The 144,179-nt window shown below is 40.7% G+C and overlaps 4 protein-coding genes across 9 annotated transcripts; 3 read left to right on the forward strand and 1 right to left on the reverse strand.

Moving 5' to 3' along the window:
* The first annotated feature begins 1,970 nt into the window (after nt 1-1,970).
* Nucleotides 1,971-15,737, forward strand: sybu (syntabulin (syntaxin-interacting)). 5 transcript variants are annotated; one of them, XM_085473396.1, is made up of 8 exons: nt 1,971-2,081; nt 7,369-7,412; nt 7,622-7,808; nt 8,190-8,390; nt 10,566-10,665; nt 10,844-10,996; nt 12,263-12,418; nt 13,952-15,737. In XM_085473396.1, exons 2-8 carry the CDS (start codon nt 7,389-7,391, stop codon nt 15,114-15,116), a joined length of 1,986 nt encoding a protein of 661 aa, XP_085329522.1. In that variant the 5' UTR covers nt 1,971-2,081; nt 7,369-7,388; the 3' UTR covers nt 15,117-15,737. The 5 variants fall into 5 exon arrangements, with proteins under 5 accessions (XP_085329522.1, XP_085329523.1, XP_085329521.1 ...); XM_085473397.1 differs by lacking the exon at nt 1,971-2,081 and adding an exon at nt 2,768-2,964; XM_085473395.1 differs by lacking the exon at nt 1,971-2,081 and adding an exon at nt 2,768-2,960.
* Nucleotides 15,738-18,965: 3,228 nt separating this feature from the next.
* On the reverse strand, nt 18,966-24,699 carry ebag9 (estrogen receptor binding site associated antigen 9). Its single transcript, XM_085473403.1, has 7 exons — nt 24,386-24,699; nt 23,969-24,063; nt 23,574-23,655; nt 23,284-23,439; nt 21,980-22,090; nt 21,510-21,601; nt 18,966-19,337 (listed from the first exon to the last, which is right to left on the reverse strand). Exons 2-7 carry the CDS (start codon nt 24,049-24,051, stop codon nt 19,220-19,222), a joined length of 642 nt encoding a protein of 213 aa, XP_085329529.1. The 5' UTR covers nt 24,052-24,063; nt 24,386-24,699; the 3' UTR covers nt 18,966-19,219.
* A 542-nt stretch (nt 24,700-25,241) lies between these two features.
* On the forward strand, nt 25,242-35,602 carry ttk (ttk protein kinase). 2 transcript variants are annotated; one of them, XM_085473401.1, is made up of 25 exons: nt 25,242-25,359; nt 25,936-26,023; nt 26,106-26,328; nt 26,411-26,517; nt 26,609-26,752; nt 26,908-27,019; nt 27,102-27,183; nt 27,301-27,416; nt 27,597-27,684; nt 27,889-27,997; nt 28,099-28,324; nt 30,066-30,172; nt 30,730-30,873; nt 30,994-31,163; nt 31,393-31,538; nt 31,798-31,924; nt 32,222-32,314; nt 32,428-32,585; nt 32,723-32,874; nt 32,994-33,118; nt 34,051-34,125; nt 34,222-34,398; nt 34,571-34,667; nt 34,752-34,837; nt 34,920-35,602. In XM_085473401.1, exons 2-25 carry the CDS (start codon nt 25,936-25,938, stop codon nt 34,986-34,988), a joined length of 3,021 nt encoding a protein of 1,006 aa, XP_085329527.1. In that variant the 5' UTR covers nt 25,242-25,359; the 3' UTR covers nt 34,989-35,602. The 2 variants fall into 2 exon arrangements, with proteins under 2 accessions (XP_085329527.1, XP_085329528.1); XM_085473402.1 differs by having other exon boundaries at nt 28,102-28,324.
* A 571-nt stretch (nt 35,603-36,173) lies between these two features.
* Nucleotides 36,174-114,588, forward strand: bckdhb (branched chain keto acid dehydrogenase E1 subunit beta). Its single transcript, XM_085473404.1, has 11 exons — nt 36,174-36,569; nt 38,876-38,953; nt 39,147-39,215; nt 43,590-43,723; nt 46,289-46,444; nt 48,302-48,410; nt 55,027-55,124; nt 56,464-56,574; nt 84,340-84,426; nt 99,948-100,102; nt 114,118-114,588. Exons 1-10 carry the CDS (start codon nt 36,392-36,394, stop codon nt 100,086-100,088), a joined length of 1,161 nt encoding a protein of 386 aa, XP_085329530.1. The 5' UTR covers nt 36,174-36,391; the 3' UTR covers nt 100,089-100,102; nt 114,118-114,588.
* Nucleotides 114,589-144,179: the final 29,591 nt, after the last annotated feature.

The following is a 144,179-nucleotide window of genomic DNA, read 5'->3' on the forward strand; positions in this document are numbered from 1 at the left end:
TCAGTGTCAGTCCCATATCTCCACAGTCTGTAAACAAACTCTGTCCTCCAGGATGACAATGCTTACCCCCACAGATTGGGGTTTATCAGAGACTACCTCCAGAATTTTGGAGTGCCCGCCTGCAGTCCTGACCTTAACCTTATTGAACACTTTTGACCAAACACAAATTCCTTTGTTTTGTGCTTAGTTTGTTTAGTCTCGGCTGTCTGGCTTCCATATACATTGATAAACTATGCTAATGGTAGTTACTGTTCTGAAAATACTGAATATTGCCCCCTTAGTCTTGTTGATTTAATGATTTATTGATAGTAACTATTGCAATGGCAGGTCTCTGTAAGGTCACAAGTGTTGTTCGCAGGATCCTATATGCTTCAGTTCAAAATAGATCCTAATAAAAACCTGCCCATATCTGTGCTCCCTTTAAATCATTAAAAAAAAAAATCTTTTTTTAATTTAGAATTTACCACAAACAAAAATATACATTTTTTTTTTTGATAAGGAACATAAAGTAAGACACAACCTATAAAAACACAAGTAAACAAACAGGTGTACCATCTAGTTAACACACACACACACATACATACATATATATCTATCTATCTAGCTATATAGCAGTTCAAAAATATGACATACAGGATTACAGAGGTTCAAACAAATTCGGGTCGCCTTGACAAAATGTAATGTTTCCATTTGTCCCAAATCTCAACAAACGTGTCATACTGAAATCTGTGAGAGAAGGTAATTTTTTTACATTTTAAACAACCCATAGACCGTCTCGTGCCAGTCATTTAGTGATGGAATTTTCACACTTAGCCATTTCTGAGTGATAGTCTTTCGGGCAGCCAGACTCAAAATGCCATATAACAGCTTGGTCACTTTATCCACATTTACTGAGTATAAAAATCCGTATTGCTTAACTGGTATTGATCTTTTACTGATTGGAAGTCCCTAAGAGTTCCCTTATCATAAAACATACAGTATGCCGTTAAGCCTTGTCCTACCCAGTTTTTATATCTCGCATCTATTTTATTGGGTAAAAAATCAAGATCATAAGAGCACCATCTTAAGATCCTGGTCTCTTCATTCCAATCATTCTTGTTAAGAAATTGTAACCAAAGCTTTAAAGGCAAGTTAATCCATTGGTTTCCTTGATTAATTTGTTTTTTAATAAGTGTCACATCCCCTAAGTTTGCCTGAATTGGAAAATCTCTTGAGGCAACTATTTCTATTTCTTTCCATCTTGCTTGGTAGTCTACATTGCACCAACACACTAGGGTCCTCAGTTGAGCTGAAACATAGTAATCTTTCAAACATGGGAACCCCAACCCCCCTTTATCTTTATAGCCAGCTAGTTTGGTACTTGATTCATGATCTTTTCCCCTGTCATATGAACCTGGAAATTATTTTGTCCCACTCCTGAAATTGTTAAGTTCCATCTTTTAATAGCCTCATTTATTTTATAGCACAAAGGTTTCAAATTTGCATGATATATTTTTGAGAGATCTTTAGGGATACTTACTCCAAGATACTTAATTTGCTCCAAATCCCAATTCAAGTTAGCTTTGGACTTAATTTCCTGATTTGACTTATAATTAAAAGTTAAAATCTGAGTCTTCGATATATTAAGTTTATAACCTGATATTGAGCTAAAGGTCTCCAGAAGTGATAACAGCTTGGGGAAGGTAACATTTGACCCTTTAAATCATTTTAAATCACATTTATAGCAGGACGGTGAACAAAACGTTAGGACACTGAAACTGCTTCAGCTACATTAAAGTGCTACTATTACTTTCCCTCCTGTTTCATGTCGAGCTGCTCTTTGTGGAGTAGGCCTGTGAGGGCAAAAATGGTAGTTGATTTTAAACGCGCATACGCTCAGCTGTTCTGTTTACCATCTTTAAATAAAGCATCACTGCCCACCGAGCTTCAGTGTCTTCTTGTTCCAGCAGAGGTCCTCCGTGATACAAGACAAACTCCTGCTTAGAGGTGGCACGCTGGCATCTTAGTCACTGTGCTGTGTTTCCATTTAGAATCCACTTTAAAACGACTGGAATTAGCTGATGAAAATCCAAATAAATGAGGTAAGACAAAAACATTAACAGTCGAGTTATTTCACCGCGCTCAAAGTTTTATTTTTATGTCTGTCACTCTGATTTCAGCACATTTGCCAGTCAGCGGCGTGACAAAAACACTGTTTTATGTATGTGTGTGTTTGCAGAATCTGTAAACGTTACGGCATGAATGGCATTTAAAGCGCCAGCGTCGTATTTCAATCGGCCTCAGTTTCAGCACCATGGAGAGCCAACAGGCCCCGACAGCAAGTCAGCAGACAGTGTTTACCTTCATGTACATATTCGAGAAAGAAAAATAAACAACCTTCTGTATGTGTACAGCAGATGACATTTTTATATCTGGTATTTAAACGGTTCTACCTTGTATCCGTTGGGATGGTTTTAAGGAATGCCGCAAATCCGTGCAGGGAATGTAAAATCTTAGATGATATGGTTTCGATCAATGTTAAATCCTGTTAAATCTAGTTTTGCAGTGTCGGGGGGACGTGGTATTATAATATAGCATACTATTGCATCATGTGCATTTCTAAGAATAATGTATAGACTAAAGTGTATGTAAAATTGAAACGTGGACAGCACGCAGTGTACTGCTGTACAAAGTCCATATCGCTACACGGTGGGGGGGCTTCGGTGGTTAAGTAACGCCCCGCTCGTTATGTAACACACTTGGGATGGCGGGCACTTTATTGCGCGCGCACAGTCAGTGGTCTCACTTCTTGCCCAATCGCGTGCGTCGTCAGTCTGCACTCAGCTCTCATCCGCACAACATCCACACAGCAGCGCGCAGGCTGGCACCACCAGCAGAGGAACGACCCTTTGTGCTTCACCCAAACTGACGCGCATCCTTCTGAGAGACATCACCGTTTAACGTCACCGTCCACCATCCAGGCAGGTGTTGTTGTGTTTTGATCCTCTTATTGAAAACCATGTCGCATCAAATGCGTGTTAGCCTCTAAAAATCTTCCCTTAAAACTATTTTAGGAATGGCAGCAGGTGGGGAGGGGTGGAGCTGTTTACAAGTTCAGGAGCGAGTCTTCTTTAGATTTTTTTCTCCAATCATGATATTTTTGCCTATGCGCATAAATATGACATGTTGGATGAAATCTGTCCACCCCATGCTTGAAGTTGTTTACAGCCAGAGACGTCCTGTAGCTGACTCCGCACATCGTTATCATGGAGACATGTCAGCGCCTAAGGTAAACATTCCCAGAAACTGCGGGGGCGCCACATGAAACAAAACAAAAATCCCACGGCTGGATGCGATAGGATAAAAATGTAAATCGAGCAACTATTAAATGGTTATATGAAAAGAACCGCTTTATTTGTTGGTACGATATTATCTAAATAGGCTTTATAGTACTCGGTTTAAAAAAAGAAAAGGAAAAATGGATTTTGAAGGGAGCTGTGGTAAACAAAGGGAGGCACGTAAACACATGGTGCGCTGTCCGAGGGTTTATTAATGATGGTTTAAATGGCTGCTCAAATTCTCTTTTATTTTGGGTGTGTTGACAGCACTGGAAAGACATGCAAACGAAAATGATCGCCACTATATGGAGAATAATTCTGTTGACTGTGGTTTTCTTTTGCATAAACACATCTTCTGTACTGGCTGGAAGCTATTTTACCAAAAGTCACTTTTAGTTTCAGAATGCTTCATGCTGAAAGTGAAAGTCACTTCCCAGCACTGACATCATGCATTTATGATGCAGTCTGTTTAAGGGTTGGTGGGCTTAAAATAAAAGTGGCAGGTATGACATGTGACTCAGCAGAGAGATTGAAATCATTCAATTGAATCTTTCCTTTTTTTTATTTCAGCAAAGGGAGGGGGAACAAGAGTCAACACCAGCTGGTTTTCACAGAAATCAAGCAATTTAATGCCTCAGTAATAAACACAGCAAATGTACCGACTGCATTATGACGTTAATGTCAAAGTGGAATGAGAAGCTTCGCATTAGTTCATGTGTGTCACCACCATTATGAAAAAACACATACTCTGGGATGGATTAAGGGAATTATTATTGACGCCCACTCCATGCTGTTTTAAAACAACACCATCTGGATGAGGGGAGTAGCTCCAGTGGAGGCTTAAAGACTTGTTTATTTGTATCCCACTGACAGTTCTTATAAAACATCCTTTCCCAGTTCATCTTCTTACTAAATCAGCAACCTCCCATGAAGTTTGTTTGGAATACAGTTTTTTAAATTATTATTTATTTATTTTTGGATTGATTATTGTTCATATATGCAGGCAATTTGGCTGTTTGTTGCTTAAAGGGAGTCTTTGCACCTTAGGCAGTTCTTAGCCTCTTACTCAGCAGGTAGCCAATCAACTTTGTCTAGAGACAAGTAAAGGATCGAATGTATGGGTGCGAGTGGAAAGACTTGGCCGCAGTCAAATCATCAAATATGGGTATACCACAGATGGATGGGCAGGAATCAGTGTCAACACAATGTAACACAATACTACAAAACCAAGGTGCGTACAGTTCAAATAAAAACAACCTCAAGCAAAGCTAAGTAGAAAAAAGGAACCAGCAAATCTCTTTAGTTCATTTAACCAGGTAGTTTCAGTGCATAGGCTTATTCTGACTGAGACGTTTGACAGGAGCTATATATTTACAATGAAAGTCCTTATAGCCAATCGTAAAGCTAAAACACCCAGCATCATCAGCAGACTGTCAGAATCCACTGAGACCACTCTTTTTCCAGCCAATTGTTATTAAGACACTACATTCAAAACTGAAAACCTCAGCCTCTGAGAGATACTAGAAAGGAAGTCAAAAGATCAATAAAGTCATGTCGAGTCAGGGAACCATGGATGCCTTTGCTTTGCATAACGTCAGTCCATTCGGTGGCATCACCTCCAAAATTTGTCATCCTGGTAGCGGTGCTTCCTAATAGTTGTTTAGACACCACATTTCAGTCAGCACCAAAACTGTCAGACAGGCTGACACCACCATCCACATTTCCTCTTGACCACACCCTTTTTGATTGAAAAATCACACATCTCATCTTCTCTGCTCAGCTCTTGTTTCAGTTTATCCACATCCAGGTTTGTCTTTTAGTTGTTTGTTTTACCTTTAAAACCCATTAATGAGAGCCACAGTTAAAAGAAAATCCATTAAAAATATAAAAATATAAATATTCATTGATCTCATCAAATCAGTGGCACGATGCTCCGTAAACACGCTGGCTAGAGTACACAATGTTCATTCAGTCTGAGGAAAGCATCGAGCAGCTGAATGGTACCTCCCCTTCAACACTTCCAGATATTTCATCAGCGAAGGGCTGAGTAGGATGAGCAGCAGAAGCCTTCACTCTGTGCACATTCATACATAACTGGTTCCTTCTAGCTCGACTCTTTCGCACAGCTTATCCCCTTCAGTTGCTATGACTGTTGCTAGGGCACGGCAGCAGTCGCCCGGCCCTGCTTGGTGCCTATAATCTGATTCTGCCATGCTATTGCACCGGGCTTTTGTGTATTACTACAGCGAAGGATGAAATTGTGGATGCCTGAAAACCAAAAGAATAAAAGTGTAAGATAAAGTGGTGCAGTACAATTCAGAACACGTCAGTCTATTTTTGAAGAAGATGAAAGTGGAGTTTGAGTCCTGAGACTCTGTGTTCTAATTTTGCAGTTCAGTTTGGTCCTTTGTGGGTTGGAAAGGAGGATTTTGCACACTTCTGGGCTACTCATTAATGGATAATAGGTCGTATTGGGTCCTTAGTTTTGCAAAGGCAGGTGATCGAAGTACTTTTCTTTTTAATGTAGGAGGGGGGAAGGTGAGATCAGAGCCAAAGGATGCGACAGCAGCACACAGGCCCTGGGGTCAATGACATAATTCCCAATGCCACCCCCAAAAAAGAATCTGTATGTACTTATGCAACTGACCCCCTTACTCGAGGGTGCTGAGAGGCAATCAACAGGCAAGAGGAACTAAAGTAATTTTGTAAAGTTTATTCAAGCGTGAGAGAAGATCTGCATTATTTAGCTATGGAGCATCAATAAAAAATGCTTCTCTCTTGTTTAAATGTGCATGTACAAAAAAAAGTTCAGCGTTAGACCAGAGTTCCCTCTGCTTTGGCTTCTATTTCAAACCCTTTTATAGAAAAAGAAGCTACAGCATCGCTCCAGCATCCATTAGATTTCATTGATTGAAGCACTTTGTGGCATTTGGCAGGCAGCCCTTCACTTTTTGCACAGACAGCTGATAAGCAGAGTTAGCATGGCCTCATCTACTGTATTACTGTGCTTTATATCTATCATTTTAATCTGGGATAACTTTGATGAATAAGCTGAACATGAAGAGATTGCTCTTTGTATCTGCATCTCCACAAAGACCGAACTGTTCCAAAACCACAAGCAAACTGAGTTAAAGGTCCAGTGTGTAGAATTTAGAGGTATTATCACGTCCAACTACAGATGTAAGTACGTTTAGAACGAGCCCTTTATAGGCAGCACATCTTATAATAATTCTGCCATGCTGCTGAGCAGAACAAGCAAACCGAATATGGTTTCTAGAAAGGACATTTCACATTTAGACTGAATCAACACGCTTATGAGCTCTCCATCATGCTTGGAAATGAAAGGATTAATTTTGTTCCATTTTACAATGTGATGCCATTAAATCTCACACAGTGTTCCTTTAATTGATTTAAAATTCATTTCTGCCATATGTTTTTTGTTTGTTTTTTTGTCCAGGGTTAGGGTTAAAACTTAGATTTTCTGAACTTTTGATTAGCATCATTATGTAATAGTTTTCCTGCAAAGGTAAAGACATTTCAGCCCATGCTCTTCATGTCTTTATTGCTCATTGGCAAACTTCAGCATGCTAAGACAGTAAAGAGAAATGCCAAACCTCTGTACGTTAACATCAGCATGCTTGTACAATGAAGCTCTGCAACTATTAAGAGTCTTACATAGATGTAGACTCATAATTATTTTTACATAATCTCCTTTCATTTGGATTTTCTCTGTAATTCCTTGGCTTCATTTGATTGTTTATAGGCCGACTGATCCTGATATGAAAAGGTAGCCCACTGTTTATTTTTAGCATTTTTTTTTATTTATTTCCTGTGTTGTGCCAAGTCCGCCTTCAGGCTTCTAGTGCCAGCTGTACCAGACGGCATTTGTCTGTGTGTGTGTGGGGGGGGGGATTCAGTGGTGTAACAGGGTTCAGATAGAGGGCTTTTGTTTATTATGAGTTTGACTTCCACATCAAAATTCTTATCTATATATGGTCCACAGGAATGTGACTTACCTGTTTATCTTTTTTTCTTCTTTCACACTGATCAGAGGAGAAAGCGTGAGGCACGATGGGACCATTCCAAGAATATGAGGTGAGTCTTAACTGAATGCAAAATACTCTTTTTTACCCATAAAAACAAAGATAAAACAAAAATATCTGCAACCTTGCAGTTATTATCATAAGATAATTAATGATAAATATGACCTGAACTAAATCGTTTGGTAATTCAAGAGAAAAAAAAAAAGAAAATCATAGTTATCATACATGCACTACATCAGTGCCTCCTGCTCTGATAAACAGGAAAACAAATCACCACAGAAAGGGAGCCCCCGCAGCCGCATCCCACGTCTGGTCCTCCATCCTTTCCGACCAAAAGACAAGGGATCGCCTCTGTCTGATTCCCCTTTCTCAGAGGAGGAGGGCAGGGAGTGTGACATCAGCTCCGAGCACTCCAAGAGGACCATCAGCACCAACAGTTTTTGTTCTGGTAAGAAGCTCAGCTCCAGGGCAAGGGCAGGACATGCCTAATATGAAATGAACGTGACTGGTGGTCAGCTGAAAAATCTTATGACAATACTACAATGCAAACATATTTAAAAATTTAAGCAAAGGTTATGCACGCTCAAAAAGAAAAAGCATCTTTATTTGGTTTTCTCCCAAACTAGCCTCTATTAAGAAACAGAGCAAAAAATGCAAAGAGTGAATGTGTGTGACCACAGAAACTACTTGACAGCTACTTTCTGGTGGTGATGAGCCATTGTAAAAGCTGTTGTGCTATCTGCCAGAGAGCAAACTTAGGTTGCGATTGACTGCCTGCCCTGCGCTGCCCATTCTTGGCTATTACTGTCTGTGTGCCTGTCTACAATAGATGACACCGGCTGCCCCACTAGTCAGTCTGTGTCCCCCTCCAAAACCCCGTCAGGCTCAGAGCAGAGTGCCCACGGATCGCCGATACTCCCAGAGCGCAAGACCAAAGTGAAGAGGGTGAGGGTAATGGCCGAGTGGAGCGGTGAAGCACGGAGCGCGCCGAGGCACAAGAGGGAGCTGAGGTCGGCCATGAAAGCCAGAGGTACAAAAAAAGAGTACTGAGAAAAATACAAAAACAAAATTTCAGATAAAGCAAGAAATCTCAAAATCTTCAGCTTAGCCCTGCTGTATTATCATATGATCCTAAGGTTTGATTCTGTTACCACTCATGAGTTTTGTTTTGTTTCTACTCACAGACTTCTGTAGTGCAGCATGGTTATCACATAACAATTTCCCACTCTGGGATGCAGCTGCTTACTAAAAAGAAAATTGTGAATGGGAGAAGAGCCATTTGTGTATCTGTGCATTTTTTTTAATCAGAAAATTAATTTTTTTCTCTTATAATCTGAGGCAAAGGGGGGAAATGCTTGATTAATAATCAGACTGAACAAGGGGCACTGATTGGTGGGGAGAAATGTTTGGGAGCTTAACCAATTAGGCTGATTAGCAGGAGGTCAGCTCACTGAAGGTGCACAGACTCTTAGTTGACTCACAAAGTGGTGGAGGATCACTGAGATTTGAGCAGTTTTAATTGCTGTTGTCACTGGAAACAGTAATATGGTTTTGTTTAATGGAAAAAGACACTACTCAGGTATGACTCTGATTTCAGTTTTGAATCACTGAAACTCTAAAATGATGACCTGCTTTTGTTCTGCTTACATCTCTGTGCCCAGGCCTCAAGCCTTTGTCCTGCTGCAACAGGACAACAGCAGAGAGAGATTGCATAAGGCTGGATAGCATTGGCTAATTGTGACGTTCCAGTGATATTTATGATGATATGGTTCATTTTTGGCTAAGCATTAGTATAGATTGCTCATATCTTATTGGAAATCCTGTTTAGAGATATAAACACCATAATCCTGCAGTGGTTGCTGAATGAAGGATTGTTTGTGATTTTTTTTTAAAAAAGAAAATGGTTTTCTAATGCACAACAAAACTCAATCTAAAGCGGTTTCGGTTTCTAATGTGGCACGTTGGGAAAATGAATTGCTCTCATGCATTAAACTCAAATTAACTTGGGCTGTGGTTTAAAGGCAGGAGCTATATGTCTAGCTGGTAACTTTTGGCTTCTTTTAGCAGGAATTTTAAGTAGGATTCTTTTTTTAATTTTTATATTGACCCTCATTAAATTATGTAGAACCCAGAGTGTTGCTGGAGAAGTATAGCGGTGATCAAAAGTTGCACTGCGTCTTTGTGGATCCAGAGGAAGTATATAATGGTGTACCAAGAGAGGAACTGTGTGACTGCATGAGGAAGTCAGGAGTGGCAGAAAAATATGTAAGAAGACAGAGAGACAGTGGTGAGTTGTGTCGTAGGAGTGACAGATGAGTTCAAGGCAAGGATGGGATTGAGTCAGGATTTGGCTCTGAGCCCCTTCTTGTTTGCACTGGTGAGGGATGGGTTGACAGATGAGGTCAGGCAGGAGTCTCCGTGGACTCTGATGATTGGAGACAACACTGTGCCACGTAGTGAGAGTAGGGAGCAGGTTTGAAGAGAGTCTGGAGAAAAAAGGAATAAAAGTCAGTAGAAGAAAGACGGACTACATGCGTGTGAATGAGAGGGAGGTGGGTGAAACGGCCAAGATGCAAGGAGCAGAGGGAGTAAAGGTGGATGAAGTTAAATACCTGGGGTCAACGAGCCAAAGCAATGGATGGTGCACAGGAGAGGTGAAGAAGAGTGTGGGTGGAGATGAGTGTTTGGGATAATATGTGACAGAATCATGCAGCAACAGTGAAAGGGAAGGTTTACCAGATTGTAATGAGACTTACTATTATGTATGGATTGCAGAGCTGGACATGTTAAGATTTTCTCAGTGGGGGTGACCAGAATGGATAAGATTAGAAAGGAGTATGTCAGAGGGGCAGCTTGGGTCATGCAGTTTGGAGACAAAGAAAGAGAGACAAGGCTGAGATAGTTTGGGCATACGTAGAGGGGGGATAGTGGATATATTGGACAGAGGGTGTCGAAGATGCAGCAGCCCGGTGGACATGGAGAGGGTTGGTGTGACAGGAAGATGCAAGGGATAAGCTGAGATGGAAGCGAATGATCTGCTGTGCTGACCTCTACAGGGAGCGGCCAAAAAAAGGAGACATAATTTTGTAGAACCCACATTTTTACACTTGCAGGAATCAGTCAGTGTTTCTGCATCACTAAAGATGACTGTTCAACAGTTTGTTTTATCCTGATGGGACATTGTGCTTTTTTTTCCTTCCTTCAGGTAGTGAGGCAGACTTCAGCTCTTCCAGCAGCACAGGCAGCCTAAAGACCAGGGAGGTTCTCAGTTCCAATTCAGTTGGAAAGAAAGCTCCTTCACGCAGGTATGAGGTTTAATATGTGCATCATAAATCACTAACAGATTTGAACTTAAGTTTTCAAGACATGCATTATCCAGCAAGACTGCAGTGTGCATATACACACTTAAAAAAAAAAAAATTATTAATGAACACCCATATTTATTTGTTCTCATTAATTTTTATTTTTTTCTTTCATCTTAAGTCGCAGCACTCACATCAGGCCACTTCCGGTGTTCAAACCAGCCGGGAACCCAGCAGCCAACAGAGATGCAGAACTCTACGCTCCCTACCGAACTCCTCCAAGAGCTGCCTCCTCAACCAACAGCAGCAGCTGCACCTCCAGCCCCACTTCTAGGTAATAAATATAGATTTCATGCTTATTTGCCGTTTTCTCTTTATTTCCTGTTAAATGTGTTTGAAGTGTAACCTTTTTTGTAAGAGAAGCAGGTACATTTTGGAGACTGTAGAGGTTTAGGCTGTGGCTCGGGCCATGTGCAGTGACCACTAGTGAGTGGGTGGCTGGATTAGGCTCAGACAGTTATCATTTCCTCTCTTGCAGCTGGCTAGGATTATATTGGTCATGATGTGGCTGTAGCTGGGATTAATGGGGATTTAATATAGCAAATGTCTGAATATGGTACCCAGACAGTGACCTTTCTGACTGGGTCTCATCTGCAACTAGAGCGAAAGCAGTTTGCTTTGGCAAAGAGAACAGGGTCATAAAATTTTTCATACAACAGAATACAGTTGCCTGAGTCTTAAATATTGCTAAAACTGAATTTCTAACATGGTGCTTAAGGCAGCAGATTATTTGAAAGGCTCCGCTAGTTTGCATCTCAGCCCTGCATAAGCCTTCACTTTAAAAATCCACTCTCAGGAGCAGTCCAAACGATAGACACTCAACCCTTTTAGTTTCTGTGCAGACACAGAATCTGCCCTGTTTTCCATGCTCACAGCTTCCATAAGTGCATCATAATCCTCCAGTCCTGTCACTCCAAGACGTGCGGTTTGTCAGCATTCCTCTGCCTGGCTAAGTGTCATGTGACATTGCTTCCCCCTCACATGCTGCTTTCTCCAGGGCTGTATCTATTTCTGGCAGGGATGCAGCATATTTGCATCAAAGCCTAGAGTAACCCAGGTTGCTAGGATATCGTGCTGGTGAAAGAGAGCGTCTTAAATGCTGCTTTGCATATCATCCAAATCCGCTAGCTTTTTTGGGGGGGTGACAGGAATCCTTTTATTAGTTTTCTCTGAGCATGATGACACACCTATTTGAGGACATGTAGGGGACATTTGCCAAGGCTTTTTCCACTAAGGTGATTTCTTTGCTAGCTAACGCTGCTTGTATTCAGCATTTTAGGATTTTAAGTCTGTTGCCTGCATGTCAGTAATCCTGTGTCAGACAGTAATTCCAGGCTTCAGGGAGCATCTGCCCTGACAGCACTCTGACTCCGACTAATTACATTCTGTGGGGAGAATTTAGCTGAAGTTTTAAATTGGTTTGTTTTCTGCAGCTGTTTAAAAATGTCTGCTTGATGAATGACAGATAATCACTTTCCGAGGTGTAAACATCCACCGGCAACCTCATTTCCCTTTCTCCCTCTCTTTGTCTGCCCAACAGAAGGGCAGGTCTGGGCTGCTACCATTCATGTGGTGACAACCACGGAATCAGGCCTCCGAACCCTGAGCAGTACCTCACCCCTCTGCAGCAGAAGGAAGTGGCCATCAGACACCTGAAGACCAAACTGCTGGAGTCTGAGAACAGAGTCCATGACAGGTTGGCAGCCTCATGTCCAGCTGTTCAGTTTTAAGACAGGATGACAGCAAAAATGTACTGCTGTGCTGATGTAATGCTTGCATGCTGCAGTTCTGCTCCTCAGTAACATCTTGTGAAGTCTAAACCCCCTGGAAAAGGAGTGTTGCATGAGACTGCGCATAGCAAAGCATATTTTTAAAGTGTTTCTTTATTCGTATGCTGCGCTTAACAGTGATGGATTAAATAATGTCCTTGTCATTCATTAAATATGGGACTGTGGTTTAGCATGAAGACTCAAACAGGAGCATCTGGGCAAATGGCAAAATATGCCATTTTTATTTTGGGTGAAAATTTGAGTTATTTATTTTACTTTACTACAATTTCTTTGAATGTGTACTAAGACAAAAAGGAGGCATAGTAAGAAATCAATAGGAATGGCATTGCTGGGGCTAGATGGATTAATAGATGGGGCGACCGTGGCTCAGGGGGTTGGGAAGCTCATCTGTAACCGAAAGGTTGCCGGTTCGATCGTTGTGTCCTTGGGCAAGACACTTGTCTCCTCTGGCCTACTGGTGTTGGCCAGTGGGGCCGATGGCGCCTCGCTTCGATATGGCAGCCTCGCTTCTGTCAGTCTGCCCCAGGGCAGCTGTGGCTACAACTGTAGCTTGCCTCCACCAGTGTGTGAATGTGAGAGTGAATGAATAGTGGAATTGTAAAGCGCTTTGGGTGCCTTGAAAAGCGCTATATAAATGCAATCCATTATTAAAAGTGTGGTAGCTAGGTTACACCAGCCATTCGTAGGTGGCCCACTTAAAAACCCAGGAATCCCATGGTGCCCACTCAATTTTAAATTTTCACTCTAATCAAAATACAAGACAAAAGTTTCTTAAATTTTATTCAAAAACCATAAACAACACAGGTTGTTGGCTTTAAATTGATAATGCTACCCAGTCATATGTCAAGTGTTAAGGCCCATGTGTGGCCCACCTGCCACTTCGACACAAAATTCAAGACATGAGCAGTAATTTTAGGTCAGAGTAATATTGCAAACCAATGACCTCCTATTTGATTACGTTTTTTTTTTTTTACATAAATGTGTAACTGTACATACTTTCATACATTTCAAACTGAATAGTTATTCACTCCCCCCTTTGAATTCAGGCCATGAACCTTCACAGACATTTGTATTAAAGTGGCAGAAAACACAAAGTTACAAACTCAATAAGTGCAGTGTTTTTGTTTTGTTTTTTGTTTAAAAAAAACAAAAAAAAAAACTCCCGGCATTTGTAAGTGGCCTAGGACTTCTGTCCATATGGTGTATTTCTCTCTTCTAACAGTAAATGTCTAGCCACCTAAACCCACACACAGTGGGTTGTCACAGCCATCCCCCAGAACATCCAGTCTTTAGCTAAACTATGTATAGCTTCAGACTTGGCATATAAGTGGCTTTTTTTTTTTTTTCCAAACTTTACAAATTACATGGTAAAGTTCACAAGTGTGTATTCAAAAACTGTTCCTTTAAGTTACTTGGATGTTTTCCTCCCTCTTTATTAGAGAGACAGAGATTGAGGAGCTTAAAGCCCAGCTTAGCAGAATGAGGGAGGACTGGATTGAAGAGGAGTGCCACCGGGTGGAGGCTCAGCTGTCCCTCAAAGAAGCACGCAAAGAGATCAAGCAGCTGCGTCAGGTGGTGGAAACCATGAAGAGCAGTCTGATGGAAAAAGATAAAGGAATTCAGAAATACTTCATTGACATCAACATCCAAAACAGGAAGTTGGAGTCCCTGCTGCAAAGCATGGAGCTCGCCCAGAGTGGTGCCAACCTCCAAGATGAAAACACCCTGGACTTTATGTACGACAGCTCTGATGGCAGCGGGAAGAAGATGGTGGTGGATGAGGAAGGTGCAATGGAGCTGGGATACCAAGGTGCAGAGGCAATGGCAGACAGCGGGCTGCTGGCAAATGATGAGATGGCGAACAGAGCGGACATTTTGGAGAAGGTCTTCATGTCCACTGCAATGGACTTCAGTCAGGACTGTAGCAGCAAGCTGAGGGCCAGTGCAGAGTCTGGGCCCAGAGTGTCTGCGCTGTCAGGAGAGAGACAGTCAACCGATTCATCCACTGGAACCCAGCCCACTCTACCAGATATGGTTGCCACCTCAGGCACACTTCCACATGAGGACAAAGAAGTCCAGGCCGACATCATGCCCATGCCTCCAGACCTGCAGGCTCTGCTCTTTCAGCTTCTAAAGTTCCATGGGGTTGCAGCAGGAGATGCAGCTCTATCAGCCCCAGTTAGTCTTCTAGGGTTCCCAAACCTACCTGGCTCCATTTGCACCACCACCAAACAGCCTGACTCAACACCTTCCCAACCCAGCACATTTACAGAGAGCCCCGACACCTCCGCCGATTCCGGCACATGTTGCTCAGAGCCTTCCGAGAACAGACGATTCATGGAGGAGCTGGACTTTACTGTCGGCGAGGAGGATTCTCATCTGTCATCAGGACTGGATGTGGTCGGCAAGCGTTACTGGAGCAACAGCTTCCTCGTGGATCTGGTGGCAGTAGCGGCACCAGTATTGCCTACAGTGGCTTGGCTGTACTCACGGCATGGCTTGGACGGAAGCACTCCGGTGTACAACATTGCTGCCCTGATTAGGGGCTGCTGCATCATGGGATTGCACTCTCTTCGTCACATCACTCATAGGCCTGATGCGTAATGGCTTCCAATCCGCATGCAAAACCCCTGACCGTGAACTAAAGCACTTAAGCATCTTTCCAAGAGTATTTGTGACATCGTTGAACACTTGATATCAATGCAGTCATTTTGGTTTGAGCACTGTTATTTTTTTGCACTGTAGTTACCAAGAGGTGACATGGAAGGGATTATTTATAACAAAGTTTATTTATGTATTTATTTATGATTTACATGTATAAGCAGATCATCTGGGTAGATGGTTGTGTGTTATCATAGTCCTGTGGTGTCCCTAGCTGTTTAAAGCAAAAGTTCTTTGTGTTAAGAGATTTTCAGGAGGTGAAAGACTGACTGCTGCTTTCTGTTTGATGGGTGGTGGGTTCTGGAATGTTTCCTTTCTTCATAAAGTAACCTTAAACCTTCAGCCAAAGCTTTAATGTAAGTTCACCGTTTTGTGAATTTTTATTTTTTTTTCTTTTTCCTCCCCTCATTCTGGGTGTAGAGCTTTACTTGATACTGCCTGTGTATTGTTCATAGAAGCTAATGCTTCAAAGCAACTGACACTTGTAATGTGCCTGAGCAATGTGCAATACTGGTAGTAACATCAATGTCCTTGCATCTTTATTATTAAAGCATGATAATTCTGGCTATGTTGTAGTGTTTTGTTTATTTGTTTTTTGTTTTTTTTTTACATTTGCTTTTGGGTTTATTAAAATTCATGGAAATCTTTTTCCAAGTTTGACTTGTGTAAGGGTCCTGTTTGAGACAAAAACAATGGGAGTTTTTTTTTTTTTTTTTCTTCCCATAAATAAACGGGGGTGGGGTATCTCATCAGAACCCAAGTTCCAGCAAGCAACATGCTCTCGTGATGGTTCATCTTACGTAAAAGCTTTCTCGACCTGTCTACAGATGTCCCCTGGGTTGTGGTTCTGACTGTGGAGTGCATTAGATCCACTTTACTGGGATCTCTCAGAAGCTGTTAAACCTGCCCTTACACCAGTAAAAACTGGGTCAGTGCAGCTCTGAGTCTGCTCACATAAGCCTTTAGTGATTGCATAATACCCATCACATTCAGTGAAAATTAAAGCAAAAAGCTGATTAAATCTACATGAGCTAACACTTACATCTTTGCTACAATGGGTCCATTTCCGCTCCAGCTGTAAGGAGAAATGCTATGTTGACATTGCATAACCATGACTCCTCGGTTCATAAGGCATCTGAATCATCAGATGCTGTAATCCTCATATCAGTGTAGGGATGCTAGATTAAATGAGTGGGCAAGCATTGGTTTGAGCATGAGTGCACGCCAGTTTTTTTTTTTTTTTGTTTTTTTTTTATAAAAGAACACTGGATGTGACTGCACCCACTTAGCTTATCCCCTTTCTGAAGACTGATGACTGCACTTTCCCTTTCTGAAAGTGGGTCAGTCTCTGAGAGGTTTGGCAGGCAGGCCGGCAGAGTCCCCAGGTAGATGGGACTGACATCATTATGATGGAGGTCAGATGTGTGATGACAATAGTCCGTCAGTACCTTCTACAGGCCAGTTTAGCATCAGACAGTTTTGATACTGGAATCTTCATGCATGCTGACGCTTGACTCTAATGCGTAAATGATTGATCATGAAAAGAAATGCTTTACAACATGGTAACCATCCTACATTAGCCTATTAGCCACATTGCTAACATTTATGGACTTGAGAAAGTATTATGATACAATAAATTCTCCACTTCTTTATTTCAATAGCTGGGCCCATGTCCTCATTTTAGGTTTGACAGCGTTTTAGTAGGTAAAAATGAATGCTTTGACATGAATTGAGCTGCGGTTTGGGGAAGGCCTCGAAGGGGACTAGCAACGGCTCCCGGGCCTGGCAGATCTCCATGCACTAAATAGAAGTGAAGAAGTTAAAGAATTGAGAACAAGGAGGGTGGGGCACGTAAACGAGAATGAACAGCTTGCAGAACTGGGGGAACCTATATAGATGACAACCAGAACGAGTGTTTGGAGGCGTGGTCCTGCTCCTGAAATTCCGATACATAATCTCCAACTAAGTGCAATCGTTAACACAATCTTTAAGTTTGTGTCACTCCATCAAGGTTTTGTCGCATTTTCTCCCCTTATTCACTTCTGTAGTTTGCAGCATTTTTCATGAGGCTGGTTTGCAGGTAGGAGATTAAAAAATAGAAAGTTCTAGGTCAATTTTATTTTAACATGATGATGTCAAGGGAAGAGTCTATACATATTTCTGTTTTGCGGGAATGTAATGGCAATTCCACCAATAGCTTGACAAATTTCAATAAAAACCAGAGTGAGATATTGGTAAGGTTCATCCTCTGGGGACCATCACTGATGGTAACATTTTACAGAGCTCTTTCCAATAGAGTTTTATTTCACTGTAGAAACAAGATGTTTGCCAAGTGGCCGACACCTAAAAAACACTCATAGACAGTGAAAAAGCCTGAACATAAAGGTTGTATTCATGAAAAATTATTACCTTTCCCACAATGGTTGCTGGAGTTATTTTACTATTTACATATCAGGCGTAGCCAGATTGTCTTCAGTCGAAGATATGAATCAAAATTTATTAAAAACCCGTGTAGGTCTAATACAGCAGAGATACAATTTGTCAACTCTGGACTCATTACTTTATATTAGTCCTATGTTGTGCTCAACCACTGCTATTTTTTACCATTAAGCATGTGTGAAAACAGGATTTTAATGATTAATTTCTGAAAAAAAGAAATCACGACGTGCAAAATTTAAAAAGGAAAACATGACATGCAGCCTTTCTCAGTGAAAATAACGGGGAAAGGGCATTTCCAAAGAAAATAAATCCACACCTGCTTTTAATTTCATTCTTGAATCTATTCATGCTCTAATTATTTTCATATTCATTTTATCATTGAAATTTTAACAGAAAATTTGTCAGTAAATCATTGAATAATATTAACCCAGATATGTCTTCTTTGACTTGCTTTGCACCATTTATCACAAGTCATGGATGAACACATGCTGTGTCTGCACTTGCCAATGTTTCCATGACAACACTGACTGGGAATTTCATTACAATGATGCATAACAAGATGCTCAGTCAGAAGCACTTACTTAAAATGATGTGCTAGGAAACGTTTATCCATCAGCCTATTATTTGCCAAGATTACTGTATGAGTGTCCATTGTGATGATGACCCATGTATTTTAAGTACTGGGTCTCTGCAGACAATTCATCAACTATTTAACAGCAGAGTAAGATTTCCTCCCCCAAGATAAAAGGGGAAAAAAAAGACGCATCGATCACTGGAAATTCTCCTTCAATATTAAGGGCTGACAAAAATGAGTGAATGGCAGAGAGATGCAGTGAGATTACCATGGGAACCCACAGCTAACATCTGCATTGGCTACGTTCTAGTCTACCATCATGTATCCACACGCACTTTGAAAATTTCCAGCCTTCATTTTAATGCAGATTTCCAGCGAAATAAGGGCCATACAGCACAGGGAGATAATGTGAAATATAAAAGCATCATTCATTTAAAAAACAAAAAACAAAAGAAAAGAAACAGCGAACAGATCAGTTGTCAGACAAAGACATAAATATTTAAAAAAAAAAAAAATCAAGCAAACCAAGGGATTTCACTGGTATTCAATGATGCATAAAATAAATTAGACGTCCTTGCCTTTTGAGGTTGTAAAAATTACAAAAAAAGAGAGAAATGTACTCCCTGTGTATGTTTCAACAGGTAGCACAAGTACCGGTTTATTTACAAATGTTCCTGGAAAATCCAAAATGGAAGATTTTCCAACAGATTTAATCATTATCTCAGAAAGCCACTTCTGACCTTTAACCTAAAATGATCTGGATGGTATTAACAAAATCTCCCTTAAAGACCAAAATGACCCTGCCACATGAAGAGTGAGAATACCCGCTGCCCTCAACATTGCCATGTTTTATGCCGCTGCAGATGGAAAACACACTAAAATGCTGCTGGTGGAAAAAAGGAGGAGGACAATCTGCTAACATGTGAGTAGTGTACAGTAAGAATCCTGGTAGGTTTGGTGACTTTAAAGACAGAGCTAGCATCTTTGCCCCTCCCCCACCCCCAATTGCTCAAAAGTGAGCCTCTTTAAAATGTTATGAGAGCTTGACGGCAATTTTCTGCTCCTTCTTCATCATTCTCTGGGCTTCTTTCTCCATCTTTTTCCTCTGCTGCTCCATGAAGCGCTTCTCTCTCTCAGCCATCTTCTGTTGTCTGTTTAAAAAACAAAAGCAAAACACAAAATTATAGTATAAAAAAAAATAATAAAAATAATAGGTGACAGGAAGTGATGTCACACCAAAGCATGTCACCAAAAGCTAGGTCAGCTGAGAATGGGGGAAAACAAAACCCTGCTTTTTGTGCCACTGCTGACAAAGTATTATCAAACACTGCCATCTGGTGGCCATGAAATGAACATACACATTTAGAAAAGTGATGACTGCAAGAAGAAATATAATGGGCCCATTATTCTCGCTGTATTGATGTTGTGTGCAAACAGTGATGTCGCCACAGTTCGGTATCATTTTATACCAGCACTGAGGGTGCGAGTACCGGCTGGCGTATTCTACTCAATGATAGGTCATCACTCAGACAAATCTTCCACATCAGTGCAAGCATAGGAAGAGAAGTCAAAACCAGAAGCAAAGAAATAGTTTTTTTTTGTTTGGGGTTTCCCACAAAGTCATCTGTATCTGTATAATCTGTGAATACCTGAACATCTGTAGTGATCATCAAATAGCAGTACAAAAACAAAAAACTAACTAACAACAATAACCCCCTGCCCCTCCCAAAAGAACAAAACAAAAAAACCCAACATTGTACACTCGTGTTCTAACTACAAAGACGTGAGGTGCACAAACAACCGAAATGCCAAAGTGCAGCTTTCGGCAGCGGATGCGAGACCACTGTTGACGTGCAGTGCCGTTCACGAGGACAAGAGACGGCGAGCATAATGGGCTCACGAGACTTCTTTGAGTTGTGTGAGATAAAAACAAATGAAAAATTAAAATACTTTTATAGAGCTATGTTGTTGTTTGTTTTTTTAATCTGAACAAATAACACCATCTATTAGAGCAGGGGTGTCAAACTTATATGAGCTGTGGGCCACTGCTGGCACTGTCATCTCATTGGCAATCCACTTTAGTGTTCAAGTAGTACAAAAAACCCCAAACAAACAAGAAAACACCCAAAAATATTTCTGAAAATACAGTGGGGTTTTTTTTTTTTTCCTTTTAATATATTGTATAACAAGACAAAATTGCAAACGTGAACGCAATTCTTTTTCCTCACTCTTAACTAACTGAAGCCATTCATTGAACTACCACATAATGGTACTCTGGTACTCTCTTTCTGGCCACACGCGTGAAAGGTCTTCTGCTATAATTTTATTCATATTTAACAAAATAAAAATGCAGGCATAAGTGTACACATTAGTTTTTGACTGCTAGCGAAAATTTTTCTCTTTACAAATAACTCTCTTACTGAACTAACATATGTTTGTACTCTCTGCCCATATTGCCTTCATATTAGATAATTTTCTGCTTATAAAAGAACTTATTTTAACATTGCACTCAGCAACAAATAAATACTCCCCAACAAAAAAAGTAACTTCAAGGACCAAACTGTATTATATTTCTAAGTCAATATAAGGGCCGCAAACACCGGTGACGTGTGCCGCAAGTGGTCCCCGGGCCGCGAGTTTGAGACCCCTGTAATAGAGGATAAGCTAAAGGAAACTAGAGGAACTAAATATGAATTAACTGCTAATAACCAGCTATGTTAACAATCTATGTTTTTTACACCAAGATTAAGAAATTCTGTTGTAAGACTGGAAGCAAAGATTTCTTATTTTTCAGTTTAGACACCTCTGTCCTCACTGGTAGGAGGTGTGAGGAAGAGATGCAAGGGACCCATGTGTTTGCATAATAAAAGGTTTGATCACTCTCTTGTTTAACATAATTTCCCCCTAGTCTGCAAAAAATTACAATTAAAAATAAAATAAAAAATAAAAAACAGCATTTCACAGGAGGCATCTACTTGGGGTCATTTAGATGACAGCTAAGAAATCCAACTATAACCTGGTGTGCATTAACACAAGGATTGTGAATAATAATCTTTTACAACTGTGTTGTGTTGTAAAAAATGTTTTTCTGTGTAAATACAGACAGATTGTTGTATGTGGCCATGAAACCTGTTGTTGTGCATTCCTCAGTCTTTACTGCAATCAAATCTGGGTTCAATGACAATGTGTTGGAATTGTATATTAACATGGTTAATAACATAAAAAACACTCCTTGTTCCTGTTGTTGTGTCATAACTGGTTAGTTAAGGTAGCAAACTGGTATTTGCTGTATATAGAAGCAGATGAACTCTTGACCCATTTACCTGAGCACCTCCTCTGCCTCCCAGGCAGCATCAGACTCATCCTCCCAGGCATTTGTGTCCTCCTGCCAGGTGTCCATTTCACCCAGTTCAGCCTGTGGAAATTGACAGTTTGCAGTCTTATATACAGAGATAACACTATGATAACATTTTAGTCGGGAGCCTTTGATGTCTAATACATCATAAACGTCAGTTCACACAAGAGTGTTGCAAACTGCATCAAAATTTACTGAATCAGTGGAATAAGAGAAGGGGATTGGTGCATTCTTTTGAAGGCTTACTGAGTCATTCTGACATTTGGGTTTTCTAAGATTCAAGTCCTGCAGCTTTAATAATTTTTTTCACAAGCCTATTTACTGATAAAACAAGTTTTGCTTTCCTTTGATGGCCAACAACTTCTCCTGCATAATTATACAATTATTAGCATACAGAGTGTAAAACATAAACAGTCTTCCAACAATAGTGTAACTTACTGAGGGGGGAATGAAAGTCATCATATCCTGAGAGGCTGCCAACCTGCTGGAGAAGCCTGCTGAGCCATCAGGCACCAGATAGTTCAAAGGTTCCCTTTTCTTCAACACAATCTTCAATATGAAAACCAGAAAAAAAGAAGAGGAGCTTAGAGTCAAAGTAAAAGGAGTTAATGTTGAATCGCTGCTCAACTATTAATAGGAAGGACAAGCTGAGAATGGGAGATTTTCAAGCAATCACACTGTTACACTACAAAAATTGTATGTCTAGAAATGACAAACCCAACATTTTAAAAGCACTTTACTTCTGCACTCAAACAACTTCTAATCAGTGGCTGCAGGAATTATCAGGCTATGTATCAAAAGAAGACGTTTCAATCAAAAGCCATGGGTTTGGATCACAAGAAACATTTGATCGCATTCAAAGCATTAGCAAAACCTTTACTCTTTACTGTATCTGGATGCCTACAGAATATTTATGTCATGCTTCTTGGTTTAGACAACAGTTAAGAATTTGCTAAAAATAAACAAATAGATTTGCTAAAAACAAACAAATAGAGTTATATATTAGATGCCATTTCTTGTTATTACAGGAAATCAAAGCTAAAGTTTTAATATTGCAATGGAATACATAATTGAAACTCTGCACTGCGTGTCTCTTGTTTTACATCTGCCCATTTCTAAACTGAGTAAAAAACAAAGACTAAGATCGACACTGTTTGTGCAAATTACTTCTAGATGCTACTCTTAAGTTTCTAATAGAATATACATTTTATTAACAGCCCCTCGTAAGTAGCCTGACACCAGCTACAGTTATAATATTATTCTTAGAATTTTCTGTGGCATGGATCCATTTAAAACAGTTGGAAAACAAATAGTAGCCTTTCCCTTTGAAGCGGCAACTTTTTTCCGCATCTTCATTGTATTTTGTATCATGTTTGCTTAAGTCAAACACAATAGTCACGGCTTCTTTTTTTTTTGCTATTACAGTTTTTCCTCATTTACAAAAATAACCACTTATCCATCTCTGACATTGTAATGACACCTACGACTCTTCAGTTAAAAAAAGCCAACCACATAAACAAACTATAAATTCCATGACATAGAGTGGCCCTATTACACTTCACCTTATTTTCTGTCATATTTACACTGGTATAATTGTGTATACTCAGCAAACATTGTCAAAGTTCACCACAATTAAGGAGCTGAGCCTCACAGGTGAAGTTTACTTAATAAAAGACAAATTTAAAGGGGTTATACACTTTCATAGACACGGCACAAACTGCTTTGACTTGTTGCAGACATACCTTCTGTGTTTTTCTGATGGTGGGAGCCATGTCTTTGAAGTAGTCCGGCTCTTCATCTACATCGTTGGGTGGAGGGGAGACATTGCCGTTGCCACCTTCAATCTTAATACTTGTAGGAGCCTCTTCATCCCAAGAGCTCCATTCCTCAATCTCTGGCTGTGCAGACAAAAAGAAACTAATAAAAACACAATAGTGCCTGAAAGTTATTTGTTTATGAAAACAAGAAAATTGTGTCTCCTGTATGGCAGCCTCTTCTCAAAGCAGTTGCTGATGACTGCTGCAGTACATGCCTGTTTTGGTACAGATGATGAAAAATCCACTGTTGTTGGGAGAGTTATTTGATCACCACTGAGTTTGCGGCCCCTTCCAGTCCTGTGTTACACAATTAAATTAAACTCTCCATTATTATAAAAAGCAGAAACTGTACATTACAGAACACCACAATCAAATCTCTTTACTGTGCATTGTGACAACCTTGCATCCAGCACATGCACAAAAAAGGATCTCTAGTTGTGGTGCTGATGCATGCAAAAATCGTGGTAAATGCTGTGAGTTGCTGTGAGTTTCATAAAGCTAGAACAATATTTTTTAAATCCATATCTCCTATTTTATTTTCAAAAATATCGTAGTAGTGTAAAGATAAAGGTCTCATACATGCTGTAATGGACAATGCATTTGTGCTTACCTGCATATTAACCTTTTAAAGAAAGAAAGAAAGCTGGCTAGGCATGTGCAGATCTTAAAAAGACGGAACTGAGAGATGGCCATGATGAAATTGAGCTGGTGGGAAAGAAAAGGAAAGATTTCTGCATCTGATTTTGCAAGTACGGACATGACTTGTATGCTCCACTTGCAGCAAAGCAGACGAATATTTACACAGGACTGCGCGAAAACAAAATCTGTAAGCGTTTATAAACGCTTAATCTCGAGAGCCGTGCCACGAGCACCTCACTGAAATACGAACCCGTATTTATTCACCATAGAATAAGACCGAGCTTAAGGCTAACGTTAACAATGCAAGTTCTTTACTCATGAAAACAACCGAGCTGTACCTACTAATAAAATATGCGTCTCTACAATCATAAAAAAGATACAAACTCACCTTATAAGATGCCAATAGACTGTATGAAAGGCAACTGCTTCCTTCTTGTGTGGCAGAAGAGACAAGTTCATTTATTTGCTAACCTCTGCTTGCTAGCTTAGCCCACAGGAAAACATATTTCTGAACCCTTTTAAACTATTCCTACGACGACACATTGGCGGTGACAGTTTAATTCACTGTTATGTCAAAACAATAGCGGTATCAGCTCCGCAACCCAGTTTTGTTTCATGACAAAAGTCCTAAATTTGTGTCGTCTCTCGTCTCTGTCCCATGGCTGCCATCTTTGAACTGGGAGGAGCAGAAACACAGGAAGCGTGATTGTGCTGTATTCAAGTGCTGTTGGAAAAAAAAGGGAGAGTATGTAATACAGGAGAGAATGGAGAAGACATGCACTGTATGGCTTTATGGCGAAGAACCTGCACTACAGATTTTATGCTGGCTTTGAGAGAGTTGATGGTCACATATAGAGAAGGTCAGTGTCTTTGTGGAGCTACAGAAAGCATATACAGCATCATAGGGTGCCAAGAAAGGAACTGTGGTATTGCATGAGGAAGTCAAAAGTGGTAGACAAGTATTTGAGGGTGATACAGGACACGTATGAGGACAGCGAGATTACATCAGACATCGGCTCTGAGCCCCTTCTTGAAAAATATTTGCATATTTCAATTTATACACGTTCAAAATACAAACTAGAAGTATTTATAAAAATTACAACGCGCTGGTAAATATCTATAGATACTTCTCAAAAAACGTTTAGAGAGACACGCGTCTCCCTTATATTTATCCTTTATTATTGTCGTCTTGCTTGTTTGTAAACTGAACGCATCGTGACGTCATCACAAAGACCCAATCAATACACAACGCCAACGGAAGCGGCATATTTGAAATCTGGCAGTTGAAGTCGAGCCTTTTTCCCTGTGTATTGTGCTGTAATTCCCGTCGCAAGAGACTTTTTTGTGGCAGGCCTAAACACGGTGAGATGGTTTTCGCTTTACTGCACTTTAACGTCATGTTTTTAAAAGTGTTCTAATGCGTGTTTAACTTCACTTGAGTGCGCGAGTCTTCGGCACAGTGGGGAGATTTGATGAGCAAGTTATCTTGAGCAAAATTGCTACATGCTACCTAGCCGGAAAATGAGCTAGCCCCGATTGTAAACACGAAGCTATCCAGGTTTATAAGGAAAGCATTTGTTCAGTAACTTGTCTTCAACTTGTTATCTAGGTTATTTCTTGCTGCTCACCAAGTCAGCATATAGTACCTTCTAGGTATTCCTCACCTTAGAATGAGAAATCACACAAAACTGGTAACTTAATGTTAATTAAATACTGAGAATTGTCTCAGTGTCGGTTACTCCTTTAACAACAGCTCTGGATTTCTTTTTAAATGTCTGCAGTCCTAGCTCCCCATTATTAATAACTGTTAATAAACGCGTCATATTAACATTAAATTGCATTTTCTGTGCTGGATTTTGTGTTCTTGTTATTCAAGCAAAATGCTTATATTCATTTGGGCTCATTTGTTATTTGTGTTGACTGAACTCATCATTTCAGATGGAGGAAGAGGAGCACACAGACAGAAAGCAGAAACTTGCCATGCTTTATCAAAAGCTTAACAAAATTAAAAAGTATCTCAATGAAGGTAACAAAGGATTAACAAGTAGTCATGTATGCCAGATGTCTACATTGCCGTGCATAACTGTGACACTTTGTGCTTGTTACAGATGACACAGACAATATTAACCAGGTCATTGGCTCAAACTCACCCGAATCATGTCTTTCATATTTGATGGACTTGGAGAAAAAAGGAGACCCTCACTTGGATAGTAATCACCTCACCAGGCTCATTGACTTTTATACCAGGGTGTTCTCCAATATGCCACTGGGAAAACACTGTCATAATGAGAGCTACGCAAGGATGTTGGTCAGATTTGCAGAGCTGAAAGCGTGAGTAGAAATGCTGTTCTTGGTTTAATTATATTTTCATCTGTGCATTCACTGGGTCATTTATTTATTTTTTTTCTATTAGAATTCAAGATGTCAGTGAGGCAGAGCCTAACTTCAACGTGGCAAGGTCCCACAGCCAGAATTTTGCATTTGTCCACATTGCACATGCACAGTTTGAGATTTCTCAAGGTAGACATGTGATGTTTGTCCTTCAAAACATGTGCCAGTTCTCAAGAAATGCTATGTAGAATATTTAATTTAATCTCTAACACTTTACCAGGCAACGCAAAGAGAGGCATCTACATATTGCAGAATGCTGTTCAGGTGGGTGCCCAACCGAAAGAACAGCTGGAGGCTGCTTTGCGAAGAATTCAGAATGGAAAAGCACAACTATGGAGTTCAGAGGATAAGGAAAATTTACCAGGTGAGCATTCATGTTTATCTTGTGTCATTATATACATGTTGCTGTTTGACTTGACTGTCCAGCAGTAGAAAGTCACAATAGAGCTCAAATGTAATAATGCCCTTTTCCCAATCATGCTTTTCTCTTCTAAATATTTTGTGTTTTCTTTCTGTCAGTACCAAACAGTGATGCACAGGACTCTGTCAAAAAAGGCTCAGAGTTACAAAAAGTAAGCAGAACGTCAGATGGGACAGGTGACTTGCAGCTCTCAAGTATTTTTAGTTCGGGGTAAGAATAAAGTGGTTCTCAACCTCCCAGAAGGCTTTTTCTAAGGGGGAACATCTGACATTTTTTGTTCTCTGTCCTTCAGGAGGGACTCCCTTGGTGGAGCACCAGATGACCAACTACCAGGCTGGAGGACAGGATCTCAGCGCAAGAGAGCAGTTGGAATGGTCTGTGGGGTTTGTTTGTTTGTTTGTTTGTTTTTTCACTTGAAACTGTTCCGTGTTACCCATTACCAAAAGGTCTTTGAGGATCCCAAGTTCTGCTCTTACATTTTTGCTTTGTAGCCAGCAAGAGTTCCCATAGTACCTTTCTCTATCCCAGAAAAGGATGATGATGATGACTACAATAATAGCAGGGTCTCCAAAGGAAGCGATGCATCAATCCCCACAAGTTTGTCCAGGTATGTTTATGTTTATTTATTTTGGTTAAAATGTAGTGAATGTAGGCAGGGGGTGGGATGATCTGAGAAATACAATTGAAATATATGTAATTAAGTGAATTTACTTTGCGTGTAATGTCCTGCAGTGTCAATGAAACCTATATCAGGTTTGTTCATGCTTAATTTGTGTCACTGTCTTAGGCAAACATCTGGTTCAAATATGAACCCAATATTTGGGCTATCCTCCTCAAAGAACAGTGCTGTGGATCGGGATATAGTGTGTGTTCAAGTGAGTACAAATAAACGTATTTGTACCTCTCAAATTCCACACTTGGTGGCTTTAGTTTCTAATGATCTGTTGTGTGAAGAACCTTAGCTTGAGCCAAAGAAAGAAATGTTGAATCCTTTTGTGCGTGCGTGCGTGCGTGTGTGTGTGTGTGTGTGTGTGTGTGTGTGTGTGTGTGTGTGTGTGTGTGTGTGTGTGTGTTCTCAGCAACCAGCTCTTAGTCCAGAGAAATCCACCTGGGAGGACCAGGCAGCCATAGACTCAACCACAACTCTCCTTCACACATGTTACACAAAGAACGCCTCAAGAATGGAAGGTACTACATTACATATTTCCATGTGGAATCTTATTTTCTATAGTTGTGTGAATGAAAGACACTGTGTCCCCTTCTGTTTTCATGACTGTTTTCCTTTCTAGCAGATGTAACTTACAATTTCGATCAGGTCGTCAATTCCAACTCTCCCGAGTCATGTTGGGCATACCTGACTAACCTGGAGAAGAGAGGGAACCCTCACACAGACATCAACCTTCTGAATAAGCTCAAGGACTGTTACTCTAAAGTCTTCTTCAAGCTGCCAGTCAGACAATACAGCAAAAATGCCACCTACGCCAGAATACTAGTCCGATATGCAGAACTAAAAGGGTGAGTGCCCCATCATATCATTCACAATAATACCAATATAAATTGTTATAAAAGTGTTAAATCATGATATCAATGATTCGTTGGAGCCATGCGTTTATGTTTCTCAGTGGGCAAAACAATGAGACAAAGCCAAGCATGTCTCAGCCACATGCCAGCCTCCTAATTTAACAGCTTTCAACAAAGCACAGTACTCTGCTAAATTTCTGCTAAAGGTGGGAACAAGATTTTTAGATTTGAATCTTATTATGTGGCTCCTAAAGAGTTGCAAGGTTGTTATTTATTTTTTTTATGTTAAATTAAAAATTGTTAAGTTATACTTTTACTTGGAGTTACAAGGAATACACTACCTGGGCTGCTTTTGCACTTACATTTGACTTATCCTCTGGATATAATGCTGTCGTTATGGTTGCATTGGTACTGCTAGCACCTTGTGGCAATAAATTCACACTTTGAATTAGGTTGTCACTGGAAAAACAAAGATGGAAAAGGCAATGCATTTTGTTTTAACTAATAAATCTTCTGCCTGCAAGCTGCAATCACTGATAAAACATAATATAATTTATATCTTTATTGCAAATTTCCTTGAAATGTTGTGAAATGATCGGTAGTCACCTGAAATGGTTTTCCAACAGTCTTGAAGGAGTTCCCAGAGATGCTGAACATGTGTTGGCCCTTTTGCCTTCAGTCTGCGGTCCATTTCATCCCAAACCATCTTAATTGGTAGCTGGTCCTACCAAATGTAAACCAGATGGGATGGAATGTCGCTGCAGGATGCTGTGGTGGCCAAGTTGGTTCAGTGTGCCTTCATTTTGGAGTAAATCCCCAACAGTGTCACCAGCAAAGCACCCACACACCATCACACCACCTCCTCCGTACTTCACGATGGAAACCATGCATGTGGAGATGATCTGTTCACCTTTTCTGCGTCACCCAAAGGTGGAACCAAAGATCTTGAATTTGGATCTCAAATTTGGACTCACCAGACCAAGCACAGATTTCCACTAGTCTAATGTCCATTCCCTATGTTTCTTGGCCCAAACGAATCTCTTCTGCTTGTTGCTTTTCTTAGTAGCTGTTTGACCCTAAAGACCTGATTGAGTCTTGCCTGAACAGTTGACGTAGAAATGTGTCTAGTAGAACTCTATGTGGCATTTATCTGCTCTAATCTGTTGTGCTGTTAACTTGTGGTTTCTGAGGCTAGTGACTCGAATGACTTTATCCTCAGCAGCAGAGGTGAATCTTGGTCTTCCTTTCCTGGGGCGGTCCTTGTGTGAGCCAGTTTCATCATAGCGCTTGATAATTTTTGCGACTGTACTTGAGGACACAGTCAAAGTTTAAGCAATTTTCCAGACTGACTGACCTTCAGTTCTTAAAGTAATGATGGACTGTCATTTCTCTTTACTTAGCTGATTTGTCCTTGCCATAATATGAATTCTAACAGTTGTCAAATAGAGCTGTCAGCTGTGTACCGACCTGACTTCTGCACAGCACAACAGATGGTCCCAACCCCATTAAGAGGGAAAGAAATTACACAGTGAAACGCTGACAAGGCACAACTGTGAAGTGAAAACCATTTCAGGTGACTACATCATGAAACCCACTGACAGAAGACCAAGGTTTTGCAGTGCTTTCAACTGTCCACATAGCCTTTCAGTCCCACCAAAAAAAGCATTGGCACAACCAAATGATAGCTATCAGTACTGCTCTTTAAGTGTATCATTGTTTCCTTTTTCTTCTGGAGGATCGAGGATCCAGATGAAGCACAGGACCACTTCATAGTTGCAAGATCCAACTGCAAAGCCTTTGCCTTTGTCCACATAGCACATGCCCAGTTTGAGGTCTCTCAAGGTATGTAATTTTCTGGAACCACATTCTCAAAACAAAAAGCTGAAAATAAGGAGCAACTCGTACAAATAAGGACATTGTTTTGCACAACTTCAAGACTCCTCCTTGAAGAATTTAAATTTAAAGGTGGCACCACTTTGGAAAAATAATAGGTAGTCCAGAGCGGCAATGTACTGCTGTAAAAGCAACTAATTAAGTCGGTGCTTTAGAAAAACAGTATTGCCATAACTGAAGCCAGTTGCTGTAGTGTAACTTTATTACAGAAAGATCATTGTAATCAGTAATCACAATGTCTTTAATAAATGTCTATCTCAGTGTAATCTGTTACAATAAGGTCCCATATACACCTGGAAGGAACATGATTTTTGTCTAGATCTGATCGATGGATCACTATGTCTGCATAGTTTATTCAAAATGCATGCCAAACATTTGCTAGCGAGTGAAAAGTTTTGTCTGTATTTTGTGTTGTTTAGCCATAAGAATGTCTACTAATCAATCAATCGTTCATTAAAACATAATTGAAGTGCCATTTATTTATGCCCCTACTATTCTCTTTTTAGGTAATGTCAACAAAGCAACTTCAATTCTGCACAAAGCCCACACTTTAAATGCGAAGCCAGCCGAGCTCCTGGACATGGCCATACATAACCTTAAAGCTGGAGAGAAACGGCTACTGCCCACCAGTGAGGAGGACCCTCCCACAGGTAGAGATCTAAGTCAGTTCATTGTATGGGTCAAAACTTGAACATGCTTTTAAATTTAAATTAAATTTAAATACATTGTTATTTTTTAAATGCATTATATATTTTCCAAATTTCTTTTAGATTTGCAAGCAAGTGCTCCCGTAATGTCTGCATGTGGTGGAATCCAGGAAGTACAGCTTCCTGCTCGGGTCCCTGTCAGACGTTCGGTAGAGCAGCCTAAACCTGCGAGCAGGGAGCCTTTATCGGAGTGGAAGATCCCAACTTCCATCAACCGGCATGTTTCTCCTGAGGTCTGATGGCCCTTTTTAAATCTACTGCTAAATTTTTAGATACACTGATTTTAGTTTGTTTTTTTTCTACATGCAAGCTGGTGTTAGCTTATGTCTTCCCTGTGAAATATCCAAAGACTTGGTGGGTGTTTATTATCTTCACTTAGAACATGTATGTAAACATTTATTTTGATTATGTCTCAAAACCTTAAACGTTTTTTTTGTTGTTGTTTTTTTTCCCCCTTATAAGGTTAAACAGACAACACCCCCTGAACCTAGACCCATTCCTCGTCTGGCAGAATCTTTCCTTACACCATCCCTCCAACTTCCATCCAAAGCTAACTCACAAACAGTCTGCGAAACGCCTAACAGCAATAGATATCCAGCTGCTAACAGGTAATACTCTGACTTGGGTATTTGTGAAATCTCTCTTTAAATATGCAGCATAAGCAAAAGTGTTTTTTCATATCTGTAATTCTGCTCTTTAGTTTCCATTGGGAACGGTATTTAAATGTATGCTTTATTGTAGGGTGCTAAAAAGTTGCGCTAAAAGTCAATTCTACTTCAAATCAATAAGCTAATACTTTTGTATTCTAGAATATTTCTATTGAAATAAAATGTCACACTCTGCATGCCTGTATTTGTCCCCTCTCAGCTTCATTACTCCTGTTGTAAAGAGAGGCCCTGAAGTGTCTTCCTCTGCAGCAGCGGCACACAGAGCTGGGCCTGCTCAGCAGCCATGCACACCTCTAAATCAAACGTTGTGTGCCCAGACACCACAGGTATATGTTCATGCCCTCCTTTTGGTTTTGTCTTATACATTAAAAAAACCAACAACATACTGTGGAGTTTTTTGTTGCTGTTTTGTTTTGTTTGTTTTTAATTAAAGATTTTAGATGTGTGTGTGGGGAAAAGCACTTGATAGTATAAACATTTTTTTTTCCCAGCTTGACTGAACAGTAAACAGTTACTTGAATGCCAAGTAGACAGAGTTCAGTCAGTTGGAAATATCAGCAGTAATTTAAATACTACTCTCAACTTTAATGGGAAACTGTATCTTTGTTTGGATCTCATTTTAGGCTTCCCTCAGTGCGTTGTCCAATGAATCCATTACGATTAAGGGGAAGCAGTTCTTCATTCTGAAGATGATTGGACGCGGGGGATCGAGTAAGGTAACAACAGTGTTAAGGAGTTCCCATAATGCCAAAAACATTTCACCACAGTCTGACAGTCCAGTCGGCCTCTAATCTTGTATTTTAAACAACTGCTTGTTTTCCCCCTCCAGGTTTACCAGGTGCTCGATCATAAAAAGCAGCTGTATGCAGTGAAATATGTGAACCTCGAGGAGGCCGACGCCCAGACTATAGAGAGTTACAAAAATGAAATTGAACATCTGAACCACCTGCAGCAGTACAGCGACCAGATTATAAAGCTCTATGACTAGTGAGTGCACAGCCTATCCAGAAATTATTTTTTAAATTAGGCAGCCTTTTTTCTATTGTTTACCTGAAGTATACATCTCTGCCTCAATAAATGTCCTGATGGTTGTGTTTTTTGTGGGTTGTGTTTGTTTCTTTCAGTGAAATAACCAACAGCTACATCTACATGTTGATGGAGTGTGGAAACTTGGATCTGAACACTTGGTTGCGAAAGCGCAAAACTGTGAACCCTCTAGAGAGGAAGTTCTACTGGAAGAACATGCTGGAGGCCGTCCACACCATCCACAAACACGGTTCATTTCTCTTGTGCCTCCCACTATCAGTTGACTACCATTTTCAGTGTTGTTCAAATGTCATAAATGTCATAGTAACTGATGGTCACTTCTAACCACTGCATGTGTGTTCTGTATAGGAATTATCCACAGCGACTTGAAACCAGCTAACTTCGTCATAGTGAATGCTTCGCTGAAACTGATCGATTTTGGCATCGCAAACAGAATCCAACCAGATGTAACGAGCATCATGAAGGATTCACAAGTAAGTCATACTAATTAATACACTGAACCTCTCGTGTGTCATGTCAGCTTGGGTCCCAAGCAATCAAACTACAAAGGAATGAAATTGCTGGAAAACAATCTGGTGGACTCTAGAGGGGTGATGATATCTGTGCTAGACTGTCCAGTATAGCCTGATAGTCAGACATTTTCTGGTTAGCATGGTCAATGTCTGCATACTTCCAGTCCCAGGCTACAAATGGTATCTGTTCCAGAGTCTTTCAGATAAGATAGATGGAGGGCCACGGTCATTTCTTCCAATAGACCAGCAGATGTTTTGACATCGCAGGAAAAAGCACATTGAATTAATAACACAGATGTATGAATGAGTGCATTCCACTAAGGTGCGGCCCAGATGCTTGTCGGCCTGTGATCATGGCCTACTGGGAAAGTTACAGCAACAGAGCCATTGTTAAAGAAATTTATTTCACCTGTGTGGGGTTTTTTTTTTTTTTTTTTTTTTTTTTTGAGGATTTTTTTCTTCTTCTTCTTTTGCTTTAATAAATCAAAATCTCTGCAGGGGTGGTGTCCTAAGTATATTGTAGCATCTTTGAAACGACCTGCTGAAGTTCAAAAAACAGAATGGTCTTTAAAGGAAAGAGAGAGAGAATATCTAGTGAGCGGCTTTTCACTGGGTAAAAATGCTAATCAGAGGAAGGCTGAAGCAGAGCTAAAACGGCAACTCTTCAGACACTGGATGAAGTCAGGGATTGCACCAAGATACAGAAGAATGATTTTGAACTTCAAACCATGCAAAGCAACTCTAAATGAGCATACTGTGAGGGACAACAGAAAATGACAGTTTTCTAATTTAAGTTCTGTTAAATAAGTTGAAGCTGCAGCTCAGCTTAAGGATGTCAATCAGTTGGGAAAAATGGCTTAACATGTGTAATACGTAATCATTTGTCAACACAGGTAGGAACTCTGAACTATATGCCCCCTGAAGCCATCAAAGACACGTCATCCCAGACAGGAAAAGCACGCTCAAAGGTGTGTTACTTTCGTTTTTACTGATTTGACAGAGTCACTAACCAAACCGAGAATGCAACAGTAGGTAAGACACCTTCTGCTAATTTTGTTCAACAGATCAGCCCCAAAGGTGATGTGTGGTCCCTCGGATGTATTCTGTACTGTATGACTTACGGGAAGACTCCGTTCCAAAGCATCACCAACCAGATCAGCAAGCTGCACGCCATCATCGATCCCTCCCATAAAATAGAGTTTCCTGACATCTCGGAGAAGGATTTGCTCGATGTGTTGAAGGTGAAATGATGCCATAGATGGGACTTCTGTGTTACAGTTTTACACACATTAAAATGAGAATCTGTCCAATCAATTGTTGATGAGTCTTTATTAGAAGTGTTACTGAGGTCATGTAAAATAAAAATATTCAGCTTTTGTTTTGTTTGTTTTTTGTTTTTTTTCCTTTTACCAGAGATGCTTGGTACGAAACCCCAGAGAGAGAATTGCCATTGCAGAACTGCTGGAGCATCCGTATCTGCAGCTCAAACCACAAGCATCACCTGAACACGGTACATGTACATCAATCAGTAACAAGTTTGTGTACTAAGAAGATGCCAGGTTAACGTTAGAAATTCACCTGTACTCTGTTCCAGAATATCCTTCTAACAACGATCTTAAGAAGATCCTGACAGACCTCGCAGCCCTCCAGTCTCCAAACAGCATCATTCGAGCTGCTAATGTAAGAATAACTTCCCAAAATTTCTTCTCAGACTTCTTAAACAAGTTTCTGAAGCGCTAACTTTGCTCTCTCATCGTCACAGAATTTGGCAAGAATGTGCAGCAGTGGCAGGAAGCTGGATGTTGCAGAGTGTGCAAAGTCATCATCTTAACTGCCCTGGAAAATGTGTTGTGGCTGATTTGGTTCTTTTAAACCACTCATAACCACTAAAGTTTCCCTTTTTTGTGAGATAAACAAAGCAATATCTTTGTTTTTCTTGAAACAAAATAGCACATTGTTTCATTTTTACTCATTAGTAAATATAAGCACAAGCCATTTAGCCATCATTAAAACTACTTGTTTAGTATTGTGTTGTTTAAATCACCAAAAGAACCCCCCAAAAGCTCTGACCTGTAGTCAGAGATGCCAGACATTTGGCAGTGGCTCATTTGGATCCTGTCGGTTGCAGGATGGACTTTCAGTCCCATGGGAATTGACTGGCTTGTTTCAGTGCATCCTGTGAATGCTGTTTCAGATTCTGAGGAGATCAGGAAAAAACTTTGTGTCTGTGTGTTTTTGAACCCTTCCTGAGCAGTTTCAGGGAGTGCTGTTGCCATTACAGGATGTGCTTGGTCTGCAACAGAATTTATGTGGGTAGTACCTTTCAGAAATCCACACGAATGGTAGAATCTCTAAGTGTTACTCACTTAAGTTTGTTTTAATGTTTTGGCTTATCAGTTTGTGCAGTATAGTATAATACAATAAACATACTATATTGTACCATAAGAGTTTGTGCTTTGTTTTTTTCCATTGACATGTAGAAACTTTTTTTCTTGAACCTGAAGCTTCTTCCTGTGAGGGCAGTAATACTATCGAGTTGTAATACAAATGCTTTACACACAAATGTAGAAATTTTCATATACTATTGTAAAAAATACTTATACATTTGTACCGTGAGTTGATAAATAAAATAATATATGAAATACATATGAATATATATAAATGAATTACATCACAGGGAACTGTACGGAAGAGGATTAGGGCCACTGGGGAAAAAAGATCTGAGAAAAAAGTAAGAATTAAATTCTGAGATCAAAGTCAGAATTCTGACTTTTTTCTCAGAATTCAGGAAAAGAAGAAGAAAAAAAAAAAAAGACGTGCCCACTTTTTTTTTTTTTCCCAGTGGCCCTAATCCTCTTCCGTAGAACTGAAACTGCGTCTAGTGAACGATTTTAGACACCTGTACGTACTGCGCACACCACCCTCCCTTTTGACCAATCACGGCCTCACTCGCTGAGGCTGAGGCAGGAAGAAAAGAGCTCTCACTCCGCCACCATTCCCAGAAATCACAAAGAGTGGGGTCTCTCCTACTCGTATTCTAATGAGTATAGCAATATTTGTTTTAAACAAGCTAGCATGAAATCTCTCAGCGTCGTTTACTGAAGCTTTTGGGAAAGTCCCGGAAGTTGATCGGGAGCGAAACAATTCCCTCCGCTAGAATTGGGAGCTTGCTCTAATAGACGATCTTTAGTCGTAGGTTCATCTTGCCCTCCCTGTTCACTTATAACAACAGTGATGGCGGCTGCTGCTCGGCTCTTCCTTCGAGGTGCAAACTCGAAACTTTCCATCGCTCCCGGCTCCCTGGGGACCACGCTGCTAAAACTGTCGCCGAACTGCAGCTCCCGCACAAAAACACAACGAAGGCATGCGGCACACTTTACCTTTCAGCCTGACCCCGTCCCGTCTCAGTACGGTGAGTGTTTGGCTAACCGGCTAACATGGGGGAGCGGGTCGTGTTGATACCGCTGGAATGTCCTCAGTTCAACCGAGAAATGAGCTGTCACCGTGAATTACACCGTGTATGGTTAAAGGGCGTGAAACAGCTGCACGTGGGGTCTTCTGTTTACTTGTTAAGTCAGAGCAAAAACATTTCTGGCACAACTTCACCTACTTCCAAGGTGCATGGAGAGAATGAAAGAATTCACAATGCAGGAACTCCGGCAACACTTAAGGGAAGACTTTAAGTCTTGTGGCCTTCATCAGGGTCTTGTGACATACTGTCATGTTGTTCATCTTCCCGTAAGTGTTGCTGGAGTTCCACCTTCATCGTCCTTTTGTGAAGCTGTTGTGAAGCTGTCCTCATCATGGAAAGGATCCTACAGTATTATCCTCAACTCTTGACGGCAAGGCTCACCAGTGTGTTGTTGGTGGTGTTTTTTTAAATTATTATTATTATTATTATTATCATTATTTTATTCTAGAATAAACCAAAATGGGGATTTGGACATTTTATGTTTAACCTCCTAAGACCCGAACTCTTCCACAACATACATTTTAATTTCTCTTTGATATTTGGGCATATTGGGGCCCGATGAATGTAAAAACAAAGAATTACCAGATTTTCTTTTTTTTTTTTACCTTATTTTTGTTTTTAAGGAAAATAAGAGCCACGTATGAGGATATTCGTTTAAATTTTTTGATAGAACAGTAGCAGTATAATGTCCTCGTAAGTGGATATCAGGCCCTTGTAGAGCAAAATTGAGTATTTTGGTCTAAATAACCCAAAATGTGATGTCCACATATGTGGACGCCAGGTCCAAGGAGGTTAATGCAGTGTCTTTGTTTAGGCCCCCCAAAGGATGCTCTGTTTCACTTACATGAAAAGCTCGTGCATCTTGTGGGTTCATAGCCACAGCGTTCATACGACTTCTTGTAAATGGGTCCAGTCTTTTTACCTGGTTAATGAATGCTGAAATAACAAAGCAATAGCACACACCATTGCAGAAAACAGCCCTCGACTTACTTGTTGCCAGACAAGTGAAAGATTTCTGGTTTGATGCTGGGAGGAGACACTGTCTCTTGGCTCAGGAAGGGCACCTGGTGTAAAACTGAGAAAATAAAACATTCAAAGCTACCTGCTGCTACTAAGGAAGTAACTAAAAATGTATTTAATTTTTCCTTGTAGTGTGATCTAGTCCCAGGCTCTAAGCTGATTGCTTATTCTATAATATACTTTTACTTGATCCAGAATCACAACATGGTACTGAAAATTGTAGGTGGGAATCACCTGACACCCCACAATACAATATTATCACAATACTTTAATCCAAATTTTTAACATTTTGCAATAAGCTGAGTATTTCAAAACATAAAGTTCAATTTCAAATTGTTTCAACTGCAAATTATGTACTCAGAGTTAAACTTTTTCAATATCTGTCTTATCCAATAAAATAATGTTATCAGATTTTAGTTATTTTGTTTTTTGTTGTTGGAAAAAAAAAGATGGTGTCAGTCTACTATCAGTCTGCAATTCAGTGAAGTCAAGTTGCCAACTCTTGAACATGTTTTTAAAAATACAGCAATTAACTGCTATAAATCCTCATAAATCACATATCTGTTGTTGTCTGTATGGACAGAAAGTCACATTTCACTACTCCATTTGTGCTCATCAGCCTTCCTGTTCTGTAGGAATATAACCAGAATACAACCAGCTGGTAGCCAGTTGGCTCAGGTCCTATCGAGTTGTGCTCATTGATAAATATTCATCCAGATTGATGGCAACATGGTGGCAATCTGTATGCGTTTATAAATTAAACAGCAGTTATTTGCAAACCTTCGACAACCTGTCTGAGAATGATTGCAGAAAGGTTGCCTTCTTTCAAGCGAGTTGAGCCCTCTTTTTTGTTGTGCTTTAATTTATTTATTAAAATATCCATATTTGGCATGCCTGCGTCAATACAATATCGCAATGTTGTAATATAAAATATACAATAAATTGCAAAAATATATTGTAATCAAATATTGTAAAACCATGCTGTATCATTTTTTCTTTGCTTTTTTTCCTTTCCTGCCCTTGTTGAAAACATGCTATTCTTTTGTGTTCTTTAATTTGTAACACAGTGTGTACTCCATTGAAAACAGGAAATCAAATCACAGTTGATGTGTTTTTCCTGCAGTACCTGTTCAGTTGAGGCCTAGTTGTGTAAAACCATTAAGACATACGTATTTTTTTATGTGTGAAGTTCTTCATTTTTTTAAAATTAAGTGTTTCACCTTAAGGTCCTACCCAGAAGATGAACTTGTTCCAGTCCATTACGAGTGCCTTGGACAACACTCTGGCCAGCGATCCTACCGCAGGTAAAAGGCACGCAGACACACTCTGTAAACCTCCAGGCTGCCTAACAATCATGAAAGTATGAATCAAGCTGTCCAAGTTATTGAAATCTAAAACATTCAAAGTGGCTTAATCTAAGGAGTTTTCAGTATTTTTCACTCTTGCGTACTTGAGCACTAACGGTGCTGACTGTATTGTACTCTTGTTTCTCTGCAGTCATCTTTGGGGAAGATGTCGCCTTCGGTGGAGTGTTCCGATGCACAGTGGGGCTGAGGGACAAATATGGTAAGATGCTGCTTTCTATTTTAACGCTGACCTTAAAACAAACGAGGTTTACCTGATTTCAGCGATGCGTACCAATGCACGGCATCACAAAAAAATCATAAAAATTTTTCCCTCCTAATTTAAGTTGTTCTTGGTTGGTATATTGGTGGTAAGGAACATAATTTTGAGCTGTCTTAAGTCAGCCTTTTTCCTCATTGACGTTTGCTTGTTTTGGCTCATGGAAGGTGAAGTTCAGGCAGCTGAACAATGGGTGCTCTGTCAGCATTGTGAAGTATTGGGTAACCATTCTGTTTCCCTCTGTTTCTTTTCCATTGTTTAAAGGTTTTTCACCTTGACTATTACAATTACGAGCATCATGGAAAATAATCTCAAAAAGAGCCCCGTTGTAGTCTTGGAAATAGTGCAAAGTCCGCTAAATCTTACACTGTGACCAAAGACTGACTTGTCTTTAGGTTCTTCAAATGCACGGTAGACATTAAGAATCCCTCTCAAAAGTGACACCTGAATAGTTGAAAGGAAAAAAAATGTTAGTAACCTGTTGTCGGTGTGATTTTTTTTTTTTTTTTTTTTTTGCCACTAGATGGCAGCAAAACACTGCTGAGAATCTCACCACCCACTGCTCTGGGAAGGGCCAGGTACTGCCTAGCCTTCACCCAGAGGACCAGCATGAGCTACTGGCACACGTGTCAGTCGTTGTAGGGGAAGCCTTACAATGAGCTGATATAGTATGAAGCTCACTGTTATAAGTTTTGTTTTTGGGGCTCATTATTTTCTCTGAAGTTTTCTGATATTCTTAAATAGCACACTCAGAATCCTGCAGGTCGTTCAGACAGATCCTGGTGAAGAGGATCTGGCCTGTATGCAGTCTCAGTGACAGCCGGAGAAGCACAGGTGTAATGTATAATGCAGTCAGTGGACAAGATATACTGAAACTTTTGGCACTGAAATGCAGAGCTCCACAGACATAAATACTGTTTTGTGACATCCACTATTATATTTGTTTAAGCAGTTAAAAAATCGTTTTTATCACAACTATTGAATTCATTAACAGTATATTGTTAAAGTTTTGAAAATTGTAATTTTAATCTTGCCTGATCATTGAGATCCAAATCCTTAAAGAGTGTAATGCTGCAGCTGCTGCTCTACAGCTCTGACAGTCAACATTTTAACTTGTAATAGTCAGAAAATATCGGGTGTCAATAATAATGTTAATGATGCCTCTGTTCCATTTCTAATCAAGTGTCCATATAACCTGTGACAGACTGCCAGGCAATGTGAGGACTGGGTTTTTTCTGTTTTTGTTTCCACACTTGTTGTCTGTTCAGCTTTAATCCTGCAACCTCTCTGGTAACAGTGTACTCACACTGGACTTTTGTCATGACCTGACTCCTCACTTTGAATAGGATCGGCTCACCTTTATATTGGACAGACTATGAGCTGTGGCTTTTATATCAGCTCAGCGTATTAGGGACCTGATAGGGACCTTATTGATGTCATAGAAAGCCAAGAGTAGGAAACAAAAATACTAAAATAGAGCATTTACAGCAGAGCTAAGCCTAAGCTTCCAGCAGTCAAGGGTTGCTTGCATAGATGCTGACCTCTTGATTGGAAATTTTGGCCATATTTACAAACACCACTGCAACATAATATACAGTATGTGACGGAAAATGAGCAATAGCTTAATAAGTCTGCTATAATACCCATAATTCATAGATGCCTTGTGGCACATTGCTGTCTAAAACGAGGGTCAGAACAGGTCCGTTCATTGAGATCAATCTGATTCACAAGAATTTACATCAGTAACTGTCTCAAAGTACTGTATTAAAGAGACAGCCAGGTTCCTCTGGTTCTGCCGGAGGTCTCTTCCTTGAAAAAGAAGAGACCTCCGGCAGAACCACTCTTAGGGACGGTGAGTATAACCTTGACGCATCCCATTGATGTTATTACAGCTCATTAGGGTTAATTAATGCTGAATTGTGGGAAAACTGAGATAGGGAGCCCCCTGCAGACTGTGTTGAATGACAAATCGAATTTGAGCCTGCAGAGTCTAAGTTCTGTGACTAATTCGTGGTTAAAATGAGGCAATGTCTGCCTGGTCTTAAACTGAAGAAGCTGCTGAGCTTGTTTTTTGTTTTGTTTTGTTTTTTATTCTTGTGCTTTTCAGGCTGTGGTCAAGTTTCCAACCAAAAGCAGTACATATTTTAATTAAATATCAAGAAAATCTTCAAAGGCCAACACTAATTAATATGTCTTCCCTGAATTTGAGTTGAATGACTATTAAGAGTTGGCCACACAGAGAAACAGTTGGTGGAGCTAATTCTCCACACAGATGCTGTTCCTGGGCCACCGCAGAACAAGACATGACTTAATTAAAAGAGTGCCAATCAAACCTCAAGCGAATAAATTGAAGCAATGTGGGAAACTTGGCGTTTCTGTTTTGTTTAAAGCACTGATTTTAGGAAGGTTAGAATCACCTCGCAGGCCCCCTTTGACTCTTTTTTTTTTTTTTCCCTGCCCCCTGCCATTACGTTTTGCGACTCCACTGGAGCAGTTCGAGTTTCAGTGGACAGTTAGGCCACATGCTTCGTGACTTAGCATGTTTGCATTTGCTTCTGGTTTTGATGACAGATGGAATTTACATTAAAGCCAAGTATTACAATTATTTACTTGTGTTCTAGAATAAAAGGCACATTAATAAAAAACAGCTTGGTGGAAATGCTCTGCATTTGGCTGTCCTGCATGGTAAAGTTAAATTTTTTTTTTCAGTTTCAACCTGTGGAGAAAAATGTAGTTTGGCATTTAAAAAGGAGGAAAAAAATTTTTGGTTTTTTTTTTTTTTGTCTCCACAGTGTCATTCAGTTATGACGTATTATTTAAAAGAAGATGACCACTTTGGTTTGGTTGTATCATTGACCACCATAGTAGTAAATCTGTTTGGGTACACAAATGTCTAATGACATGGCAACAGCACCCAAATAGCAAATGTCTTCCATTAAACTCTGCCACTCCATAACACAAGCGTGGAGACTGACTGTGTGTGTGCAGCAACAGAATTTAATTGTTTTCCTCGTTTCTCACAAGGCTGATTGGCTAATTGGATGTCAATAGATTTCCTTTCTTGTTTACATTTTCGGTGGATATTTGTATGCAGCCTGGAAATGGCGAGAAGTCTCAAACGCACCCTACAGTAGCGGGCGCTGCCTTTTTGTTTTCATTGACATCAGAAGTGTTGACCTTTTGGAAAGGGATCATTATTTTCCATCTCATCCTTGTGTACAGTGACGAGAGCAAAGCTGTTTTTATTCCTCTCTGTACTGAAAAGGATGGCACACACCTCTGCCCCGCTGCCATTACACACAACAGAGGGGTAATGCAGGGCGGACTCCATATGAATGGCTTTTTACGAGACCGATGCATTCACCTCAGTGATCACTCCTTCCACCTCTGGCTGCCTGTGCTTGATTGCTGTGAGAGCTACAGCGCACTAGCTCTCCTCTCACTCCCGTTTAGCCCGTTGCACTGAATGCAGTGTGGGTGTCAGACAGCTGACTATAAAAGTTCCATGTCGTCTATTTAAAATTGCATTCTAGACTCACGAAGCACAAACAGCAACACAACAGAGTTATTTTGGCATCACTTGATGTGTGTTTGTGTGTGTGTGTGGAGGCTTTTTTGTGTTATTACTTACTACTGATTGCTTTGATGACACAGAAGCTCACACACGTTATTTACTGTCACTTTCACATGACGCTGCTTTTTTTTTTTTTTTCATTTTTGAGGTCGGCCTCAGTCTGAGCAGCGAGGCACTAAATTTTGATCACTTAATTGTGTGTTCCTCCGAGGGGTGGGGGTGGGGGTTTGGTTGTGGTGCCGCGGTTGCTAATTGAACTTTGTGAGTCCAGAGGGCACATAAGGGCAGAGTTTCGCTGCTGAGAAGCACACTTCCCAGAGAAACAGAAAAAGCACTGGGCTGGCAAATACACAAAGATGAGAGCAAAAAATAACATTCTCAGCCCAAATTTAGTGCAACACTCTTGCGGTTCTTTCTCAGATTATAGGGTGGAGATTGCAAAATAGTATTTTTTTTTTTTCTTTCCTGTTTTTACTACATGGGGGTTGTGTGTTTGTTGCAGGTTTGGTTAGTTACAGCTCAGGAGAAGTCATCAGCTTCTCAGTTCATTTATTTTAGGACCACATGGCATTGTAACGGTGGGTTTCTCTGGGATCTCCTCAGTCAGGTGTGAAAAGTCTCAGAAATTTCTCTGAATCAATGCATTATCCAGCAATCCTGAAACCTTAAAAGCTCAGTGAGAACTTTTTTTTTTTCTGTGTGTGTGTGTGTGTGTTACCTTCCTAATTTTTTCTTGTCACCAGGTAAGGACCGAGTCTTCAACACTCCTCTTTGTGAGCAGGGGATTGTGGGATTTGGCATTGGTGTAGCTGTCGCTGGTGCCACAGCCATCGCTGAGATCCAGTTTGCTGACTACATCTTTCCTGCTTTTGACCAGGTATGGCGCTGCCTTGCTCTGTGACAAAGTAATGTGAGTATTCGTACAGGTCCAGAAATATCAACATGTCCATGAAGGAACTGTCTGTTTTTTAAAAATCTGCTGTATTTTTTTTTTTTTTTTTTTTTTTTTTTTTTTCCAGTATTTTTTAAGCTCTCGTGATTTCATACGTACTGGGGGGAAAAAGCACATGAAATTTTCAGACTGCTACCAAAATAATTTTAAACCCATTCCAATGGTTACAGTCTGAAGCCTGAGTTGTTTTTGGCTTAGCATGAATTTTTAAAAAGTGTAAGTGATGTCTGTGATGCTGAGCAGAAATCTCACATTCATTTTACATTGTGGCCTGCATGCAGTCTGTAGTGTGAAAAAAAGAGTTTACATTTAAATTAAAAAAGTTTTTGCTAAATCATGAAAAATGGACCCACTGTAAATAAATAAATATATAGATTATATAGAAATTAGACCTTTTTTAGAGTAGATGGTGGAAAATAAGAACTTTTCTGTCATTTCCATGTACAGTATTGGATTGTTTGCAATTCTGTAAGTAACCAAAATAAGTTTTCTGTATTTTATTTACTGCCATAACAGTCAAGACAATGTTTGTATATGTATTCCTGTTGTTTGCATATAGGTGTTTTTTTTTTTAATGACTTTTTTGTAGTTGTTTTTATTACTGTTTTTTTTTTTTTTAACTACATTAATCCACCAACAAATGTCATTAAATCTTTCTACAAGGACAAATAAAGAATCTTAATTGTTAATTTATAACTTAATTAGTATTTAGTATGAATGGCAGTGAGGAGCTCTTTATCTGTCGGAAAAGCTGTGAAACTTCAATATCAAAAAGTTGAAAAACTATGCACTTCTTCACAATTTCCCAAGCCATCCAGTGGGCCGGATTGGAGTCTTTACCAGACCGATTCTGGCCCCCGTGCCTTATGTTTGACACCCGTGATGTAGAGTAACAGAAACAAGTACCTGCTTGCTTGATCTGTTTTCTGGTGTTCAGATGTTCTGTATAGTAGTTTGGATGTACAATAGATCCTGAAGAAGCTTTTTTTTTTTTTTTTTTTTTTTTTTTTTTGTTAAATCCTTGTAACACAAGAGAAACCTGGGTTACAGGAGGTCTCTGAATCAAGCCTGTAACTTGTTCAGTTTAGAAAACCTGTTAATGGGTAAATATCCATGTGCTGAATTTGATGTGAGGTTTAAATTTTTATCTATCTTGGTAGCTAAAATTTGAAATTAGAAGGCTGTTTACAGATAAGCAGTTGATATACCTTCTTGTGGTACGGGTACATGCTGTGTTTACCTTTTGCAGGTCTCAGCTCTGCTGTTGTCACAGACAAAGTGTTGCTGAATCTTCAAATTGATGCCTAAAAGTCTTGGATGTGATCATGTTTGCGTTTGCATTTGCATTCCTAGTGGTATTCTCAGTGTTCCTAGTGGCACCCATATTTCTCCCATATTAACTTCCCTTCATTAGCTCTGAATCCAGAACATAATTTAAAGTCCTTCTCATCACATGTAAGGTCTTGGATAACGAGGCCTCATCTTAACTTAAAGAATTCATATAAATCAAATAGAGTACCTTACTTACTTTACTTTCTTTGTTTTACTTTACTTTACAATATAAAACACCTCGAAGTAACTGTTGTTGTGATTGACAGTCAGCATCCTCGCATACGTCTCTCACTCAATATCTTTAGAAGCTTCAAGCAAAGACAGACAGAATGGGGGAAAAATGAACCTTTTACTCGTTGCTTTTCATATTTAGCTTCTATCCCCTTTGTTCTGCATATTTCTTGCAGCAGACCTTGAATGTCTGTTATTTAATATTTCTACAGCCTTGTACAGAAACATCAGCAGAACAAAAGAAGCCCTTTAAACAACCCCCTGCTTCAAAGCTTTGCTACAGAAGATTAATGTGACGTTAACACACTTAGCAGCACGTTGGGCAGTGCTGCTGTTTAACCATGCATATATGTTGACACCAGTGTCATCCTGTGTATTCTTGCCCTCCACAAGATAAATGCGAGTCTCGCTGCTATGTCAAGGCGACATGAAACAAAATATGCGATTGTGGAGCCAGTTTTTAAGACCCTCCTATTGTGACGCAGACAAACAGTAGATTAAATCTGGTGTCGGGCCTTGACTGGGATCCCTCTCGCCTTCTGCGCTCTCACTTAACACGATGGAGTCCAAACTGACCTTAGAGAGTAGTAAAAGGCGAATTAACAGTCCACCTGAGCTTCGGGGAGGGAAAATTTGGGACACCTTTTTGGTGGAAGCCCAGTGTCTGAAACTGTAGATGTAAAAGAAACCAAAGACACTTGAGGTGATGGCGCTCGTTAAAAATTAAGTGACGTTTTAATATCTTTAAGGGGAATAGCAGAGAGAATGCCTCCACACATGAAGCCAGGTCTTTATTCACAGAAACCAAAGAAAGTGCTCTGTTTTTGTTGGGATGTTTTTGCAAAGTAGTTTCCCTTATGTTTACATGACTATGTTCTGGACTAATTTGCTGGTGCATTAATCTAAATTATTATTATCACTTTCCAGATAGTCAACGAAGCAGCCAAGTACCGCTACCGTTCAGGGAACATGTTCGATTGCGGCAACCTCACTATTCGGGCTCCGTGGGGGTGCGTCGGCCATGGATCCCTTTACCACTCTCAAAGTCCCGAAGCCTTCTTTGCTCACTGCCCGGGCCTCAAGGTCAGTCCACTGCTTCACTGTATATGCATTTCCTTTAGACATTTGTGGGCGTTTAATCTGAATTTCATCTCTCACCTGAAAGCAGAATTTGAAAGTCTACTAGCAAAACCATATAGAAGTTGTAAATAGGCTGATCATTACTCTTTGTATTTTTAGTTATTTCATTATTTTTATAACTTTTCCTGCACCATCATCAGTGGTGATGCAATTAAAAATTATTTCCAAATTTTTCACAACAGTCAAAACAGTATAAGTTAAACTGTCCAGTTTAGATTACTTACACTAGAAGTGCTGAGATGGAGAGGGATATGAACTGGCCTGAGGAAAACCAACAATAAGGTTGTGATCCTGCCTCAAGTGCAGTCGAAGAGTTACGGTGTTCCAAAGAAATGGTGCTCAGAACAGAGCACCCACATTTTTGCTTTGAATTGCACCTCTTCTTTACCCTCTCTACTAATGTTTTTGAGTTTCTGCTGCCATTTTTGAACTGTTTGAATTTGGCATATCTGATGCAGGTAGTGATGCAGTTTTCAGTAGAACCTCTAGTTCATCTCAGCTCTGCCACCTCCTAACTCCACTTGAAAACATTTGCACACATCACTTTTTTGGGTTTCTTTCTTCTTCAGTCAGCTAAATGAAAGTAAGCAGCATAAGAGGCAAGGCTCATCACTGAGGCTAGCATCTCTGCCATTCAGAATTATATGACTGGCAGCTATGGGCATTTAAAGAAAGCAAAAACTATAGAAACAGATCACTACAACAGTGGAGGAGTAGAATAAAGGGGATGTCTTACAGTGGATCCGGAAAGTATTCACAATGCTGCATTTGTTCCACGTTTTGTCATGTTAAAGCCTTATTCCAAAATGGATTAAATTCATTTTTCACCTCAAACTATAACACGCCATAATGACAAAGGGAAACAAGTTTACTTGAAATTCTTGTGTGTTCTTGTAGAGAACAAAGCATCTGTATGTGTGTGTGAAAAGGGCCTGAGGAATGAAATTATTCATCAGTCCTGTGATACTGTCAGTGCAACTACTTTTAATCCAGGAGTTTTCTCATATACTTCCATCTGAGGTCTGTAAAGTTTACAGCTGCAGTTCATCCCCTGTGAGTAATAAATGGGTCTTCCAGTATAAGGTCACAAACTGATAAATCCTTGTGCATAATCAGCCCGGTTCCCTCCCTCTGAGGGTCGGTCTCAATACACAGAAATGATTTAGCTCTGGTAAATACACAGTGCTGCAGTTAAACCTGGATTTTGCCTTAAGTACAGCAGAACCACTGTAGTGTGCAGTAGCATGCATTGGGCGGCATGGCTCGGTTGTGGGATGCAACTACACTTTCAAGCACACGTGTAGAATGCATACAGTGGGTTGAGCATACTTGCCTGTGAGCCAGAGGCAGCAAAAACAGCAAGACCCAACCCAAAACAAAACAAAGCAGATGTCAATATCAGCAGATGTGATACTGATTAAATCAGATCCAGAATGAAAAAGAGGAGTAGGTGAGTTGCAAAGTGGCTTGTCGATACAGGGCGTCAGTAGGCAGGCTAAAGCAGCACGCCTGAAATAAAAGTGAGACAATTGGATCTTTTAGTATAAAACATCTGGAACCTTACAATTCTCGATTAGAGAATGGGCAAAACACCGCAATTCATTTGAAACCACTTTTTGTATGCGTTTAAGTTTGTATAGTTGGGTATCAGTTTAAAGCATGTTGGACTATATGATGATATTCTCTACAGTCGAAATGTGAAACCGATTTAAACGTTTAAATATTCCATTCTGTTTAATAGGGAACATTAAGGTCAGTTCATTATATTCTTTGGCCTAACAGATGTCATTTATTTCTCAGGTTGTAATACCTCGTAGTCCAATTCAGGCCAAAGGGCTGCTCCTCTCCTGCATTGCTGACAAGAACCCATGCATTTTCTTTGAGCCGAAGATTCTGTACAGAGCAGCAGGTAAGCTGGTTTGTGTGTAAATGTTACTGTAAAATCAACACACGACTGAAGCTTTGTTGATGTTTGTTCAGTTGTCCTCTCAGCTTTTTTTTTTTTTTTTTCCCCCCTCAACCTTCTGCTTGGATTCTTTATGAAAAGCAAATGTTCTCCCTCTTTAGAGGTGCGAAGCTAGACAAACAAACAATGTGCCTGACTACAAACAATGTGACTGAGATCAGCTGGGCCACAAGTGTGAAGCAGGCCGTCTAAATGGTCTGTGAAGTGTTGACAGTGGCGAGCTGAACTCGCTCCCCCCTCCGCTCCTTGGGTGCAGTGTTTAGGGGTAGCATGAAAAAGCCCCAAGGCCAGCGTGGCCTTGGGAACACTGCCGGGGTAAACGGTGTCCAGCATTACCAGCAATACCATAATAAACTGTTAACAGTTGTTGAAAGCTGCTGTAAAACAGCACTGCCTCGTCCACATGTTGGTCATTTGATTTCCAAGAATTAAGACAGATGAATTTTTAAAGACTTGACTTGTACCGACAGACTTTAAGAAAATGTTTTTATTTTTTTTAAGTGTTTTCTGCTTTGACATGAATCAGGTCATATTATTAAAAAAGGTATGCTTTTTTCTTCTTCTGAGTAGTTCATACTGTAACGAAGGGCATTAGTAAAAACGGCTGTCGCAACACAGATAAGGCATTTTAATAGCTTCCATTCTATTTGATCTATGTTTGCTTACACAGCCTGACATGTACTTCTCCAAAAATGTAAGTTCATGAGGCGGTAACGCAGACCACAACAGTTGTGATTGGTCCATATGGTAGCAATCACACATACACAATTTGGACAAGGATTTCCTACACGATTTTAAAATGGAATATTTAATGGACTATCATTTTATTTAGCTTCGTTATTAGGCTAACACAATGGCCAATATATTTCTTTCGTTTCTCTGTCCATGTATAAACTCAATCAGTTCTAAAGTTTTCTCTCATAATATTCTCTCATAAAATCTGCTGAGCTCAGTCATCACTGTTTAGAGTATACAAAGCATCTCAGCAGAGTGGTGTAGAACCACCGATACCAACTAGTGCAGAACCAGCCTGCCGAAGAGTCCAGTTGGGGCTTGATGGCTTTGTTAAGTGTGGCGGTGGGAGAAATTGAATGGCTCACTGGTTGTCTAAAGGGTTTGTTTCATTCGACGTACAGACCAGAATTATTGTTAGTCTCACAGCCTTCTTAATGACAAAGACATCACCCACAGCTGCCATACCACACTGAAGTAAGGAGTCATGTCGTTGAGTTACGACAGCAGTGTTTCTTTGTAATGAGCGTAAACCGAGTGAATGTGGAAAAACTGAAACATACTGTTGAAACTGCACTCTTTCTCTTCAAGGAAAAAAAGGGGGTGAATTAGTTACTAGATCTTCAATAACATGTGATTTATTTCAACAATGTGCTTGTATGGGCAGTTTTATTGGCCTTGTCCACTTGTGATAGAGCTGATTGTTGTCTGAGCGTCAGCTGTGGTGGCATGTCAATTTTTCATAAATTAGGATTTACTGTTACTAGTTTAAGTTGTGTTTAAAAGTATACATACATTTTCTTTAAAGCAGTGCAGTTTTTTATTACAAAGTCAGTGGCCTATTATGACCATGAGATAGATTATCAGTCTGTCTATTTGTAACTGCTTATCCAGTTCAGGGTCATGGGGAGCTGAAGCTCGTCCCAGCTATTACAGAGAATAAAGCAGGATACACCCTGGACAGGTCGCTAGTCCATCACAGAGTTAACACAGACTGAAAGATAACAACTAACACGTTTATTCAAACATACAGACAATTTAAAATAATCAGTTAATCTAAGGAGAACAAATGATAAGAACTTACAACATGATTATGCCCTTAAAGTAAAATACAGAGTTGTGGTGGACTTGAAATCTTTTGCCCTAGTAAACTCTGTTTCTTAATTTATGTTTATCCTTGATTTTATACGAAATGCACAAAACAAAATGTATAAAAGCAGATTCAAGCTTACTTTCATCATTATTGATGGCTTTAATACCTCAGAGCTATAGCTACTTACTGACAAATGACTGATAAGGGATATAAGAGTGTAATACATGTGTCATGTTTCAGATTTATGTAGTTAATAAAATCAGTTATCATCAATAACTGTAGCCAGGAAGAAGGCAGGTGTTTTTGTTTGCATTATTTCACTGTTGATGCTGTCTGCCTCTTGTGGGATTGACGAAATAGTAGATCGGTGAGATAGTGTATGGAAAAAGAGAGATATTGCCGAGCCTTCCGCAGATCATTTTTACAAGAGCGATTTATTTATTTATGTGCCCATGAGTAATTTTGCTAATAATGTTGGTTGAAGCTAAGAGAAGCGTTGTGTTAAGGGCACCCTCTTCCAACTGCGAGCAAATGGACCCTCCTCAGACTGTGCCCAAATGAAGCCATTCATTTACTCAAACTCATAACAGAAACAAAGACAGTAGCTCCCCCCCCCCCCAAAAAAAAAAACAACCCCCACCCCATTTTGTTTAAATATAAAAAAAACCATAATGGGTGGGGCAGAAAACAAAGAGAAACTGGCTTCTTTTTTCCATTATACCCATGTTTAAAGGCCTGTCCAGTGTTTATCTGTCTTATACATTCGACCAAACAACAAATACAAAATTAAACAAAAAGTAAGTTAAAAATCAAAATGTCTCTTCCAGCCAACATTTAAAAAAATTTCAGATATAAAGTTAAGTCTTTGTGCGATTTGGCGCATCTCAAATAAATAAATAAATTAATAATCCAAACAGTAGCTATTTTAATACTGAAACAAACAAGAAAAGAAGGTAAAATATTCCCTCCAAACAAAACGTATAAATTCTAAATGCGCAAATCAGTCCAAGCATAATCACATTGCTCCGCCCATCAAAAAGTCTGCGCCTGTGCGAATAATATCGCCTATCATTGGTTATTGGACTGTAGTGATGGGATTTCCGGCTCTTTTTAGAGAACCGGCTCTTTCGGTTCGGCTCACTAAAAAGAGCCGGCTGTTTTGGCTCCGAACCGGCTCTTCAGGTTGTTTTGTTGCTTTAATTAATTTATTATTAACAATAATATAAAATTATGCACAAAAGGAATTACCAATGTAAAAAAAATTTGCGGTTTTATTTATATATGTTTATATATAAATAAATATATGCGGTGGCCCCTAGAGACAAAACACGTACAAATTCCAAAAAGCACATACAAACTCCAAAACACATTTCTAGCATGAACTGAACTTCCAAAATAGAGCTACCTAGATCACTTAAATTACACAATTGAAAGCATGAAAGCATATGTGTATTGTTTGTGTATTTATACACAAGCATTCGTATCTAGTCAAATAATTAAAAAAAAAAAAAAAAAAAAATTTACCTGTTATTACCACACACCAAATCCGGTCGTTGGTACTTGCTGGCTAGCACTTCTGTTGTCTTTTGTACGTGTTTTGGAGTTTGTACGTGCTTCAGGGTTTGTACGTGCTTCAGGGTTTGTACGTGCTTCAGGGTTTGTACGTGCTTCAGGGTTTGTACGTGCTTCAGAGTTCGTACGTGATTTGAAGTTTGTATGTGCTTTGTCTGTAGGGGCCATCGTAAATATACTTTTATTTATTCACTCCACATAAAATGTAATAAATAAATCATATAATACAAAAAATCAACTATTCACATTTCAACTTAACTATTTAAATTTTCAGCTTTTTCCTTTTACAAATTTAAAGTGAAACAACACAAAACACTGGAAACCACAACACAATTAAATATAAATTATAATATGAAAACAAAAAGAACATGCATATTCTCTGTCATATGGGCCTGCATGAATAAACTTCCTGAATCCTTTATCATCTGCATGTAAGAGGCACTTAAAAATCAGCTGTACCATCATTTAGGGCTGGGCGATATATCGAGTTTTAAAAAAAAAATATCCATATGTTTTTATACGCGATATAAGATGTGGCAATAGCCTTTATATCGATATAGTCTATGTTACGTTATAATTATAGTTGTGGGGCCACAAGTTTGCCCCTCTTTCGTCCACTTTTGTCTTTACGCAACGTTACTCGACCTCGCCTCTCTCCTTAACTGAACACAACTCCCCCATCGCTTCACCTGCAGCCACAAGATGGACACGGCAAATCTCCGTTAACGAGTTACTGTGCATCGCCCCGTGCGTGGGGCTGGACGGCGTCAACGTGCTAACGAGCTAACCACGCTAACGCCATGCACGGCTTAAAATCCTTTCATTTTCTCAAAAGTTGACAGCGCGCCTTTTGTATGAATTCTGGTTGTGATTGATGACCGCGAACCGATTTAATGTGGTACACGGCGCTCAGCAATCTGTCAAAAAATGTTTTAGTACGACTTTGGCAAGCTACGGAGCTGCACCGCTTGATGGATTGTCGGAGCATTACGGGTACTGAGGAGCCTCGCGTAGTAATACGTACTGTGCTTCAGCGTAATATTACCGTATTGTGTGTGTATAAGGACCATAAATGGCACCTGTTAAGAGACATGGTTACGAAGCGGATTTCAAACTCCAGGCTGTCAGTCACGCAGTAGAAGTTGGGAACAGTATGCACAATTGTGAGCTCTTTGTTATGCACAAAAACAACATAGTTTTCTTTTATTTATGGAGCATTATTATTTAATAAATGCTCATAATTTATTTTTGAGTATTTTTTTTTTTTCATGTACGTCTATGCTGTATGTTAATAGAAGTGCCTGTGTGACATCTGGGACACAGATTTGACTAAGAACTCTCTTTTTGTTCTTACTTTATGGCTTTAAAAAAATATCGAGATATATATCTTATATCGCCATCCAGCTAAAAAATATCGAGATATGAATTTTGGGTCATATCGCCCAGCCCTACCATCATTGCATGCACCATAGTTTTAGCTAATAGTTTTCTACCCCTTCTCTGTCCTGAATGCAGGACATTGCTGCTGTCAAAGTGATCTTAAAGTAAAGTGGCCTTTACTTTAATATTATTTACAGCTGTTTTCAGACATGCCTAGGCCATTACACATGAAGCCATAGTGCATGTGGGTATTTGGAATTCATCGTGCAGGAGTGTAGACAGTGTATCAAGCTGCACATAGCAAATCAGACCTTTTTTTTTACATTCACATTGAGATGCCTGGTTATTGCATCCCAGAGTTAGGGTTAAACATGCAGGAAAAACTCTGGGGTGTTGCACTGGGAGTGACCTAGTAAGGCCGCCGTTGTGACTGACACATCAAACCGCCTCATGTTACATTGTGACAAATCCATTGTCGGCTTCACACTGAGGGGTATTTTAGCTGTAGCATGTGCAGGGTTATTTTCATTTCCTACAGGAGCAGAGCAAACCAGCTTCTCGTGCAACATGCCTCTAATGATCTCTGCTCGATTATGAAGTCATGTTTTTTGATTGCTGGGGCCTCTAATTTTTTGCTTCCAATAGGACAAAAACCACTCATTTGCCCCATTGAGGTTATACTGGTTTGCAAGGACCTAAGATTCCACTTGTTAAACCGTAACCCAGTTTTCATAATTCAGGTTTAACTTTCTGAAAAAGGCTATTTTTCCACTCAATTGGCCAATTTTCTGTCTCGTCTGGAAGCCTAAACAGGAGAGTCGCACATAATTCATCAAAGTCGTTGGGATGGGCAGCCTTTCTTTCCTTTAACAACTCGTAGGCTCTAAAGGATCATGGAAGCCGTTCAAGGTTTCCAGAAAGGTCTCAAACTCAGCATCTCCTTAGAGCACAATTACTCCGCCTAATTGCAATTTTAACTTTTTGTGTTGCCTTTGAGGAACGCTTTTTAGTAGTTCACGTTCTCCAAGATCCACTCACACTTTAAGATCCTGTACGCTGTGCAAACTTTGGAGCCAAAACCAAGATGGTGAATGAGATTCAAAGACAGTAAATGCTACATTTAGAGGTTCAATGTTTGCATCTGTGCAGTATAAATACTGCTAATAAGCCGCTTGTTTGAAAGTGATGGCAGTTCTGAGTTTATGATAAGTTTTTGCGTTATAATAAATTCCATGACTGTGCTAATGTTTTCCACGACTTTAATAGCTTTTATTCAAACCATATACTTACATGCACTTTGTCTTGGACTTGAGTTCAAAGAGGGCCTGGCTGCGAGGCTCCCTCTTTTGGGCTGATATTCCGTTTGTGGCCCCTTTTCTGATTGATACCCCATCCCAATGTGTTGTTGTCAAGATTAATCAGAGTTACAAGCCCATAGCTGGCAGAGGATCTCATTAGCTCATGCATTAGATTGTGCTGATAAAAGCACACTGGCTGTGGTGAGAGATGAGGTTCTGGAAAAAGCCTAAAGAAGCATTTGAAGTGAGCCAGATAAAATGTTCAAGAGCAGGGATCTTTTTTTTGTTTTGTTTTTGAAGGTCTGTTATTTGATCAGTTTGTCATCTGGTCTGTCATTTAGAGGCACGCTTAGTTCGAGTTGGAGTATTTTAGCTAAAAATCTCAGACTTCATAGTGAAATGATGAATTAATGTTTTTTTTGTTGTTGTTGCTCATTTTACATTTTGTAGAGGTTTTGAATGTGTATGTTTTGTTTTTTCTCAGTGGAGCAGGTTCCCGAGGACCCTTACACCATCCCACTCTCACAGGCTGAGGTCCTACAGGAAGGAAGTGATGTCACTCTGGTTGCCTGGGGAACGCAGGTAGGCAATCACACTCATCATTGACACACTCTCAGCAGGTTACCCGAGCAGTTTCAATGTTATAGTCTATCTTTGACTCATTTTCCATGGCCACAGGAATATAGGAGGGTCCAAGTTTCATTTTCACTAAATGACATTTAAACCCAGGGAGGGTAGCAGTGGATTAACTCTAAGTCTCTCCCTAGCCCCCCTTTGTGTCCCAGCAAGGTCTCTCAGCAGGCAGCCTGAGAGACCATATCTGCCCAGACTTCTCCACGACATCAAGGCTGTCGATGATTCTCTATTAACACTACATGTCTGCTGCACACTTTCCATTGTGGCCTTTTTCTTTTCACATGTGAGATTTTATGTTCCTCAGCTTGATATAAAGATGCCTGTAACTCAACAGGAGTCATCCCTGACTTCGATTGTACCCAGCCACTTTAACAGGCTTATCCAGGGCATCATGTACTTTCAAGCGTGGCAGGGGGAGGGTCGGACAGTGCTGAAGGAAACTGTCTAACTATTAATACTGAAGGGTGGATAGGGAGGAAAGAGGATCTAGTAAAGTAGAGGAAAACATGATTCTCCTTTCTCTAAACAGCATCCTTTACCACCCTCATTCATCCGTCTCGCTTATTTAAATGATAATAAGCAAACAATGTAACTTTTTATTCTTTAGAATTGCATTATTGAGTATTATGCTTGTTTATAAGTTTGAAGTTGTGTTTTTGTTTTTATTTTTTCAAACTGGCACATCTGCTGACAACTATTGTAGTTGCGATCATTCAGATTTATCACAGCAATTCTTGTTTGGAAGCAATCGGGGGAAAAAATGGCTGCCAGTAAACACAGACTCAGTGAACCCAGACACTACAGTGATGAATTGATGAGGCAGGACGATTTCTACGCCTATTTTTCTTTTTCTTGTGACTTTTCACATTCAGCTTTCTTTTTGTTAGTCTGTTCTGAATCGGGTGCAATATTGGTTTAGCTGAAAGTAAAATAAAAGGCAATTCTTAAATTATTGTCATTATTATGAAATTGCATTTTTACTACCTGTAAACCAGCATAGTAGCACTTACAAAGATGTGAATATGAATGTTAAGTTACAAACTATTAGTCAAGCGCTGGCTTTTAGTTGGGATGGGTCAAAAGAGCGGTAAACAAGTTCCTAAACATTCCGAATTGTGGTGGGAAAGGAACAAGCTTTTGTTTTTCCATTCAGAAACCAACAGTGTTTTCAGCATCTGGAGATAATATAAAAATATGCCTTTTTATTGTCACATTATTTTAAGTGTAAGACTTAGTGTTACCAAATTTAAGGCAGACTGAAAAGTCTTTTTCATTTCCTGTTTAGATTCATGTGCTGAAGGAGGTGGCGTCCATGGCTCAAGAAAAACTGGGAGTATCCTGCGAGGTCATTGATCTACAGACCATCCTACCCTGGGATATCGAAACCGTTTGCAAGGTAACAGAGATGCATGCACACAGCACAAACAGAGCAAACTGAAAAAAAGTACCACAAACATTTATTTTGGTGCCACTTGTTTTTTGTAAGTAAGTGAATAAATGCATTATATATAATAGTGGAGCAATAGATGTAAAACACAGTCCACAGTCCTGCACAAAGAATGCCAGTTAAATGAAAGCTGTAATGATTAAAGTTGTTGAATAACAGGAAATAATCAGATTTGAAGAATCATATCGTTTGAGTTTCAAGCTGAATACTTTGACATCTGTTATTCATTTAGATGGTCATTTGCCATAAATACTGCTGGTCAGAGGAACCGTCTTCCTACTGGATCTTTGTTTATTGTGGTACAAAGTTGGGCAACGTTCATCTGGGCAGTGTGGTTCTCTTTGGTTCCTGATAAACAGGATCCCTTCTACCGCTGGAAAGACGCGACTGCTAGTTTATGTTGCCTCAGCCTTACACAGGCTATGGCACTCACTAAAATAAAATATTTAATTTGGGCGGGCTTTGAGAAGGGAGCTTTCTTTCCAGTGGGTATTCCATCCTTATTTACTTTTAAATACAGGAAGGAGCATGACACAAGACAGTTTGGAGAATTGTGGCCTAGAAAGATTCTTTCCTGCTCACCAAGGGCAAAGCGCCTGTAGACTAAACCACCAGGAGACCGGCTGGGGAGGGTCTGATGTTATGAAGAGACAAAAAGGCATGTCTGTCAAGTCAAACCTTAAGGATCCTTGCAGTGAGACACGACTCATAATCATGCATCCTCTTGACACTCGGATTGCTGCCTTTTGCAATGGTCCTTGAATACATCACAAACCATCTTTGTTTGTCACCAGCTGTTTAATTTCGCATGTTTATTATCCAAGTTTCATGCTCCTCTGCTGAAAGATACACCTTCATCAGCAAGCACCAGGCTGCGCCTGCTGCCAAGCATATCTTATAACCAGCATTTAAAAGGCAGGAAGAAACTGTGGTAGGAGGGTAGTAATTTAATAGGGAGTCAATTTGAACTGATGGCAGAGACTGCAGCATTGTGTTGGCACGGAAATACTCGGAGTGAGCCGCAGTCAGTTACAGTTTGTTCAAGGGGGCTTCTCAAGTCCATGCAATCTTTCTTTCATTTTTCTTTTTTTCCTTTTTTGTTGTTGTTGTAATTTGTGCCCCATTAAAACAACTGCCATGAAATTGAATAGTGTGTTTATGTGCTGCTTAACAGGCCTGATGCCAAGCCTGCCACCTCGAGCTTGTCAACAACATCTCTGCTTGTCATTTCCTCCAACCCAATATTCCTTAAACATCTGTCAAACCCATAAACCAATTTCCCCACACACACACACACACACACACACACACACACACACAGGGCCTGTTCCTTCTTTCATATTTGGCAGTAAAGTCACTGTTGCATTAAACTAATCACTCTAGGGATACAAGTCTCTTTTTCAAGCCTCTTCTGCTGGATGAGCAGTGAAACAGCCTTTTAATCAGGCTATTATCAAATTTCAGCGAAGGCACAGAATTAATTTCAGTGCAAATCACGATTATTATCACCCAGACTAATGCACAGGAATACGCATTAACGGCTTTTATTTTATCTTTTAATTAATCAGAAACAAGCAAGCAAATAGCCAGATGTACATTATTCACAACTAAAACAAATGGAAGTAGCTTACGCAACACCTGCCATCACAAATAAAAGGTGGCAGATGCAACGCTGCGGAGACATCCAAATGCTACGGCTTGTTCATTTCAAGCATAAAAGGAGCCAAAGGCACAATGCTGAGATGACCTTTGGTTATCCAGAGGTAGACATGTCTGCCATTATTTTCATTTGGAATGGGAGACGTGTTAACAGATAGATTTTTAGCATTTAAATTAAAGCTGTGTTTGTCTGCCTTTTGTGCATATATTTAAAATGCTTTACATTTCATTGGACTGGCTAGAGCTGAAACAATTAGCCGACTCATTAGTGCGCTAACGGAACAAATGATCTTTTGATATTACAAAAGATTACTTAGCTTTATTTTAAAGCCTTTAGCTTTCAATCAACTTTTAAAGGCAAAGTATCTTTAGCATTAAAATTAAGCTAAAGTTACTTTCAGCATCTGCTTTACCACAAGGGGTCACCACAGCTGGTAGTTCTGCATGTTTGATTTGGCAGATTTCCTGATACCAACCTCAGAGGGAATTTGGATGCAAACCAGTGACTTTTTTTACTCACCAAGCAAATGTGTAAAAGAGCTTATGTGGAAAATACTTAGCATTATATACAGAATAATGAAATTTTCAGCTTTCTTAAAACTATGTTTTATGAAAAATCAACTAACTTCAGCAGTCTTGAGACAATACTACAAAGCAGAGTGACACTATAGATAGAAATCTTCAAAGTTTCATACACTTTGTTGCTTATTTATGTTATAAAATGCACAAAAAGAAACACACCCCACAGTTGAAAGCTTTCACTGTTGTGGCAGTGACAGCAGGCAGTAGTACAGTTCCCTGAGTGTCCTCAGTAACCCCTCACAAGTGGTGCCCTAAAAACTGGGCGCTGTGCAGCTGCTCTGGGCTGGCAGGAGTTTAAATGCCTGAGAATCAGCAGAGCTGCAATCCACACAACCATCTAAGTTTCGTCACACTGCAACCCACCCATGCAGAACTAGTTTAAGTATAATATCTATAAATGGCTCTTTGATGCTGAATCTTTGATCAGTCCATTTGTTGTTGACTCCAAATTTTTTTTTAAAGAAAGTCACATTGGTTAAAAACCTGTTTTGTCTATGTGAGTTTAAATCCCAGAAATGCACTATATGGACAAAAGTAGTGGGCCTATATATGACACCTACAGTAGCTACTTAGCCATGGAAACATGTCCTATGAAGCTGCTGGTGCACAGTTTCTGTGCTGATGTTAATACTGAGGAGGTTTGAAACTGTGTAGTTATTGAGTCGGTAGAGCATCGAAGACATTTGTGCACTCTACAACCCTGCTGTGGTTCCTAAATGCTTCCACTTTGCAGTAATATAACTTGCAGTCAATCGTAAAATATCTTGGAGGAAAGAAATTTGACCAACTGACAGCATTATGCTGTTGCTGTTACAGCACTATGCTCAAATTCAATGACAATTTTAGAATATCCTATTCTTTCATTATTATTTTTAAAGGCAAACTCCATGGATAGGTGCTTGGTTTTATACATACAGTGGCTTGCAAAAGTATTCGGCCCCCTTGAACTTTTCCACATTTTGTCACATTACAGCCACAAACATGAATCAATTTTATTGTAATTCCACGTGAAAGACAAATACAAAGTTGTGTACACGTGAGAAGTGGAATGAAAATTATACATGATTCCAAACATTTTTTACAAATAAATAACTGAAAAGTGGGATGTGCGTAATTATTCAGCCCCCTGAGTCAATACTTTGTAGAACCACCTTTTGCTGCAATTACAGCTGCCAGTCTTTTAGGGTATGTGTCTTCTAGCTTTGCACATCTACAGACTGAAATCTTTGCCCATTCTTCTTTGCAAAACAGCTCCAGCTCAGTCAGATTAGATGGACAGCATTTGTGAACAGCAGTTTTCAGATCTTGCCACAGATTCTCGAGTGGATTTAGATCTGGACTTTGACTGGGCCATTCTAACACATGGATATGTTTTGTTTAAACCATCCCATTGTTGCCCTGGCTTTATGTTTAGGGTCGTTGTCCTGCTGGAAGGTGAACCTCCGCCCCAGTCTCACGTCTTTTGCAGACTCCAAGAGGTTTTCTTCCAAGATTGCCCTGTATTTGGCTCCATCCATCTTCCCATCAACTCTGACCAGCTTCCTTGTCCCTGCTGAAGAGAAGCACCCCCAGAGCATGATGCTGCCACCACCATATTTGACAGTGGGGATGGTGTGTTCAGAGTGATGAGCAGTGTTAGTTTTTCCGCCACACATAGCGTTTTGCATTTTGGCCAAAAAGTTCCATTTTGGTCTCATCTGACCAGAGCACCTTCTTCCACATGTTTGCTGTGCCCCCCACATGGCTTGTGGCAAACTGCAAACGGGACTTCTTATGGTTTTCTGTTAACAATGGCTTTCTTCTTGCCACTCTTCCATAAAGGCCAACTTTGTGCAGTGCACGACTAATAGTTGTCCTATGGACAGATTCCCCCACCTGAGCTGTAGATCTCTGCAGCCATGTCACCATGGGCCTCTTGGCTGCATTTCTGATCAGCGCTCTCCTTGTTCGGCCTGTGAGTTTAGGTGGACAGCCTTGTCTTGGTAGGTTTGGTAGGTAACTTGAAACGGTCTCCTCCTGACTTAGCTTGGCTGGCCATCAGTGACCCAGGTGGGAAGCCTTTGACTGACCTCCCCTGCACCCTCTCAGTAAAAGCATAAAAAAACTGATTGAGCCACACACTAGACAGCACTCCTATAAGAACTCTATTGTCTGCGTAGCTTTTTTGGAAAAGGTGAGTTACACAAAAGTAATACAAAAAGAGATACCCCCACAATAATTTGCACTCCATAAAGGACATCATTTGGGCTGAGTAGCTATCATATATGCTACCCATTAGAGGTTTCTCTCCCTAATTATGTAGAGTTGTAAGTTGAAAAAGTAATATATACGATATACGTTAAATAGTAAAGCATGGAGAGCAGTGTGTTCTGTATATGATATGCAACTAGGCTTTTAGTTGTTATTTCTTACGAGATTCACATTTCTCAACACATTTGAGAAACCCCCACGGGTAAATCACACTAACAAAACATGACTCTAAAAGATAAACTCTACTACACAAGGGATGTCTTAAAATACATTTTTATCATTTCATTGACCGAGGCACTGTGAGATGGAACCGTTTTCAGTTCAGTAAATAAACAGTTAAGATTCGTTGGAGCCTTTTGAAACGGGTGTTCTCTTCTGATAAATAAATTTTCAGGACAAGTTGTGTTCTTCAGTTTAGAGAGGAAGTAGCCAAGACATTGTTAATTCAAAAGATTGTACACCTGGTGTCCAGCTTTTCCGGCAGCCTCGCGTCTCCGTAAAGCCAGCCCTTTTGTGCTGCTTATTAACTGGACGTGAGAAGCGGCGAATGTGCAGGCAGTGAGATAGGCTGCAGACACACATCCAGCTGTTGGCAGCCAATTAAAATTTCTCATGTCCGATGAGTCACATTTCCCCCCCTGTATCCTTTGAGTGGAGGATTTGTGCATGCATGTGCAGTCTGTGGTTAGCTGGTTGGTATATATATATATAGCCCGTGAGTCGTTTTTTGAGTGTGCACGTATATAGTGAAGCACGATGTGTCTTCAAAGTAGAAATTTTTAAAGCTATACTATAAGAGAAACATGCCTTTTTCTTCCCGAGGGATCTGTTGAGGCAGCCACCAGCTACACTCAGATATAAATATATTCACGCCTCTTGTTGACAAAAGGAATCATGGGTAGAAATTACTATGAAAATACAGAAAAAGTGAGTGTATTTAATTTTGTCCCAGTGTCTCAAGCGTTCCAGTAAATGTAATAGTCGTTCTTTAAGGGATAAACAAAATGGCTGGTTTATGTCTGCCAGACCCACGGCTCAGATGATACTCTGTGGAAAGTCTTCCTGCCGTGCTTGGGCAGCGCACGTGTGGAGTTGTGTAAAGATGCTACATAAGAGCTTGCTGATTCCTTGCTAAGTGGACCGCTTTACTCCCTACTGATTAACAGCTTTTCTTGTTGAGCTGATGAGCATTTTGCCAACATTTTCATCTGTTCTTACACGGGCCTACATTTGTTTGAATTGGCCACTTGGGAGGCTTACAAAATATCTCTGCTACTCCCATTATTCTTTTGGTCCGCCGTTGGTGATTCAGCCTCATTCTCAGGTTTTCCAGACTCCGAATCCGGCCAGTGAAGAACTGACCGAAGCCAGTTTATAATTCAGTCTTCGGTTCACGCACAGGTCCTTATAGGAAGCAGCCTGTACACCTAGGATGCCCCAAGGACCTCCACAAGGGTTTTTTTCCCCCTCTCTCTTCTGTTTTCCAGTGGCTCTTCCTTAACTTCCCAATCTTTAGTACTGCCAGAATGTCAGAGTTTTAAGACATGATTATGGCGAAAAGAATTCAGAATAGCAATAATCGATAGAGGTTCAGGAAATGCTTTTCGTTAAAATCATAGTTAACCTGTGATGTGAACAAATCTCGACACGGTGGATGCAGGGTGAGAGTGAAAGAAGAATTTGGGTGGGGAAAAAACAACAAAAAAGAAAACAGTACCAACTATATTGTCCCCAGTAAAAAGGAAAACTAAAATGCACAGTACCCAGTTTGCACAGGTAATGAAGAGCATCAAACTACAAAGACTATCAGGCTATCCACAAACTGCAAATGCATCAGTGAGGCAAGATGCTGGGGACAATAGCACCTTTTACAGAGCGCCTAGCTTTAGCTTCAAGTTGGAAAAGCAGAGAGGAGCAAGGGCAAGTGCAGACAACGAAACGGTAATTAAAGAAAGAATTCAGTCCTTATTAGTTCACCCCCATCTCCAGTGCTGCCGTCAACATGTACCGTAGCCTGAGGATAACACCAAGTAACTCTGTTGCCTTGTGAGAACCCAGTCTCTCCTGGTTTGTGAGAGGAGTATCTGCAGCAACAGCCAGTCAGCCATAAAATGTGTAGACAAACTGAGGCTGCGGTGCAGTAGTTACTTATTAATAGTCTACTACTAAAATGGAAGCGAGCTATGAACTGGAAAGTGGGTCTCTAACTGTGATTGTATTGGTGCTGGGTTGTTTGCAATACTATCTATGCTATTCATTTTTTATTTTTTATTTATTTATTTTTTGGCCTGTCCCGTTTGGCTCTTTTGCCATCAGAATTGTTGTCTAAAGGCAAAGAAAGATGCCCAACGGATTTACTTTACCAAATTGACCATCCCAGCTTTGCCGTAATGGTCCATTTGATTCACCTTTTATTGCTTGTTTTATTTTCACTTGCTGAATATGGGACAGACTTGACTGGGGGAAAGAAGGGGAGAAAGAAAGAGGGAAAGAGAAACAGCTGAGAAGAGGGACGGGGGAGAAGGGCAAAAGACAAAAACCAACAGAACGGGCAGAGAAAAAAAATGCATATATCGATCACCTGGATCACCTGCTGAGAAAGAAAAAAAGAAAACAAGCAGAAGAGAACAAGAGTAATAGAATAAACAACATCACAATGATATATGGGAATATGACAGTAAATACTAAATATTAAACATTATTGTGCAGCACATAAGATCAACAGAACACAGTGTGCTTTGAGGTAGGAGCCAAAAAGGGTGTAGTTTGTGGCTGTGATCACCCGTGTGTACACCTGTGAGCATGGACGCGCTTGTTTTTTTGTTTTTTTGTTTTTAAAGGTTCCTTCATGTAATGATCTGCTAGAGGGTGTGGGGGGGCCACAGCCCCGTCCTCCAGGGTATGAAGCAGGTATGGAGGAGATCAAAACTCCAGACATCCAGAGGCCCCCAGAACACAAGAGACCAAGGAAGACCAACAGAGGGGCAGCTGCGCCACTGTCCCAGAAAGAGCTGAGGAGAGTCCCAGATGAGGGCTCACTCAGCAGCCGCGGAGCAGAAGCCAGGGGGAGTTGCAGTGACGCGCCCGTGAGCTCCGCCGGCAGCCAGCCGTGCCTGAGTGAACGAGCCCCAGGCCGAGAGGCCGGGGGCACCCCACCTCCGAAGTGGCCCGAGCGAGCCCCAGGCTCCAGGCCCCGATAAGCGGCCGCCAAGGAGTGAGCCGGTGTGTACCTGGACGCCCATCCCCGGACACAAAGAACCACCAACGCACCGATGTCTGAGGGAGTCCGCCACCGGCAGGGGAAGTGGTGGTAGGGGGAGATAGGCCTCCAAACCTTGGAGGGCCTAAGATGTCCCCAGAGAGGTGGCGCCTGACACCCAACCTGACATATAGACACAGAAATACAGACACACACATATACAAACATCCATTCCCAGCCTCATGCTCTCATATGCACTTACTCCACACTCAACCAACGTGGAGACAGACATAAAGAGACGCTGTACACACGATCACACTCCCCAAGCGTACTCTACAAACCGGGTCTAGGTACCCTTGCCCCTGGAGGGGGGAACTGCACCCAGACCCAGGTGGTGTTACCCTTTTCCCTGCGGTGGGGGGAGGCAGACCGCCCCGACTCCGCAGCAGCAGGGAGTCCCCACACTCCAGACCGCAGTCGGACGGCCAACTCCTCCTCCTAGCCCCCCCGCTCCAGCAGGTCGCAGAGAATGGGGGTGAGAGAAGACTCCAAACCTCCCTCCACCCGCTCATTGTAGTGTTGATGCATGTGTGTTCTAAGGTGCATTTAAAACCCAGGAGGGCATGGAGCTACCTGCCAGAGAGCAGCAGGTAAGCGCATGGTCCCTCCTGCTGGCCCTCAATGTCTACGTGTATTTAACATTGAGAGGTGGGCAACGACGCCAGGGGTGAGGTGTACACCCTGATGGTACTTTGGATTCCGTGTATCGTGCCCACCCCCAAGATCCTATATGTATGTGTAATGAGAGTGTGAGTAATGTGAATGTCTAAGTTGTGGGATAAAATTGAGGCAGAGGCAGCCAGAAGGGGACGGGGGGGGTTGGCCTCCTCTGCACCCTGGTGACATACCCCTACTCCAAGGTCCTGCATGTGTGGGTGGTTGTGGTGGAGCGGGAAGAGGGAGGCAGCTGGAGATGGGGAGGGAAGGAAGGGAGGGGCAAGTGACCCCTCCCTGGGGCCAGCTCCCCCGCTGACCCCAGTAGGCACCCCCATACTCCGCGACCCGCCAGGGAAAGGGGGCCCAGGCCCATCCAGACCGGGGCCCAGCGCAGCAGCACCTCCCGGCCCCACAGAGCCCGGGACAGTCCACCCAACCCCACCACAGAGAAAACTGCACCCACCCCACCATCCACTCTTCTTCCAGACTACATAAGACAATAAACACCCAGGCTGAGATCTTCCTCCACCTCTCCTGTATCTCCCCCTCCTGTAGAGAGAGCCCCTGAGGAGAGGAAAGCTCCTGCAAGATGTGACAATCTTCCCCACCAGTTGAAGAGCCCCCCAGGTGGCTCGATGCACCGGCGGCACCCTGCTCCAGGGCTGGGCCCCCATGCACCCACCCGCCCACAACCCCGGCAACACACCAACCAGGACCCAAGCCCCCGAGGCCCGGCCCGGGCCCCAGCCCAGAGACGGAGCGCCCCCAGAACCTCACGCCCATCCCGGACCCACCCAGGGGCAGCCAGGCTACCAGGTCAGTAACCCACGTCCGTCAGCACAGACCCTCCCCTAGCCCCGCTGCACGCAGCCGCGAGGAAACAGTCACCTGAGAGCCAACAGAGCCCCTAACCGGACATGACCGCTACCCCGGGTTGAGCCCCCCAAGGAAGATGCCTCCGGGGAACCCCCCGACGCCCTAAGCCTGTCCCTACCCCCACACCAATCACAACAGTGAAGGCGGGACCAAACTATGACCCCCCACCCCCACTAGGTGATGGAGCTGATCAAAGGAGCCCAGAGCAATTGATCTGATGTGGTGGCAGAGGCTGTATCAAGACTAATGTAATCTAATAGATAATTTCTATATTGGTTAGAATTAAGATTATTTTTATTTTTCCAGTTCATGAGGACAGTTTTCTTGGCTATGCATAGGGCAGTGAAAACCATATGGGCTATATTCTTTTCTGAAGTGACATTATCTAAGCTGCCCAACAAACACACTAAGGGGGAAGTTGGAATGTTACATTTCAGACACTTCGATAAGTCTATTTTTTATTTTTTTAAGTTTTGTAGTTATCGGCGCGGCATGTATAAAGTGCTTAGATTTAGCACCAGCAAAAACACAAAATCCACTGATATTAATGTCCTGCTTTTAGCCAAAATGAAGTTTCGTTTCATAGGAAACCCACACAGAAGAGTTCTACACTTGTCATCAATAAAACTCCTAAGTCATGTGAAAGTATGCTTCTTCTGTTTAAATGGGCTCTTGAGAAGAGAGAGCTTTCTTTCCCCTTTTATTCCTCCCGATCAGTGTTTAACAACGCTGAAAGCAAGCTGTAAATGCTAAACTTGTGCATTATCATACATAAAACTATCAGCAGACAGTCGGAGTGCTTGTTGCATTTCTTCATAACTTTTACATCACTTCTTAACAAAATTAACATTTTGCAAATGGCAAACTGCAGAAATACAGTGGGCCAAAAAGCTGTCTGTGCAATATCACCTCGGGAAGAAAGTTTTTTTTTTTTTTTTTTTTTTTTTTTTTTTAATAGCCTGTGTTGTGTTGGTATCTCTTTGTGTTATGCACTGCAAGTAACTATCTTTCATCTTCCTGTCTTTATCTCTTGTATGTCGTAGTGTTATTAGATTGACCCTTTGTTCTTTTTTTTCTTTTTCTTTTTTGTCTTTTTCCGCATTGTGCCAGTAAACAATTGCAGTTTGGCAGTCACAGTTTCAGTCATTTCCACTGAGTGCTCATCATCATATGCTTCAAAGTGTTGTAGTTGAAACACTGTACTGTCTTCTATATCCTGTTTACACGAAAAACCATACACACAGAAGAAACATGCAAAGCCAAAGACTTGATCTGTGTGACACTTCCAGAAAATACCACGCTGGTAGCGGTCCTTTAAGGGGTCTTCTCAGATGTAGGAAGAATATATCAGGTATAATTTTTTTTTTTAATGTTGAGAATCCCAAACCTTTTATGATCACGGTTTGATTTTCATTGGCAACGTGTTTTTACAGCTGGTTAAAATATCAAACAACTTTGTGTGCGGCCTTGTTTATGCAGCGTGGATCTATCTGGCCGGTGAAGGAGGTCAGCATTTAGTTTTGTGATTTAGAGACCATTGAAGAAGAATTGGATGGGCTGTGGTAAAACTGTCTTACAATTGGGTCTATCTTCAATGACATGGCATTAAAGACAACAGTGAGGAGTCGTAAGCGGTGAGCAGGGTGAAAGCGCAGCCTGACTCTGTTAGGAACTGTAGGACTACGTGACTTCAAGCGAGTGTCCCTACACCACAGTGCAGCTATAAACATGTGGTCTGCAAACCTAAGCCTCCGCTTGTGTTAAGTGAAGAATTTGAATCCTCTACTACAGACAACAGAGGGATATTATAATAGCTTAGCACAGCCTATTAAAGAACTTAACAGGCACTGTTCTGCATCGTGTGTTGCTCAAACCTGTCGCGGCTGTGACTTGTCTTTTGACATAAAACCTGCTTTGACAAGTTATTTAAAGTAATTCACATTTTCTGGCATGAAACCTTTGATAAAAGACATGTTAAGTTGCTGGACTGACTGCAGTTTGTGTATGTCTGGCAGCCGTGCTGCCTGTGTTGCTTTTCTTTTGGGACGTGAGATAACTTGTAGGTCTCTGGCGTACCTGGTAACTGCTTTCTCCAGCTCACGATCCTCTCTATAATGTGCATAGCTTTCTTCCTTAATAGATGTCTCTTGGCCTGCTCTCCAGTTGAAGTCTCTGTGACTGTAGCGCTGCCTGGATCTCAACCCTTGTAGTGATGCAACCAGTTTGGCTGAACCTGTTAAACCCTCTCTAACACATGCAGGAGGAGTCACTTAGGGATACACAGTGCACGAATGCACCAATATCTCAGGTCTTATAAAATATAAATAACATTATGTCAGAGTCCCAAACAAAGGCAGAATTTACTGGATGCTGAATAGAGGAGGAAGATTTGCAGCGAGCCGTACTTGGGGAGCGATGTGCATCAGCATCTGTTCTGATTCTTGGAACTGATGCGGGTTATGATGAGTGCTCTGAGTGCGCTGGAGTCTGTTGACTCACTGTAGCAGATAAGACCTTCTTATCACATCTACGCTCAACTTGCACTCTCTCTTAATGGCTTCAGGCTGTAAATGTATGTCCTAAGGCAAAGACTGCAGGTAAACACAGTGTGTGTGTGGAAGCAGCCGGGGAGCCAGCCGGTACGCTGACATCAGTTTGTTTGCCATTCACTCAAGTGGAAAGAGATGCAAGCAAATAGAAGCCACCACCAAGCTCTGCTTGGCTTCAAGTTCAGCGTGTTGTCCCCATCTCTGCAGCTGCGGTTGCTATTGTTTTTAATACTACCTACCATAATTACAAAGGGGGAAAATGTGTCATTTGAGGTCGACTTCAACCAAGCAGAACACAATTGGACCGATGGAAAATTTTCAAAAATTTTGACCACATATTAAAGACATGTTGCTTCAAAAAATATTTTAATGTCCGGCCGTGGAAAAGTGATCACGGCTTTCTCAGATGGAAACAGTTTTCTGATAATGAATAAAAACACGATTAAGGACATGAAACCAAAACTTTTAGAACATTTATGGTAAATAAAGGAGCGTGATGTGTATTTCCAGTGGGGGGTGGGGGTGAGAGTCAATATCAGTGCATTGATTTTTTTTTTTTTTTTTTCCCGCCATACTCCTCAACCTCTTCTAAACATGTTTTGGAAAACCTGATTGAAATGCGTGAGTGCTAGAACTGTTGTGGTTAAGTGAGCTTTTGATTGAATGATTATTTTTCCTCATGGAGCAAAACCTTTAAATTGAGGCTCTCCATGTTTGAGTCAGTTGGTCTGCCACATCTGGCTGCAGCTTTTTTTTTTATAACTCCATGACAAACCTCAAGAGTTGTTCTCCATTCACCCTGATCTCAGTTACGGAGGTAAATAAATAAATAAATAAATGATGATGATGTCAGTTTATAAATGATTCCACATTGCCAAGCATTGATTTGAGGTCAGGTTGTCAGTTTAAAGAAAGGCCTCGAGTCTGTCAGCAAAAGCTTATTCAGAGCATTCGTACTTGGTTTTAATTTTCCTGTTGCATGTGTTTGATTTTAGTTTGTCACTCCAGATTAATGCAGATGAAACCCAACCTTAAATCATGTTCACGGCCCTCCAGTTATTCCCAGCTAAGTCTCTTCTTCTTGGTGTAGATATGGAAACGGCTCACTTCTAACAAACTGAAGAAAGTCCCCATCTAAGCCAGAGACATCTCTTTTCATTTGAAGTAATTTGACGTGGCCTTGTTCCAGCCGCACCCACTGCCACCTACGCGCTTTGAATTTCAATGAAACTTCCAGTAGAAGTGACCCATCCATGCTTAATTTTAAAATATGATCATACTTGGCTAAAGACTCATTATGATAATCATGTGGACAGACAACTGTGGATAGAAACAGTTGGCCTCCAGATACAGAGATGGAGAGCCAGGATGAGTATGTTCAGTGCGTGCGTGTATGTGTGTGTGTGTGTGTGTGTACGGGTTCTTACTATCTTGGTGGGGACCAAAATCTGAAATTTACTATACTGGTGGGGACCAACAGCCCCCGCGGGGACCAAAATCCAGGTCCCTATGAGGTTGAATGCATTTATCACACTCAAAATGTGGTTTTGGTATCAGGGTTGCAATTAGTTTATGGTTAGGTTTAGTGTTGGGCATTCATTTTTGAGGGTTAGGGTAAGCAGCATTATGTCAATGGCAAGTCCCCACGAGGATAGATGGATGGATAGATTGGAGAGCTGGACAGGGCCATAGAAAGTCCTGAACCCATCAGCAGGACTGGTATCAGCTCCTTTGTCCAAGGAGGAACAGGGTAAGTATTGCCAGAGCTGCAAAATGACCTCCAGCAGGACACTGGTATGAATGTTTCTGACTAGAAAATCAGAAACAGACATCATAATTGTGGCCTGATGTCCCAACATCCTTTTGTGGACCCTGTGCTCACCCTGCAGCCCGATTGGCATTTGCCATAAAATACCAGAATTGACAGCTCCACCACTGGCAGCCTGTGCTTTTCACACAGTGCTGCCTGTAACATCGTTCAGCATGACAGGGTTGATGGTGGGTCAATCCTTGGACCCATTGTCAGACCCTATGCTGGTGCAGTGGGTCCTCTGTTCCACCTGGTGCACAACAATGGCCAGCCTCAATTGGCAAGAGGATGTATGCAGTTCCTGGAGGATGAAGGACTTGATACCAATGACTGTCCTTCATGCTCTCCTGACTGCTAAATACAGTAGAACACCACTGGGACATTGTTTCAGTCTGTTCAACACTGCTAGGTTGCACCTCAGATTGTCCAGGACCTCACTGATACTGTTATCCAGATCTGGTAGAATATTCCTCCGGACACCATCCGTAGTCTCATTAGGAGCATGCTATGTAGTTTAAGTATTTTCCTTAGGCTGCAGCTAAAATCTGTCTTGAGTGCACCAACAATTTTTATATGCAGGAAAAATATAGCTGCCAGCTAATTTGAATCTTGAATATATGAGGTAAAATCACCATATCAATAATGTGTTTTTAATAACGCGTGTAAATGGAGAGGCCCATTGGTTTAGTCATTAATCAGATACATTAAATTCATTCATATATTACGCTACATTACATGAGATTCATGTCAATCTGGTTCTTTTAATATACCATCCTTTTTTCTTTTTTTTCTTTTTTAAATTGAAAATAATTGTAAGCCCCAATTTTCTGTCAAAGGAAAAAACCTTTCAGCTGGCTGTGTATTCAGCCACTATTGTATAATCCAAGATACATTTTGACTTTAAAGAAGTTCAAATCTAGATATATTTGGATTCACGTCTGGATCTGTTGTAGTGTCTTGGTGCCCACTTTCAGCACTCATCTCAGTGAGCAAGCAGAGCCTGCTTTTATCTGACTGTGGTCTGGAGCTGGGCCAGAGAAGGGGCAAGCAGCCTGCTGGTGATTAGCTCACAGACAAGCCGGGGCTCATGCCTCTGTTTCCCTTTCAGGCGAGGGGTTTTCTGCCAGTATCTGCTTACTGGCCCACCACAGCATCCCTAATGTCTTTGGCCCGCTGTCACACATGCACTGGACTCAATCCAAACGAGAAGAAAAATGGCGCATGAAGAAAGTGGACAGAAGTTTGGGCCCCACGTTCTTATTATTGTACCCTGTGTCTATAATTACAATGTTAACACTGAGCTCTGTAGACCCAAGCAAGCAGGACTGCTACACCAGTGTTTCGGTGGTTATATCAGTGGAAAACTACTCATGCTAGTTTTTCGGTGATGGATCCAGCTCCTTCCTCGTTTTCTCCACCGACGGTGATGCTCAAAATATTGCGTAATGCAGTGGAACAGAAGAAACCAGCACTTGACTTCATAGCAGTTGTCTAATCCAGATAAAATTATCCGTGTAAATCACAAAATTTGTGATTAATTTGTGGTTTACCAGACTATTCAAGGTATAGTAATCTCCCCTGGTTGTCTCCTCCAATGTCTCCCCCCCTCCACTTTCGTCTGTCTGCTACTGACCACTTTTCCAGCCTTCCTCCTGGCAGTACCGAGCATTCACATTCCACAGCTAGGCACTGGAGATTTCTCAAATTCTTCCCAGTGTCACTCACTGGAGAAATGTGGCCTTTAAATTTGGCAAATGCACATCAAGGCACATTGAAAAGTCATATACACTCACAGTCCTGAAAATTGAAAACCTTGAAAATTAGTCATAGTTGTTCTGTAGCCAGTGATTACGACAATTCAGCCCCACACACCCTCCTCCAAATTGTATTGTAACAGGTTAATTGCCTTATTGTGTTGACGACAGATGCAAATATCCAAATCGGGTATGGGAATCGGCTGCTGAAGGAAAATGATAAATGAAGTGGCCCTTTTCATTACGAAATAAGTCCTCTAAAATCAGTCTGCACTATAAATTGGACTGCCTGTTGCTTCTTTGGGCCAGGTTGTAGGCTTTCCACTGGAGAGGACGGTTCAGTTAAGTAGCTTTGGCCTGAGGTGTGGGCAGATTGAGATCATCGAGGTCAGCCTGCAGGCCGATAACAAGACCGAGCGGAAAACGCAGAACGTCTGAAGTCACAAGGACAGAAAGACATCCAAGAGGTCTGCTCAGATACAACACACACTACTATATTGTCCTTTGCCGAGTGATTTTCCAGCTCCTTTTAAAAGTCAGCTGTAAATCATCAAGTCAGTTACATAAACCGAAACCAAAAAGTAATAATAATTTGTCATTAATCTTAACTGTTTTTATGTTTTGCTTTTCACATCAGCTCTCTTCTAACTATTAAATATGTTCATGTTTTTCTTTTCTTTTTTACTTTTATCTTTTCAGAACTTTTATCGGCTTTGTTAACTTTTGAAGTGTTGGCAACTTTTTTTTGACTGCACGTCATGGAGTTCAGTCAGAATTGTTATGTCCTCCTTCGTACTGAAGCTAGAATTTTTTTTTATTTTTAATTATTTATTTATTTGTTTTTCATAGTCTGACGGCAACTTGGATTCTCAGAACGTTTTGTGGCAGGAAGCAAACTCCAAAGATAGATTTGTTTGGTTGAAACGCACGTTTTTGAGATGTGCTATTAGCCTCTTGTGCAGACAAATATACAAATCTTTGCTCCTTTTTAAAGCATTGTTACCATTTAAGCCATCCAAAGACAGAAGGATAGTTCCTTTTTGCTGAGCTATTATTGGCTGTAGACACTGTGGTGCTTGTCTTGCATTATGCTGACAGCTCATGACCCAAACTTTGAATCTCAAAGGAAAAGGAAGCTCTATAACCTGTTTTGTGTATAAATAATAAGCGTAACTTTTTTTCAAGGCTCTCGGCCAGTAAGTGGTTTTAAGCATTTTGTGTAAATTTCCACGGTTGATCTCGGTGGATTTAGCCTGTCTCTTTGTGTTGTGTGTTTTAATATAATCCCAGACTCTGACTACTTGTTGCTGCTAAAGATGATTCTTTTTGACTGTGGCTGGATGCTTGGACTTGGTGTTAGGCTATAAAACAAAGAGAGTACATTTAAGACTAATCAGCTGCCTCTTCAGTGGTATTGTGTATCTCATATAAAAGATGTCAGAACATATTAGAACATGCCTGTTCTGTGGCATGTAGTGAAGCATTGTTATATGATAACAAGATTATTTTTAAAAGAAAAAGCTGCTAAAGTTAAAAAAAAGATGAAACCATTGCTGTCATGTAAATACTACACATCTTTGAGGAAGGCTGCACGTTTGAAAAACATCTTCAGACCATTTCTGCAGTTTTTATGTCCAGTAGCAGTTGACAAAAAATTAATTCTTTCAAGAAATTGATGATGAGGCTCACATTGTCTACAACACAACAAAAAGAGAGAATAGATTTAGGGCAGATTTTTTTTTTTCTTTGTGTGTAGAGTGTTGATGTGAGCCAGATGTCATGGCCACTGAGATGCTCTTGTGCTCCTGTAGGAATGTCACTGGGACACATTAAGCCAACATCCTTTTGTGGAAGTGTGTGAAGCACTGAAGCAGGAGTTCTTCTTTTTGTTGATTAATCCTGTTTTATTTTTGCCTTGTAGCAGCTTTCAAGATTTCTGCCATCACCAGGTTTGCAGAGTATTTTTTTAATTGCTTTTTATTGTTGTCTATGTATCTGTTCAATTTTATGGAAAAAATGGAATGAGGCATCTTTCCCTCCATTATTCAGTGATGTGTCTGGAAGTTTCTTTGGTCACATTATTTGTTAAGAAGGTCTGACTCTTGATAACATTATACTCATTTAGTCCTGAAGGTATTTTGTTGTAGTAGTAGTACCAGTAGTAATTGTAGTAGTAAGTCACAAGCTAAAAGTGGCAGTTTTTATTTAGAGCACAATAAAAGTTGAATGTCTCTACTGGGCTGTTTCCTTGGCAAACTATAGTCTAACACAAACTTGCACTGCAGCATATCCTATACTGCCCCAATGAAAAAAGAAAGATTGAAACTATGATTTTTTTTTTTAAACTGCTTAAAGCACATTAGTGTATGGGATACATGACAGTCTGCTTTTTAGTTGGACTTTTGGTATAAACTGTTTTGATTTAGCAGGTTTTTTTACGCTTTGATAAGAACTGGGGTGTGAAATCAAAATAATACAATTTGTTAATCATCTTATTAGCATTATTTCTCTGAAATGAGTCTCCCTCAGTACTCGGCTATTGCCATTACAAACTTTGCAGCACTGATGTCTCACAGCAAGACGGTTGTGGGTTTGAACCTTGTTGTCTGTGAAGGTTCTCAGTCATCCAGGTCATCGTAGTCAAAGGAGCTTGCAAAGAAAAGCGTCTGGACTTCTTTAAGTTACTTGAAGACGTCTCACCTCTCATCCGAGAAGCTTCTTCAGTTCTGAGGTCAAATGGTGGAGAGTCCCAGATATAAACCTAGTGGGAGTAACCCCCCACAGAGGGACAAAAGGACCCCCTGATGATCCTCTAATCGCCTGAGCCAAGGTGTGAAACTGGGTGTGGGTCCCAATCAGCCAGAGTTTCGGGTGCGTTCATTGTGAAACCTGGCCCCACCTTATCATGCGAATTCCTGAGATCAGATGGCCCAGGATGTGAGTGGGCATTAAGGCATCTGGGAAGGGATCTCAAAACTGGATTATAGATGGCAGAGAGTTGGTGTCGTAAACCACCGCCTCTGTTCAAAGATGGTCACTCACAGTGGACATAGATGGCTTCTTTCACTCCTCTTTCAAACCATCTGTCCTCTCTGTCCAAAATGTGAACATTGGCATCCTCGAAAGAGTGACCTTTATCCTTAAGATGCAGATGGACAGCTGAGTCTTGTCCTGTGGAGGTGGCTCTTCTGTGTTGTGCCATGCGCTTGTGAAGTGGCTGTTTGGTCTCTCCAATGTAGAGGTCTGGGTATTCCAACAACAACCTTGTTGTTGGCTTTGATGTTTTTCTGTGGACTTTTCTCCTTGTGCATTTATGTCCGTACACTTGCATATTAGGTTCATCAGTGATTCTAAATTTACCCTATCTGTGGTTGTAAGTGTGAATGGTTCTCTGTCTTTGTGTTAACCACCATGATGGTGGTATACCAGCATATCATCTTGGATATGCTCCAGCACACGATTTAACCCTCCACACTACTATAAACGGGATAAAATGGACGGATGCTTTAAACTGCTTTAAAGGAAACCCATTTTAAAGGACAACATGCACAACACCTCTACTTACTGCAGTTAGCAGACTTTCATTTATAGTTTTTAACCCTCATCCTACCAACATATTTAACATAAATGGATTATCAAGAATAATTTCCTTAAAGAAGCAATCATAAAATTTGCACGTTTTGTAAAATTAAAATCTGTACTTTTCTGTGATACAGCTTGCAGCTATTATTGACAGTACAATCCATATTATAATTATTATTACTTTCTTCTCGGCTTGGGGCCTGCAGCGTAGGAGCATCAGTTCTCCTTCTTATGAATGACATGACTCGGGCATGCCCCAGCTGCCTCGGATAGATCTGGTGACATCAGTCCAAAGTTCTGATAACTTTAATTCTGGGAAGCTCCCCTTATAGAAGATGAATGCAGCAATTGAATCGTTCTCATTTAAAATTAATGATATGACATTTTAATTTAGAACCCATGGCAAACATTAACTGGATAAACAGCTCCATTTAGTAGTAAAATTGCATATTGGGAAATTCCCCTCGGAACCCCAAAACATTTGTATTTTTAAGAGTAGAAATGGAAAACAACAATGTGACATCATTTGGAACAAATTCTTTGACAAAGAAAAAATATTGGAATGAAAAAGGAAAAAAATCCCTCTGAGGTATGACTAAAAATATATCTCCTGGGTATAATCTGTAACTAATCATCCAATAGTCTTCAGTGTCACCACATCAGTTGTTTGGTTTATAATTTTTTTTTTTTACTGATTTATTTTCCTTTTTTAAGCCTTTATTTGACAGCGCAGCGCAGAAAGTAGACAGGAAAGCAGGAAGAGAGTGGCGTGCACATCCAGGGCCAACTCAAACCCGGGTCCCTGCAGTGGCCTTTGATACATGGGTTGCCCGCTCAACAAGGAGATGTGTAGCAGTGCCCCTGGTCTACTACACAGCACAGAAGATTTGCATTAAAACATTATAGAGCCCAAAGTTATGCTTTCAAAGTGCTTGTTTTGTCCCAACATTTCCATCCCAATTTGTAATATTGTAAAAACAGAGAAGTGTACTACATCCTTGTGTTGGAGAAGCTCCAATCTGAGAGCATTTGTGGTCTTGGCTCGAAACAGATTGGTTCCCTTTCCAGGTTACTTTTCTTTCAAAAGATTCTTGACTAATCACTTTTAATAAAATAGCTGTTGTATGAGCCTTGACAGACCCAAGCATTGTGAGCTTTGAACTGGTAGTGTTTATATCCTTTGGGGCCACATTATGCTTCACTGTTTGGTACCATTGTTCTGTCCACCACCTGCAGTATCGGTTGTAGTCTTAATGCCGAACAAGCTGCCTTGTGTAGTGTTGTCACTGCAGACTACAGCGTTGTCCTGGCTCTGACTTTGTGTTAAACATGCTTTCCTGCCCAAGTCAAAAATTCCAGCCAGTTTGTCTCAAACTCTATATAATTTCAGTTTATACAGGTTATCCTGCTGAGAAAGAACCCTACTTACAAGACGTTGTTGAGATGTTACATCCACAGAAAACCACCCCTGTGTTATGTTATACATTACTTTATAGGGCTCTTAAAAATGGTTGATTGATTTTTTTACTACCATACTGTCTGCTTATACACGCGTCAGCCTGTGGGATGCTCACAGAGAGCTGTCATCAAGTTGAAGTGTGCGCAGTCATGTGAGTGTGTGTGTGTGTGTGAACACTGACACACACAGTCAGCGGTACAGCGTGGTTACAGGGCAGAAAGGTAGAGTGAGTATGTGTGTCTGTGTGTGCACGTCAGGGAGTAATTGAGTTGAATTGGTTTTAATGGGTCTTTATGGGATGTTTGGAGTTATTTCTGTCTGAGGTCTCCTCTGGCGTCCTGGCTCCTCTGAAGGATGGCTTGGCCCTCTGCCCAGCATCGAGGCAGTTCTACACGTTCTCCTCTGTTGTTTCGTTGTTGCGCTCCCTCGCCCTCTCTCTTTCTTCCTCTCTTCTTCTCCCCTGGTGCTCACTTTCCCTCTCTCGGTCATGACAGAGAGCAAGTGATTTTGCGGCACCAGAAAGCGAACGAGTGTTTGTGTTTTCCTCCCGCCCTGCCTCCCCCTCAGAGTTGCGATTTTTAACGGTGGCCCCCTTTTCGCCGAGCACTCACCCCTCTCCGCTAATCGCTGAGCGCCACTTTAAAGGCCCCAGCGAGCAGTCGAGCCTCGTCCCGACTCTCATTTGTCACAGAGATCACATGGTGGCGCATGAGTTAGGACCCTGTGGTGGCGGCGCAATTACAGGGTCGGCGGAAGGGAGCAAAGCCAGCGGATCCAGTGGCAAGGACGACTCCTCGGTGGCGGCACTGAGCTAAACTTTCTGTTCCTGTCTTTTTGATGGACGGCCTGAGGAAAGAGGAGGCACATTATATGGGAAGACGGGGAGTTACTTATAGTGTGTGTGTGTGTGTGTGTGTGTGTGTGTGTGTGTGTGTGTGTGTAGGCATACAGTGAAAGCACAGCACATTTTGTTTTTGTCATCGCCACTCTTTTTAAATTATTCTCAGCCAATTTAGTGGCGCAAAAAAAAATAAAGATCCAACAAATAAGTGTTGGCAACGACTTCTGGAAACATTCTCACATGTGTTTTGAGAACTTTGAAGGCACATTATGTGATTCTGCACCAGTCAAACCACATCCCAGTTTAGCTCCAAGTATGGACTGTTTTTATTCACTTCTGCCTGAACACTCTCCTTTTAGAATGAGTTACTGCTCTGTGATAACTACATACTGTATAAATATGCTACTGTCTTTTTAGATGTCTTCTTTCTGCTTAATGTAAATGTAAATGAATCAAATCTGATTAAGTAGTGTGTGGTACATAATTTATAATTATGTGTGTGTATTTGTTCACGTCTTTGTGGCCCCCACCGTGTGTGTGTGTGTGTGTGTGTGTGTGTATGTATGTCTCTGTGTGTGTTTGAGTTTATGTGCCATGGGAGAGTGACAGTTCTGACCTTAGCCTCTGAGGCCATGCCAGGTCATTGGCCGCCAGCCTCAGAGTGGTGAGGCCACATACTGGGGTGAGCGCTGCGACTGAGAAAACAGGCTTCATGAAAACAGAGTAGGATAAATAGATGGTTTGAAGGCTGGATCGTGGGAGGAATGAAGAAAAAAAAAAAAAGATGGGTGACGAGAATGAGACAGACCGACCACAGCACAGAGGAGCAAGAGTCAGGAAGGAGCCTGGTGGAGGAAAAGGCAAATCCTTGTAGCGAGGATGGAGAAAATGCTGAAGATGGGCTCCATGCTGCTCATTAGGTTTGGGTGTGTATGGGAATGGCAGCAAACATGACATTTCCTCTGCAGCCAGCGGAACGACTCCGGCATCAAATAACAGCCCTGCTGCACAATGAGTAGTAAAGCTGTAGCCACCAGAGCTGTCGCCCAGCCCAACTACCACCAGCCACCATGAGCCAGGAGCCTTCACTTTGACTCAGGGCCAGGGCAGGGAGCAGGATGTAACAAACAAGCTTCATACAGATTTGAGACTCTGGCTTGGTAGCTGCATCAAGCATCCAGTTAACTAGACAGGGATACCTGAGCACTGCATTTATTTATTTATTTATTTATTTTATTTTTTATTTTATTTTTTCCAAATTGAGTCTTTAACCTAAAGGGAAACTACTGTCAGTGACCAAGCTGGCACTTAAATCAAGCATGGCCCTGGGTGTGTATCCTTGTTTGGACGTGTAATTATTGTCTGGGAAAATTCTCATAGTAAATGACAAGTTTACTGATTTATAGCACAACTTAAAGTTTGTTGGTTTTTCTCAGAAGCCAGACTGTTTAAGGACAGATTCAGAGTTTAATCAGTCCGAGAATGTTGTGCAATAGAACAAATTAAAGATGAAGCAGATCAACATTTTTAAAAAGACTAATACATTAAAACCACTGCACATAATCATTTGAATGTATTCCATTTGTTGTTGTTTTTTCATCATTCACCACCCTATAAAATAGATTTTCACAATTAAGTTTTGTTTTGAATGCACTCTTCTTCACCAGAACAAGATCTCCTCTAAACACAAATGTGCTTAAAACAACAGGTTTAAGAACATTTTCGGTCTCCGTTCCGAACTCGTGTTTTCAACTTGCCTTTTCTCACTTCCACTCTCATCCTCCCAATTAATATTGCTGCAGTCTTCTGTTCTTCTGCTTTTATTTTGGTAAGTAAAGGCTCTTTGATTCAGTAGATATGAGCCGCAGAGTAATAAACCCATCAGGCACGTGTCCATGATGTAATCATAACAAAGGGATCCCCCTGCCAGAATGTCTTCCTGAGGTTATATTGAAAGATTCATGACATGTTTAACAGTCTTTTGCACACTGAAGACATATAATTTCTTGCATTGGACACATCTAACTGGTCATCTTCTTACAGTGTCTGATGTATTTCCCCTGGCTCCACAGCTGTCTTGAAAGTAGCAGCTTTGCTCCCAGTTTTACCGACATGGAAGGTGGCTGTTATGGGCAAATAAGAGGACAGGACGAGTTTAGAGAAAAGGGTCAAACCGCATGATGAGAGCGCATGGTTCTGTCTCCTGAAAGCCCTTCCAGCAACTGGAAGCAACCAAGTTAAAGGCCACAGCCACAATTACTGTGTTGGCGCGCTGCAACAGGGTCCTGTCAGAGATGTAAAAAAAACAACTGAGTTTGTGTGTGTGTCCTCCTTTTTTTATTTTATTTTAAATGTAATGTAATTGAACCTCTGGTGGTGAGGTGAGGTGAATGACTCTGACAGCTGAGGTGTAAATCCAGCCATGGATAGGCTGGAATAAGACTACCAAACCAATTACATTTGGCCTTCTGTAGATGCTGAATAGAGTATATTGAAAGACAGAGGGGAAAATTTGTTAATAGTAGGTCCTTATAGACATGAATAAAATGGTTCTTGTGTTTTATTTTTCCTTCTTTAACAGACGTTGGTGGATGACTGGTTGGGCTATCTTTGTCCCAGATTGAAATGTATATAATGGATTATCTTAAAATCTTGTCCATGGTCCCCCGAGGATAAATCCTGAGGACTGGAAACTAAGTTTGAATTTGACTATGTTTTAGTCACTAACAGGGTGGCTCAAGGGATGTTGTCAGTCTAAAAGACACGTCTGTGTCCAGACTGGAAAAAAAACATAAAGGGAGCAGGTCACTGTTAAATTTCGTACGGATGATGTGATCGTCTGTTTTTTTTCTCCACTGACACAGTGAAGCTGGTTTAGATTCAAATCTATAGACTGTTATTAAATGGAGTAATTCCTAAAAGACTTTGGTGATTCCCTTTCTTTTTCTGTAGCAAAATTATCCATTTTGTTTGACCTGGAATTGGTTTACTACCAAAGTACTTGTAAAACTAATGACATTCCCAGCATGGGCTGCTTGTGTTTTCTCCTACACGTTTCTTTTGCCAGTACAGTAAAATGCAAGAGTAAGACAACAGGAAGCCTTTTACTGCCACCCTTGCTCTGCACCAAATGAAACAACTTAAATACAGCAAATGCAAAGCCAAGTCTCATATTCAGGAACTAACCCAAGGCAAGGTTGCAGTTTGAACAAGATATAGCCTGATCATATCCAGCATAGGCATGTATCAATTCAAACTCATACATCAGTCAGTCAATGCAGTCAGCAACAGGGTACCAAAACGTTTCTTGGTTTTAATCTGTCGGTGCAGCTTTGACTGTTTCTCTTAAATGCAGTAACTTCAACCCATCTTATAAATTGCATTAACTACTGTAGCAGCACACCGGCTGCCACTTAGCTGCCCCAGACATTACTGCATTTTGCCATTTTCCAAACATATTGTCATATTGTGCGCTGGCATCCAGCACAGCTTCTAAAGTAGCTCTAACTAACTTAGCTTATGCCAGCTAGCTGACACACTGCCAGTAACTGTCTCTGTGCATTTAAGCTGCATGGGTTTTGCACAAGTCTATTAAATAGGTCACAAGTTTTTTTGTTTTTTTTTCCCTGAGCCTCTAGTGTCTGAAATTCTATCCCACGATATTGTATAAACAGTGGCAGGCTCCTTTTGTGTCATAAGCATCTGAAGAATGCACTGGTGCAGCGAGTACTATGAGGGGTGTTCCCTCGGGGACATGGCCCACAAGAGGGGATCGATCAAGGCGATGCTGGCGTCACAGTGTAAATTGGAACTTATGTTAGCATTGTCTTCGTGGGTGTGTGTTTGCATAAGCTGAGCAATGGGTTCACCATCGGGGCGGGGAAAAAGATTGGACAGCGGCTCTGTTTATTCACCAGACCTGGATGAGTCATTTCGCCAAGGCAATGCTGACAGCAACATGTCACATCAAGACATCGCCCAGCTCTCAGCTCCTCGCTTGATTCCTCCTTCTAGTGTAGATCGCCAACTGTTGTTATTGTCTTCCAGTGCTGTTATTAACTTCCACATTCCTGAGCATAGTGTCATATCATCAGTGAATTTTGCACACTGAACTCATTTACCTCAGCTGGTTATGGATTGCTAAAAACAGCACTCAGCCTCAGTGAATTGACTTGAAATTAGGTTTCTACTGTGTTAAGTAGCCTGCAACACAATATTTCCAGTGTACCCTGTGGCATGTTGACATTAGTGACACAGCCCTGACTCATTTAGCCTCCAATAAGTGAGTGATAGTGGCACAAGTTTGCCACGGTTATTTAGTCCTTCACAGCCAAAACCCCGGACCTCAGCAATGTAAACATTGCCTCTGTGCGCGTATGTGAATCCCAGGCTTAACTTACAGTGCCGTATGGACATGTGATGCTTATTTTCAGCAGGTTATTTGGTTACAACGGCTGTTTGGTTTGTGGTTTTTAAGGATGGAAAAGTATGTGATGTTCTCCCAGCCATGCCTAAATGAAGAGCGTATTGTGCGGTACAGTTATTTCAGTGGAAAACAAATGCACAGAGCCCATGAGTGGAAACGCTGGTCATATACACTGCTCAAAAGCACTAAAGGAACACTTTGAAAAAACATCAGATCTTAGTGTTGGGAGCAAAAAATCATGCTAAATATCTATACTGATACGGACTGGGTAATGTGTTAAGAATGAAAGCTTGCCACATCATTGGTTGATCAATTACATTTCTATCAATCAACAGTGCTAAATTCAACGACACCCCAAAAATCAAAGTGAAAAGATGACACAGGAGGTCAGTCTTTTTTGCCAAAATTTAATTGCAGGATCTCCAAATGGTACTCAGAAGTTTGTAAGGCCCCCCACATGCTTGTATGCATGCCTGACAATGTCGTAGGTGCAACCTAGCAGCGAAACATAATGTTCCAGAGGTGTGCCGTTAGATTTAGTTCAGTGGAGTTCAGGGGCCAGTCAATGGTATCAGTTCCTTCATCCTTCAGGAACTGCCTGCATACTCCTAACATGAGGCCGGGCATTGTGGTGCACTAGTGAGAAATCGGGACCCATGGCACCAGAGTAGGGTGTGACAATAAGTTCAAATATTTCATCTCAACACCTAATGATTGTCAGGGTGCAGTTTTCTGTGCATTGCTCTATGGATATGCCTCCCCAGATCATCACTGACCCAGCACCAAATCAGTCTTGCTGAATGGTCTTACAGGCAGTACATCTGTCACATGTGCTCAGAGTGAACCTGCTTTTATATGTGAGAGCATGGGGCACCAGTGGTGGCGCTGCCAGTTCTGGTATTTTATTGCAAATGCCAATCGAGCTGCACAGTAAGGACAGGGCCCACATTGACACCACTGTCCTGCTATAGATCATTTTGTATTTCTGGCAGTGCTCATCCTGTACCTCCTTGCAGAAAGGAGCAGATACCGCTCCTGCTGATGGGTTCAGGACCTTCCTCGGCCCTGTCCAGCTCTCCTAGAGTAACTGCCCGTCTCCTGGAATCTCCTCCATGCTCTTGAGATTGTGTGTCTTAACACCAAAGCAGCTGAAACTGAATAATAGCCCCCTCTGCTACTTCACTGACCAGATCAATATCCCACAAGTTGAATTGACTTGATAATATACTATTATTAAAAAGTGTTCTAATTTTTTTGATTACTCTTCTTGTAACTCCATGAAAGTTGCACATCTTAAAACAATGCTGGCAAAAAATATGCTCAACACTGGTATCAGAGGTGTTTTTCTTAACTTTATTGATGGAAACAAACTGGTGAGGGTAAAAGAAAAGGCTTGCTGAAGTTGCAGAGAACAGACATAGCTTTGGTCTGGACAAGTGGCAAGTGGATAAGATTATAGTATAGTACTGGTTTTATGTTGTGGTAGATAACGGGTGGAGCAGAGGCATCCTTGTGCAGTAATGTCAGGTTTCAGAAAACCCAAATGCAAATGCCTGGGAGGCTGAGACCTCTAATGTCCATGATTGTCCCATTGGCCCAGTGTACCAGCCTAAATCAGCCCTCCAGCTCGTACGGTTGTGTCATATCCATTTTATAAATGCACTCACACACATGCACAGTGAGGGAAGGAAGCAGATATAGCTGACCACAGCAGGCCGCATGTGAATCGTTCTGACTCTGTAACACCAGTCTCCCTGCCCACATACAGCTGAAGGAGTAGCACCTCCAGTAGTTAAGCTTTCACCTCTACACAGTGTCTCACACATCCAAAAATCACAGTTATTAAACTGCCTGCATGAGTTTAACTCTTCATTTAGTGTTGTAGATTTTCGATGGAACTTTTCATTTTGGAAGTGTTCTCAGTCATAATCCTACATATCTGCCATCTATAAGGCTTGTTCAAGTTTAGAGATGGCTCACTGATTTATTTATGTGTTTTTTGTTTTTCAGTCGGTGGTCAAAACAGGACGCTTGCTTATCAGTCATGAGGCACCGGTAACAGGAGGCTTTGCTTCTGAAATCAGCTCTACAGTACAGGTGAGTGGAGGCCATGAGTGTATGCATTCATGCATGTCACTGATTGTGTGTCCATGCTGATAGTGTGCTATAGTTGACTTTTATTTGACAATCTGTCTCCCAGGGGTAGATATAAAACTCCTAAAAACTTCTGATTTCCCCAGAGCTGTGGTTTTGAAAACTGAGAGGCCTGCCTCCGAGCTGGGTTTACAGTAGAGCTGAGAAGAGGCACCGATCTTTGCACCATGAAGCAAAGATTATGAGTAAGGTCAAAGGAGAGGTGCTTGCCAGCTAATCTGGCTGCTAACCAGCACGCTCAGCAGCTGGAGCTGCAGCAGTGGCTTTGACACACAGCTCACAGAGGCAATCAATTAAGGCACTTTAGAAACCTCTAGTGCTTCACCACTGCAGTTTGCATCAGAAATGATATTCCTTCTATGAGTCAACAGAAACTCAGACATATTCTCTAGCCCGAGTGAAAATTAATCTCCATAAAATAGCTTAGAATGGATAAAGAGACATTTCCTATGTCAAAGAGATTCACTGATAAATGTGGACTGCTAATAGTTGACTCTGTATTTCTAGAGGAACTATGCTGCCAGTCATTGTGCGGTAAAATATAATCATGGTTGGCTTGAATGTTGAATGTGCAGTTGTGTTGATGTGATTTCCCGAAAAATGAGCATATATAGAATTAATTCAAAATCAATTTTGTCAGATGTGCATAAATATATCTTATACTTTATAGTGCCAATGGCAGTATGATTTTTTTTTTTTTTTTAACTTATAAACCACTATAACATACATCAGAAAAATTGCTCCACCAACCTGGCTAGGAGAGATTCGTGAACTACACACCCAGGCATGGTTTCAAGAGAGGTACACTCTTGGCTCAATCTTCAAACTGATCAATCACACACTCTGTGTTTATATATCACTTTTTATTTGATTATTAGTTATTCATCTCTGGCACTCTTCCACAGTGTGTCTTTGTCCTGTCTTCCTCCCCTCACCTAAAGATTGTGCCATTGTATTAACACACCTGAATGTTCCAGACTACCAAAACGTTATAGAGGTGGTCACACTTGCTGATCTTCACTTAGTCAAATTAATTTGGTCAGCTATTTGCATTCGTAATTCTTATAAAACACTTTAAATGCTAACTAGTGTTAGTGTTTGTCCTCTCTTCCTACCCAGCCATGTGCCACATGGCCACCCCTCCCTGAGCCTAGTTCTGCCAGAGGTTTCTTCCTGTTAAAAGGGAGGTTTTCCTTCCCACTGTCACCAAATCTTGCTCATCGGGGAGTAGTTTGATTGTTGGGGTTTTCTCTCTAGTATTGTTGGGTCTTTACCTGATAATATAAAGCTATAGTTCTTGTAATTTGGTACTATATAAATAACTTTCAACTGATTTCACTGAAGCTTGATTCATATATCCACCCCTACTCCAAAAAAGTTCCAGACTCTTAAAGATATCCTCAGGGATCCCATGTGGATCCTCCAGCAAACAGAGCTAACTGATTACTTAAAATTCCTGATATTGTGGGATTTCACAAAATAATAAAGCAAACTTCCAGCTCTGGCATATAGTCAGCTCATTTGGAACTTTCTTCTGTCAGTGTCACAAGTGATTCAGTTGCTTCAGTAACATTTAATGCGTCTTTTAAAATCTAGCCCACAGCTAACTCACAGACTGAGCGGCATGATTATATTTCTTGCTGGCATCCACTTTAGTACTATATCAACTACAGTTCCCAAACTTGGAGCATTATCAGCTTAGATAGCAGTAGAAACGTAGGAGTAACATGGGCAGAATCTATTAATATTAACTTTTTGTTTGACATTGTTTGGTTCTCCTTAAGTATATTGGAATTTCCATTTTTTTGCTTGGAACCTGTGGGCATACAGGCCAAGACATCAAACCGTTCAATCAAATTTTAATAAACACTGTTCACTGAACATATAAATTAACCACTGATATGACATGATAGCATATACAACATTTTTAACCTGATTTCTAATTTGGCCCATCTCCCATTTCATGTTCTCAGGTATGCCCAGACAGCTTCCAGCACAGCTGCTGTTCTAACTACTTGCACTGGTGCCCTTTGTGGGCTGTTTCCTGGAACATTATCACGCCTCCTATTAGGGCTGCACGATTTTGCATAAAATGAGAATCACGATTTTTTTGGCTTAGAATTGAGATCACGATTCTCTCACGATTTTCTTTTCCAGTATAAATATTTATTGCACTTATTAACTGCACATCAACTTCGTAACAGTTGAGACTGAACATAAAAACAATAAATAAACATAAAAACAACAAATGTCTCACGTTTTGTTGTTGCCGCAAAATGTTGTACTGCTTGAAATTCCGTCTCCACCGTTGCTCGGCGCTGCGTGTATAGAGCAGGTAGTGCAACAATAGAAAAATAGTTGCGGGACGGCACTGTGTAGCGTTTGTCTAGGGTGTTGATCATTTTCCTAAATCCCTCGTTTTGCACAGTGTTGATGGGAGCCATATCTTTGGTCAGGTGATAAGTGATAGCCTCCGTAATTTCTTTGTGCCTGCGGGAGTTTGACGTGTATAGGGAAGCGCTGTATAAGGTTCCCGTTATTGATGTTTGGGTGGTTGACCGGGACGGATTTTCTCCTGTCACTTTCTCGTCATCCCTGACGTGCTCTGTTGTTTTTTCCCTGCTAATTTTAGCATCACACGGCACAGCTTCTGTATCACGTGGTATAAGGCTCCGCCCTTGTCATTTGTTGAGCAGGAAGAGTGAGCACTTATTTTCATGCAGATTACGTCCCGGATCAAAATGCGGTACAATCGTCGTCGTCTTTTTTTTTTTCTTAAATCGTTGTCATTTGGAAATGAGATCGCACATAAGTATATATCGAGATCGCAATTTTCTAACGATTAATCGTGCAGCCCTACCTCCTATACAGTAATAACAATTTTGGCACAAGAGTGTAAACAAAATAGACTAAAACTCAGCAAAAATACTGTTAGCTGCACAGATAATACGATGCTACTCATCTAAGGGTTGTGAATCCAGCTGAGCTGTCTGCTCGTATTGGATTTCTGAAATATTGCTTGCTGCTGGTAATGCAAAAGGTCTGCACACCGTAACCACAACATGCCAGAGACAGTTGATGCCAAATTCTGAGCTAAGTACGATGCATGACTAAATGAAAAGCCCTCCCTTTCCCTTCATCCTAATTGCATCTACTCTTGTGTTCTGGGGTAATTATCTTCAGTGTGTGGGGTGTTTTCTCTCTCTGAGACACTCACTGTAGCAGCGACTAGCACTCCCATCTAGATGAGCAATTAGTGTCTTAACAAATGACACATCTCCCCTTTTATGACCACCTCCTCAAAAGTCATCAGCCTAATTGTATGCATGACACACTATGCATTACCTGGAGCAGTTTCCTTGTTAATGCTCGTGAGTTGGAGCTGTCAAATGAAAAAATCGATCCCATGCTCATTTACTGTCAGTCAGATGTTGCCTTCTCCCCCTCCCCTGTTTGCTAGGGCTTAAATGGCCAGTGAGTCATCCACCTCATTCCCATGTTTTCACATTGTGTACAGATGATGTAAACTGTTGGTGTATTCACTGATTGCATCGATCTGCAGTTTTTGCCTGGCCTCGGGAGATTTGGATGCTCTTGTCGGAAAATAAATCTTTACGGTTGCTGATTGTTGTACTTCAACAGGATGCAACTTGACCGACTGGCATCTGTTGCACTCTTAAAACCATGAATTATATCAAAGATATCCCTTCATCAGAGAGAACGTAATGGGCTCGTTGAAGATCTTCTAAAAGGCAGTCTCACTAAAAAAAAAAGTGTGATGGCTTTACAACAAGCCATTCCGCTTAAAAATAAATGAGCACAGCGCCATTGACACTTTAAAGACTGCAGCCAGTTACAAGCCCGTGGCATGACAGCATAATAAACGATCGGCATTACCTAGCGCAGCATGTCAAACTTTGCCTTGTGCCGGAGTGATCCAGATGTACTTGCCTGGCTACATGACAGCACCTTTCTCAGCTCTGCTTGACAGTTTTGACCAAAAACATGCTTGTATGTTGCCTAAAAGGGCTGTGAGTCATGATTCGAGCTGAACTCATGTGTTCAGCAGATTTGTAAAGGAAAAGGTGACACACTTTCAGATTTAGCTTGGTCAGGTAGAAGAATCAAACCTGCAATTATATCAGACTAGTCACTAGTTGTAGGGATGTTGTGCCACGTTAAGCATGGTCCTTTTTTTTGCCAGAACATTGAGTTTGTTTTCCTTCCACTCGCTCACCACTGAGGTTTCCTCAGTTCTAATGTGTTTTTACTAGAAATATTTGTTCTTCGCACACAGTGTTAATCCGTCTTTGTTTGACGCAGCTTGAAAAGTCACAAAGCGATTGGTTTGTTGTAACTTTTGTTGCTCACTTGAATGCAGAGTAAATGCTGTCATGTGTGTTCCCTTTGAGTTGTAAAATAAAATGGCCATTTAAATGTGATTGTGCAGTCCCACTCAGCTTTGATAATAATAAGAATAATAAATAAAGCTTCTAAAAATACAGCTTTTAGGGAGATTGTGAGTCAGAGGTCCCCGTCAACAACAATAACATCCTGGAGAGTTTCTGAATATTGGAGACAGATTAGTGGTATTGTGGAAAATCGAGGTCCTAACATATACCACAGTTCTTTGTTTACTTGTGTGGTCTCGCAACTGTGAAATCAAGTGAAGAAAAAGATACGCTGGTTGTCAGTAAAGCTTGTATAGTCTGGACTTAGTTGCCTGGGAGCACTGTTTAAACTAAAGTCTGTTATTTTGAAGACAGCGTGGATTCAACTACTATCTACTTCAGACTTTTGGGCTCTTACAGAAAGATCCTCAGATGGAGTCGATCTTCTGTTTTGTGTTATGAACAGAAGAGTGTTTGGTAGGACTTGGCAAGTTTCCTTTATCAGGCTTTGGATCTCACCGCCATGATTTAATGATGTGTCATTTTGGCCCTTTTCGAAGTGTTTTACTGATGTCTGGATCAGACGCAGTAGGGCAGAAAGATGAGGCTCAGGACAATGCTTTTGTGGACCTCAGGGATGCACAGAGAGAAATGGTGAATCATCCTACAAAAGCGTTGCAGACATGACTAAAGTAGCTTCAGGTTCCAAAAAAGTACTTGCTTTGGCTGATCATTTGAAAATAATAAAATGCTGCATAATTGTGACCACGCTGGACGACAATAGCTCTTGGCAGCTTCAAGCAATTAGACTGGAGTGTACTTAACATAACCTATGTAGGGTATCAAATATGGTAGTTTTCTAACTTATGCTTGGTGTTCTCCAGTTTCTGCTTCACTCTCTAACCACAAATGACATTGCACTGAGTCATGTGGCACTGTCACGGTGGGGGTTTAACAGTTATTCACTGGCCCCTTTGATTCCCTGCTTATTGTTCCACTGCTAGTGGTTTCGATTATTCTTGTGTAATTAAACCTAACAGAATCAAACATCCAGCTTAGGATGTCCTGTTGAGTTGTGGTCCTCTGCTATGATACAATTCAAAAGCTGGCGTCTCCACTCTGGCCCACTTGTTATTAGCCGAGGATGAAGGCCTTGCCATCTCCTGCCATAAATGCCTTCTAAATCAGAATCAGGTTCCTGGTTGCCGGTCAGACGCATCTGAATGAGAAGCAGCCCAAGGCCCTGGGCGCTGTTCTCCACAGTGGTAGGCCCCCCGCCTCCAACTTGTCGTTCTCCATCAGGGGATACACTAAACTGCCTTTAAAGTTCAATGTGTAAACAAGAAAGCTCCTTCAGGAGATTTGATTGGATACATGTAGTGGCACTGGCTAAGAAGGTCTCCTTCCGCTCATTATCATCACTTGCTTAACAGCAGGAAGCCCACACCAGGCCAGTAATGTAAGTTAATGGCTTACCTATATGAAATAAAACCAGAAGTCTAAAGCAACAGCAGCCGCAACAATTCTCAGATAAAGAAGCTGACTGATGACAGATGAAATCTTTTTTTTTTTTCTTTTTAAAAAAAATGTTATTTATAGTTGGCATTTTTCATGATCCAATCTATTTATTTTCTCTAGCGGCCTCACTGTATAGTTGTTCTTATTGTTAGAAGAACTGCAATTCCCACACATATTGTTCTCACACCCACTAACTTTAGAAAGAGGCCTCCGTTTTTTTTCTTTACAGTGGATCCTTTCTGAGCTCAATGGTTTTTCCACAGGTCTAATATCAACAGTACAACAACAAAACAATGTCACATTCACAGCTCTGACACGAAAGCCTTTCTGTTGTATTTCTTAGTTTTATTTCATTTCTTCTTTGCTGCACATCCGATAAGTAGCAACTTGCCTTATCATTAACTCAGCATAACACGATGAACTATCTGTGCTTTACTTTGCAAACTTATTCAAAACATTAAATTGACTTTGCATAGCATCAGCTTACAATTACTATGCGAGTAAAGATCAGAACAGAGATGTTGCATACATGCTGTATCTGTCCTTCCATCTCATTATCATTGGGAGAGCTTTAAAAACACGTTTAGAAGTCATGAACTTAACACTAACTGAAATCTAGCCGGTTTGGCTTGGGACTTTCTTAACTGATATAGCATGTGATACTGGCTCTTTTCTACCCCTGTCTGACTGCAACCTCCAATCTGCGGGTGTTTCTGACAATCTAAATATCATCATTTTGATTCTAAGCCCCCGCTGTGTAGTATTTTTAAATCCTGCACCACTGCAGGACTCGAGCTTTTTTGCAACTGCCCTGTTGACATATTTTTATTCTGACATTTAAGTATATTACATATAATGATGCACCTCTCATAAGATAAACACAGATTTAAATGAAATCTGAGATGCATGGCCGTCCCCCATCCAGCTGGGATGGCAGGCAGTCAAACTGCTGTACTTTTCTCCCACTTCCAGTAGATGTATTTAAAGGAGATTACAGCTCTGATCCAGACAAAAAGACCAAACTCCCTGGTACCGTCTGACTAGTTTTCTGTAGTCGGACAGGGAATAGATCTCAATGTTGTAATCTCAGTGGACAAGGGTCATCACATTGTTGCTTCCACTAATACCCTGAGATGAAGAGAAAGCATCATGTGGTGTGGTATTTTTCCCCTCTTCAGTCTTCAACAGAAATTCATCATTTTCACCTTGGACAAAAGCTCATTCACTACATATCCTGCTGTCAAATGAATACTGTAAAAAAGCAGGGCTTTGCAGTCAAGGCTGCACAGGAGCAAAAAGACTGATCCAGATCCAACAAAATACAATCTTATTATGAGTGCCAGAGCTTTGCTCCAGGCTGTCTATTCAAGCACACTCCTGTTCAACGCTGAGATTTGACATTACAAAGTTTACAGGTTTTTCAGTAAATGAGTATGAGAGCCACAGTTATCTGCTAATAAAAGCCATTAATGGTGTTTAAATTCTATGTGCAAGGCTAAAGAACTAGTCTTTTAATTCATCTGCATCTCCAAAGAAACAGCCCAGATTCCAAGAAGCTGGTATATTTTGTAAAATGTAGATTGAAACTAGAACAAAAAATGAACAAATCACTGAAACTATTCATTTATTTATTTATTTTAAAAAGTAACAGCACAAAAAGAACATATCAGATGCCATCCTTGCAAAATTTTACACACCTTAAAAGCATTTTGGAACTGAGGAGACCAGCTGCTGAACTTTGAAAAGCCAATGTCTGCCCTTTTTTGTCTGATATACAATTTCAGCTGCTCAGCAATTCAAGATCTCTTTTGTTAACCAAATTTTTTAAATTGGTGATAAGTCAGTGCCCGTTGACAGTCTTGGATTGCATACAGAATGTGGATTGGCACTGTCCTGCTTAAATAAGACATTGTCTGTTTAACAGCACATGTTGCTCTAAAAGTTGTAGTCGTCTTCAAGCATCAGTGATGCCTTCACAGATACGGACATTGCATTTCAACGTCATGTCAACAAAATCTAGTTTTTAAATGGTTTACAAATCATCTCATTCTGTGTTAGCAGAGGTAAAACATGTCTGCCGTCTGCAGCAGTTGTACAGTAGCACCACTGTTCAGTGAAAGCTTCAGACTTTACAAAACGGTTCAGAACAAGTGTGTTTTTTCTTCTTTTGTTCCCTCCTACTTCTCACGTTCTCTTTTCAATCTCCTTCATAGACCCTAAGGCCATGGACATTTGTCAGCACATGAAAGTAGCGCGCTCAAGCAAACTTGTAAAGAAATGGAAAAATATCTGCCACAGCCTGTTGGAGCAAATCAGTCACAGGTTATTCTGGAGTTCACAAGAAAAGGAGGAAACAGAACAGTGAAGTGGAAAGGAAGGTTTGTTGAACTAGTTGTCTCCATTCACTGTACATTCATTAAAGCTAATCACAGTAAATTAGCTGGGTGGAGCAGATTGCCAGTTGTAGAGCACTGTGTCCAGATGTTGGACAAATAATGGTGCCAGCAGCAGGGAAAGAAAATACTTTATGGTAAATCAGGTGGAGCTCCCTGTGGGGTTTAGGTTTTAATTTGTACTGTAACCAAAATGAGAGGCCACAATGACCACTAAACAGGTCTTCATTTGCCGATCCGGTCTTCTGATTTTAGGTCTCAGAATAAATGGTCCTTTCTAAACCTATTTCCATGCAAATAGTGATGTTAGAACAAATTTCCAGTAGTTGCATAACTTGTTTGAAGTACAAAAATAAGCTCATATACACTTTTGCAGTCTGTTGGTTTAAAATTTGAAGCCCCAGTTTAAATGGTGAATAAATAAGGTGATAGTCCCCATTCTTTACATTGACCAAGACTGCATGACCCTGCAGTTAAATGAGACTTCTCTGTTGTGATGTACCGCTTCTCTAAATGGAAATAGTTTTAGTAGCTTTGAGAAAGCTTCATGAGTACTTTAGTGGTTTTTTGAGGTTTCTAAAAAGTGTGGTGAAGTTGCAGAGCACAGTAGTGCAGAGCAGCAGTTGGCCTTCACTTGCAGCTCTTGTCTTGTCAAATTAGGAGGAGGAGGAGGGAGAAATACATACATGTATGTATTTCTCCTGGAATGGGGGCCGTTGAATATGACGGGAAAATTAGTTTGTTGGTGTAAATATCATATGATTGGATATTTCTTAGTATTTCATGGTTTATGTGAATCCAGACCATTTGAATAATGTGAAACAGCAATCATCCATCACCACCACAGTCACACTGCTTTTCTGTATGTTCATTAAGAAGTGATGAGAGTACACTCCTCTTTTTTAACTCTTTAAAGTTTGCTGAAACATGACAATTTGTTTTATTAATAAATATTAATTTGCCTATATTTTACTTTGTATCATATCTGCCACATCCAGTTTAAAAAAATATGGCTTAAAAAAGCATTGTGCAATTTAATGGTAACGTGGAAGTGTCAAACTCACAAAAACATATACAAATACACTATATTTTCAAAAGGGTTCACTCGTCTGCCTTCACATTCATATGAACTTGACATCCCATTTCATTTTGATGTCAGCCCTATGCAGTTTTAATAGCTTACACTCTTTTGAGAAGGCCTTCCACAAGGTTTAGGAGTACCAGTCCAGACTTGTTCATTGGATTGCCTAATGGAGAAGCTTGATACATGTCCACTGCGGTGTTGCTATCAGTGTGTGAAGAGTGGGAGAATTGTTGCATTGACAATCCAACACAATGGGCAGCACATTGAACACATTTTATAAGTGGTCAGAAACTTGTAAATAACTCATGAAAGAATAAAGTTACGTTGAAACCAAGCACACCATTGTTTTTCTTGTGACATTACCAATAAGTTTGATGTGTCACATGGCCCTCTTCCTATTAAAAAAACAAAGGTTGTATCTAAGATGGCCGACTTCTAAATGGCCACCATGGTCACCACCCATCTAGAGGAGTTTGCCCCCTCACATATACTAATGTGCCACAAACAGGACTTTAATATCACCAACCATTCCCATGTTATTGCGGTGTATCCATATAAATGGCCCACCCTGTAGTAATTAAGGGGACTTTTGACACCCCTGGTATCAAAGTCCTATTTGACGGTCGCAGACGTGGATTGGAAACCTCCACTGTACTAACAGGGTGTTCGTGGCTCAAGAGTTGGGAGTTCGCCTTGTAATCAGAAGGTTGCCGGTTCGAGCCCCAGCTTGGACAGTCTCGGTTGTTGTGTCCTTGGGCAAAACACTTCACCCATTGCCTACTGGTGGTGGTGGTGGTCAGAGGGCCCGACGGCGCCAGTGTCCAGCAGCCTCGCCTCTGTCAGTGCGCCCCAGGGTGGCTGTGGCTACAATGTAGCTTGCCATCACCAGTGTGTGAATGTGTGTGTGAATGGGGTGATGACTGGATGTGTAAAGCGCTTTGGGGTCCTTAGGGACTAGTAAAGCGCTATACAAATACAGGCCATTTACCATTTAACATCAGCTCCACACACATCAGCAATCTACTGCTGCTGGAGTCGTCTTTCTTTTGTCTTAGTTTCTCTTGTTGCACTTTTACAGGCTGCAAAATCACTGTAGCATAAAAGATCTCCTCATCAAGTCTGACATTCCTCATTCCATAAGAAATGAAGAACATAGTGTGAAACATTCAAGTCCTGCCTTGCCGACTATCAGAGTGCTCCAATGGCAGCCAGTTGATGGGTTCATAATGCAGAATTACATGCATGGCTAGGTTACTGATGGTGTTGGTGACATAAGACAAACGGCAAAGACAACGGCATTCATTCGGTATCAGACTGTAACTTCAGATAATGTTTTGTTGTTGTTTTGTTTTTTTCTTTGAGTTGTTCGCAGCTCAGTTTAATCTGAAAGGTTAATCGGAAAGAGTGCACTTCAGGTCTGTTTCTGCAAATCTGCGCACAGGCTTCCTAGTGTGTTCGTGTAACTCATCAGGGGGTTTGTCCCATTCAGTGTGTTTTGGTCAGCTTCATTCTGCTTTGTCTCCACAGGAAGAGGTCAAAAGCCACTATGGAGACACGAGTCATGGCTTGTTTTGTACTCTGTCCAAATTGTCCCAGTAATACTTTGCTCTGAGCAGTCTGAATGAGCCACGTTAGATCATATTATACATATTAATCAAAGTAAAGTTTGTTTAACTCTCAAATACCATTTTGCTGTTGCCCTAAATTTATCTTTATTACAACGTGTAGTTTGTTTCTCTGCTGTCAGTAGTTCTGTGAATATAAATTTGAAGGCGAGAACAAATCACCAAGGTCAAAGTGCTGAGTTGAGGAAGTACCAGTGATGATGATCTTGCTTTGGTGGAAAAGTCTAAAAGAGATTCATGCCCTCTCAACTGTCAAAAAACCCTTCAAATCAAATACACGCTGCGAAAATGCTGTGTGGATGCCTTAACGCTAAAGATGTCTGCTGAAAAAAGCTGAAAAAGTTGAAAAGCAATAATTAGCAGAAAGAGCAGAATTTTTCAAAGTTATTAATTATCTGCTGAAAAGAGGTGTAGAAGCAGAAGTGCTTGCTGAAGATGGCTGTATGTGTAATGATACACTGGAGAGTGTCAAGAAAGCAGAGTGCATGCAAGCAGGGAACATGTGTAGCAACTGTCACAGGTAGGATTCGAACCTCTGCCAACCTCTGAGTTCTGGTCACAAACAAAGATATGATGAAAATGTGCACTGTGGAGCAGAAGCTCAAATTAGCAGAAAAGAGGTGAAGAGGAAGAACTTTGTTGTGAAATGAGGTAAAGAAACTGAAATGTGTGCTTAAAACAAGTGAAAAAGCTGAACTCTGAAATCCTGCTAAAACAGCAGAAGAGGCTGATATTTTTCAGCTACTCATTGAGCCAAACTGGTTCTCACGTAACTGACAAAAGGTGAAAAAGCTAATGAAAACAGCAGAAGAGGCTGAGATTTGTGCTGATAAGAGGTGAAAATGCTGAACCAATCAGAGGTACTGCTTCTGTCTGCTTCATCAGGCTGTGTACTTGTATGCATTTCTGCCATGGACTGTTAACAAGAATCTGAGGTCCATATTAGAAAAGCTGGTAAAATCATAAAAGTTTGCAGAATTGAAATAAATGATGAATATGAATTACTGGTCTGTGATAGTGTATTAATTTGTAGTGGAAGAAAACATGTGGACAAGGTGGAATTGAACCCACGACCTTTGGGCTTCAGACCCGTATCATTACCAACTGCGCCACTGAGAAGAGAGCGAGCACCTGTAAAACAGGGTGATGAGCAGTCAGAATTAGATCGCGGTAAGAGGCGAAAAACGCCGTTTTTTGGAGTTACAAAACGTTGTGTAACTCAAAAACTAGGTTGGATAGAAGCACAAGTACTGGGTGAATCAGCGGACTTTGGTTTACTTTGACTGCGATTTTCATAGCTCTTTGTAATTCTGTCGCGGAGATATGACGAGAGAAGAAACTGCTTCATTTTCAGAGTTTGAAAACTGAGAGGAGGACAGATTTCCACCCCTCAAACAAACATAATTTATGGCTCAACAGTAAGATGACTGTAAAAACTGCTCCGACCGTGAGTGTCAGCAGTGTCTGAAGATGAATTGACACAAGCCTCATGTCTTAACTTTGCTTTGTTACGGAGATATGACGATTTGAAAATGCCTCTCATTAGAGAAATCCAGCGCTGGTTTTGAACAAACTCTCCATTGACTTTCTATGGAGAGTTTTAAAACTTTGTGTTGCTCTGAGGCGATTTGATAAAAATCTGTAGCTTCCACAACAGTGACATTTTCTGAAAGCTAGCAAAAATACTTACGTTTTGATGTATAATTTGAGGAGGTTGAGTGAAAATTGAGTGAGTAGCAAGAAGTTGTTCAGACATGAAGAGAAAACTGAAAAAGGACCAGCACACACTCTGAGTTAATTGCATAGCAACCATAGCAACGCATATATTTTCTGAAAAATCACAATTTTGCAACTGAAAACTTAAAGAGGGATAAGATTAAAACGGTAGAAGATCTGAAAAAGCTGAATCCTACAGGAATAGCCCAATCATTTGAGAACATTTTAAAGTTTGAATGGAGTTTCTAGGTGAAAGTATGAGGAAGTAGTTAAGTTTGAAAAACAAGCAAGTTTTAGCAGAATTGTGGAAGTTTCCCATTCATTTCAATGGGACAAAAAAAAGGAAAAAAGTGTAATATTTTAAAAAGTATAATAGTAATAAACACCAAAAGATATAGCTGGAATTAGCAGAAATAGCAGAACAGTTTAGAGTTTGAACGGAGAAAATCGGCTGAAAACTGAGGGAGTAGTTAAGTGCCGAAAAACGCGGTGCAACTTGAAGAATAAAGTTTAAAGAGAAACAGGAACTCAATAGTGTGGATGCCCTGTGAGGGCATCCACACAATAACTAGAAAAATTTGCATTTCCTGCGAAAATGCAGTGTGGATGCTTTAAAGCTGAAGCTGTCTGCAACAATTAGCTGAAAAAGCTGAAAAGTTGCAGAAATTGTAAAAACTTTGCAGAAGCAAAGGAACTTTGCTAAAATGGAATAACTTAGCAGAACTGCAATATCTTAGAGGAAACATAATACTTGGCAGAAATACAATAGCATAGCAGAACTTAGCAGAAATATTGTAACTTACCAGAAACATGATAACTTCTCAAAAATACAAGAATTTAGGAGAAATAGTATAAGATAACAGAAAGAATATATTTAGCCAAAAATACTTAAGCATTACAGAAACACTATGATTTAGAAAAATAGTACAACAGAGCAGAAATACTGTGATTTACCAGAGACACTGTGATGAACTATGAATATTGTAATTTTAAATCAATACTATGTTTTAGCACAAATACTATAATTTGACAGAAATACTATCATTTGGCAGAAATACTATGTTACACACACACACACACACACACACACACACACACACACACACACACACACAGGGAGAGAGAAGCATGTTTTGGTAAATGGCCTGTATTTATATAGCGCTTTACTAGTCCCTAAGGACCCCAAAGCGCTTTACATATCCAGTCATCCACCCATTCACACACACATTCACACACTGGTGATGGCAAGCTACATTGTAGCCACAGCCACCCTGGGGCACACTGACAGAGGCAGTGTTTTCAGTCAGGCTGTTTTCAGTCAAGCAGCCTGGGAGCTGCTAAATTTGAATCCACAGAGGCTGTGTACTTTTCCCGCCAAAACAGGTGCACACACGCAGCACAGAGACAGGATTTTTGTAGTCTATTTCTCATAGTAAGGATTCCCCTCAAACAAATGACCATAATTTCCTAACCGTAGGGGCTAGAATGGTCATTCTTACACCGTTTTGTTCAGAAGAGATGGGGGAATCTTAAAGTGTTGACAATTTATCATTAAAATATGTATTATTAAAGATATTTGACTTCTAATGCACCATAACTGAGTAGAGCAAAGCAAAAACTGCCTTGACTTGCCCTCAAACAACGCTTTCTAACTCTAAATCTATTTGGAGTATCGATATCATTCTTTCACCGTAAGAGACAGCAGGCTTTGGTGAACAATCATGAAAATTTTCAGGTCTCTGTGGAAATCCATTAAAAAGATATGACGAGAGAAAAAAGTGGTTCATTTCCAGAGTTTGAAATCTGAAGAAATCTGAGCGAAGGACGAATTTCCTACCCTCAAACAAGTCTAACTCATTTCAGAACGGTAAGAAGGTGAGAAAATAATTCTTGAATTGTGAGCGTCAGGAGTGTCTGAAGATATACTGGGACAAGTCTCATGTCTTAACTTCGCTTCGTTAAGGAGATATGACGATTCGAATATGCCTCTCATTACAGAGATCAAGCGGTGACTTTGAACAAGCTCTCCATCGACTTTCTATGGAGAGTTTTAAAACTTTGTGTTGGTCTGAGGAGATTTGCCAAAATTCTATAAATCCCACAACAATGATAGTGACCTTTTCGGAATCCAGCAAAAATACCTACGTTTTGATGTATAATTTGTGGAAGTTGAGTGAAAATTGAGCAAGTAGCAAGAAGTTGTTCGGACATGAAGAGAAGACTGCAAAACCTTCAGTGGCACACTGGAAGCCAAGTGCATAGCAACCATAACAACGCATGTATTTTGTGAAAAATCACAATTTTGCAACTGAAAACTTTAAGAGGCATAAAAGTAAAACGGTAAAAGATTTGAAAAAGTTGAATCATACCTGAATAGCCCAATAATTTGAGAACATTTTAAAGTTTGAATGGTTGTTCTACGTGAAAATATGAGGAAGTAGTTAAGTTTCAAAAACAAGAAAATTTTAGCAGAATTGCAGAAGTTTCCCATTCATTTCAATGGGACAAATTAAGCTTAATATTTTAAAAAGTATAATAGTGAAAAATACCAAAAGACAGAGCACACATTAGTAGAAATAGCAGAATAGTTTAAAATTTGAACGGTGAAAATCGGCTGAAAATTGTGGAAGTAGTTAAGTGCCAAAAAGTGTACGGAAGTCCCAAGAGGAACTCAATAGTGTGGATGCTTAAAGCATCCACACAAATAACGATGGTGGCTTTTGTTCTAATCATGCAGGAGGAGTGCTTTCTTAACCTGGAGGCTCCAATCAGCAGGGTCTGCGGTTACGACACCCCCTTCCCGCACATCTTTGAGCCCTTCTACATCCCAGACAAGTGGAAGTGCTTTGAAGCAATCAAGAAGATGATCAACTACTGAACCACCCCCATCAGGTAGGAGAGAGCTGACAGCTGTAATATGTATTATTTATATCAGTAATGCAAACATGAGAAGGTGACTTAACTACGACCTGCCTTCAGGAGCAAGAAGCATCATTATAGGAAATCTGATTGCCTCTTCTCTTAAACACTCAGATTGTGTTTCATATAAGCCGTCACTGCACATGTAGAGGATTTTTTCAAGACTTACAAATGTTGTTGCCATGCAAAACTGCATTTTATTTATCTGTTGGTAGTTGCCACTGTTGGATATATTGTGCATTTGAACGGTTTTGTGCAAATTTTGGTAATTACAAACATTACAGGTTGCTAGTTGTAACTACAATGACTAATACAGTCTTAGTTTCTGGGAGTCATACAACATACAGTATTGTTTTTAAACCAACACCAAATTTTTCAATTTATTTAAGAGGGAACAATTTAACAGTGTTTTATAAGTAAGAAAAAAAATGAAGGCATCTGGTTTTCATGTAACTGTGTAATACAGCGCTCCAACTATTAAATAGTGTTCGCCCATAAAGTTACTGGAGTTGAGATGAGAAAAATAAAGTTGACCTCTTGCATGGGTAAGCTTCAGTAGAGCTAGAGTGTTCATGGTCCATCTTTGTTGTATCTGTTTTTAGAGCTTAGCTGAGTGTGCGTGATCGTATCTAGTCCTAATTGTTACTGTGTATCTAATATTGTCTAGTAACATTTAACAGGTTCTCCAAATGTTCTGCATGGTACAGAATACAGATGTTTGAAGTCATCTTATGTGAGGTATTGGGATGATGACATCATCTTATTACTTCCAGTGAAGACAGGGTTTTTCCTGGCTCATGCAGGGCGGTTAGGGGGTAATTGCACATGTGTCTGCATACAGTAAGGACGATCATTCTCTATAGCTTAGTTTGTGAGAAATACGTTTCTTTTTCTTTTTTCAACCATTTCTTAACAGAAACCATCCTTTAGTAAGAAAAACAAAACATTTAAAAACTAGAAAAATTTGCATTTCCTGCGAAAATGCAGTGTGGATGCCTTAACGCTGAAGATGTCTGTTGAAAAAAGCTGAAAAAATTGAAAGTTGAAAGGGAAAAAAAATGCTGCCCTGAGCAGGAATTGAACCTGGCCCTCCTGGTTTGAGGGCGGCTATTTAGCTCACTGAGCCAAACTCATACTCAAAAAGAAGAGGTGGAGAGATTGACAATTGTGCTGAAATGAGCCAGAAGCTGCTGAGAATTGTGCTGATATGAGGTGGAAAGGCTGAAAATTTTTCAGAAGAGCTGAATAAGCAGAATTTTGGCAAAAAAAGAGGTGAAAATTCTGAAAATTCTGCTGAAAAGAGTTCAATCAGCAGAATTTCTGCTGAAAAGAGTTGGATCAGCAGAATTTCTGCTGAAAAGAGTTCAATTAGCAGAATTTCTGTTGAAAACAGCTGAAAAAACTGAAGATTTTGCTGAAAAGTGGTGAAAAAACTGAAAGTTCTGCTGAAAAGGGGTGAAAAAGCTGAAATTTGTGTTGAAAAGAGTTAAAAAAGTTTAACTGTTAACTGAAAGAAACGTTGCCATAAGTGGGATTTGAACCCGGACCTCCCAGTCCGAGAACGGATGCTCATCTCACTGAGCTAAAACACAGGTCAACCCGGCAAGGAAAATCAGTGAGGCCACTGATAATATTCAGAAATGGGCAAAAAACATTGCAAAAAAAAAAAAAATTCAATATCTGAAAAACTATAGAAGTTATGAGCACCAAAAGTCATAGCCAGAAAGAGCAGAATTTTTTAAGATTTGAACGGTGAAAATAGCACAAAAACTGAGGGAGTAGTTGAGTGCCAAAAAGTGTACGGAAGCAACTAGTAAATAGTGGAATAAAGAATAAAGAGAAACAGGAACTCAACAGTGTGGATGCCTTTTGGCATCCACACAATAAATCGCTTTTTTAATGATACGTCTGATTTTCTTGTGACTTTGTATTTTTTAGAGGGTTTTGTAAGATTCAGTATGGGTGGTATGGTAGTGTAGTGCTTCTGAGCACTGTTTTCTCACCCGCCCCTGAATTTAATAAGCAATTAAGAAAATGGCTGGACAGGAGATCCAGTATGTAACTTGGGGGGGAGGGGGGTGTTACGGATTCAAATATTGAGGATGGATACAAGAGGAAAACCACAATAACAACACTGGTCCGGCCTATGACCTTGGCTCCCTGTTTATCTGCTCCTGCTGAGATGGGGCAGAAAACTCCAGTATGTTCTGTTCTCTTCTAATCAGACAAATAAGGCGATGACTTTCTGCGAACAGTATTTCTTATAACTCAGCAGTATAATGCATCATAAAACAATATCATTCATTCACAATAAATCAGCAGTCTAACGTAATGCAAATCAGTTTAACAAATGTAATAGTTATCACCTTCTTCTAATCCAGGAGAATAATGCAAACTAAAACTACATAATAATTCACAATCTTTAATTAGGGGTATAACATGGCATAAAATAATATTATAATCCATCATTCCCCCTGATGAGCTCTTTAGAATAAAGAGCTCACCTACACCCTGTAATCCAGTGTGGCCAGGTTCATTTCTTCTCACTCCTGAGGTCCTTTGTCCCCCTGTTGATGACATATGTGAGATGACCTCTGTATTTGCGCAGTTTAGATGCAAGAAAACTATTATTACAACAATAGCAGGTACAGATGACACTCCCCAGTTCTTCCACAGCTTTATTTTGGTGCTACCTTATACCCTTCAGACGTACTCAGACTAGAACCTCTGTCCGAGGAGCCTTTAGCCTTTAGCCTAAGTTTTACCATACCTAAGTTATTAAAAACACAAATGAAGTCATAAAAATTTTCATATAACCCTTGTTTGATGTTAAAACTCAACTCCCCCCCCCCCTTTTTGACACATTCCCATGTGTCAAATCAACGGAGCTAGAAAATGAAAAGAAAAGGTTAGTGACCTCATATCTTAGAAAGTATGAGACCTTCTCCTATCCAGTGTCGGTGCTCCAGTCCTGTCATCCTGTGCCAGGGAATGAAATCAATTTAATTGTCATGTTAGATCTGTTCAACTCCTGGCTCCGCCCAGAGCCTGCATCCGCAGAATTGCCAAGAAACAAAACCTTTATTAATATGAACTTGTTGACTACTTCTGACACAGCAAAGGAACATTCTCTCCTTCTCGAGGACAGGCACTGACTCCCACTTATCTCCTGGAGCCAACTGTCCCTTATGGAGACACAACATTGCAGCTACAAGGTTTTGCAGATTGTTAAGTTGATCTGTGTGTAATGCTCTGAATCAGGTATGTAATATTAAATGAATCAGAATCGTGTTTATTGGCCAAGTATATGTGCAGACACATACAGGGAATTTGGTTCCGGTAGATGGTGGCTCTCAAGCACAGCAATGTAAATCTCACACACACACACACACACACACACACACACACACACACACACACACACACACACACACACACACACACGTCTCTATATATACACACATTACACATACATACACAAAGCTGTGTAAACCAACTATAAATAACGAATCTAACTTATATACATAAGATACAGAAATGAATGAGGTGGAATGAATACTACAAAATGTACATAAGGTGCAGCTGCAGTCTGGCAGTGGGAGCAGTGTGACAGGTCAACTGTTAAGAAGGGAGATGGCGAGGGGAAAGAAACTGTTCCTGTGTCGGGTGGTCCTGGTCTGCAGGCTTCTTTACCGTCTGCCAGAGGGCAACAGATCAAAAAGTCTGTGTGCAGGGTGTGAGGGGTCTGTGATGATTTTCCCTGCCCGTTTCCTGGTTCTTGAGAGGTACAGATCCTGGATGGAGGGCAGGGGGGCGTCGATGATCCTTTCTGCTGTCCGTACAGTCCGCTGCAGTCTGCTCCTGTCCTGTTTAGTGGCTGCTCCATACCAGACTGTGATGGAGGAGCACAGGACAGACTCAATGACCGCAGTGTAGAACTGGATCAGCAGCTCCTGTGGGAGACTGTACTTCCCCAGTTGTTTCAGGAAGTACATCCTCTGGTGGGTCTTTTTGAGGATGGAGTTGATGTTGGTCTCCCACTTCAGGTCCTGGGAGATGGTTGTACCCAGGAACTTGAAGGTCTTCACAGTTGACACAGGGCTGTCTGATATGGTGAGGGGGAGCAGAGTTGAGGGATGTCTCCTGAAGTCCACTGTCATCTCTACAGTCTTAAGAGTGTTCAGCTCCAGATTGTGCTGTCTGCACCAGGGTACCAGCCGCTCAACTTCTTGCCGGTATGCAGATTCATCACCATCTTGAATGAGGCCAATGACAGTGGTGTCATCTGAAAACTTTAGGAGTTTGAATGTTGTCTAATCAACTGCCACTACTTAAAACTTAGCAAAAGATATAACTGAATAAAAGATCACAAAGAAAAGCATGACATCGGTGTTATGTAAGCGCGTGCGGCCTTCTATGCTCGAAGTCACTCCAGTCCATAGATCAGCCAAACATCGCGTTGACTGTAGCTTTTAACCCTTATTAACTCGAGCACAACTCTATAATGAGCAACAAACTGGAATATGTATAAAAATGATCATGGTTACACCTGCAATGAAAGATCATATGATTACCCCGACACCTGTATATAGGAGATTAACCTGAGGTTATAACCATCAATGGAACACAAATGTTAGTACAATGTCAAAAGCTTCAATAAATGATTAATCAGGGCTCTAGACTAACTTTTTGCCATGGGCGTACCGGCACAAAAGTTAGGTGCACACAAATTTTATAATAATTTATATAATATAATGTGTTTTTCTGGATACACTGTGCTTTTTCAGCATTCAAAGATTGATGACACCGTGCCAGAGCACTGCCTATGAATTTCAGAAGGATCAGGCCTTAACTTAACAGAAAAGTTAGCAATAGTTCTTTTCCTATTACAGCTACATCCACTTCTGTCGTGCCTAGGCTGCTCACTAGAGCTGGGTATCATCACTGATTTCTATAATCCATTCGATTCCGGTTTTCAAAGTCCCGATTCGATTCAACATAGCCAGAAGAGTCAGAAATATTATAATTCTGATCATTTATCAGTACTGACTTCATCAGAATTGTGAACATCACAGCAGATGCCTTTGTGTGAAAGTAACTAAGAATAAAACACAGAAAAACATGAAAGATTTTCCTGGTCTGGCTTTTTATAGCAGATAACCTTAAAAATATTCTACAATGTTCTACATATAATGTTTAAATGTCTTCAGTGTTGAACAACAGAAAAAAATAGGCTTTTTTTTCCGAGGTCATTTAAGTGAAAAAAGAAAAAAAGACAGCAGCCGACAGCGCTGTAAACAACGGTAGACTGGTGGGTAATAAGCGAATGAATAATACAGAAAACAGAGATTGGAGACGGGAAACTGTTCTTGAAGTACAGAGAGAGATAGAGAGAGAGCTAGCTGTGCATGAAGTGTGATTTTAATAGTCGTGGAAGCAAAACAGCAAAATTAATGACGACATTGATCAAAGTGAAGCGCAGTTTGCTGCTTCTTTTGCTGCTGGCTCGGTGAATTTTGGTTGGAGAGAGACAAAACCTGCAGCTCAGAATCAGCGCAAAAAGACGTAAACACAGCGCGGACCGGACGCATAAGGATCGCTAAGCTCCGACAGCGTGTCCGTCTACGAGCCGTCGGGTGAGAAAGCCGAGAATGAAAAAGTTGATTCTGATGCGTCGGTCCGTTCTGTGTTTACGTCTTTGTGTGGAATCCGTGTACCTGCTCTCATTTGCTGTTTGGTTGTTGTTGAAATGGTTTTGTGAGCTTTAATCTGAGAATCTGGCGTTTCTGGCAAAACACAGTTATATTTAAAAGTCGATTCAGGATTTAATGAATTGATATCGCTTTATTCAAGCTACTCACCTCCCTCTTCCACCTGCACTTTCAACTGGACCACGGCCAATCAGAGAGGTCCCGCCCCTTACTATCTCTGATTGGTTTATTCCACGATAGGGGCAAAATGTGTGTCTGTTGTTGACCACAGGGAAGGTTGCAGATTTTTTTTTTTTTTTTTGCTACCCGAACATTTGGTCGCACAGGTGCAACCAAATATTTTTCTTTTAGTCGCACCACTGAAAAATTTGGTCGCACTCTAGAGCCCTGTTAATGCAATGCTTGTTATATGATTCTGATGCAATAATAATGCTGATGTTAAAATAACAGTAAAACACCCCCTTTATCCCGTTTATAAACTTCACACATAAACATTTATCCATGCCTCTTCTAATTTTATTTCCCCCTGTTTTCCCCTTACTGACCACAGCAGGGGAATCTATGTTTTGATTCAGCCATGAATCCGGCTCACCTGATTAATCACTGAGCCCCACCGTCACTGGCATCTGACAGGGTGGCGCTGCATACTCTTCCTCTAATGTCACTATTTTCAATCTGTTAATTAGAGTGCTTAAACATGAAGTAGACTGCGTCCACAACAAGTCAATACAGCTGTAAATGTGGCCAATCATCAATCTATTACCAATCAATAATGAAAAATAGCTTTTATTTTATGTATGCTTTTAGTCAACCACTCACCCAGAGGATCTCCAATCCCAGAAAATTCCTTCTCCTCATTTAATGAGTCTGTCCTCCTTCCATCCCCTGGTAACTGGTCCATCCAGAGCCATATCATCTCGAAATATATATACAACAAGCCAAACCACACCTTGGTCACACCAACCCTTTTCCGCCCTGAAGATGTCCAACGCCATCTCAGTCTGGACCAGGGTTTTAACAGTTTTGCAATTTTCATTAGTTTTTATTTTTATTTAGTTTTGACTTCAGATTTTCAATTTTATATCAGTTTTAATTAGTTTTTACCAATTGTTTGCTAGTTTAGTCTAGTTTTTTTTTTTCTGAAAATCCTTCGTTTCAGTTTAGTTTTGATTAGTTTCAGTTATAGTTTTAGTTGTGTTTGCAAAAATTAAGTGTAACAAAATCCCAGTTTCATCATATCAGTCATGCTCTTCTGCTTATCCTTGGGTGTTGAGACTATTAACTATTAACTCTTGCAGCACCGTGTGTTCGTAATTTTGGTTCAAGTGAATTGATAAACTTTTTGAAGGCAATTGACTCACACAGTTATGTAGATGTCCCAGTCCTGTTGTCTCGGGATGCATCACGCTGCCTTGCATGGGGTTAGCTTCTGTTTTCTGGGGATGAGGGTTGAGTGTGCTCCCTTACCTTCTCAAGGTAAGCTAGGTTAGCCTTCTGGTGTGAGCTTTTCAAATGCACTTTAAGGTTTGTGGGTGGGATTTTTTCCCTTTAGAAATGTCCCTCCTAATTTGTCTCTTTCCACTACAAGACACTTGCTTTATCCAAAACACAGTCATATTCAAAGTAATCCCAAATTGGACTCTGGCGCTTTCTCCCGACTTTTCCTGACATGATTCTGCGCATGGACAGAGCAGCAACACAGACGACTCGACTAACGTACTTGCCACCTGCTGGCATAATGAGACAGCAAGAAAAAATCTGGAAACTAAACTTCCTTTTCACCCTTGACTATTGTAGGACACGCACACATCAATGAAAACTAAACACATTTTTGCTATAAATTCAGTTAATTTTAGTTAGTTTTGTGAACACTCATTACAGTTTTAGTTGGTTTTCCTTTTTTTAAAATTTTATTTCCGTTAACAAAAATGTTTTTTCACTTCTAGTTTTCATTATTTCGTTAGTTTTCGTTAATGATACTAACCTTGCTCTGCACACTGGAATAAACATAATCAATATGATCAACATTTTACTGCGTGTTGTTTCACCATCTTATCGAGTCCAACTCTCCATCCGCATGTGGTTTGGCACATTATATTTATCTAGAACGCCACTCTGTTTCTAAATGTTTGAAGAATTTTTCATGTTTGGGGTCAAATTTTGAGAATTTGACCATAAGTGAAATTTATGGTGTCATCACCCCCTTCGGGGCTTACCTTTCCCAGTGTTGATGATATTCCTCCCTATTCTTTGCAAGTACCCCCTTTTGGTGGCGAGAAACTGTTGGTGTGGTCAAGTGGGTGCTGTAAAAACGAAAGCTCAGGACAGAACAGTTATCAGTCATGTACTTCATACAAAATTAGCATATATTTGATTTCATATTGATCCTCTGAGTGTAATGGTACATTTTAATTTGAATGTATCAAAGCTAAACACAATAATTTTTCTTTGTTTCGCTCTTGTTCTTGTGCAGCACCACTTCTCAGCACATGCCCCTGTCGGTTCTATCCTACTTTTAAATTGCTGACCATTTCAAGAAAGCACCTAAAAGACGGACCAGTGTTTATTATTACATATATCCATTTTGAATGTGACAAGCCTATCATTCCCCTGTTATTCATAGACCTCAATAGAGGGTTTTGGGTTTTTTTGGGTTTTGTTTTGTTGTTTTTTTTACCTCTGTAAAGGTTAATTGACAATTTACAGTGGCCTGCTATGGTTAATAATAACATGCTCAGTCATGAGTGAAATCAAACCTTTTCTTTACTTTAGCATTTAACCTTCCCAACAATATAATGTGATACATTAATCGAAACACAGCTACTAAAACACAATTTTCTTAATGCAAACATCAGTAACTCAAAATTAGCAACCAAAGGGTTAAGTCTGCAGTTCACACTCATGTGAAGCTACAGCCTCCCCCTTTAGTCTCTGTCATCCTTCTGTTCCTGCAAAAACAAAACAAAGCAAGACAAAACATCCACCCTTCTTTTACAGGCTGGGTGAATTGTTTGTGGACATTTACTAATCCTAAAGTCGGTACCGTTTTTGTCTCAGTATCAAGTCAATTAAAACTTTTAGTCGTCAGTCCATCACAGTCCAGTTACATGCATACATCCACACACATTCATACCCGATATTGCTGATAATGGAGTCTCACGCGCAACCTATTCGAGCCTCCATCACCAGCAAGATGACGTCATCATTTTAAAGGAAAACAGTTCCTTGTTTTTTTGGACTGGATTGACTCGCTGCAATCCTTTTAGGCTCAGGACTTCTCATGTGATCAATGTCCCATATAAGTGAATTTCTCCAGAGCCCATTACAATCATGGAGGAAGATACGTTGCGACTGTTTCCAGTAAGAATATTTTATAGCGTTTTAAAGTTCAATCTCTCAGGCCTGGATTAAAGAGCTGATTTGTTAAATCAGGAACTCACAAAATACCAAAACATCACCACCGGTGGATCACACCTCTCAGATGTTCTTATTTCAGTGCACTGTAACAAAGGCAAAAACAAACGTAACCAATAAAATACTCATATAATAACAAATACTGGGGCCCATTGCAAACATGTCCAAGCATAAAACCATCTTTCTCTCTCTTAGAGAAAGAAAACAATCCAAACCTCACTAATAAAATAAACCTAGTGTCAAGCAAAACCCAAAAATCAACCAAAACTTCACCAGAAAGTTTTTCTCCCTCCCGGGACAATATTGTGTAGGAATACAGGTACCGTAACTCCTTTTTGCACTGAAAAAAAAAAAAACATGTTGGATTTACTTGATTCAATAGTGGACACTGGTTGCACACAAATGTTTTGCTTTGGCAGAAACTTAAACAACTGAGTTAAATCAACACAACCTTTTCATATTTAGTAAACCTGTGCATTTTGTGTTCATAAAACACGATTGAAACATGTTCAGATGGAGAAAGTTGAGCTCCTGGAATATTTTAATCCTTCAATTCTGTCAGTTTATTTCAACACTATTCAATAACTTTTATCCAAATACGACTTGGTCACTTAAATACTACATGTTGTCTTCATATTGCATGCGGTTCAACAAAGTCTAGATCCTGGTTACCATAAAAATTGAATGGGTCTACAACAACTACCATCCTCCTATCTTTATCCTGGTTACAGCAGGGCCGGGAAATAACCCTGAAGTGATAGGTTCCCAGGCAGGGTACACCCCGGACAGCCGACCAGTCTATCAGATAGAAACAAACAGCCGTTTACACTTACATTCATGGATAATTTAGAATCATCAATTAACCTAGCTCTAATAACTGCATGACTTTTCACTGTGGCAGGAAACCAGAATACCCAGAGAGAAACCACTGCAAACTAGCCAGACTGTGGACCCGCACCCAGGAGCTTCTTACTGTCAAGCAACAGCACTAACCAGCATGCCAACAATGTAGGAAATACAGGAAAGCTATGATTTCCTGTATTTGATGCAGAATTCTTTTGTTCTTGCCCTTGACAGGTTAATCAGCAATAAATATCAATAGCATGCATGGGGTGTGTGTGTCGTTGTCTGCCCCTTTTTTTTTTCTTTTTTCTTTTTTTCAGTGTGTTCCTCCTTCAATTAAATCTCAATCACAAAAATGTGGCGCTCCGAAATAAGGCTCACACCGTTAATTCATCATTTTCACTCTGTGCCCCTGCTCCTTATCAAGCTCCTTATCAATTCAGTCGAGGCCTTGAGCCACATTGTTTTCATAACCAAACTGCTTTAGACCCCGTCCCCTAAATCTACACAAATGCCCTCTGGGTGAGATGAAATGCATTTAACCAATAAACAATCAATGGCTTCTTGTTGTTGTAACAGATTCTGAATTTGGATGTTTGTGTGCAGCATTTTGCGTGTCAGCATAAGCATTTGTTAGTAAAGCATTCTTCATTGCATCAGCGTGTGTGTGTGTATCACTCTTCATTGCACAAGCGTGTGCATGTGTGTGTGTGTATCACTTCTCAGTGAATTGAATCAGCGCGCGCGCATGTGTGTGTGTCAGTTCTCACTCAATCAACGAGTGCATATGTGCTCATATGTGTGTTTCTCTTCATTCTGAGTCAGTGCATGTAGATGTGTGTGTTTGTGTTCATCACTTTCCTGTTCTGGTGTTCTGGGTAAACCATGGCCTGAAGCGTGCCCTGGGGTCCTGCCCTCCTCCATTTCAGTCTATTTGCATCCATTGATGCTGCTGCTCAAAGTTCTGTCCATACTGGTTCTGGCCCCAATTGAGGCAGTCCTTTTCTCCAGTGTCCTGCATCTTCTCCTTGTTCCGCTCCTCCTTAACTTGACCCTTTTGCTTCTGTAGCTCCTTCAGGGTTTGCTCCTGCTGTTGAAGCTTCTGGTCAGGTTTGGCGACCTCCTGCTCCAGCAAGCTCCGGCCTGATTTCAAGTCCTGTGTCTGGGACTCCAAGCCTGACTGATGGGTTCGATTAGCAGCCAGCTCCTCCTGAGCCATGCTCAGTTTCTGCTCTGATGCCTTGAGCTCTTACTGAGGGCAGAAACCTCAGAGTCTTTTCCGTACACGTCAGATTGAAGTTTATTGATGTTTTCCTTGCTTTGCTCCACGGCCTTCTGCGGCTCTGCTGTTCGGCTCTTCTCAGAGGTCAGCTCCTGGCCGAGCCCCGACACCTGTGCCTTCAGCTTATTTTCTTCTTGTGCTTTTGTCCATTCTGAGGTGCCTCCTGACCTCAGTTACTCCTCTTGTCTCTTACACGCCCTTTTTGCTGCCCGATCATCCGTGTTGGTCTGTCACTGTCCTGCACAGTTTTAATGCAGAGTTGTTAAGGTCAGCATTCTTTTGCTCGGCCTCACTTTTCATCCGGGCTTAATGGGCATCTCGTCACAGCTCTTTCAGCTGAAGCTGTCTGGAAATCTCCCCCGTGTAGTGAAACGGGCCTTGGGTTTAACACTCTCTGTCTCCGCTGCATGAGATTGTTTTCCTGCAGCACTGTTGACATTTGCAGGTTGTTGTTGTGGGTCCAGCTGCTGTAGCATTTGGTCAGGGTCACATCAAAGATGGTAGAGGAGTGAGCAAAGATGGTAGAGGGGAGAGCAGGAGTCCAGGTCAGCCTCAGCTTTCCAGGCCGACAAAGCAGCCTGTAATCAAACATAAAGAGAAAAAACAAAACACAAACAAAACAAAAACAGACGAACAGGAAAATGATGTTGTGTTGGCTGTGTTATTCAGAGAGGGGAGAAACAACGGGGCCAGGCCCTGTGTCATTCTTCTCTCCCCCTTTTTTTGTTTTTTCTCACCATATAACCAACTCATAACCCACCAAGCTTACAGAACAACACAGGTACATGTTAAAATTCTTAAGATCATGTTTAAAAGCCCAAAAAAGGAATTTTCTTTCATTCAGTAATCACTTGTATTAATCAATCAGCAGAAAACATGTCACAATGTGAATCTTTTTACCACTAAACTTGTTGTGTCATCACTGGTTGGTCAGACCAGTGTCTTTTTTTTGAAACACTTGAGCCTCTAACTCAATTTCTTAGCAGCCTCTAACTGCTTTAACTCATGAGATTTTTTTCATCAAAATCAAAACAGACATCTACCAGTAATTTCAGTGAGTAGACTTTAATTTTATCGTGTCCAATTTGGCACACTTTGGAAATAATTCAACAGGTAGTGCCTTACCTTTTGTATAAGCCGGCTTATGCCCACTCACGTCAGACCACTGGCTTGTGCCTGTCCATTCGACAACCTCGGACCGTCCAAACCTCCAACTTCCACCCCCATACCACAGGACGAGCCCCCAAACTGTTACGGATTCAAATATTGGGGATGGATACAAGAGGAAAACCACAATAACAACACTGGTCCGGCCGGGTTGAGTCAAACGATGATTTTAATGATCACACGCGTGGGAGATGGACACCGTACGCAGACAGCATCAGATCTCAAAATGGTGGAGCATTGATCAAACTCTTATAGCCTCTAGTGGCCCCCACCTAATCATAAAAGCCTAAACATTCACATGCTTTCTCTCACACAGCGCCTAAGCTATGACCTTGGCTCCCTGTTTATCTGCTCCTGCTGAGATGGGGCAGAAAACTCCAGTATGTTCTGTTCTCTTCTAATCAGACAAATAAGGCGATGACTTTCTGCGAACAGTATTTCTTATAACTCAGCAGTATAATGCATCATAAAACAATATCATTCATTCACAATAAATCAGCAGTCTAACGTAATGCAAATCAGTTTAACAAATGTAATAGTTATCACCTTCTGCTAATCCAGGAGAATAATGCAAACTAAAACTACATAATAATTCACAATCTTTAATTAGGGGTATAACATGGCATAAAATAATATTATAATCCAACAGGGGGAAGAGTACTTACTGTCAAATACAGTCAGCCTCATTTTACTTTTATTTCTTGCAAAGTTTCATATCCATAAATGTAATTTTTCCCATGTTAAACTTCATGTTATTGCTTTCAAAAAGGGAAGTGGCACTAAAGATCAGGCACATATTTTCCTGTATCTTTGTTGTTACCAATAATGTGATTACCAATATCTCTAACTGTAACATTTACTGTTCTATTTGCACTTGTATCTTTTGCTGTGCTCCAACATAAAAATTACATTTGACAAACTGTAAACGTTGTAACCCTGATTGGAAGCAAATACCAAAACTGTTTATGTACAAATTTCTCAGTAAAAAAATTTGTAAATGTTGTAGTAACACCTGTCTGGATTTGCTAATCTAACTGTAAATTAATCAAAATAAATTGCCATAGATTTGTCATTGTAGTTGAGGACGTGCATGTGGTCACTCTGCATAAAGTGTATGTACCTGATGTGAAGCTGGAGAGTTCTGAAAATGCCATAGCATTTATTATACCTACCACCTTGTAATCAGACCACCCAAGGCTCATTTTAATGCCAAGCGTTAACAGGACATAGATGACAGGGGTATGCCCCTGGATTTGTGGAACTTCATCCTGGGAATCTAATACTAACAGTTTGATTCTGGTCCTTTGATTGTTTCCAGAAATGTTGAATAATGTATTGAGAGCTCTTTTGCAATTCCTTTTTAATTATTACTGTCACCTTGAGTTATAGCCTTTTAAATGTTGGCCTGTAAGTCTGAAGGAGGCATTTATTACATCTCTAATCGCATCCAACACATTTCCACCTCTCATCCTCACTCTTCACTATCTCCATCCAGATCTGTTTTCCTCCTCATCTGCCATCTACAGCACACTGCCAAGTTCTTCACTCATTGAATCTTTCTCCTTTTCCAGAGCCAACTCCTGGTAGCCCTGAACTTGATCGCCTCTCCTTCTTCCTCTTCTTTCATCCAGACAGTGGAGAGCAGCCAGGAAAAGACACTTTGTTGACCATCCAATCAGAAAGCGGTAACCAGATGGGTTCCATGTTGTTCTGTGTCCTCAAACTAAAAGACTGTTACCATATCTCTGAATTAGAGAGCCTTGTTCTTCTGCAAGACATAAGTGACTTCATTTGCTCGATGAAACTCCATGTAAAACTAATGTGATTTAGTTATCTCTTAGGTCAAAGTTGGATACTGTGGGGAAAAGTGTATTTGGTTTCATTTGTGACTGTCTGCCTCTCTGTGTTGTTACTTTTGATTTGAATGTGTCCAACTGTGCTCTAATCTTAATTTAGTTTGACATGAACTGAACCTTGTTGTACTAATAAAGGTGGATCTGTGGATTTTAAGGAAAATAAAAGATGCTGATTTGGTGAAAGCATTTGGTTTTGGTGTTTTGGATTTGTAGGGATTTACTGTGTCATGTTAGAAACAGAAAACAATTTCTGCTCAAGAGGTCTGGTAAAATATTTTACAGCTATATTTTATTGTTCATTCAATATATTTTGTTGTATTTATTGCACCACTTTTGATTTTTCAGCCATCTGCTCATCTTGTTCAGCCTGCGAGGAGTCTAAAGATGATGGGTTTTCTGTTATCGCAGCTTTGATTTAAAGATGTAAAATTGTGAAACGATGGAAAAAGTTGTAGAATTTTATCACATGGCCATTACTGGGATGTTTTAAGGCTTTTCCATCTTATCAGCGCTTCCATAAGATAAGATAAGATAAGATAACCTTTATTAGTCCCACACGTGGGAAATTTGTTTTGTCACAGCAGGAAGTGGACAGTGCAAAAGTTATGAGGCAAAAATTAGAATACAATAAGAATAAATACAGTACACAGCTGTACAGAATAGAATAAAATAAAATACTATATACAGTAGAATAAAATAAAATAAATATACAATAAGATAAAAATAGAATACAAATACAAATACTATATACAACTGAGTAAAAATACAACGATGACAAGGAAATCAGTTTTCTTGTTAAACCTCTTGTCCATGTTTGCCATTTTAGATTTCAACATGGAATCAATCATGATCGTGGTTGGGAGCCTTTGCCCATTTACTGCATGTTTCTGTCCATTGAGTTATGGTTTCTCAATGGACAATAAAAGCAGTAGTTGAAAACCTGCCCTCAATTCCATTAATAAACACTGACAAGAAGCAATCGTGCCCTCAACTAGTGCTTAATGTGCCACATATATGTGCTGATCATTTAAGTATCTGGGTATGACTGTAAAGTTTTGGTCAGGTAATCATTAGGTCAAAAAAAACAAATCGTTCAAAAGTGCTCGGCAAATATCTTTGCATGTCCGTTAGACACTTCAAACCCTGTATACAAGTGGAAATGGGTACAGTTTCTCTTTAGGATTATATAGTAGACTGTAAATCATTCAGTATTGTGCAAAAGTCACCCCTCCTGTCTTGACATTTCATCATCATCATCACCATCGTTTATTTACATAGCACTTTGGCAAGCCTGGTGTGTTTTGTTTTTTGTTTTGTTTTGTTTTTTTGCCTGTCCCGTTTGGTTCTTTTGCCATCAGAATTATTGTCTAAAGGCGAGGAAAGATGCCCAACGGATTTACTTTACCAAATTGACCATCCCAGCCTTGCCGAAATGGTCTATTTGATTCACCTTTTATTGTTTATTTTATTTATTTATTTTATTTTCACTTGCTAGATACGGGACAGACTTAAATGAGGAAAAGAAAAGGGAGAAAGGAAGAGGGGGGAAAACAGCGGAGAAGAGGGACGGGGATAAAGGGCAAAAAAACAAAAACCAACTAAATAAGCAGACACACAAAAAATGCATATATCAATCACCTGGATCACCTGTTGAGAAAGAAAAAAGAAAACAAGCAGAAGAAAACGAGAGCAATACAATAAACAACATCACAATGATATATGGGAATATAACAGTAAATACTAAATACTAAACATTATTGTGCAGCACGTAAAATCGACAGCGCACAGTGTGCTTTGAGGTAGGAGCCAAAAATGGTGTAGTTTGTGTGTGTGAGCACCCGTGTGTACACCTGTGAGCATGAGCACGCTTGTATTTAAAAGGTTCCTTCATGTAATGATCTGCTAGAGGGTGTGGGGGGCCACAGCCCCGTCCACCAGGGCATGAAGCAGGTATGGAGGAGATCAAGACTCCAGACATCCAGAGGCCCCCAGAACACAAGAGACCAAGGAAGACCAACAGAGGGGCAGCTGTGCCACTATCCCAGAAGGAGCTGAGGAGAGCCCCAGATGAGGGGTCATCCAGCAGCCGCGGAGCAGAAGCCAGGGGGGGTTGCAGTGACATGCCCGTGAGCTCCGCCGGCAGCCAGCTGTGCCAGAGTGAGCGAGCCCCAGGCAGAGAGGCCGAGGGCACCCCACCCCCGAAGTGGCCCGAGCGAGCCCCAGGCTCCAGGCCCCGATAAGCAGCCACCAAGGAGTGAGCCGGTGTGTACCTGGGCGCCCACCCCCGGACACAAAGAACCACCAACGCACCGATGTCTGAGGGCGTCTGCCACTGGCAGGGGAAGTGGTGGGGGGAGATAGGCCTCCATACCTTAGAGCAGCGGTCCCCAACCTTTTTTGCGCCACGGACCGGTTTATGCCCGACAATATTTTCATGGACTGGCCTTTAAGGTGTCGTGGATAATACAACAAAATAAAACTAGTACCGGTACTGAAAAAAAGAAAATTTATTCATAACACACGTGAAAAGACCCAGGAAAACCGAGTAAACGATAAAAATGATAACAAAATAACGCTGAAAACCGATAAAAACTCTGAAAACTATACATTTCACACCTGAGCCTCAACTCTCGCAGCCCGGTACCAAACGACTCACGGACCGGTACCGGTCCAAGGCCCGGGGATGGGGGACCGCTGCCTTAGAGGGCCTGAGATGTTCTCAGAGAGGTGGCGTCTGATACCCAACCTGACATATAGACACAGACATACAGGCACACACCGATACAAGCATCCATTCCCACCCTCATGCTCTCGTATGCAATTACTCAACACTCAACCAACGTGGAGACAGACATAGAGAGGCACTGTACACACAATCACACTCCCCAAGCGTACTCTGGAGGGGGAAACTGCACCCAGACCCAGGTGGTGTTACCCTTTTTCCCTGCGGTGGGGAGGAGCAGACTCCGCAGCAGCAGGGAGGCCCCACACTCCAGACCCCAGTTGGACGGCCAACTCCTCCTCCCGGCCCCCCGCTCCAGCAGGTCGCAGAGAACGGGGGTGTGAGAAGACTCCAAAACCTCCCTCCGCCCTGGTGTGTTTTTAAAGTGCTGAACAACACAAAAACAAAGAGAAACAAAATATAGTATAAAATAATAGGAGGGATGTCAGTTTCCCAACAACATTTTGCTAAGAAAATGGGAAATAAGTGCATCGATTTACTGAAACTTGCAAACATAAATAGAAATGTAGTCTATACTATAAGGCAAAAACTATTCTGACTAGCATGAAAGTCGATATCGAGTGTGTGAACAGTCTTGGGTAAGCTTTGCTTTAAGTAGTCTTCGTGAATAGTTCTAGCCGGAACCCTGCTTCCCAGTTTGTTCATTCTTGTAAATATAACTGAATGATTTGACCACTCAGTGGGCTCAGCAGACTCAGCTGCTGTTCATATGATGATATTTCCTAGTAAAAAAGCAGCAGGCCAACAATATATCCTTAGATCTGCTGAGTAATGCAATTCAAAAGATAAATGCCAGACTCCTTCAGTCCTCACCCTTTCGTTCCTCCTCACTTGCCAGAGGCTTCAGTAAGTGTGATCCCTCCCACTCAGGCTTTTCCAATTCCTGATATCTTTGAAGACAGGCAAACCTCTGTCAAAGCTTTCTTCTCCAGTGTTCTTTAGCCTTTAGTCATACTCCTTATTAATTTACTTCAGTCTAAGATTTCGTACATTTTCAGTTTACTCAAGAGCAGAATTTAAGAAAGTGTTAGACCATATTCTGCCACCACGACAAACTGCATATTAGATATGCTAGAGGAATTACTAATCAGATTAACGAATTCTGCATCCCAGTTGCTGAAACCAGTTGGAATGATGGAGCTCATAAGGGATTATTCTTTAACATTCTTCACATGAGCTGTGACAAAATGAGCTGCTCTCTTGTGAGGACTCCACAATTGGCTCGAAAGAAGTGCAAACCCATCATAGTAGTAGTCTGCTCAGCACCATCTTCCATTTTCCGTACCCCTGCTCCGAATACTTCCAACATACCTGGAATGGTATCAGGACCTGTGAAAATTCACCAGAACTTTCACGCCAGATACACCTTGGGATTTCCAGTCCTCCTTGGCAGGGTCAGGGCCTATGATCCTGAGGGGCGGTCTTTGGTTCATTGGGCTTACATCCTGGTTCCCCTTCTAATCTCTGACTTTTACAAGACAAACCCTGACCAAGCTTGCAGGCCACCTAGAAGCTTTTGTTTCTATCTTGTTCTCAGGTAGAGTGTACCCTGGGTCACTGTTCGGCCCTACTTTCTGGTCCACTGCACACCTGCTTCGCATTTCCTCAACACTCCTCTGGAACAAATGCCTAGCTGAAACCTCCACTCTTGGCCAGACCATTGCTTCAAACATTGTGATTTACCTAGTTTCCTGACCTTGTTTTGTCATCTCTGTTCCTAACTCCTACTGCTGTGTATTTTGGCTGGCCCCTGCAACCCGATGGAATGGCTTGATGTGTCCTTGGCTCCAGTTGAACTTGCAAACCAAGATCTGGCAATTCCTCAACAATACTCACCCTAGAATATTTATCTGCTTTCTCACCCTCTACCACTTCTTACCTCTAGAGCTGTCATCTGCCTTCCCCACCTGCAACTCAGAAAAGAGACCCAAGTTAGGTGTCCATTCACAGTTCATTCCTTAGATTCATTGGAAACACTTCTAACCTGTTCTTTCTTCTCTAGCAATCATCTGGCACAACAGTGTTTGGACCCTTCAAGCAAAACTTTTACCTGAAAGTATTGACCTGAATCCTGAGTGCATCTTTGCTTGTCTAAATGAATGTGTAATGTATGCACTGGTCTCTTTGGGTCATGCTTATTCTTGAAATAATAACACTCATTAACAGCCACCCATCCACCCTTGGTAGAAAAACTGGATTTAAAATCGATCGAGCCATTGTCCAACAATGAAAGCCTGGCTCCTTGGAAGTAAGATAAAAAGACATGTAACAAAACCGGACTATTACCAAACCCTTTATCTTCAAGAAAGCATGACAATGAATAATAATAATACTCATTTTTAACCTTCCCAATAAGCTTTTGGCTAAACTGTGAAAAATGTGTAAGCAGATAGTCTCTACATTTTTGTCTTATGAGGTCTACAAATACCCAAGAAAAAAAAGCTGCTAAAATGCTTCATAGAGCTTAGGGCACCTGCAATTGCGTGGCTTCCTGTGACCTTTTCAATACAAGTGACTCACATTCACATTACACTTCGTGTTACACTAAATCATTTGATGCAATAACGCTGTAAAAATATAACTGGGTGCAGCTTATACAGATCTAAATTGACATCAAATGATAACTAAATTTGCTAGATTCTCATCCTATGATTTGTTTTAAGAATACAGGTGCTTTCATTGTTTACAGATCATCATTTCAGAGGCATGTCTGAATTACATCAACACAAATGGAATTTATGTTGATGTATAAATTTAAATTTTTATGGTATTGTATAAATGGGTGAAAGACACTATGAAAGCAATTTTGGCACTTACATACACTTTACTTTATTCCAAAGCAAATTAAAAAAAACACCAAAAAAAACCCATTTTGCCTTTGTAGTATGTTAAAACATAGCACTTTGATCTTCAAATCATTCTTTCATCTTCTCATTCCTTGCAGTTGCATGTGAAAACTGCAATTTAGTCAGATTCTTCCCCATATGCTCAGTTTAGAAACAGTCATGCTAAATGATGTAAAAATGTCTTACTGCCTCTTGCCCTCAGTACGTACTGTTTCACCGAGTCTCATGCTGTGGGGAAAGAAAAATCAGCCTGCTAATGAAATGTACAGCCGAGGCATACGAAGGACCAGATGGCCCCATGCCTCAAGGCCTTTGCTTTTAATTTGTGCCTTAAATGCTGAGCTGAGTGGAGTTTAGGAGAAAGGTGAGAAGGACTTCAAAGTGTGAATAATAACTTAATAGAGTGATGTTTTCCCTGTGGCGCTGCCTGCCTGGGACTTTTAAAGGAAGGGCTATAAGGCCCAGAATTCTCAACAGGATGGCTTAAATTCAAATCTACACCCCCAGCGAAAGTCCCAACGCTTTAATGTAAAACAGCCATCTGGAAAATCTTCTGAATGTTACTCACTTTGCAGATTTGGCTATTTCTTTCAGTTGTTTTTAATTTTAATTTTTTCTTGTTAGGAGCATAGAAATCAAGATGTGTGTCACAGTGTGCGCCACTTGCCCATTTTCTTTTAATATTTTGGGAGCAAATGTACTCAATGTGTCACTTTGTAAACGATTTGTAAAACTAACATGAACAGCCTTGTGAACTGTACAAGAAACTCCATCAGTGATGTTTGCTGAGCTTCCAAGAAATCGACTCTGTTGCAAACAAAAAGAAAAGAAAAACATTTCAAAGCATGTAGCTCTGATCCTGGCTTGCAAAAACCATAAATTTAGGACAGCTGTATTAGAAGTAGGGCTGAACGATATATCGCATTTGCGATAATATCGCGACATGATCAAGTGCAATTTTCTAACCACAAAGGCTGCGATTATACTGCGATTATATTATACAATTCATGGGCTGCATCCTCCTGAGGCCGCATTTGTAGACCGATTACGTCACAGCGACGCGCCGAAGGCTGTCCAAATTACTACCATATCCCAGAATTCATAGCGCGGCCCAGCCAAACTCCAGTTTCCAGCAATGGCGGCCGCTACTAAGTTTTAAAATTACTCATACTAATCTTTCTGGGTCACAAAATAAACTTTTAACATATTTTCAGGCGAGAAAGTAGTTGTGTAAACATCAAATATCTGCTCGGTTTATCAAGATATCCCATATTTGCAAAAGTGCTTCGACGTTTTCAGAGGCGTCTGCTACCCACCAGCTCGACAGCTAGCCGGGAGCTCGAGGGTTACTGATGCGGCCGAGAACGGCACAACTCCCGGCACATCATTTTCAGATCACCGCGGAGTTTCGCTGCTCGGGTTAAACGTGATATATAAGTCACTTAGACAACCTAAAAATGTTATTGTTGGGCTTTTTTCAGTGTTTTGTTTGTTCGTGAGTAAATCGGTTTGGCTGAGATTAAAGTTATTAGATTAGATAAAATAAAACTTTATTAATCCCCCGGGTGGGTTCCTCCTTGGTTTTCACACAGCTGACTAAACGTCAAACAGAAAACTTATTAAACAGAAGTATGAGACAGTCGAGAATTTACGCCAGTGTCTGGTTATATTTTAGATAGCAAGAAGCAGACGGCCGAGTTTATTAAACTCCACCGAGACAGCGGTGACGCTAATCAGAACTAGACCGTCCAATTTCACGCCTTTAAATTTTAAAGGCGTGTTTGTGTGTGTGTTTATACAATTGCTATTATGTTTGCACTTTATGTGTAATGTTACTGACTGCAGAGATCAGTAAGATGTGTGTATTTTTTATTTATTAGTTTTATTTATTTAATATTATTTTTTAATTGAATGACTGTCTAGTAGTTCACAGATGTTGAAAAACTGAGTGTGGTAAAGCCACTGATTTTGTTTATGTATATTTCTGCAATCTGCACATTGTACTGACTTTCATTTTAATGTTTACACCAGGGTTCCTTGTCAGCACTTTATGCTCAGATGTTTGTAAGCTAAAAATAAACTATTGTGTATGTTCAAATATACTGTTGTGATTGAAGAAGTTAAATAAAAATGTCAGTCATCAATTCATGCATCACCTCATGTCATCATAACAGAGGTCTGTCTTCCAGGAAAGAACAGTTTAAAATTAATGTAATATAGTATTGGCCATACTATATGATGTATTGCTTGTCTTTGTTTAATAATACAGAAGACAAATACCTTAAAAAATAATCGCATATCGCATCGCAATCGCAATATTGGGGCAAAAAATCGCAATTAGATTATTTTCCATAATCGTTCAGCCCTAATTAGAAGTGTACTGGTAGATTTCAGGGTTTTGTGTTTTTGTTTGCCCCCTGGCAGGGTCTCCCATGGCAAATTGGTCTTGGGTGAGGGACTAGACAAAAAGTGATTCAAAAACCCCTATGAGTGGAAGATCTAGGAAACGGTTCACCCTACCTGGCATAGGGTTACTGAGGCCCTGCCCTGGAGCCAAGCCCAGAAAAGGTGCCCACGGGCGAGTGCCTGGTGGCCAGGCCTTAGTCCATGAGGCCCAACCGAGCCTGAAAGGGATATGGGCCCACCTTCCGGTAAGCCCGCCAACCACAGGAGGAGTCGTAGGGGTCATGTACAGTGTGAGCTGGGTGGTGGCCAGGGACGTAGACCCTGGCTGATCTATTCTTGGTACTGAGATTACCAACTGGGACATCTGAACATCACTTCTCGGGTGGGGAAGGAGCCTGAGCTAGTGCGTTAGGGTTAACAGGTGCCGGCTAGGTATAGTCAGGCTCACCTCAATGCACAGCTTTTGCTTCTGGAACCCGTCTCCTGGTTCCAGGCTGGACTCTGTCTCAGTCTGGGGATGCTCTTGGTGAAAGGCGGAAGGCCGGGGTGGGTATCTTAGTATCCCCTCGACTTGCTGCCTGCACATTGAGTTTTTTCCCAGTAGATGAGAGGGTTTGTTCCCTGGGCCTTCGGGTCGGGAATGTTGTCTGCGCCATGACAGTTCAGAGTTACCAGCCTTCCTGGAGTCCCTGGGTGGGGTTTTTGAAGGAGGGTAGTCTTACTGGGAGACTTCTACGTTCATGAGAGATCTGCAAAAGAGAGATCTGCAAGGGGGTGTGATTTGGAGGAATGGGCTGCCAGATCTGAACCCAAGCAGTGCTCTATTACTAAACTTCTGTGCAAATCAAAGTTTGTCCATAACAAACATCATGTTTGAACATAAGGATGTCCCTAAGAGCATGTGGCACCAGGACACCCCAGGCCGCGGCCCAATGATCAATTTTGTTATTGTATCATCAGATCTATATGTCCATATGTTCTGGATGAACCCAGGTGAAGAGTGGTGCTGAGCTGTCAACTGATCACCATCTGGTATTGAGTTGGATCAGGTGGCAGGGAAGGATGCTTGACTGACCTGGGGTGCCTAAATGAATAGTGAGGGTGCGCTGAGAACGCGCCCCCTGTCCGTAAGACCTTCAACTCCCACCTCTGGCAGAGCTTCGACAGCAGCAGAGACTGGGGGCATTGAGTCCAAATGGACCATGTTCAGCACTATTATTGACGCTGCTGCTGCACTGAGCTGCAGCCACAAAGTGGTTGATAACCACTGAACCAGATGTCGAACACCAGAGGTGAAGGAGCCATCAGGCTGAAGGAGGAGTGCTATTGGGCTTGGCTAACCTGTGAGACTTTGGAGGCAGTCGATAGGTACTGACAGGCCAAGCAGAAAGCAGCTCGGGCAGTGGCTGAAGCAAAAACTCGGGTGTTGGAGGACTTTGAAGAGCCCATGGAAAACCCTCATAGTGTTCTGTGGGAGGTGCTTCAGGAGTATGGGGTGTGGCCTGCTGCTATAAGCCATTTGATCCTTATACAATTAGACAGTTACTGCCCCAAGTGGAGGAGTTTAAGTATCTTGGGGTCTTGTTCACAAGTGAGGGGAGTGAGCGATTGACAGATGGATTGGTGCTTCGGTTGCAGTCATGCAGACACTATACCAGTCCATTATTTTGAAGAGACAGCTAAGCGTAAAGCTGAGTTCTTAATTTACCACTTGATCTATGTTCACAAGCTTTGGATAGTGACCAAAAGAACAAGATCGTGGACACAAGCGGTAAAAATTAGCTTTCTTCGTGGGGTGGATAGCATGTCCCTTAGAGATAAGGTGAGTAGTTCAGCCATCCGGGAAGGGCTCAGAGTAGAGCCGCTCCACATCTCCATACTCCACATCGAAAGTGGAGTATGGAGGTAGTGCAGACATCTGACAAGGATGCCTCCTGGGCGCCTCATGGGTGAGGTGTTCCGGGCATGTCACACCAGGAGAAGGCTCCGGCCGTAGACCCAGGACATGCTGGAGAGGTTTTACCTCTCAACTGGCCTGGGAACACCTTGGTCTTCCCCTGGACACGCTGGAGGAGATGACTGGGCACCAGGACACCCCAGGTGTACTTAGGCTGCTGCACCCAGTCCTGGATAAACAGAAGAAAATGGATGGATGGATGGATGGATGGATGGATGGATGGATGGATGGATGGATGGATGGATGGATGGATGGATGGATGGATGGATGGATGGATGGATGGATGGATGGATGGATGGATGGATGGATGGATGGATGGATGGATGGATGGACTTGTCTGTATGCCAAATGCTCTCTTCCCTGTTTCTCATAATCTTAGAGACTTGGCTGGAGTACCTCCTACGTTTCCACTGTCCCAACCAAGAAACTGACCTCACAGCCGTTGTTCGTAAGTGGTGCTAGTTTCAGTCATTATGCTGTTTATAAGGTTGAGGAAAAGTGCATTTAGCTGAGCCTGAAAAATCACTTGAATGAGTGACAAAATGTTTCTCCCATTGTCCCATACGTCCAGATGAAGAGAATAAACTTTTGGGGGGCACTTGTAATAGTGTTTCCCCAGTTTAAAGTCTCTTGACTCTAAATGAATCAAAAGAGAACAAAGAAATCTAAATTTTAGCACATATAAAAACCTGTAAAGAAAACTTCACTTAAGTATCTGTTTGGCCTGTACAGTTTCAGATAGGATTCTCAGCACTCTGCACCACAAACTCTTGCCAATATATAGATAAAATCATATGTCATTTTGGTCTGGGTGAAAGCAGGGCCTTTAACCATGTTGGCGCAGCGATCCCTCCTTTGGGTGGGGTGGCAAAAGATGACCTCTGCTTGGTAGGGATACCATAATAGCATCTGTGCGCTTGACAGTGTGTCATTACACACTAAATTTACATGAAACTCAAAAACCCAGGGTGGCAGGTCACGACGCAAAGCAACGGGGGGTGAAGATCCTCCGGTGCATGTCCAACTGTACAACCACAGATGAGTGGAGATTATAGAACTGCTCAGCCTGTAATGTGGCCCTTTGTACATTTCAGCGGTCGTAGAGGCATGTTTTACAACATTGGTACAAATTCACGAGATTGCTTTGTATTTATTCAACGTGATATTTAATTATAACACAAACAGCCTGGGATAGTTTTCTGTGATTAACGCAGACAAAAAATGAAGATAGTGATAAAGTAAATGATCTGTTGTGGACAGAAAAAAGTACCAAATAACTTCATTTGTCGTTAACTTCATTGTTTCTTGCAGTGCTACATAAACTCTATAAATCGAATTAGAAACTAATTTCTGAGAAGCACGTTAATTTTTACTGATAAGAAAAACACTGCTGGTTTTATTAAAAACGTCAAATGAGCAGTACAGCATGTCATGACCGCTCACATCTGTGCAACAGAGATGTATTGAACATGCCTTCAGTAATTAGTGGTGGCAAGGCCTCTGTCAGTCAAATTAAAAGCCTCCAAGTGTTACCTTTGCATGAAAGTCCTTTAAAACATTATGGTCAGCAAAAAAGTAAATCTTAGCTGAGTTGTAACATTCTTGTTGGGAAAACTGTGATTTATGCATCACATAAAGGTCATAGATTGGAATAAAAGATTTACACAAAATATGCAAGCCCAGCTGACCCAAACCAGTTCAGTTCAGTTTCATTTATACAGAGCCAGTTCACAACAGCTGTTGTCTCAAGTCGCTTCATAAAGATCCTACAATGTTAAAGAGAGAACCAAAGGATTTGGCAAGCAAAGAGAAACTGTTTAAACTGGCGACTGTCAGTTAATACCGGTGGTGTCAAGCATAAGGCCCAAGGTCCAGAATTGGCCTGGCAAAGACTCCAATCCACCCCACAGGACAGCTTTGGAAAGTGTGACGAAGTGCATGGAGCATGTCGTTTTCAGGGTTAGCTTTTGCTATTCATACTGCACCAAAGTAATTAAGCAATAGATAAACAAGAAAATGACAGAAAAGCCATTTTCCACTGTCTGCTATAGAAATGTCGTTCCACATTTAAAATGATTTTTTTTTTAAATTGGCATTTTCTGTAAATTGAAACAAAAGGGATTGTTTGCAAAGAGATATATTTTGCTGCACTTGTGATTGATTTGCACACAATCATTAGTTGTTATTAAAATTCAGCTCTATTCCACAGTATGTCTTGTGTCCTGTCTTCCTCCCCTTATCCCCCAACCAACTGCAGCACATGTCTGCCCCAAACTTACTGCCTGGTTCTGCCAAAGGTTTCTTCCTGTTAAAAAGGAGTTTTTCCTTCCCCACTGTCACTAAGTACTTGCTCATAGGGTGTTGTCTGTTTCTTGAGGTTTTCTCTGTATTATTGTAAAGTCTTTACCTTACAAATAGCAACTAGTTGTGATTTGGCACTATATAAATAAAATTGAGTTGAAGCTTAGTAATGGGTTTACTAACAGCTGAACAGCACAATAACTACACAGCGCAACCTTTTTGACACTGTAATTATGCCATCTGTCTTTTCTCAAGCTAAAAGTAAGCTATTGTGTTTTTGTTTTATAGTTGTTTTATTTATAGAACAGGCTGTGTTATCTATCTTTGCTGGGATACTTTCCAATTGCTCTTTAGATCTGAAAGGATCCCTGACTTCAGAGGTTCATGGAGTTAGGGCACACTAATGCAGAACAGGATACAGCCTACATTTTATTACCTGTTGGTAATGGAGAGATAAAAAGCTAAGCCTTTGCTGAACTTTGACAGAGAGGCACGTGAACGCTGTTCCTTATAGGTCAGTCCTTCATATAGTGTTTGACAGGAAAGAAAATAACGAGGTGTTAGAAATTCTACCCTTTAAGGCAGAACTGAAATCTCTCTCAACTCTGTGGATTATATTATGTTCGATAATCACTCAGAGGATAAAATTACTGCCTATAAACTACTGTTCTTATGAGATAAGTGTATTTGCCTGTAAAAACCCAGACCATAGTGTTTACCTCCTAGAATAACACGGGACTGATGGAGAACACCAGCTGTTTTTGTTCCATTTATTCAAAGCTTCATTACCTAGTCAAACATTTACCTGCAAGCAGTGTGCTGTCACAAGTGCACACACAGACACAAAGCATGCACTGTACATTAGTTCACTAGTGCCATAAGACCTAAGAATTGACTCCACAGCAAATACTGTTCGCGTTTTCAAGTGTTGTCCACATGTCTCTTTAAAACCAAACAGGGCACTCTGAACGACTCTAAAACACAAAACACATGCACATTTGCCTGTCTTACGATCAGAGCTTCCCCTCTCATGCAGAACTGCTGGATATCATGAATGAGTCTTTCTTCATCATCACAGAGTTACAAAAGTTCTGGCCATTTTGTCTGACAGTTGGTTGCAATGGAGTTATTGGAAAGTGGTGGGGGGGATACTAAACACTCTTGGTTGAATGGATGTAATTTTGCCTGGCTGTTGGCTTGACAGTGTGTTTTAATGTGCCAGTGACGTCCTGTTAGAGACAGAGGGCAGTTCAGTGTCACCTGACGTAAGGGGCTCTAATTTGTTTAGCAATGAAATAATTTCCAGCCTAACTGCAGGAGTGTTGCATGTAAGGCTCTCTGTGGAAAGTTCTGTTTCTATGTGTTGCCCATTCGAGAAGGGCAGCGTTTTTGCACTTCACCTTGGTGGTAATAACACATTATTATGTCTGAAAACTGATACTGTACAAATGCATCCCATCTGCGCGAGTGGGGGAGCATGATGTTTGCAAAGAGAGAAGGTGAATTTAACAGACCCGAAAGGCTTTTGGTTAAGGTAACATCCTGATTATTGGTGAGATTATGTCATTGTTGTTGTCTTCACAGTGGAAACAGAACAGGTCTCTATTTGGACTGGGTTATTTGGGACAGAAAATTGAAATCCCAATTGGTGAATTAGCTTAAACTGTTTGTACTGTGCCTACAAATGGAAACTCCAAGGGCCTTGGCATACTTCTCGAAAGTTATGTTTTCAGACAAAGTCAGCTTCCACCTCAATAGAGTTTCAGTCATTTTACTTGAAATTTTGTTAGAGCAGCCTTTGAGGTTTGTGCATTAGAAACAGAGAAGGAAAATGCTTGTCTAATATTTGTTCTAGGAAAAGTCATTATAAGAAAGTTGAAAAATTCTTCAACGGGAAGGCTGTTCTTGCCTATCAGTCTTCACATTGTGAAGAGGAATAATGAATAAAGCCTTGGTCTGGAGTTTAAAGAAGATTCTTTAAAACTGAACTCCCATTATTATTTTTTCTTAGCTTAACCATTTGACAAGCTTTTACACTTAAAGTGCTTAGAAAAAATTAAAAGAGCCACATGAGAAATTATCCAAACCTTACATACTATTTCATCTCTCACATGGCCTTTCTGCATTGTTATCCTTACTGAAAATGTTGTGTAAGCAGCATATTTAGCAGCAGCCTTGAATACTCTCAATGCAGTTACACAGAAGAGAAGTAAGAGTGTAGGTGATACCTGCATTTTGAAAGTGCCTAACATATAACAGTGATACAAGTATCAGCGTTACACAGTATGTTAGGCAGATGGATTAGAGTCGACACTGTTACAGTGCGCCACATGTAGACAATCTGTTTGATTAGAGATGAGGCAGACATCTAGAAAAACATCTTTTTTTGTAGTCACAGCATTCTTCTTCTTTTTGTGTCTGCAAAGAACACACATGATAGCCACTTTTCCACCACACTCCTTTGCCTCCATGACATGTGTTTAGCAAATTCTGACCTCAACTCAGGACACGGTCTGTCATTTTTTTCGACTGTGTGGCATAGTTTTTACCACCTATGGAAGTATGAGTGTAACATGAAATCGACTGGACTGGCCATATATGTGTGTATGTGTGTGTGTGTGTGTGTGTGTGTGTGTGTGTGTGTGTGTGTGTGTGTGCGCGTGACTAACAGTTTTCACTTAACAGGTTCAGCAACCAGTTTGTCACAATTTAGAAAACTCCATCATACCCCTTTGAATTTGAATAAAAATTCATTTGGTTACCACTAAAAAGCATTTCCACCACTTATTTGCAAATGTTGCAAATGAAATAAAAATATACTTGATTAGGTGTGAGTAAGTGTTCTCATAAGCATACACCAAATTGTGATATAAAAAATGCCATCAACCTGTGACTCTAAGGAAGTATTTCTAATATGCTGCCTGAGCAACTCTGGTTTCTGCTTTTATCAGAATATACTGATTGATTTCTGTTGACACAAAGATGTGATAATGCATTAAAATGATTTGCAGTCTTCTTGTATGTGAGAGTATCTGTGTTCTCCCTGTGACTGTATGGAGTTTCTCAGGGTGCTTTGGTTTCCCACCAAATTCCAAAGACATTCCTGTGAGGTTATTTGTGGATTATTAATCCAGTAGGTGTGCATGTGAGAGTATGTGGTTGTGTCTGTGTCGCTTAGCTCTGTGATGGACTGGTGGCATCTCGAGTGTGTACCCCGTCTCTCATCCTATGATAGCTGGGACAGGATCCAGCCCCCTCCCCTGACCCTAAGTTGGATGAGCGGTTAAGAGAATGGATGGATGAATTTCAGCGTTGTTTTGTTTTTTTAATACTGCCTCTGAACTCATCCAGAGGGGGATTTCTTTCCAAATTCTCCGAATGGTGGCTTTAAATCTAGAAACTGTCACAAGAGTTTTTACTTTTCCATTGTGCTGGCGACATCCTCAGTTTTTCATGGCTACATAACTGCACCAGACTATAAAGTGCAGACGTTCATTGCATTTCAGTTCTAAGCGATTGATGAGCTAAACTGCTAGAGAAGCGATATCTCCACATTATAGCCGATTATTGTTAAATTTTGGGTTTGTGGCATCTGAGGTAAATGTTGCCTGTTTTTAAGTATGCTATCTCACATTCTGTGAATATGCTTACATCCAGTATCCTTTCAGCTGTAGGTGGTCAGATAGGGTCTGCTCAGCAGCTGGTCAGCAGGAATGTTAAAAATAGGTAAAAATGTCTGGGCACGCTTCATCAACAGCATCTGCCATGCAGCATTTCTGTCCAACACTTTGATGTCCCTCTGTACTTAAGCTCCCATCGAGAAGAACGAGTGTAAACCACTTGTATTGCTTATCACAAAATTATCTATTGATATCAGCTGCTTGTCCAAGAGTTGTATAAAGGCTGCATCTTCCTGCATTCCATGAGATAAATAGCTTCCTCTGGGATGTTTATAAGTATGCAGTTAATCAGCTCATACGATATCTACAAATGGGAAAGGCACCAAAGAAAAGTCCAGTTAACATTCGCATCAAGCCATTTGTGTTATCTTACACTGTCTCATATATATTGTGTGTACAGTTGTAGCAGTTTCAGACAGCAGTGGTCTGGAAATTGAGCTTTTCCTCCATGAAGAGTTTTTATGAGAGAATTTATTACAGTAACAGTTTGCTATGATATTAGCCAGTCAGTAGCTAGAAACTGCAGCTTTACCAAACCATTAGCACAGCATGATATCGGCACGACTCTCCGTCGATCTTTGCATCAAGACCATCTGCTAGACACATATTTCCACAGTTTGAACATGCCAGCCTTCGTGCAGAGCTCGAAAATACACTATCGTGCCTTAAAATGTAATGTTTTCACAGACTGAACATACCAGTCAGGGCTTGTGGCATGACTTCTATTGTTCCACTCTTTAAGGAACTCGCACTTTTCAGAGAAACAGAGCGCTTCACTCCTCTCTCGGTTCCCAGCTGTGTCAGATGTGCCGTTGAGCAGCGGTGCTGAAGGATCTCAAGGAACAGTTATTTTGCAGGGAGGGAGAAGAGGAGTCATTTGAGGTCAGCAAAAGGGAAATGTGCGAGCAGTAAAACATTTCACCTTCCTGGAAGCTGAGTCAGAGCACATCTATCTGAGCTGGGAGTGAGTCAGGGGTGGGGGGGTTGGGGTGAGGGTTGGGGGGGCAGTGATGAGAACTGACTGACCTGCGACCCCCCTGAGACTGGAAAAGAGGGATAAATGTGATTATTACCGTTCCTATTACTCAAAGCAAAAGTAATCTGAACAAGATTTTGGTGAAGAAAAACACTACAGGCTATCTGAGCGTCTGGACTCTCACACAATTTCACTGACTCCAATTATTACTGGTCTACCTCACACATCTTTTATGTATATTTATGCATGTATGTACATGTATGTACTTAAATATTTTTAAACAGATATTTTTAAACACCTCATTGCTATTCGGGTAAAAAGACAAATATTTGCAGGGATATTGTAGAGGTTTGAAGCACAGCCAGAACTTTGCGTTTCTACATAATATGCTCAGACTTTGGTATGCTCCTGCTAAGAATGTCTTTATCAGGCAGCGCCAACTTTCCTCAGATGGATGTCATATGAACTTGAACCTAGAGCTGGTTTGCAAGGATACATCCAATATGAGGGAATTTAACAAAATAAACAACAGTTACAGAACCTCCTAAAGTTGATTCTGTTCATCTGGACGTAGCGTTTTCAGTGGAAGAAACGTTTCGTTCCTCAATCTTATAAACAGAACATTTGGATAATGACTGAAACCAGCCCACTGAAGGAACAATAGGCTGGGAGGTCAGTTCCTTCATCATGGCCATTGATCAACAACCACTGTGAGAACACAACAGTGACAGAAATGTGAGAAAATGATAAGTTTACCTACTACAATTTTTAATAGTTTAAACTGGCACAAATTTTTATGCGTAATGTGAACAACACCCAACACTCCCTACACCTGGTTCTTCAAGCATTTTCTTCCTGTTAAAACAGAGTTTTTCATTCCCACTGTCACCAAGTGCTTGCTCGAAGGGGCGCGTTTGATTGTTGGGGTTTTCTCTGTATTACTGAATTGAGCTGAAGTATGGAAACAATAAGAGTGTACTTAGTTTTTCACACAGTCCTGTAAAAGCTTTCTTTTTCACATGACTGAATACTCGTCAAATTACATAAAAATAAAACTAGATAACTGTTTGCTGTTTTTTTCATTGTAGCAAACGTGGCTACAACGTTTTTAAAGTTGCCCAAAGAATCTAAAGATAATCACCATTATGTATATGATAATATCTGATATTTTTTCCTGCTAAAGTCACACTTTATTACACTAGTGGAATCACAGAACACTTTTTGCAGCAGCTCATCTAAATTGAACCACTTTAAAATAGAAGGAAGAACATTTTCTGTCTGAAATTTCTGCAAACTGCCTCAGTGACACTGTGACCCTTCCTGCCTTTTTAAAATCTCTCAGAGCTCCTGCTTCATAGTCACAGTCTCAAAACTTGTGACCAAACCACAGACTTCTGTCGCTGCTGCACTTCTCCTTCAGTTAAGCAAATACACACTTATATTTTTCAATTTTGACCTTGATTTTTCTGTCTAAATGTTTATAATTTTCCATTTGGAAGCTTTGTTTTTGTTTTGGTATATTTAGCCATCCCTCATCCTGGGCTCAGTGCCCGCTTGACAGACAGTCTCTAATTAGCACAGCAGAAATACATATTTAGAGCGGTGTGGCTTTGGAGACTCTCTTTATTTAAGTCGCTACGGAGAACAATGGAGGAAACAATAGCTGCCTGCTGCATGCAAGGTCTTCAGAGCACTGACTCGGAGTAGATCTTTTCAGTATGAAGGTTCTGCTCAAATTTGAATGCTGTCATACCCACTCACTGCAGAAGCTGAAAGCTAGTTTATTTTCTGCAGTGACATGGAGTTGATTGTTGTGTAGCATGTTTTTACACACAGTGTGAATAGCTGCGGTACCATGTCTGGTAAAGATTTAGTTGCAAATGTTTTTGGCTGATTTTTTTTTCATGAATAATAATGAATCATCGCTTAAAAGATGGATATTGTGGCTGCTTGTAATTAAGACAAGTGTTTGTTCGCCCTATTCATGGGTGACACGGGTGATTTAAGACATAATAGACATTTTGGAAACAAACTGTGTAAATCTCCCTGTGGCAGAGCTGATAAGAGGAAGCTGTGTCTTAATACTAATAGCTGTTTTGGGTTTTTGTCCTCTATGGAGGCAGGCTTTGAACAGGAAGTGTGGGTGAGGCAGGAAGACATTTCCCTCGACTCCCCTGCTGAGACTCTTTTAAAAGTGAAACGTGAATCAGAGTCTCTCGCTTGTCTGCGGTTCACAAATGAGTAAGCAGCTAGGGATTGCTCTTCTAGTGTGCTATAATTTTGGAAATTATTTCACATTAATTTTAATTTTCTTGAAAACTGTAAGGCAGCCGCACAGTAAATGATACCCTCGGAGGGAGCTTAGATTTCACTGTGAAATAGAAGGGTGTCAAAATAATGGTTCAGTGTGTAGGTAGATAGAAAAGACGTCTCACCATATATCACTGCTCTTTTTAGTTTTTCTCCTGGAGTTTGATGAAAATGGACTTGACTGCCAAGCTGTATTAATTCTCTCTATAGAGAGTGTCTAGTTTTAGTTAGTAGTTAGTCTCTTTTGGCTGGCATAATGTTTGCCTTTTTTAGAGTTCTGGACAACAATGCTAAGAAAAGACTAAATCTGGAAAGGACTTAGGTCAATCAAGATATTTTCATAACAAAAGCTGTGGCATTTCCTTGTTGAATTCAATAACAGTACTCCCCCCCAGCCAACTGTTTAGTTTTCTCAGTTTCTTTTAGTCACTCAGCAGATTCTGCCATGGCTTACATGTCTAGGTGAAAACATGTTAGTAATTAGACAAAAACTTGCTCTGATCCCCTTTCAAAGGCACCGACTGGCTCGAGGCACACCCTCCCTCCTCTCTTCATGGGTCTCCCAACTCCCAGCCACTGACCAGTCCTACACCAAAGGCAAATATTTGGCTAAATGGCATGCACGTAGCACACACACACACACACACACACACACACACACACACACACACACACACACACACACACACACACACACACACACACACATTTGTATAACTACAGTTTAGTTTGTGTGTGTGTTTAGTAGGTGTGACTAAATGGTTGCAAAGAGAGACTGAAGGGGTGTAGGCGCCCAGAAGGGAGAATAGCAGATATACAAGACAGCTACAAGTACCTGGGTATCCCACAGGCCATCATGAAGATGCATGAAGGTCAGCCAGGGCCAAATACTGCCAGAAGGTAAAACAGGTGCTGACAAGCCAACTCAGTGGTAGAATGAGATCTAAGCCATCAATACATGCTCCCCTACTGGCCATCAGATACCCAGCTAGAATAATAAGTTGCAATAAGTTGGCCATAGGAGGAAATAGATGACACTAATGTTAATACACAAAAACTTCTCGCTCGAAGTCTAGTACACTAAGGCTCTATGAACAAGCGAAAGAGAGAAGGCAAAGATTACTGAGTGTGAACCCCAGAATCCGGTATGAAAAATGGAGCATCTTCAAATGTATTAGGAAGATGGCATCCCAAGATGAGCTGCTCCAAGAATGCTGCAGGCACCTGAAGACTGTGATGAGGATGGAGATCTACGATGGAAAACCAGGCCCCTCATGTGATACACCATCAACAGATGGAAGAAGTGGCTGACATCAAGAAATCCTACCAGTGGATGGAAAAAAATGGCTTAAAGGACTGCACAGAGGCTCTGATCATGGGAGCTCAAGAACAAGCCCAAAGTACCAGCTGGCAGAGCCCAATTTGCAGCCTGTGCCCCAGAGACTATTCAACATATAGTAATAGGGTGTAGGAAGCAAGTTGGGACAGAATAAACTTAAAGGCACAACCAAGTGGCTGTGATCGTGTAAAGGAACATCTGTGCTGCATATGGATTAGAAGTCCCCAAGTCCTCAACCACAAAAGGTGGTTGAGAACAACAGGAGTAAGGTCCTTTGGGACTTCCACTTCCAGACAGACAAACAGCTGCTGGCCAACCAACCAGACATAATGTAGTGGTTGTTGACAAGGAACAGAAGACCACAGTTGTGATAGATGTGGCAATCCTAGCGGACAGCAACATCGGGAAGAAGGAGCTCAAGAAAATGTAGAAGAACCAGGTGCTGAACAAACATCTGGAGCAGATATGAAAGGTAAAGTCCAAAGTAGTCCTAGTGGTAATAGAAGCATTAGGAGCTGGACCCCAAAACTGGAAAATTAGCTTGAGCAGATTTGAGGCACAACATTAAAGGTCTCTGTTTTTTTAATTAATATTTTGCATTATCTCTCTGTGACTGAGAATAGCAAATATACTAGCCCAACACTTAGCCAAGTGTGGACAGAGGTAGAGCAACTCATACTGCACATTCAAGCATCTTCCTGTGACCATCTCCTAACCATGAGAAATATTCATGGATTTCAGATATGCCTCGGGGCATTTTCCATAACTAGCATGCCATAGACGTCTACAGTCAACTGTCTGGACTGATGAACTTAAAACAACTTGTTTGGAAGATGAAGAATTGGCTCTGTCAGAAAAACTGGAATTTGCCTGTTCAAATCCTCAGCTGCTGAAGGATTGAGAGAAGGAGCAGAGAATCTCTTCATGCGAGCTCATGAACCTAATCCAGGATAGGGCTCTGAAAGTTTCCTGGCCCCTATTTATTTATTTATAACATTAACAAAGTGGTTATAATGGGCTTATAGTAACTTAAAAAGCCTTCTAAGTCCTGCTGGCACCGGTTCCCCCAGAGCAACAAAGCCAACCCTCATCATTAGGTTATCAATTGAGCAATAATCTGGCATGGACATACACATTTGTAATCATAAAATTTCAAACATGTAGCAGTTATTTTTATTGACAGTGACAGCCCAGATTTGAAGTTCTCAGGTTTCCTGCATTTGGACAGTGACAGCTTTGACAAATATTGGCTGGATGGAATAAGATGATTTGAATTGCATTACATTAATTCTATCGAGGGGACGTTCATCTTGGACTCCTCGCACATGTGATGGGTGATATTTTTATGCAAACAAAAATCTTTTATTTTTCTGTTGCCTGATAAAAGATCCTGACAAAGATCCTTAAATTTTAAAGTCAGTATACACATAAGTAGTTGGAAAATAGGTAATAAAAACGTTTAATTTATGGTGAACAGTTTTTAAAAGATGTTTTGAAATTTAACGCACATTTTTTGGTTATTTCATGCATGTCACACTGTAGAGATTACACAAATGCACAATCTAAATCTAAAAACATGTTTTTTTTTAGAACTGTTATTAAGCAGATGCTTATCACTCCAGTATATCTACAGTTTCCCTTCAGCCTTTCATTTATGATACCTGCTTGAAAAAGAAGGTAGAAAAAATATTGTCAATGTAACAAATTACCAGTGTGATTCAGCATGAATTTACAGTGCTTCTGGAAACTATTCATGGTGCTTCACTTGTTCCACATTTATCATGTTACGGGATTACTCAAAAACAAATTACATTTATTTTCACCACCAAATAGCTGCATAGAATACCTCAGGTGAAAAAAATGTTTGCTTGAACTTTATTAAACATCAAAAACAAAAATACAACATGTATTCACGGCCTTTGCAGTGACACTCTACTTGTGTTTCTACAACTTGACAGGAGTCCACTTGTTGTAAACTCACTTGAATGGAAAGGCACACATCTACCAACAGGACAACAACCCTAAGGACACAGACAAGATAACAAAATGGAACAAGTGAAGTGGTGTGAATACTTTCTGCATGCACTGTACTATACTAGACTAGGAGACATGTGATCCATATTCTGTCCAAATGCCTGGAAGTGGCCAGAGCTTCAGTTCAGTGACTTTCATATGTATCTTGTAGAGAATCGCTCACCTTACACTGCTGCCAGGATGAAAGATTTCAAATGCAGCTGATTCATCCAGAGGGATTTTCGAGATTGATGAAAACGTCCGGGTTTTTCTATAGGCCTACAGGGGACCCATATGCATGACGTCATCCCAAGCTGCTGCTTCGTGAGTGGTTGTTCTGCGCTCACAGACGGGACAGAGCGCACTGCAGTGTGCCTGATGATGTTTAAAAGATGCCAAACCTTGTACTGTCCCGGTACGGGTAATTTTTTTATATATATACAGATGAGGCCTTATTTCTGTACCATTATTTAATTCCAGAGGTTTTTAAGTTATTTTTTTGCCCTTGTTGACTTGTAAAAGCCTGTATGACATTTTTTATTTCACCATTCATTAACCGCACAGAGAAGGCATGATTTAAATATGTTAAAATTTTCTTTAAGCAAACAGTATCATTAAAGTTCTTCATGACTGGGCCAAGTGTCCTCCTTTTTGGAAATCAAAATATGGTCACCCGTTTTGTTGACTTGTATTTTTACAATGTAGGACCAGAAAAGTTCAGGTAGCATTAATTTGTCAATAAACAATAAGTACTCTACACTCTTTTGGCAGCTGTAAATGAACAGACTGATTAATGGATCCGATAGCACAGCAACTATCAGGCATTTTGGCTAAATTCGAGTTAAATAGATCATCAAAGGATGGCTGGAGGGCAAAGCACTGCTTTTGCTCACCAGATAGGCATGTCCCCGTAGCTCTGACATCACATGAAAACTGGATAGGTCCACACAAAATAAAGGCAATGTTTAGCTGTTTATAACATTTTAAATGAGAACAATACCAGCTTAATTGATTTTCTTTAATCTTCTTAGATGCTGAAACATCAACAACCCACATGAAAGAAAGTTGAAGACATACATCTACTCTCTGCAACATTAAAAACACCTGCTTAATACTTTATATGAACTTCTTGTTCTGCCAAAGCAAGACTTAGCCTTCAAGGCATACATTCAGTTCAGTTCAGTTCAGTTCATTTTTATTTCAAACATGTGCCTTCACAATCATTACAAAATATCATTCCATTATTTGTTTGAAAAGGAGTAGGCTGAAGTATTTACTTATTTGTCCCTACCCCCTCAAGTTTTTAATGTTGCAGAGAGCAGATGTATGTCTTCAACTTTCTTTCATTCAGCAATACCTCTGAAGGTGTTCCTTGTATCAGCCATCAAGACATAAACAGCATATCTCCCAAGCCCTCCAAGCTGCAAGGTGGTGCCTCAGTGGCTCAGACTTTCACATCCTAGACATGCTTGTTTGGATTGAGTGAATTTGGAGCTTAAGTAAATATCTTGAACATTTTTTTCATGTTCCTCGAATTATTCCCAAATCATTTCTGCAGTGCAACAGGGTGCATTAATCTGTCAGAAGGCATCTCTGCGATCGGGGAATACTTTTGCCATGAAGTGATGTATGTGATCTGCAAAAATGTTTTGATAGGTGGTACATGTCATTGTAACATAACATAAAGCTTTTTCAGCAGAAAATCTTTCCCCTAGCCCCATACTGCCTCAGGCAGCTTGTCTTCTTCCCATAAATAACCCTGCTGCCATCGCTTCACCAGGTAGCAGGCATGCATCTGTCTTTGATGTGAAAGAAAACATCACAGCTGAGGATTTCTAACTGCAGAATGACACTGGTCAGCGATGTGGACCAAATAAAACTTTCTCTCATGTGTCATGATGGCACTGCTTGGTCAGAAGTCAGCCATATCATTTGATCAACATCCCAGGTGTAATATATGTAATATATATACGAAGTATAGAAATAAATATATTATTCCTTTTTTGCCCCTTCCCATTCTCCTCGTACCCAACTGATTAAGGCAGATGGCTGCAATTCCCAAGCCTGGTTCTGCTGGAGGTCTTTTCTCTCTCACACTGAAGCATTTTTATCCTACAATATTGCAGTGATTTGGTGTTATATGAAGAAAGCGGAATTGAATTAAAAGTTAATTAAACATTGAATTATTTTCAATTATTTTCAGTTGTTTGTTTTAAGCTTAATGTTTATTTTAGGCTAGAATGGTCAACTGGCTGAAATCCTAAAAACTCTAAATGGTTAAAATGACAGATCATTTTAGACATGTTCAAATGTCTTGTGTCTGGCTCAAAACCTAGACTTGCTTTGTTGTCATGTGTGGCAATGAAAAGTATCACATACTGTGTTGTAGGGATAATTATACTAAAATAAATCGATTTTATACTATTATGTGCATTTATTGTTTCTTTATAAAATAAAAAAGCAAAGAAAAAAGGAAAAACAAAACGAAAATATTTTCTCGTTTTATTTTTATTTTTAATTACTGTAGGTCTTAAAAAGCGTTGTTTCTGATTTTTAAAGTGGTGCCGAAACCCTGTATGTAAAAATTTACAGAGGAAATGCAAACCATCTGTAGGGGGCACAGGGTGAAAAAAACTCAGTGCCCCTCTTAAACACTTTATGGAAAACATCAGTTTGCCTAGAAGAGTTTAGGAGGAAAAAAAAAATCCTAGTACTATCAGTGAGGTTGGATCACTGAATGACTTTATACATTAATATAATTTGCATAGTATTTGTGAGTATGTGGGTTATGTTGCTTTTGTAGTGTAGTCTCCAGTTACAGGATTTGCAAGCTGGCTAGCTCTGTTCATCACTTCCTTTGTGTGTCAGTCAATAAAGTTCCCCTTTGCTTGATGGTTTCTAATAGTTTCTGAAGTGATTTTGTAATGTTTACTTGTTGTAATTAACACCCCTTCAAACACAGTACTTTCAATGTACCCCTCTATTATTCTGTGTAAAATTTGTCTTCATATTCACGTGTTTACCCTGCCTCTCATCAGAGTTACACCAATGGCTGCTTCTCATCTCTACACACATCCTGTTTGACACATTGTTAAATACAGCTGCATTTTTAACACTGTTCTCCTATCAGACCTCATTTGCTTACTTTAGAACTTCCTCTAAGGGTGTATTTGATCCTACAGGACTGACATGATCAAAGGGAGATCGGATTAAAGGAAATTGAAATTTTTAACATTTTCATTTCAGATTGTTGTGTGTGACACACTGTACATACTGTGCTGTATAGTCTGAAACCTCATATACAAATATGAGGTTTCAAAGGCACTTTGCATGACCTCATATCCCAAAACACTTCATTCTTTAACACAGATAAAGAAAAATAAAGCTCATATATTCTCATAATGTCTTTTGCACTGAGGGGATAATGTGAAAATGTGTTTTAAGATACTGTATGATTTAGTTTTATAGCCTATTCCCATTTGAAGTCCCCATATATATGAGTGTGTGTATCTCCTTTGCTGAAACCTCTCCAAGTGTCACTTAATTGATTCTCGCTACGATTCAGTGAACTGCAGGCGACCTGATTAAAACGGGTAGAAGCCAGGAAATAATCCATCACTGCAGGTGCTGAGATTTGGCCCAGGATACTGATTCTTCCAGCTGGAGCTGCAGCCGAGCATGTCACCTCAAGAAAACGTCACCTATAACATAGTTTAACTTAAAATCTTGGCAAGACGATCGAGCTGCAAAGTCGTAAATTACAAACAGAGGTAAATGAAAGGGGAAGGAAAATGTTACACTGCAGGTGCTAATTTACTGATTTATGTATTGTCTCTCATTGGCATGTTTGTTTTCGAACTATCAAAGCTGCTTTCATAGATTGGTAGCAACTTGTATTTGATTTCTCTCGTCTGCAGTATTTTATGAAAGTGGAAGCATTTTTATGACCCCGATCAATTGGTTTTTTTTGGAATTAGCACAACATAAAAAGAAGTGAACACAACAGCATCTAACCGATGCTTCTGATGCTCTGCCATTTCAGTTGGCCTGTGACGCAGGGTATCACTTTCTACTTTCCCACAGGAGCTTACTTTTTGCCCCGAGATCATTTGAAGGAAGATATGAAAACGGTATTTTATGTTTCTCTGATTTTACTGAATGCTGCGCTGTAGCTCATGGTTGTTAATTCACAGATGTTGGGAGATGAATAGCAGTCATTATCTCCCCATTGTTTTTCCTGTGGGCTCTGTCAATTGATAAATTGTGTTTTTCTGTTAGAAAGCTCTCAATAGTTGTGCACCATACTGTTCTTTTATGACTTCAGCTTTACCTGACCACGGCACTAGTGTAATTATACATCTTTCATCATTAATTCCCATTTTTACCATATAAAATATTTACTCAGGTCAGTCATAATCACAGCGTCGCTTGATGTGGACACTCGCGCACACACATCTTATCACACCCACAAACTCTTGTGTAATGTATTTACCACATTGAAGAGCAAAGCTACACAGAAGTATTCACTCGTCTGTCTTCACACGCATATGAACTTGAGTGACAACCTATTCTTAATCCATGGGGAAAGGATAATATGATGTCAGCCCAGCCTTTGGCATTACATTGGCCTCCAGTAACACTGTGAGGAATGTTAGAGTCATTTCTCACCAGTATATATTCAGTGCACATATTAAACAAATATGTTGTGCAATATCTCTAAAATTAGAAACACCCTGTCTCAGAGTAAGACTGAAAAACTAGTTCATGCATTTATTACATCTATGCTGCACTACTGTAATTCATCATTATCAGGATGTCTTAAAAACTCCCTGAAAAGCTTCAGTTGCTCCAAAATGCTGCAGCAAGAGTACTGACAGGGGCTAGAAAGAGAGAACATATTTCTCCTTTTCTTCACTGCTTCCTATTCAATATAGACTCAAATTTAAAATCCTGATCCTCACATACAAGGTCTTGAATATTCAGGCACCATCTTATCTTAAAGACCTCATGGTACCATATCACCCCATTAGAGTACTTCTCTCTCAGACCGCAGGCTTACTTGTTGTTCCTACAGTATTTAAAAGTAGAATGGGAGGGAGAGCCTTCAGCTTTCTGTGGAATCGGCTCCCAGGTTGAATTCAGGAGACAGACACCCTCTCTGCTTTTAAGATTAGGCTTAAAACTTTCCTTTTTGATAAAGCATATAGTTAGGGCTGGATCAGATGACCCCGAATCCTCACTTAGTTATGCTGCAATGGACTTAGACTGCTGGGGGCTTCCCATGATGCTCTGAGTGTTTCTCCTTCTCTCATCCCTTTTCACTCACTTTGTCTTTATACAACACTTTGCATTTAATTATGAGATATTGTTAATCTCTGGCTCTGTTCGACAGCATCTATTGTCCTGTCTCCCTCCCCTCTCCCCCAAATGGTTGTGGCACATGGCTGTCTCTCCTTGAGCCTGGTTCTGCCGGCGGTTTCGTCCTAGCTGAGTTTTTCTTTCCCACTGTCACCAAAGTGCTTGCTCATAGGGTTTTGTCTGATTGCTGAGGTTCTCTATATTATGATAGGGTCTTTACCTTACAATATTAAGTGCATTAAGGGAATAAAACTGAATTTAATAACAACTTCAGCTCTTCTAGGAAGGCTTTTAACAAGGTTTAGGAGTGTGTTTAAGTGACCATTCGTGAGATCAGTCTCTGATGTTCGACGGGAAGGCCTGGCTCACAGTCTCCACTCTAATTCATCCCAAAGGTGTTCTTTAAAGTTGAAATCAGGACTCTGTGTAGGCCAGTCAAGTTCTTCCACACCAAACTCACTCATCCATGTCTTTATGCACCTTGCTTTGTGCACTGGTGTGCAGTCATATTGGAACAGGAAGGGGCCATCACCTTACTTGCTGATTATATACACATGTGAGCATGAAAGTGATTGGGACACCTGTATTCAATAATTTGGATGGGGATACTTTTGACAATATGATGTACAATGAAGTGTTGCATTTGGCTCACCGCTTTAAGATAGTTGGTTGAAGCATACTCGGTAGCAAAGTGCACCCTGTCATTTAACCCCATTCCAAAGATCCCAAAGATTATATCATGTGAATCCCTATATAGCTTTCTTTCCTGTTTTGCATTTTACTATATGTAACAACTACATGCTGCATCCTTTGTATATTATGCTTGTGCTATGAAGCATGTAGGACTCAGAAAGTGTAAAGCCCCTGTTTGAGATAATAACCTGTCCTGAACTGACATCAACACGGCCTTCAGCTCCACACATGGTTCAAGGTGGACCTCAAACTGCCGGCCCTTGGCATTGGTCAGCACTCCGGGATCACGCTATAGCAAAACCTCATGTGCCGTTACCATCCTGTGTGTTCCTTGCTCTACCCATGTCATTCCAACTAACCGAGACTGACAGCTGTTCTCTTACTTTCTCTGTAATTTCAACCTCAGAATTTGACCATAAATTGGGCTTCCATGTGAGCAGGAAAAAATATCTCCCCTGTGCTGAAGTAAACCCTAATTACAATTGATGTTTTTCCATGGACACTGACCAAAAAGCTGCCTTCAGACTGTATGGATGGACAGCGTGTGGAAGGTTGTGTCAATTTCATCACCATAAAAGTAAATTAATCTTCTGATGGTATTTTCACCCTAAATGCAGTGCATGGTTGGTTATAATTTGTGTCATGTTCTGTTTAAATTTTCATTTTTCATTTTTAGCACGTGTCCTCGGTGCATTCGTTTTATTTGATTTTGTTTTCCTCGGCTTTTACCTTATATTCATAGTTTAAGTATTTCTATATAATTTGGAAACACGTCACTTATCAAAAGTGTATGTACACTATGTATCAAACAGCTACAACGTGAAGGATAAAAGCTGTCACTCATTGGCTGACTATGTCATTACTGTCAGATCTACATGGTTTTAATATGTTTTGGCTCTTATCAACTTAAGTTTCCTGTCACAGCTGTTTTATTTTAAAAAAAAGTGGGTAACATAAAGCTGCTTAATGCTCATCAACAAATGACAAAGGATGCAAGCAGGTGAACAAATTCATGCATTTAGCAGCCAAAGAGAGAGAGAGACAAATGGACATGAACAGGAGAACTGATATGGGATTCACATTCACTGAAAGATACGTATACATGTTTGTGTTAGGTATTTTTAAGGCACACATTTTTTTTTTTTTTTAATCATT

Source organism: Copadichromis virginalis, linkage group LG11, assembly GCF_057382275.1.
Source record: "Copadichromis virginalis isolate Kocher_CV1m ecotype Utaka linkage group LG11, C_Virginalis_male_GT1.1, whole genome shotgun sequence".
In the NCBI taxonomy this organism is placed as follows: domain Eukaryota; kingdom Metazoa; phylum Chordata; class Actinopteri; order Cichliformes; family Cichlidae; genus Copadichromis; species Copadichromis virginalis.

Bases quoted from the DNA above. Each gene is read 5' to 3' on its own strand.
- sybu (XM_085473396.1), top strand. From the start codon at position 7,389: ATGGGACCATTCCAAGAATATGAG. The intron at 7,809-8,189 runs GTAAGAAGCTCA...TGTCTACAATAG, and splicing joins CACCAACAGTTTTTGTTCTG to ATGACACCGGCTGCCCCACT. The intron at 8,391-10,565 runs GTACAAAAAAAG...TCCTTCCTTCAG, and splicing joins GTCGGCCATGAAAGCCAGAG to GTAGTGAGGCAGACTTCAGC.
- ebag9 (XM_085473403.1), bottom strand. From the start codon at position 24,051: ATGGCCATCTCTCAGTTCCGTCTTTTTAAGATCTGCACATGCCTAGCC. The intron at 23,656-23,968 runs GTAAGCACAAAT...TGTGTAACACAG, and splicing joins TTTAAAAGGTTAATATGCAG to GACTGGAAGGGGCCGCAAAC. The intron at 21,602-21,979 runs GTAAGTTACACT...CAATTTCCACAG, and splicing joins TGACTTTCATTCCCCCCTCA to GCTGAACTGGGTGAAATGGA.
- ttk (XM_085473401.1), top strand. From the start codon at position 25,936: ATGGAGGAAGAGGAGCACACAGACAGAAAGCAGAAACTTGCCATGCTT. The intron at 34,126-34,221 runs GTGTGTTACTTT...TTTGTTCAACAG, and splicing joins CAGGAAAAGCACGCTCAAAG to ATCAGCCCCAAAGGTGATGT. The intron at 34,668-34,751 runs GTACATGTACAT...ACTCTGTTCCAG, and splicing joins ACAAGCATCACCTGAACACG to AATATCCTTCTAACAACGAT.
- bckdhb (XM_085473404.1), top strand. From the start codon at position 36,392: ATGGCGGCTGCTGCTCGGCTCTTCCTTCGAGGTGCAAACTCGAAACTT. The intron at 46,445-48,301 runs GTCAGTCCACTG...TTTATTTCTCAG, and splicing joins CTCACTGCCCGGGCCTCAAG to GTTGTAATACCTCGTAGTCC. The intron at 48,411-55,026 runs GTAAGCTGGTTT...GTTTTTTCTCAG, and splicing joins GATTCTGTACAGAGCAGCAG to TGGAGCAGGTTCCCGAGGAC.